Source organism: Panthera leo, chromosome D1 (genome assembly GCF_018350215.1).
Source record: "Panthera leo isolate Ple1 chromosome D1, P.leo_Ple1_pat1.1, whole genome shotgun sequence".
NCBI classification, from domain to species: domain Eukaryota; kingdom Metazoa; phylum Chordata; class Mammalia; order Carnivora; family Felidae; genus Panthera; species Panthera leo.
In genome coordinates, this window is record NC_056688.1 from 53,894,826 (window position 1) to 53,995,943 (window position 101,118).

At 41.2% G+C, this 101,118-nt stretch overlaps 3 protein-coding genes across 8 annotated transcripts; 2 read left to right on the forward strand and 1 right to left on the reverse strand.

Moving 5' to 3' along the window:
- The first annotated feature begins 42,899 nt into the window (after positions 1-42,899).
- Positions 42,900-83,014, forward strand: ALG8 (ALG8 alpha-1,3-glucosyltransferase). 6 transcript variants are annotated; one of them, XM_042906224.1, is made up of 13 exons: positions 42,900-43,027; positions 46,719-46,797; positions 51,674-51,867; positions 54,569-54,678; positions 57,429-57,496; positions 59,758-59,884; positions 60,142-60,245; positions 60,937-61,057; positions 64,166-64,305; positions 66,122-66,261; positions 67,617-67,714; positions 68,031-68,103; positions 82,972-83,014. In XM_042906224.1, the coding sequence occupies exons 1-13, from the start codon at positions 42,933-42,935 to the stop codon at positions 82,973-82,975; spliced, it is 1,353 nt and encodes a 450-aa protein (XP_042762158.1). In that variant the 5' UTR covers positions 42,900-42,932; the 3' UTR covers positions 82,976-83,014. The 6 variants fall into 6 exon arrangements, with proteins under 6 accessions (XP_042762158.1, XP_042762156.1, XP_042762154.1 ...); XM_042906222.1 differs by lacking the exon at positions 82,972-83,014 and adding an exon at positions 72,953-73,109; XM_042906220.1 differs by lacking the exon at positions 82,972-83,014 and adding an exon at positions 70,095-70,731.
- Positions 83,015-86,493: 3,479 nt separating this feature from the next.
- Positions 86,494-95,728, forward strand: NDUFC2 (NADH:ubiquinone oxidoreductase subunit C2). The gene is made up of 3 exons (XM_042906502.1): positions 86,494-86,837; positions 93,016-93,159; positions 95,545-95,728. Exons 1-3 carry the CDS (start codon positions 86,669-86,671, stop codon positions 95,592-95,594), a joined length of 363 nt encoding a protein of 120 aa, XP_042762436.1. The 5' UTR covers positions 86,494-86,668; the 3' UTR covers positions 95,595-95,728.
- A 1,731-nt stretch (positions 95,729-97,459) lies between these two features.
- LOC122200389 (thyroid hormone responsive) lies at positions 97,460-100,328 on the reverse strand. The gene is made up of 2 exons (XM_042905958.1): positions 99,622-100,328; positions 97,460-98,070 (listed from the first exon to the last, which is right to left on the reverse strand). The coding sequence occupies exon 1, from the start codon at positions 100,109-100,111 to the stop codon at positions 99,641-99,643; it is 471 nt and encodes a 156-aa protein (XP_042761892.1). The 5' UTR covers positions 100,112-100,328; the 3' UTR covers positions 97,460-98,070; positions 99,622-99,640.
- Positions 100,329-101,118: the final 790 nt, after the last annotated feature.

The window sequence follows — 101,118 nt, forward strand, 5'->3', positions numbered from 1 at the left end:
AGGGAGGGGCCGGGCTTTTTTCCAGGTCCTGTGGGGTCCTGGCTCTGGCAGCTCCATGAGCCCAGTGACCTCAGTCTCCTTTAGAACCTTCAGGACAGCGTGGCACCAAGCAGAAAACCATGGAGACAGTCTGATGCCATGTTCACCCCGGTCTGGGGCATAGGGACCGAGGGGGAGAAAAGGCCTATGTAAGCCAGAGGTTCACTGAGCAACCCACAGCACCCAGAACCCCACTCGACACAAAAGATAACAAAACAAGCTCTGTGGCGCCACTGTCTGGCTTTGATTTCTGGGCCGGAAGTGCATGGCCAGCCAGACGTGTCTGACCCTCACTTAGCCTGGTCTTATTTCCCGCCAACTTCCCTGGCCCTCCAACCCCAATATACAAGGCATCTCAAAGCTTTTGTCAACATTTCTCATTTCGCTGGCAGCCCTAGAGTGTTCTAGTCCATTCTCATGCCAAGTCTCTCCCCTAAGCCTAGGTTCCCTCTTACTGAGGTTTTGGGTAAAGGCCCAATTGAGTCACATTGGAAATCCTCTAGAGATCCTGCCAGCTAAAGACAAAGGTTAATGGGTTGTGACATGACCCCAGTTATCTCACTTATAAATCAGATACTGGATTTGCTTCATAAACACCCTTTTGTGTTTATGAACCTTGTAGGTTTATGAACCTTATAGGTTCCCAAGCTCCTTCACATCCATACTGTCCTTTCATAGAACTCTAGAATGTGTATGCCATGCCTCTCCTCACCTGTGCCTGAGTTGTGCTTTATTGCTCTGTCTTCATAACAAACATCTGCCCATCCTTCAACACTCTGCATAAGCCTTGCCTCCTTGGCTCCCCAAGCAGGGTTAGTCCCACCCCCTCTTTGTACCACCCTATATCTGGTGAGGACTTTTACCATCATATTGCAGCTATTCACAGTCAGCAGTTGTGTTGCTAAATATGTAACAACCAGCTCTCAAGAAAAGCCCTGATTTGTAGCATTGGCCAGTTTCAATGGTGCAAACACTCTCATTGTAGTAGATATCAAGTTACTGAAGTGGTATCACTGATCATCAGGAAAAAGAGGCACACAATGGGCTCTGGAGAGCCAGAGTGAGCCTGCTCTGACACAAGAACTGAGTGCCTATGAGGGCAGAAGCTCTGTCTTGCTCTTTGTATCACCAGCACCCAGCACACATAAGGTGCTCAGGACCTCTGCTATCATGATGTCCTCTCTTGCTCAAACTCCTTCTTGCTCCAAACTCCTTGCTCCAAACTCTTGCTCAAACTTTTCCTATAGTATAAGAAAAATCCCAAAGTTCATAACCTTTTACAGACAGACTTCAACCTACATTAAAGAGCATAGATTCTGGAGTGAGACTGCCTGAAATCAAATCCTGGCTTTGCCACATAATGGATATGTAACCTCAGGCAGGCAAGTTACTTTTAACCTCTCCATTTCCTTGTCTGTAAAGTAGAGGTAATAATACCCACCTCATAGAGTTGTTGCAAGAGTTTGATGAGGAATACATCCATAGCTTTTTGAGCAGTGCCTGGAGTATAGTAAGTGCCATACTTATATTACCTATTACTATTACCATTATTATTATCGTCCTCATCATCACTTTCTGTCCTCATCTTTTACCGCGATCTTACTTGCCCACTTTCTCAGTGTCCCCTACATAATCCACATGGATTTCCATCTGCTGACCTTTGCCCAAGCCACTCCCACTGCTTGGAGTGTCCCACCCTCTCCTCTCCAGTGACCCAAACCCTCCTGTCTATGCGGACACCATTCTCACCCTCCACCGCCCTCCCACTGAGCCCCTCCTCCTCTGGTTTTCCAGTGTCCTTCTGGTTGGCATCTCCATGGACCTGAGAATTGGATCATCACATGTTCTGTTTATTCATTTATTCTGTGAAGTACCTGCCACATTCTAACCCCAGAGCTCGACTCTGGGAAATCAAAGCTGAACCCAAACATTTCTCCACTGGAACATGTAAACAGATTCCAGTATTGTGGGCAGTGCTCAGGTGGAAGTCTACTCCAGGCAGACCACATAAGTGGGATCTCAAATGGGATGTCCAGGCTTAGCAACAACTCCTCAAGGTACACATCACTTTACAGTTTACAAAGCACTTTGCTTCCTTTTTCTCATTTAATCCCCACAACAGCAGCTCTGAGAGAAGGAGCATAGGAGGGGCTTTTTTCAGAGATAAGGAAACTGAAGTGCAGAGAGAGAAAATTACTTTCCTGTGGCCACACTGCATGTAAGTACATGCCTGGCACATATTAGGCCCTTGGCTATTGAACTAAATGTCATTTAATTTACATTAAGTGGCCAAGTTGAGGAGAGAACCCGGTCTGAATCCTCCTTCAGGATTATTTCTACTCAATTGTGAGGCCAAGAACAGAACTGGGTTTCCAAGTGCCAGGACTCTGGTCCAGGCCTTTCCACCAGCGTTGTAGGTGACCTTGGGCAAATCCCTTCCCTGTCCTGGCCTGAAAGCGTCCTTGGCAAAATGCATCAAGGTGAAGTTCAGCTCTACCAGCTAGCAGACTCTTCTAGCCAGCGCTGGATAGAAAAATGTTCTATGGAACTATGTGAGCAGAGACCAGAAGTCCCTTGATAAGGCTTCAGGGACTGGCCCTGCATGTCTTCTCCCAGCCTTTAGTCCTGTTAACGGATACTCAGTGATGGAGCAGTCCTGGAATTTTTGCATTTCCAGTGGGAAATGATGGACTCTAGCAAGTGTTGCTGGGGCTAAAACCACATGTCACACCACTGGCACTCCCCTGAGTAAAGTCAGAAAGCTTTTGTGAGGGTGAGGCTCACTCCCCTTCCTCCTTAGAAGAGGAGGCATGTTAGACAAGATGAGCACCCATCATCATTCCTGAGCAGAGAGAAGGGCTGCTGAGAGGACTATTAGAACATGACATCCATTGTCTATTTTTTGGTGTATAATCTAAGAGTGTTGTGCTAGAAGGAAACATAACTGACCATGAAAGGCAAAGAGGAAAGAGAACTGGCCTTCAGTCAAGCAGACCAGTCTAAACCTTGGTTCTGCTGTGTGACATTGGCAAGCATCTGAGCTCTCTGTCTCAATGACTTCATCTACCAAGTGGGGATAAAAATACCTGCATTACCTACCTGATGGAGCGATTATAAGGACTAAGTGGGAAAATGTGTGGAATGTGCCTGATTACCTCTTCTTTGCTTCCTCTCTGTACTCCTTGCTCTCCACACTGGACAGAACTGTCCTAATGCAAGGACTACCTCTTACACTTCCATAGCCTCGGCCTTGAGCACACTGCCTCCAAGGGGAGATTCTCGGTTCATGTTTGTTGAATGAATAAGTGAACTTCATTGCCTTACCCGTGTCACTGCAGATCTGTATGCTGTTCCTTCCCCTGGGCTATTTGGAGGCTCACTTCCCTCTGAGTTCTGCCCCTGGCACTTTCCAATGGGGAAAATGGACTGGGCCACAAAGCTGGTCAGTGTGACAAGCCTGGGTCAGCTTCCTGTGGGCTGGACCTGCCCCTCCCCACCTCCCTCCCCAGTGCCCAGCATAGGCCCTCATTTGATGCCAAGAAATCCGACTGACAACAATAAGGGCTAACACTTATGAGCCAGCAACATTCTAAGTACTTTATTGTCATGAATATTTTTAATCCTCACCAGAGTCATGTGAGGTAGGAACAATTTACTGTCTCTGTTTTATAGGTGAGTATTATGGGATCAATTGTCTCCCCAAAATTCATATGTTGAAGTTGTAACCCCCAACACCTAACAATGTAACTGTATTAGAGAGTCTTTAAAGAGTCTATCCAGCGCTGGCGAGAAGAGTCTGCTAGCTGGTAGAGCTGAACTTCACCTTGATGCATTTTGCCAAGGACGCTTTCAGGCCAGGACAGGGAAGGGATTTGCCCAAGGTCACCTAGAACGCTGGTGGAAAGGCCTGGACCAGAGTCCTGGCACTTGGAAACCCAGTTCTGTTCTTGGCCTCACAGTTGAGTAGAAATAATCCTGAAGGAGGATTCAGACTGGGTTCTCCCCTCAACCTGGCCACTTAATTAAATGACATTTAGTTCAATAGCCAAGGGCCTAAAGAGGAAATTAAGTTAAATGAGGTCATTAGGTTGGACCCTAATCCAATATCACTGGTGTCTTTATAAGAAGCAGAAATTTGGGAGTGCCTCGGTGGCCCAGTTGGTTAAGTGTCCAACTCTTGATTTCGGCTCAGGTCATAATCTCATGGTCATGATATCGAGCCCCTGTGTTAGGCTCTGCACTGGGCATGGAGCCTGCTTAAGCTTCTCTCTCCCTCTTCTCTGCCCCTCTCAAATAAATGAATAAATAAATAAAATAAGAAATTTGGACACAGACAGGAAGGAAAACCTAGTGAAGACACAAGGAGAAGCCACCTGCAAGCCAAGGGGCGGTTGGCCTCAGAAGAAGACAACCCTTGCCAACACCTTGATTTTGGACTTCTGACCTCCAGAACTGAGGAAATATATTTCTTTTGTTTTAGCCACCCGGTCTGTGGTTGTTTTTCAGGGCCGCCCTGGCTGACTAGTGCAGTGAGGGAGCTGAGGCACAGAGAAGTAAAACAGCCAGGAAGAGGCCAAAGGGAGATTTGTAGGCAGTTGGCCCCACCACCCACGCTCTGAACCACCACCTCCACCACGGCTCCGGCCCAGAGCAGTGCCACTCCCCAAGGCTGCTGCTGCTTCTCAGCCCCACAGGCAGCCTGTCCAGCCCGGGTGGGCTCCCAGCAGCCCCTCTGTCTGAGATTCCTCCAGCTGAGTGTGGTCAGTAACACTGGGATGGGCTCGGGGCAGAGAAGAAAAGATGGACCACAATGGTGGGGTTGAGAACAGAAAACACACACACACACACACACACACACACACACACACACACATCCTTGTTCCCAGGGTTCTTATCTTCCAGAGCACGGTTCTTCTGCCTCTTCACACGGCCTTGAAATCACACCATAATGCAAACACAGTCTGATGCTCAACTCTGGCATGTATCCTGTCATTAAAAACCCAGGGCCAGGTAACAACTACCACCGGCCAGGCACCATTGGGAGTGTTACCTATACGATCTCATTTAATCTTAACAACAATCTGAGAGGTCACTAGCATAACACCCATTTACAAGTGAAGACAGTGAGACCCACATTGATTAAATGGCCTAAGGGAATGAAGCCAGAAAATGGCAGAGCTAAGATTTGAGACCAAGTCTGTCTGATGCAGAGGCCCAGAGCCACCACGTCACATGACTCCAGGGGCCCTATTCACACAGAAGAATAGAATACAGCATGACTACTGCACCTTGGAGTTGTGCAGTCCCCAGCCCCGCAAGCCTCCCCTGTCCCCAACCTCCTCATGTTTCTAATCTAAGGATGGAGATGTCATTTCCTAAGGCCTGGGGGCCCAGACCTGAGCCTGTTCTCCTGGCTGACATTACCCATTGGGGAAGACAGGCAGGGAAACAAATGATTTCCATCCAGTGAGATTCCTGCTCTGTTAGAAAGGCAAAGACGAGGGGCTGAAGGGGGAACTGAGAGAACCAGGGACCATACTGGAGAGGAAACAGAGGATGATTCACCAAGGGAGACATCCTTGTGATGGGTATTAGAGGGTGAGTAGAAGCTTCTTAGGCAGACAAGGAAGGGTATTTAGCCAAAAAGGACATCATGTGCAAATAATAATAATAGCTAATATTGATTAAGCATTCATTAGGTACCAGGCACAATGCTGGGCATTGTACTTACATTATCTCATTCAGTTCTCACAACAACCTAGGCAATAGGTACTTTAACCAGTTTTACAGATAACAAAACTGAGGCTCAGAGAGGGTGACTAACCTACTCAAAGTCACACAGCTGAGAATGGGTAGAACCAGGATTGCTACCCTGATCTGCTGTTTCAAAAGCCTGTGCTCTCACCACTGTCATGTTACCATATTTATACAAAAGACTGGAGTTGAAAGTTAATAAAAGAATTTTAATGTTTACTTAACAATTTCTCTGATTTTTCCAACTATTATTAATGGTGATCAGCTCTTTCTCCAGCCTTTTCTGACTAGAGAGGGTGGGGAGAGCTTCACATCCAGGGATATAGTAGACTCAAATTTGGCAGTGAGATGGGGCAGGATGGGGCAGTGAGCTAGAGCAGAGCTTGTTTACATTTGGAAGATTCTAGGGCCTTGTGAAATTTTCAATATTTTTTTGCTTTGCCTTAAAGAAAATCCAAACAAACTAGAAAACATTTCCTCTCTACAGGCCTCACCATTTTAAGAAAAGGGAGGAAGATCCATTTAGTGAATTCCATCCAAGTTGATCTGGTGCCCTGCTGGCCAGAGGCCCCAGCTTGAGTTTTGAGTGTTTTGTTCTGCTGTTTTTGAGGACTGGGTCAGCAAAATACAACCCAGGATTGTTTGTCTATTTTTCTCTGTTTCCTCATGACTCCCAGACAAGACTTGCCAAAACTCACTCTCCCACCAGCACTCTCAAAGAGGTCCTCTTTGGGGTGAGATGTAAGACAGAATTAAGAAAGGCTCAAGCATGCAGGAAGAAGGCTTTTCCAAACTTTTCATGCACAGACAAGGTGGTTGTGTATTAGAGAGAGCAGGGCTGGGAGTCAGGAGTCCTGGGGTCTGGCCTTTTTCTCTCACTTGTTTTGTGATGCAGACAAGTCCCTCAGCCTCTTTGGACTTGTTTCCTTGTATGTGAAATAGTGGAGTCAGCTACTCATTCAACAAACACAAAGGACCTTCCACATATAGGCACCATGCTGAGAGCTGGGGATACCAAGGTGTGATTTGGGGGTCACTGTTTCAGGAGAGCTTCCAGTGCAGGGCCGGGAGCAAATAGTAAAGGGAACAAAGAGGAAAGAGGGGCGGCCTCCCTCCCTGACTGGAGACACAAGTGAGGTTAGAGAAACAATATCTGGGCTGGACTTTAAAGGGCAGGTAGAGTTTGCTAGAGCCAGAAATTGGGGAAAGGCACTCCAGCAGAGCCCAGGCTCAGTGTCCAGAAAGAGCAAGGCCACTTCTGAAACAGAGGCACTAGATGCGGAGGCGGGTGGGGGATAGGAATGGTTGAGGGTCTAGGCACACTACCTGACTTCAAGTCCTGGCTGTACCACTTGCTGGCTATGTGACCTTCAGCAAAGTGTTTCAGCTCCCTGAGCCTAATTTCCTAATCAGACAACTGGGAAGAATAATTCTACTCATGTGATCGAGTTCTGTAAGGATCAGAGGAGTCAATGCACATAGACACTTAGAACAACACCTAGCGCCTATTACACGCTCAATGCACAAGAATCTTAATTCTTTTTTTTAATGTTTATCTACTTTTGAGAGAGAGTAGAGAGAAAGAGCACGTGGGGGAGGGGCAGAGAGAGAAGGAGACACAGAATCCGAAGCAGGCTCCAGGCTCCAAGCTGTCAGCACAGAGCCCGATGCGGGGCTCGAACTCACGGACTGCGAAATCATGACCTGAGCCGAAGTCGGACACTTAACCAACTGAGCCACTCAGGTGCCCCAGCAATGCACAATAATTATCAATACTGCTATTATTCTATGCAGACAGTTGAGGCTAGAGACTAGCTAGACCCTAGGCTAAAGGAATAGACTAAAATGTACCCTGGAACCAGACTATGAAGGATTCTGTATGATAGGTTTGTGCAATTCAATCACTGGGTGTTTCCTACTCATCTGGCACTGGGAATATGGTGCTAAGCCAGAGACATACCCTGCGTCTAAGTCATTGCCACAGAGAAGGGCTGCTAGAGGGTGTCAAAGGAGGGAAGCAGCAGAGGTTAAATGTAGTAGAAGCAATCCATGAAAGCTCATGCCTTTCACCATCATGCAACCTTTACATAACAGAAAAGGGGCCTGCCCTGATGGAGCCTGCATTCAAACGTGGACAGATACCCTCTCTTATAGTTCCATGTGGCATGGCTATGCCCACACATGGGCAGTTAAGACTTGCCCTAGGGCTCAGGGGATGGCAAAACTGAAATAAATAGTAAGGACAACAAGAGTTAGATCGCCTTCAGGTCAGGTCTGCTCTTCAGCTTGGAACACTGTACGAGAGGCTTCATTCTGTACGTACATCAGAGGCAATCAAAGGTCCTATATGGCCTATGTAGACTGCTCCAAGTCCCAATCCCCGGAAAGAGACCCAGACAGACAGCTGGTCTTTCACTTGCCTGTCTCAGGCATATCTTTCACACCAATTTTTTCTCTTGTACTTAATTGTTCTTTCACAATTGTCTCTCACAAAGGATCATCATTCCCTCAAAGAAGAGACCTGTCCTCCCACAAGGATATGCCCATACCCTATGACTTCAAGGTATGCAGTTCCTTAGGAAAAAAGATGATAAACTGACTATAGCAGAGGCTGCTAGTTGTCCCTCAGTATCTGTTTTTCCCTACTTCTTTCTGTAAGAACTCATGGATTTTTGCCAGGCACTTATCCAGCCAAAAGAAAGACCATGTTTCCCAGCCTCCCTTGCAGGTAGGTATGGCCATATGACTAAAATCTGGCCAACAGGACGTGAGAAGTGGTGTAGGTTACTTCTGAGGCATGTCCCTAAATTGAGGGAATGTACCCATCTTTGTCCCTTCCTTCCTTATGCTGACTGGAATAGCAGACATGTGGCAGGAGTAGCCATCATGGACCATGACATGAAGGCCATATGCTGAGGATGGTGAAGCCACAATAGAGAAGGAACCTGGGCCACTGAAATCACAGAGTGTTCTATCAGCCCAGGACTGATGACCTCTACAATCCTATTAGAGAAAGAAATGTCAACCTTATCAGCCCATGGTTTCTTTTCACATGTAAGCAAACATAATCAAAACAAACACTTCCATCTTATCCTATAAGACAAACTCATATATGATTGTAGAGGATTGTTTCAGTACACCAAGCCAAGCTGTGTGTCAAGAACCCCTTTCTGAAAGTTGGTCTTGCTGCCCCAAGCCTGGTCCAGTGAGCCTCCGAGGAGCTCTGAGGTCCAGCATTCCCCCTTAGCCCTGGGTTGGCTCAGTTCTCCTGCCAGGGGCCAAGGATTTGTCTGAACCCCAGCTTCCTTCCCTGGATCCAGAAAACTTCTAGCTCTGTCAGTCCTTCTGTCTATACTCTGGCCACTGGACCATTCTCTCTAGTGATAGGTTGAAACTCTGCTTCATAAGGAAAAGTTCCCTGGAACAAAGATGTTTCTTTGCCACCTGCTATGATATAGGCATTGCAGGTGAGGTATTTTCAGTATGAATTGGGGAACCGCTCTTTGACATGGCTTGCTAAAGTATTGCCTAAGAAGTCCAAGCTCTCCTGGTAAATTTAGCATTAGGTAGTTATAGCCTCTGTTGCCTACATTTTCCCACATATTAAATAGGCAGATAACTGGGAACCTCAGACTGATCCTCGTCTGTCCCCTAGCTTACATTCAGGATTTATGTAATCATGGTGTTCATCTGATAAAGGGAGACCCCCCTCTTCCCATAATGTGTGGTACAGCCCAGTTCGGTTCCATCTGGAAATTTTCAGTGTTCATGAACTTCACAGGAAGGGGCATAAGATGCCAACGGTTCATGGGACAAAGTGCAAAGGGGCTCCAAAGGGGCTGGGGCAGGGGAAATATTAGCAAGCTTGGCCTCCATGTTCCTTACAATGTGCCTATCGTGAGATGTGAGTTGTCATGGCAATGAAAGGTTGGCAATTGGACACTGGAAGAAGACTGTGTCATGTTGTCATGGAAGATGAAGCATTTGAGACACAGACAGTTTGATCAAAATATACCTCAATGAGCTTAGTGGAAACCCCAGAGGTTGTTCCTATGATATCATTAAGTACCATGAGCCCAGTACAATACATAGTATCCCCAAGACCCCAGGGGTCAAGTCATCTCAAAAGGGGCTCTTAATGAGGTAAAACATTTCCACTGCAGAGACTTGGACAACTGTGCCCAGCCCAGGCTCTAATTTGGACCCCACATGCCAGTGCTACCTTAGGTCCCATTCAAGCGGGGACTAACATGTTCCACAGTGGAATTTTCCCTTCTGTACTCTGCCCTCCTCTCTATGCTAGCCTACCAGTGAGGCCTCTGCATGTCTCCTGGTCAGGCCCAAGAAGCTGTAAGAGAGACATACACATGAACTTCATTCATTCTCTTTATTCATTCCAGTGTGCCAAATCTTCCCAATTCTTTAAGATCTAATTCAAATGGCCTCTCCTCCAGGAAGCTTTCCTTACTTCATCCACTAAGCTCCTCTTGCTATTTTTAATTACAATAATAATAATAATCTGTTAGGCCCTCATAAAGAGCCAGGCACCATGCTGTTATTTACAAACATAATCATTCAATCAAATCCTCACAAGGACCTCATGAGATAAGGGTTATTATGTCCATTCTATAGATGAGGAAACTGAGGCTGAGAGAGATGAAGTGCTGTGCCCAAGGTCATAGAGCTGGTAAGTGACTGAGTCAGGATTTGAGCGCAGGTGTACCTACTAACCACTGTAGTGCACTCTTTCACTGAAAATGCACACTTACTTCTTGAAACTGCCCTGGTTCTTTACCTCCATGTGCACCCTCTGTGAAGATGGGATAAATTCCAATCCACTCCAGCTTTGGCAGCCTCTGATTCTGGGATCATTAAAGGGAGCAGTGAAGGGGACACAGGGCCTTCTTGGTGGCTCTCTGTTGCTGGTTTCCCTTCTAAAAGAGTGTCCTCGTTCCTCTCCACCTCCCCTCAGCCCTTTATGCAGGGTGCAGCTTTAGAATTCCTGGACTCAGCTTCTGAATATCGATTGTTTGCAGGAGCAAGTCAGCAATTTGTGGTTTCCCGACAATGGCCTTGTGTTCTATAATAGAACCGGGCTTGTTTGCATTTCTATCATCAGGCAAGGCACAGGCCTGGGGTCTGGCCTGCCCTTTTGCCTGATGATCTGGAATTATTCTGTCATCTGTCCCAACCCTTCAGAGTGGTGAACACAGGCTGAGCTCTGCTATCAGAAAGCTAAAACCCAAATAAAACTGCAACTCTTTCCCAGAAAAGGGATGATCATTATGATGGCTGTTCTTTTAAATATGTATTTTGCTACTTTAAAAGAAAAAAAGTGGGTTTAAATCCAGGATGGTCATGTTCATAAAGGGGTAGAGAAGCAAGGACCCTCATATATTATTGGTGGGATATAAACTAATGTGATTTCTTTGAAGGACTAGTTGGTACCATTTTTTTATGTTTATTTATTTTTGAGAGAGAAAGAGTGTTGTGTGTGTACACAAGAGGGGGAGGGGAACAGAGGATCCCAAGCGGCCTCCGCGCTGACAGCAGAGAGGCCCCCGACACAGGGCTTGAACTACAAACCATGAGATCATGACCTGAGCCGAAGTCGGACACTCAACAGACTGAGCCACCCAGGCGCCCTTGGTTGGTACCATTTATTGACATTTCAAATGTGCAAACCTTTTAATGCAGCACTTGCAGTTCTAAAAATTTATCTTACAGACATTGTTGTACATTATGCAAAAGCATATGTACAAAGATGTTTTCTCTTGGATTATTTATAACAAAAACGTTAGGAATCTAAATGGCCATCAGCTAGGGACTTATTAAATAAATAAATAATTGTTTAACCACACAATGGAACACTCTGCGGCCATTTTTTTAAAAGAAATACATTTGTATGTGAAGAAATGGAACATCCTCCAAAATATACTATAAAATTAAAACAGCAAGATTCTTGGTGGGGGGAGGGGAACTGTGTGTGAAAAAAGGTGTGTGTGTGCATGTGTGTGTGTGTGTGTGCACATATAGAACAAAATCCAGGAAAAACATTAGGAAACTATCAACATTGATTACTTCTGAGTAAAAGGCCTGACCATCTGGAGTAGGAGGGAAACTAACTACCAAGTTGAGCTGGTTTGACCTGTTTCCCACGTACTTATATTACTTTTACTTAAAAAGCATCCAGGGGGCACCTGGGTGGTTCAGTTGGTTAAGCTTCCAGCTCTTTTTTCTTTTTTTTTTTTTTAAAGCTTATTAATTTATTTTGAGAGACACAGGGAACACAGGAGGGGCATAGAGACAGGGAGAGAGAAAATCCTAAGCAGGCTTCATGCTGTCAACGCAGAGCCCAGCACAGGGGCTGGATCCTACCAACGGTGGGATTATGACCCCAGCTGAAACCAAGAGCCAGAGGCTTAACTGACTGAGCTACCCAGGAACCCCGTGGCTGACTTTTGATTTAGGTAGGTCAAGATGCCATGGTTCGTAGATCAAGCCCTACGTCCAGCTTTGTGCTGGCAGTGCAGAGCCTGTTTGGGATTGTCTCTCTCTCCCTCTCTCTCTTCCCCTCCCCTTGCACACACTGTCTCTCTCACTCTCCTTCTCTCAAAATAAATACTTTTTTTAAAAGGCAGTAGGATAGGAAACATATATTCTTATCCAAACCAAACCAACTCCTGCTTTTCTAACCTGTTGCTGTCTTCCTCACTTATTCCCATAAACTGAGCTGCTCCTGCATCAAGTGCAATGCCTTGCTTTATGTAAAGTTCTGCTTTTTGTATATTTTCACGTATAGGGTAAGTAATGCTCAGTATTTCAATTTTATAGCTGAGGAAACTCAGAAAGTAAGTAAATTCCCGTGATGGTTAGTTTATGTGCTGATATGGTTATACTATAGTACTCAATTACTTAATTAAAAATGAAATCAATGGGCGCCTGGGTGGCTCAGTTGGTTGGGCGTCTGACTTCAGTTCAGGTCATGATCTCACAGTCCGTGAGTTCAAGCCCCGCATCGGGCTCTGTGCTGACAGCTCAGAGCCTGGAGCCTGCTTCAGATTCTGTGTCTCCCTCCCTCTCTGCCCCTCCCCTGCTCATGCTCTGTCTCTCTCTGTCTCATAAAACATTAAATAAAATAAATAAAAACATTAAAAATTTTTTTTTTTAATGAAATCAAATCAGGGGTGACTAGGTGGTTCAGTCAGTTGAATGCCACTCTTGATTTCGGCTCAGGTCATGGACTCACAGTTCGAGAGTGCGAGCCCTATGTTGGGCCCTGTGCTGCCAGTGCAGAGCCTGCTTGGGATTCTCTCTCTCCTTTTCTGTTTTCTGCTCACATGCTCGCTCTCTCTCTCTCTCAAAATAAATAAATACACTTTAAAAAATGAAATCAAATCTAAGGACTGATGTAAAGTTATTTTGTAGATGTGGTTACTACTTATAATCAGTTGACTTTTAGATAATGGAGACTATCCTCAAAATCTGGATAGGCCCCATCCAGTCAGTTAAAAAGGCCTTAAGAGGAAAACTGAGGTTTCCTGCAGGAGGAGGAAATTCACCTCTGGACTGTTGCTTTGGCTCCTCCTACTTGAGAATTTCCAGCCTGCTGGCCTGCCCTACGGATTCCAGACTTGCCAACAACCATAATCCCAAAAGGCAATTTCTTGCAATAAGTCAATCTCTCCCTCCCTCCCTATCTCCTCCTCTCCCTCTCTCTACAGATATACATATATTCGGCTGTAGAGAATATATGTATAGAGAGAGAGATACAGGCTCTGTTTCTCTGATAGAACCCTGAGATACACTTCCTGAGATCACAGGGCAAATAAATGACACAGATGGGGTTTAAATCTATATCCATCTGTCTTCAGAGTATCTGTCTCCCCACCAGATGCCAGAGCAAGCTTGACACAACACAAATGGGTTCATGTGACCAGCCCATGTGAATCCTTTCATTGAGTCCATCACCTACACGATAAAATAAAAATTCCTAGCATGACTGTGTCAAAGCCCTTTTGATTGCAAGTGACAGAGATGCAACTTGAACTGGCTTGAGAAAACTTAAGGCAGGATAGTATGCTTTACATACTGGAGAAGTTAAGAAGTGCTGGTTTTACCAGGACTGGTTTCTCTCAAGTGCTTAGCTTTGCTTTACTTTTTTAATTTGTAATCTCTTTCTTGATCAGCTGTCCCTTCATAGCGGCAAGATGGTTGCTGTTGCCGCAGCCTGCACACTCTTAGGTCCAATCCTATGGAAAAAGGGAACCCATTCCTCCCAAATTAAAAGTATAAGGTATAGGAAACATTGAGTTTGGGGGGCTCTTTTGGTCTGATGTGGACATGTGTCACTGTTAGCAGTGATGTACTATGCATCAGTTGGCCTGGATCTGCACCATGTGTATGGATGGGGTCTGCCCTACCCAACCATATTGGACTGAGAATAAGGTAGAGTAGATCCCCAAATGAAAATCAGGGGTTGTTACTGGAAGTAGATGAATGAATGCTGAGCAGTCCAAAATGTCCACTTCAGTGACATCCAAGATTGGACATCACCTTGCCCTTACTCAACTCTTTCTCATACCCCAAAACTATGCTCAGGCTTTATTCAGTCACTTGCCACTCCTTGAACATACTTCAAACCCTCCTTACTCTATGCCTTTTTCTTGCTATTCTTTTTACCTAGAATACTATTCCTTCCCACCCTCCTTCTAAAAAAGATTACCTTTGTTTAAGACCATCTCAAACAATAACTTCTCTAGGAGGCCTTCGTGGATGCCACAAAATGAATTACCCTCTCCCTCTTGTTTGTTTTTGTAGATAGTTTTGTTTTTATATAGAAGCATTGGCACATTTTTTCTGATATCATGATGATTTAAGCACCTGTCTAGTTTCTCCTAGTCTGTAAATTCCTTGAAGGCAAGGACAATAAATCAATCACATTCATAACCCATACAGTGCCTATAATAGTGTATTGAATGCATTTGTTTGAGCATATGTTTATAAGGCATCTCTGTTCTGCAGCAGGTTCCATGCTGGGTATTGGAGAAAACACTATAGAAAAACACAACTGGATCACATTTGCTTCTATCTAAATTGAATGGCAATTCCTTTCAAGAGCCACTTAGGTAGGTATGACAGTAATAAGTGACAGTAACAAATCCAGAATTTCAACACAGTCTGACACTGAAGTGTACAATCTCAACCACTGTGCAATATCATCTTCCAATGGTTAGAGCATAGGATATGGAATCCCACAAACCTGGGTTCAATTCCTGACTCCCCCAATTCCTAGAGTATGGCCTTTGGTAAGTTGTTACATATTTCCAAAACTGCAATGTCTTCCATCTATAAAGTGGGCATAATAGTTATATCTACCTCATAAGACTGTGGTGAGAATTAAGTGACTTGATCCACATAAAGCATGTAGCACAGTGCTTGGCACAGAGTAAGTGCTAGGTGAATGTTTCTATTATGACATTTCCCAGAAAATTTGAGCCCCTCAGGTATGGTTTGGAAGGAAAAATCTAAACAGAGATAACATAAAATAAGAATTGGATTTTGGGTCAGGGAGAACAGAGAAGAGGAAGAAGGGAGTTAAGGAACTGTGCAATGGAGTGGGAAATCTGAGGAAAAAGTCAGCCAGTGAGAAATTCTGACTGATGGCATTGACCAATAAATAATGATGATGATAATAGTAATCGCAGATACAAAATGCTTACCATGTACGAGGCAATTCTAAGTATTTTCTATATAGTAATTCAGTTCTCAAGACAATACCATGAGATATGTACCATCATCTTGCTCATCTTATATAAATAAAGAAACCGAGCTATAGAGAAGTTAACCACTTATGTGTGAAGTTTAACAGCTTAGTGACTGGTAAAACCAAGACTGGAAACCCTAGAGCCTGATTCCTAAGTTTTTCTTCTTTTTTTTTCTTTGAAGATTTTATTTTGGGAGCACCTGGGTGGCTCAGTCAATTAAGTATCTGGCTCTTGATTTCAACTCAGGCCATGATCCCAGGGCCATGGGATTGAGCCCTGTGTCAGGCTCTGTGCTGAGTGTGGAGCCTACTGAAGATTCTCTCTTTCTCCCTCTGCCCCTCTCCCCTGCTTACACCTGCTCTCTCTAAAATAAATAAAATGAGAAAAAATGTTTAAAAAAAGATTTCATTTTTAAAAAATTTTTACATATATTTTTTGAGAGAGAGAGAGAGTCTGCGTGCAAGCAGGGGAGGGGCAGAGAGAGGGAGACATAGAATCTGAGCAGGGTCCAGGCTGTCAGCACAGAGTCCAATGCAGGGCTTGAACCCACAGACCAGGAGATCATGACCTGAGCCAAAGTTTGACACTTAACCAACTGAGCCACCCACGCACCCCTAAAAAAAATATTTTATTCTATACACCCAACATGGGACTTGAACTCACAATCCCAGGATCAAGAGTTGCATGCTCTACTGACTGAGCCAGCCAGACAGCCACCCACCCCGCCCCAGCAAGTCTTTCTTTTTAATCAGTATGCTATACAGCAGAGGGCAATTTGGGGAAGTAAAAAAAAAAAAACCTCAGAATTCAATAAAATCATCCAAAATGGGGACCAATGTTCCTGCAGAAAGATGTCCCATCACAGTGTCATTTATTAAACACCTGCTATGTGCCAAGAACTGCTTTTGGTGTTTACACTTATCACTCAATCCTCACAAAAAACTTAGGAGATAGGAACTGTCATCCCTATTTTTATTTTTTAATTTTTTATTATTGGGGGGGAGAGAGAGAGTGTGTGTGTGTGCACACGAGAGTGAATGGGGAGTGGGGGATAGAGGGAGAGGGAGAAAGAGAATCTCAAGCAGGCTCCATGCCCAGTGCGGAGCCCAATGTAGTGCTCAATCCCATGATCGTTAGATCATGACCTGAGCCAAAATCAAGAGTCAGACACTTAACCAACTGAGCCACCTAAGGAACCCATCACCATTTTCAGATGATGAATTTGAAATTAAGTAATCTACCCAGGGCTACACAGCTAGTAAGCAGACTGGAACTCAACTATGTATGCCTCCAAACCCTCACCCCTCCCCGTACAGCAAAATTTGGCAATGACTTAAGTACCCAATAATAGAACAGTTAAGTAAGTTTGGCTATATCTACTTCTGCAAATTCAGCTACTAAAACTTAGGATTTTAATAGCATTGGAAATTTTTCTCATGTTAAATGAATATTTTAAGTGAACAGATAAAATTGCATTTATAGTATAATCTCAGCTAGGTTAAAACATGCATTAAAAAAAGATGGAGAGGGGCGCCTGGGTGGCGCAGTCGGTTAAGCGTCCGACTTCAGCCAGGTCACGATCTCGCGGTCCGTGAGTTCGAGCCCCGCGTCAGGCTCTGGGCTGATGGCTCGGAGCCTGGAGCCTGTTTCCGATTCTGTGTCTCCCTCTCTCTCTGCCCCTCCCCCGTTCATGCTCTGTCTCTCTCTGTCCCAAAAATAAATAAAAAACGTTGGAAGAAAAAAAAAAAAAAAGATGGAGAGGCCAGTACCTGGGTGTCACAGTCCGTTGAGCATCGGACTTTGGCTCAGGTCATGATCTCTCATGGTTCTTGAGTTTGAGCCCCACATTGGGCTCTGTGCTGACAGCTAGGAGCCTGGAGCCTGTTGTGTCTCCTGCTCTCTCTCTCTCTCTCTCTCTCTCTCTGCCCCTGCCTGCTTGTGTGCATGCTTCTCTCTCCCTCTCTCTCTCTCTCTCTCCCTCCCTGTCTTTTTTTCCCTCTGCCCCTCTCCCCCACTCTCTCTCTCTCTAAAACAAAAACAAAAACAAAAAAGGTTGGAATTAAATATGCCAGTTGCCTCTGGGTAGTATAATTATAGGTGATAATTTTTTCCATGTTTCTGTACTTTTAAATTTTTTACAATGAACATGTAGGATTTTTATAACCAGAAACTAATAAATGAATACTTTTTAAAACAAGGCTCTACATTTTACTTTTATTTTTAATTTTTTTAAGTTTATTTATTTATTTTGAGAGAGAGAGAGAGCAAACAAGCAAGCGGGGGAGGGGCAGAGAGAGAGGGAGAAAGAGAATCCCAAGCAGGCTCACTGCTGTCAGCATAGAGCCTGACATGGGGCTCAAATTCACAAACCATGAGATCATGACCTGAGCAGAAATCAAGAGTCAGACGCTTAACTGACTGAGCCACCCAGGAGCCCCTCCACTTTTTATTTTTTGAGGGCCCTCCTCAGAATGGCACTGGTGGCAGAACTGCAAAGGAGATTGCATGCACAACCTCTATGATCTCCTGTGTGGATGCCCGAGTCCCAGTAGAAAAAGAACAGAACACTAATACAGATAGGGACATTTTAGCAGAGAAACCTTAGAACCTGAAACTTTCAGATTCTCCTTAATTCTCTGTTCCAGCAGAAGCAACCCATTCCCTCTTGCCAAAAGAAAGCAGTCTCTCCTCGTCTGGAGATATTACAAAAGCTGAACAAAGGCAGGTACGTGATAAGATGACACTTGCTCTATTCTGTATCTGACTCATCACCCTCTCAGCTACCAGGCTAATAACCAGAATTGGGTATTGGCCTGGGCTGGAAAAGAAGGATCTCTGTCCTAAGAGGAGATGAGTTCTATACCAAAGGTATTTCAGGCCCTGGCTGATGCATGCTGGGAGGAAGCAAGGGAACATGTGTGGAGATGGATCTTGAAGATATTAGACTTAGGGGGATGGAACACAAGGTTGGATAGGGGAGAAAAGACATCTCAGAGCTACTGGATATGGAGTGTAAGCAGACACTGATTATACCAGGAGCCCCAACCACTAGGAGCTTCTGGTTAGAGTGAGGAATATGGAAGTCAAGTAATAAAAGGACTTCTAGCCCTAGCCCATTTCACAATGGTGAAATACATTCATAGACCTACCCTGTAGTTAATCCCCCAATTTTTGAGAGTGCAGATTAGTAGAGATATATTTAGCAGATATAAGAATCTTTGCATTAATTTTTTAACCTGAGGAGTGAGAGCCTTTATAGTAGAAAGGGCCAACTGGAAGCCCTTGATATTACCCAACCAGCCCACTGCTGCATCCAGCCAAGAGGGTAAATGAGAAACAACACTGCATTTAGCAGGAATTGCAGAGATTAGTATCATCATAAAGGCTTAGAAGATACAAGACTATTCATCCCATTATATCCCTATTCATGTCACCTCTCTGGCCTCTGCAAAAACCAAATAGGTCCTGACAGATGATGGTGAACTATCATAAACCTACAATTTGTAACCTTAATCGTAGCTGCCATGATGAATGTGGTATTCTAACCGTAATGTATCCCCTAGCCCTTGAAAGGTCACTATTGATCTGACAAACATGTTCTTCTCAATACCTATTGCTAAAGAGGATCAAAACCAGTTTATCTGGGGCTCCTGATGGGTTCAGTTGGAAGAACATGACTCTTGATCTCAGGGTCATGGGTTTGAGCCCCATGTTGGGCGTAGAGATTACATCAACAAACAAACAAACTTTAAAAAAGGATAGAAGTCCACATTCACTGTGTTGCCCCAAGTCTATGTCAACTCTCTTGCTCTGTCACAGAGTAGCCTATAGACCCCTTGATCATCTTCTCATTCCATAAAACATCCACAATAGTCCCCTAGAATAGTCCCCTACTAGTGGTCCTGGTAGATGGGACAAGAAAGGTACCTTAGATGCCCCAATGAGACTAAGTATTCCAGAGATTGGGGGATAAATCCCCCATGAAGATTCAGGGGCTTGCCATATTAGAAAAGTTTTTAGTGGTTCAATGGCCTAGGGTATGTAGAATATCCCATCTAAGGTAAAGGATGAGTTTTTTCACTAGCATTCTTATCACTGAGAAAGAGCCATGGTGCTTGGTAGATTTTGGAGGTGGCATATCTTGGGCTACAAATGCTGCTCTGATCCATTTATCTGCTGACTTGGAAGTCTGCCAGTTCTGTTTGAGCTGAGAGCAAGGGAGGGTTCTGTAACAGATTCAGTCTGTAGTGTAAGTTACCTTGACACTCGGGCATATGACCCAGAAGATCTATGGGGCATAAGGGTGCTGTACAGCACCTTTTAAAAACTCTATAAGGAGGAGTGCCTGGGTGGCTCAGTTGGTTAAGCGTCTGACTTCAGCTCAGGTCATGATCTCATGGTCCATGGGTTTGAGGCCCACATCCGACTCTGTGCTAGCAGCTTAGAACCTGGAGCCTGCTTTGGATTCTGTGTCTCCCTCTCTCTCTGCACCTCCCCTGCTCACACTCTGTGTGTGTGTGTGTCTCTCTCAAAAACAAATAAACATTTTTAAAAAAATTTTTTTTTAAAACTCCATAAGGAGAGTTACAGGCTTAGAGTTTTTGGGGTAAGACTATGCCTTCTGTGGCAGAGAACCATTCATTTAAAAACAGATTGCTACAAGGTCCTAGTAGAGAGTAGTTGCTTGACCATGGGATATCATGTTTGGTAGGCTGAATAATGGACTCCCCAAAGATATCTATGTCTTAACCCCTGGAACTTGTGAATGCTACCTTACATGGCAAAAAAGGAGTTTGCAGACATAAGTTTGAATCCTGAGTTGGGAGAGATTATTCTAGATTATTCACGTGGGCCCTAAATGCAATCACACATATCCTTATGAGAGGAAAGCAGAAGCAGATTTGACATGCAGAGAGAAAAGATGCAAAGTGACCATAAAGGCAGAGACTGAAGTAATGCATCCACAATCCAAAAAATGCTAGTAGGCACCAGAAGCTGGAAGAGGCAGGGAATAGATTCTCCCCTTAAGCCGCCAGAAGGAGCATAGTCCTGCTGAGACCTTGACTTCAACCCACTAACCTCTCTTCCTTACCTCACACTATGGATCTTATGGGGAAGGAGATCAGCCCACATAATATACTGACAGAGAAGGAAAAAGCTCAAACCTACTTCAGAGATGGGTTGGTGCAATTTGTTGGTACTCGTCAAAAATGGACAGCTGCTTCATGGCTCAGGGGTGACTATAAGAGTTAGTGATTAAGAGAAAATCCTCCCAATGGACAGAGCTACAATCAATACTCTTGATTAACCACTTTGAGAGGACAGAAAAGTGGCCTGAGGTACATTTCTACATGTTCTCCTGATGGTTAGAGACTTGAGTGAAACAATATTGGAAGATTGGACTAAGGAAATCTGGATAAGAAAAAGGTGGGTAGACCTGTGGGAATCAGTATTTATGTCTCTGTATCCCAACAAGTGAGCATCTACCATAGAGAAGGTGCTCAAAAACCAGAAGAGAGGATGATCCTGCCTATGGTTGTCAGTCAGCCTCTCTCCTCAGCTACCTCAGTGCTAGCATAATGGGCCCATTTGTTGAGTGGTTACAATGGCAAACAGGATGGGCTCAACAGGATGGACTCCCTCTTGCTAAAGCTGATATAGTTATGGTTTTTTGCTAAATGTCTAAAAAGTCAGTAGCAAAAACCAGACATGATACTATATATAGAAAGCCTTTGGGGTGCCTGGGTGGCTCAGTCGGTTAGCATACAACTTCGGTTCAGGTCATGATCTCATGGTTCATGGGTTCGAGCCCCAAGTTGGGCTCTGCGCTGACAGCTCAGAGCCTGGAGTCTGCTTTGGATTCTGTGACTCCCTCTCTCTGCCCCTCCCCTACTTGTGCTCTCTCTCTCTCAAAAATAAATAAATAAACTTAAAAAAAGAAAGAAAGCCCTAAAGACTCCACTAAAAAACTGCTAGAACTGATAAATGAATTCATTAAAAAATCACAGGATATAAAATCAGTGTACAGAAATTTGTTGCATTCCTATACACTATTGTTATAAGAAAACAATCCCATTTATAATTGCATCAAAAACAATAAAATATCTAGAAATAAACTTACTAAAGAGGTGAAAGACCAGGACTCTGAAACTGTAAAACACCAATAAAAGAAATTCAAGATAATGCAAAGAAATCGAAAGACATTCCATCTTCATGGATTGGAAGAATGAATACTATTAAAGTGTCTATACTACCCAGGACAATCTACAGATTTAATGCAATTCCTATCAAAATACCAACAGCATTTTTCACAGAACTAGAACAGTCCAAAAACTTGTATGGAACCACAAAAGACCTCAAATAGCCAAAGAAATCTTGAGAAAAAAACAAAACAAAACAAAACTGGAGGAATCACAATTCCAGATTTCAAGTTACATCACAAAGCAGTAGTAATTAAAACAGTACAGAACTGGCCTAAAAATAGACACACAGATCAATCGAATACAATAGGAAACCCAGAAATAACCCCACAGTTATATGGTCAATTAATCTTCGACAAAGGAGAATGAATATACAATGGCAAAAGGAGTCTCTTCAACAAATGGTGTTGGGAAAACTGGACAGCCACATGCAAAAGAAGGAAACTGGACTACTTTCTTCACCATACACAAAAATAAACTCAAAATGGATTAAAGACCTAAATGTGAGACCTGAAACCATAAAAATCCTTGAAGAGAGCTCAAGCAGTAATCTCTCTGACATTGGCTATAGCAACATTTTTCTAGGTATGTCTCCTTGAGACAAAGGATATAAAAGCAAGAATAAACTACTGGGACTACAACAAAATTAAAAACTTCTACACAGAGAAGGAAACAATCAAAACTAAAAGGCAACCAACCTACAGAATGGGAGATCTTTGCAAATGACATATCCAATAAAGGGTTAGTATCGAAGATATATAAAGAACTTATGCAACTTAGCGCATGTGAGTAGCTCAGTTGGCTAAGCGTCCAACTCTTGATTTGATCTCATGCTTGTGGGATTGGGCCTTGCATCTGGTTCTGTGCTGACAGGATACACCCTGCTTGGGATTTTTCTCTCCTGCTCGCTCTGCCCCTCCCCTGCTCACAATCTTTCTCTCAAAATAAATAAAAACTTTTTTTTAAAAAAAGGAACTTATACAGGGGCGCCTGGGTGGTTCAGTCAGTTGAGAGTCCGACTTTGGCTCAAGTCATGATCTCGCAGTTCATGGGTTCGAGCCCCATGTCAGGCTCTGTGCTGACAGCTCAGAGCCTGGAACCTGCTTCAGATTCTGTGTCTCCCTCTCTCTCTCTGCCCCTGCCCCGCTCACACTCTGTCTCTCTCTGTGTCAAAAATAAATAAACATTAAAAAAAATTTTTAAAAAGAACTTATACAACTCAATGCCCAAAAAACAAATAACTCAATTAAAAAATGGGCAGAACACATAAACAGACATTTCTCCGAAGAAGACATCCAGATGGCCAGCAGACACATGAAAAGATATTGATCATCACTTACCATCAGGGAAATGCAAATCAAAACTACAATGAGATATCACCTCATACGTGTCAGAATGGCTAAAATCAAGAACACAAGAAACAATAAGTGCTGGCGAGGATATGGAGAAAACGCAATACTCCTGCACTGTTGGTGGGAATGCAAACTGGGGCAGCCACTGTGGAAAACTGTATGGAGTTTCCTCAAAAAGTTAAAAACAGAACTACCCTATGATCCAGCAATCACACTACTAGTGTTTACCCAAAAAATACAAAAACACTAATTCAAAGGGATACATGCAGCCCTGTGTTTATTGGAGCATTATTTAGGCAATAGCCAAACTATGCAGTCAAAGACTCTGCCCCTAAGCTATACCCCTGGCAATAGCCAAACTATGGAAGCAGCCCAAGTGTCCATCAATTGATAAATAAAGAAGATGTGATGTATATATATACAATGGAATGTTATCCAGCCATTAAAAAATAATGAAATCTTGCCTTTTGCAATGACATGGATGAAGCTAGTGAGTATTATGTTAAATGAAATAAGTCAGTCAGAGAAAGACAAATACCATATAATTTCACCCATATGTGTAATTTAAGAAACAAAACAAGCATAGGAAAAAAAAGAGAGAGAGATGAACCAAGAAACAGACTCTTAACTATAGAGAACAAACTGGTGGTTACCAGAGAAGAGGGGAATGGGTAAACAGGTGACGGGGATTAAGGAGTGCACTTGTTATGATGAGCACAGGATGACATATGGAATTGTTGAATCATTTATTGTACACCTGAAACACTGTAACATACTGTACACCTGAAACATATAACACTATATGTTGACTAACTGGAATTAAAATAAAAACCTAAAAACAAATTAATTTAATTTAATTAAAAAAAAGAAGAACTGATACAACTCAATACCCAAAAAACAAATAACCCAATTAAAAAATGGGCAGAAGACATGAACAGACATTTCTCCAAAGAAGATATACAGATGGCCAGCAGACACGTGAAAAGATATTCATCATCACTTACCATCAGGGAAATGCAAATCAAAACTATAATGAGACGTCACCTCACACCTGCTAGAATGGCTAAAGCCAACAACATAAGAAACAATAAGTGTTGACCAGGATGTGGAGCAACAGGGACCCTCATGCACTGTTGGTGGGAATGTAAACTAGTGCACCGACTATGGAAAACAACACGGAGGTTCCTCAAAAAGTTAAAAATAGAACTACCCTACAATCCAGCAATCACACTACCAGTATTTACCCAAAAAATACAAAAACACTAATTCAAAGGAATACACACACCCCTATGTTTATTGCAGCATTATTTACAATAGCCAAACTATGGAAGCAGCCCAAGTGTCCATTCATAGATGAATGGATAAAGAAGATGTGGTATAGAGGTGCCTGGGTGGCTCAGTCAGTTAAGCATCTGGCTTAGGCTCAGGTCATGATCTTGTGGTTCATGGGTTCGAGCTCCACATCAGGCACTGAGGGGCTCTGTGCTGACAGCTCAGAGCCTAGAGCCTGCTTCGTGGATTCTGTGTCTCCCTCTCTCTCTGCCCCTCTCCCACTCATTCTTTCTCTCTCTCTCTCTCTCTCTCTCAAAAATAAATAAAACATTAAAAATTTTTTAAAAGATGCGGTATATATATTTACAATAGAATATTATTCAGCCATAAAAAATGAAATCTTGTCATTTGCAATGAGATGGATGGAGCTGGAAGTATAATGCCAAGCAAAATAAATCTGTCAGAGAAAGACAAACACCATATGATCTCATTCATATGTGGAATTTAAGAAAGAAAACAAATAAGCAAAGGAAAAATACAAAGAGAGAGGCAAACCAAGAAACAGATTCTTAACTATAGAGAACAAACTAGTGGTTACCAGAGGGGAAATGGGGATGGGGGAAACAGAAGATGGGGATTAAAGAGTACACTTATTATGGATAGAGCTAGAGAGTATTATGCTAAGTGAAATAAGTCAGTCAGAGAAAGACAAATACCATATGATTTTACTCATATGTGGAATCTGAGAAATGACACAATGAACATAGGGGAAAAAAAGAGAGAGAGAAACCAGAAAACAGACTCTTAACTGTAGAGAATAAACTGATGGTTACCAGAGGGGAGGTGGTTGGGGGGATTGGTTAAATAGGTGATGGGGATTAAGGAGGGCACTTGTTGTGATGAGAACTGGGTGTTATATGTAAGTGATGAATCACTAAATCCTACACCAGAAACCAATATTACACGTATGTTACCTAAATGGAATTTGATAAAAACTTGGAAGAAGAAAAAAGATGAAAAAAATTTTAAAAAAGAACTCCAGTCAATAAAATGTATTTGATATGATTCTGCTTAAATAAATAAATTAAGAAAGTAAGTAAGTGGCGGAGGGGGGGCTGGATGGGGGGGGAGGCCAATTGATCCAGGTTGTGGCTCTAGCACTGCAGGAAACTGGGTAGAAGAGAATATGGGTCTGTATTGCCTCTAACAACTGCAAGCACACCTAGTTATTTCAAAATAAAACATTTCATTAAAAAAAAAAGCCAGTAGCAATGACCAATACTGAGTTCTCAGCATAACACCAATCCTTAAGGAAACCAGTCAGCCTCTTTGTGGCAAGTTAATTACATTGAACCTCTTCAGTCCTGGAAAGAGCAGTGAAATTATGCCCACCCTGGATATGATTTTGCCTTCATTGCCTATACTAGAACTACCATCTGAAAGCTTCCAAGATTCCTGAGCCCACACAACATTGACTCAGAGCAAGGGACCCACTTTTAGCAAAGGAGGTACTGACTATAGAGATCCACTGATCATACTGTATACTTCATCAGCTAGAAAAACTGTTACCAGAATTGTGGAATTTTCTTTTTTTTTTTTAAGATTTTCTTTCTTTTTTAATGTTTATTTATTTTTGAGAGAGAGAGAGAGCACATGCAGGGGAGGGACAGAGAGGGAGAGGGAGATAGAGAATCTGAAGCAGGCTCCGTGCTGTCAGCACAAAGCCAGTCATGGGGTTCAACATGGGGCTTGAACCCACGAACCGTGAGATCATGACCTGAGCCAAAGCTGAATGCTCTACTGACTGAGCCATCAGGTGCCTCTGTGGAATTTTCTGTTAAAGCTCAGTTAAGAGGCTCTACCGACTGAGCCAGCCAGGCACCCCACCTGAGCAAGTTTCTTAACCTGTCCAATGCTGTCCTCATAATGTTTACATAAATGAGATGTCTTTGTATTGCATTTAGCTTGATGTTTGGCATAGATAAATGCATGCTAATAATTGAATAATTGTCATTAATTATGTCCTAGTTCACATGGGGCTGGGCACCATCCAAAATTCTAAGGTTCTGTGGGTTATACCTTTTTTGTCTTCTTTTAAGTTACCCCCAAACCCCTAAAGCAAAGATGACAGAAACAGGCATCCTGGCAGCAGCAAGATACATTATAGAAAAAAACCCACTGGATACCCTTCAGCACTCAAAAATATAAGTTGCTGGCACAGTGGCTTAGTGACATCAGTGAACTAGAAATAAATGAAAACTGATCATTTAGCTCTCACAAACTCTTGCCTCTGAGGACTCATGACAGGTAGCTCAAGTTGTAAGGCCCCAAACAATGGAGAAGCAGTGATGACAAAAGCCTTACCAAGAACACGACATGGGGTCCTTAATTCCTTCAGAAAGCTTACAGAAAGTTTCAGGAAATTCCAGAGACAATAAACCTGGTTAAGGAAGTGGGTGTGTGCACATGCACACGCACACACACACACCTGCTTGAGGGCTGGGAATAAATAGGAAAGGACTGATGGGATTTAATACGTAAAGCTGGTGAGGGATAAAAAGCACCTCCTTCAACATCAGCTTGCTAGGGCATTAGAGGAGGGTGAGGAATGTGCAGGTGGAGAAACCTGGCATCCCTGAATAAGAGCCATGGGCTAGAACAATACTAGGTTGGCCTTCTGCTTTGAAATCACTTTGGGTGCAGTAGCAAGTATCGCAGCCAATGAGGTTTATCCAAGAAGAGCTTATCACTAATTGAAAACTTTTCCCAGTTCCCCACCCACTCCCCCCAGTCCCTCCGCCTTGATGACTTGAAAGCACTTCTTAGCCAGGCAGGTGGGTTTTAATAATAAGCTACCCAGCAGCCTAGCCAGGTTCCCAGTGTGAAGCTTCAGATATCAGGTGGGGATTAGAATGAAGTGTGGTTGGTGGAACACAAAGGAATAATTAGAAGTCACCTTCTCATCTTACAGCCAAGGTGCAGAGAGGAAAAGACACCTGTCCAGGGATACACAGGAAGTTAGAGGCAACACTGGAACTACATTTACAGTTTAGACCCTGGATCAGCCTCTTTCTTTTTTCATTGTAAAGATTCCTGGGAACCACCAGATCAAATTAACATCAACCCCTTCGTTCTTTTGTTGTTTTTTTTCAGTCAATTATTCTTATCAATTGTCAAATTCATTTACTCAATAACTGTTACTAAGGCCCCTGTCTAGGGAGCTGGGCTAACCAAAATGAATGAAATAAGACCTGACTCAGACTCATGGGTAAAACACTCATAAACATACAGTTAGATAAAGGAATGGGGAAATAATTATCTTCGCTGCTAGCTCCAGAATTCCTCTTTGGAAAGGACTTGGCTTTGTTTGGGAAAACACTTTGTGAAGCTCTTGGGTAGAAGGAGAGGCCCTGAGGAGAAAGTGCCCTAGAACTGCTCTGCGTGAGAAGGGCTCTGGAAGCCCTTTGTTGCTTCTGAGAGTAAGGGAAGATCAGAGAAATTGGGGGACTGGTACTGCCCAAGGAAAGGGAAGAGGAGGAAACACCCTGTGGCCAAGTAGCCAAAGAGGACTGAAGAGGGCCAAGGTGACTCCCAGGGACTTTAAAAGATTTTCTGTGTTACCCCAAGCTCTTCAGGAAAGCCCTCTGCATTCATAAGTACTGTTGTGTGAGCAAATTTTGCCTGGAAACCACTGAAGGAGCAAAATTTCCCATCTGGATTACAAGGTGAAAATACAGGCCGCAGGTGAGGAAGTAGGAAGTCCAGGAGAAAAGGGGATGTGAAAATGTAAGTCTGAGAATCTACAGAAGGATGAGGGAGGGCTTCAGCTTCCACAAAGCTGTCAAATTAGGAGGAAATGGTTAGTAGGCAAAGTCAATTTTACCTAGATTTTAAGAATCTCGGAGGCCCTAGCTGCCTTTAGGGTTACAATTACAACAGCTACCAGTAAATTCTGTAAAAGAAGCCTGCCTAAAGTGTTTTAGAAAAATTTCAGACTATTTGAGATGGGTCATGAAGGAGTTGTGGGAACTTGTCACACTGGAAGAAGAGGGTATTTTGGAAAGCAGAATGACCCATGCAGAGATTCGGATGTATGAAGAGCACAGTGCGTCCAGAGAAGAGAAGTTCCATGTGGCTAGGATAGGTTTAGTGGAGGACGCGGGATGAAGTGAAGCTGAAGAAGCCAGCAGGGGCCACCACAGGAAGGCCTGAATGACAGCTTCAACTTTTACCTGTAGATAGGAAGACCCACACTGTAGAAGATGACTCTGGAGGTGGTGCAGCACCAGGCTTGTGATTTGGTTATTCTCTCCTTTGTGTACCTTTATGCCTTGCACATACCTCTAATTGCTGCAATCATCACACTCTACCAGCAATTGACCATGTGTTGTGTGCTTTGGAAGATCTTGAGCTCCAGGAAGGCCGGAAACATTCAGGTGGCAGAATAATTAGACAGTCCTGAATGCAAATCCTACCTCTTCAACTTATTGAGTGTTCTTGGGCAAGTTATTTAACTGCCCTGAGCCTCAGTTTCCTCATCTGCAAAGTGGAGATAATCATAGTACTTATCTCAAAGGATGGTAGTGAAGATAAAAAGAACAGAATTGCTCAGCATGATGCCAGCATACATTAGTCCTTAGGCAAAGCAACTCTTATTCTGATTCACCCTTGAAATGCATAGCCTAGCATACAGCCTGCACATTTTCGGCAGAAACGTACATGAGGGGGACAACTTTTGATAAGGAGGACAAACTAGACATGTAAATGAAGGGCCCTCCTACAAGAGTCTGGGTTGTTGTTGTTGTTGTTGTTTTTTTTTTTTCATCTAGATATAATCATTTTCCCAATATCATAAGAACGTGGCTGAGGCATCTATGGTAGTTTTAAAACAGGTCAATAAATTCTTTGATATTCCTTCCTTCAAGAGGTGGAGTCTAACTGCCCTCTGCTAGAGTGTGGGCTGGATTTAGTAGATAGCTTCTAACAAATAGAATAAAGCAGAAGTGACAATGTACAGCTTCAGAGACTGGGTTACAAAAGGCATTGTGACTCGCTCCTTACTGGTTGGTGGATCACTCGCTCTAGAAGCAGCTAGTTGCCGTGTCCTGAGGACATTCACACAGCCTAAGGAAAGGTCCACGTGGGGAGGAACTAAGGCCTGCTGACCGTGGAAGTGTATCCTCCAGCTCCAGTCAAGTCTTCAGTTGACCTCAGCCTCTAATTGCATCCTGACTACAACCTCATGAAAGACCCTAAGCCAGAACCACCCAACAGAGGCACTCTTGAATTCCTGACCACATAAGCAATGAGATAATAAATGTTTCTTGTGTTAAGCCGTCAAGTTTTGAGGTAATTGGTTATGTATCAATAGAGAACTAATACAATATCTAAATGCAATGCTTGGAATTTGATTCTTTCTTTCTGATTTTAATTATAGCCTTCAAGTGACATGTACAATCATCCTGAGGTATAAAAATATATAATTTATTAAATTAATCATCATCTTTGTTTTGGGTTCCAAAAAATATAAGAATTAAAAACAAAAACAAGAGGTCAGTTGGGAAGATGGTAGAGTAGGAGGGCCTTAAGCTCACCTCAACTTACAGATACAACTAGGTAACACCCTTATCAGCGTAAATAACCCAGAAAATGAACAAAAGCCTGGAAGAACAAACTCCACAACTAAAGGCAGGTAAGAGGCCACAATGAAAAAGGTAGGAAGGGCAAAGACGCAATCTGGGAGTGAAAAGACTATGGCTATCAGCAGTGGGGAGGGAGCCTCACACTTCTCACACCTCAGAGCCCAAGAACAGGAAGGAGGAATCTCAGTAATATTTGCCTTTGAAAATGAGAGGGGACTGAATTTCATGAATTCTTAAAGCCAGTATGACTCAAAGCCTGGAATTTTAAAAATCAGCTCTGGGAGAGCCCAGAAGGCATTAGAAAGCAGAGTCCCCTCCCTTAAAGAGACAGCACTACAAACAGCAGATAGGATACAGAACCAGCAGTTTGAAAAATGCCAGGGGCAGATGGGAAGGAGAGTGATTTGCTCATCTCAAAGCACAGCCCAGAGGGACAGGGGTCACTGGGAAACCCCTCCAGAAACAAAGGAGCTGGCAGGTGCCATTCCCCACCCCACCCCCATCCCCCAGCATAAACTGCCACCTGCAGGAACCAGAGGAGAGGTGCCCACACTCCTTACTAAACCCTGCCCCCCCAACCCCCACACTTCACAGGATCTGCCTTTCTCAGGCAAGCTAGCCTAAGTCTTGGTGCTGTGGGCCTCTCCCCCAGAAGACCAGTGTAAATCCTGCCAACACCACATCTCCTGACCCACGCGTTTTGCAGGACCTCAGTTCTGGCGGCAGCAGGAACACATCTCCTTTTGCAAGCAGACCACTGCACACTTTGCTGCCCACAATAGGCAAAGAGAGCCTCTGCAGACAACTGGAGTGAAAGAAAAAGAGACTAAGACTTAACAGCAGATCGCATGCAAAACACAGAGGAAACACTCCCTGAAGTGTCAGGTGCTAGGGTACAGGGGACACTGCACTGCAGGGCACTACAGGACCTCTTCTTCATAAGGCTGTTATCTTTAACAGCAAGAGAAGTAGCTGACTTTCCTAACACACTGAAACAGACACAGAAACTCAGACAAAATGGGGAGACAGAGAAATGCGTGCCAAATTAAAGAACAGGACCAAACCACAGTAAGAGACCTAAGCGAGATAGATATAATATGCCTAATAGAGAACTTAAAGAAATGTTCATAAAGATACTCACTGGACTTGAGAAAAGAGGGGGGAGGGACATCAGTGAGACCTTTAATACAGAAATAAAAAAGAATCAGAGCTCAAGAAGACAATAAATGAAATTAAAAATATAGTTGATGGGAAAAATAGCAGGTTATGAAGCAGAGGAACAAATTGACCTGGAAGACAGAGTAATGGAAAGTAATCAAGCTCAGCAAAGGAGAGAAAAGGAAATTATGCAAATAGAGAATAGTCTGATGGAACTCAGGGACTCCATCAAGTTTAATAACAAACATCTGCATTTTGTAGGTCAAGGCAGTGACATGATATAGTAAAAGTGCTAAAAGAGAAAAATCTGCAGCCAAAAATACTCTGTTCAACAAGGCTATCATTCAGAATAGAAGGAGAAATAAAGAGTTTCTCAGACAAACAAAACTGAAGGAGTTGATGACCACTAAACCAGCCCTACAAGAAATGTTAAAGAGGACTTTTTGAGTGGAAAGGAAAGAACATGAAAAGAGAGTATGAAAAGTGAATCGCTTCTCGGCCTTTTGGCTAAGACAAGAGGAGGGTATGAAAAGTGAAAAACACAAAAGCAGTAAAAAGTATTTCTGTAAAAATCAGTCAAGGGATTCATACACTAAAATGATATAAAATATAACACCACATACCTAAACATGGGAAAGAAAGGAGAAAAGAATGGGTTTAAACGTAAGCGACCATCAACCTAACATAGATGGCCATATCCACAAGATGTTACATACAAATCTCATGGTAACCACAAATCAAAAACCAGTAATAGATATGCAAATAATAAAGAGAAAGAAATCCAAATATGCCACTAAAGAAAGCCAACAAACCATGAAAGAGAGCAAGGGAAGAAAGGATCAGAGAAAATCTATAGAAACAACCACAAAACAAGTAACAAAATGGCAATAAACACATATCTATCAATAATTACTTTGAAGGTAAATGGACTAAATGCTCCAATAAAAAAACATTAGGGTGACAGGGTGGATTAAAAAAACAAGATGCATTTATATGCTGCATACAAGAGACTCATTTCAGACCAAAAGACACCTGCAGATTAAAAGTGAGGATGTGAAGAAACATTTATCATACAAATGGATGCTCAAAGAAAGCTGGGGCACCAATACTTATATCAGATAAAATAAACTTTAAATATTTTTAAAGTTTGTTTGTTTGTTTGTTTGTTTATTTATTTATTTATTTTTACTTTCACAAATATTTTATTGCCCTCACATTCTTACTGCTATTACTGCTGGGATTCATTTCAAATTTTTATTTCATTTCATTTATTTATTTACTTATTTATTTTTTTTAATTTAATTTTTTTAATTTACATCCAAGTTAGTTAGCATATAGTGCAACAATGATTACAGGAGTAGATTCCTTAATGCCCCTTACCCATTTAGCCCATCCTCCCTCCCACAACCCCTCCAGTAACCCTCTGTTCTCCATATTTAAGAGTCTCTTACGTTTTGTCCCCTTCCCTGTTTTTATATTGTTTTTGCTTCCCTTCCCTTGTGTTCATCTGTCCTGTGTCTTAAAGTTCTCATATGAGTGAAGTCATATGATATTTGTCTGACTAATTTCGCTTAGCATTAATACCCTCCAGTTTCATCCACATAGTTGCGAATGGCAAGATTTCATTCTTTTTGATTGCCAAGTAATACTCCAGTGTGTGTGTGTGTGTGTGTGTGTGTGTGTGTGTGTGTGTGTACCACATCTTTATCCATTCATCCGTTGATGGACATTTGGGTTCTTTCCATACTTTGGCTATTGTTGATAGTGCTGCTGTAAACATTGGGGTGCATGTGGCCCTTCGAAACAGCATACCTGTATCCCTTGGATAAATACCTGGTACTGCAATTACTGGGTCATAGGGTAGTTCTATTTTTAATTCTTTGAGGAACCTCCATACTGTTTTCCAGAGTGGCTGCACCAGTTTGCAGTCCCACCAGCAGTGCAAAGGAGTTCCTCTTTCTCTGCATCCTCACCATCTGCTGTTGCCTGAGTTGTTAATGTTAGCCATTCTGACAGGTGTGAGGTGGTATCTCATTGTGGTTTTGATTTGTATTTCCCTGATGATGAGTGATGTGGAACATTTTCTCATGTGTTGGTTGGCCATCTGGATGATGTGGATGAAGTGTCTATTCATGTCTTTTGCCCATTTCTTCACTGGCTTATTTGTTTTTTGGGTGTTGAGTTTGATAAGTGCTTTATAGATTTTGGATACTAACCCTTTATCGGATATCGTTTGCAAATATCTTCTCCCATTCCATCGGTTGCCCTTTAGTTTTGCTGTTTCCTTCACTGTGCAGAAGTTTTTTATCTTGATGAGGTCCCAATAGGTCATTTTTACTTTTGTTTCCCTTGCCTCTGGAGATGTGTTGAGTAAGAAGTTGCTGTGGCCAAGATCAAAGAGGTTTTTGCCTGCTTTCTCCTCGAGGATTCTGATGGCTTCCTGTCTTACATTTAGGTCTTTCATCCATTTGGAGTTTATTTTTGTGTATGGTGTAAGAAAGTGGCCCAGGTTCATTTTTCTGCATGTTGCTGTCCAGTTTTCCTAGCACCACTTGCTGAAGAGACTGTCTTTATTCCATTGAATATTCTTTCCTGCTTTGTCAAAGATTAGTTGGCCATAAGTTTATTTATTTTGAAAGAGAGAGAGAGAGAGGGGCGCCTGGGTGGCTCAGTCGGTTGGGCGGCTGACTTCGGCTCAGGTCATGATCTCGCGGTCCGTGAGTTCGAGCCCCGCGTCGGGCTCTGTGCTGACAGCTCAGAGCCTGGAGCCTGTTTCGGATTCTGTGTCTCCCTCTCTCTGACCCTCCCCTGTTCATGCTCTGTCTCTCTCTGTCTCAAAAATAAATAAACATTAAAAATTAAAAAAAAAAAAAAGAGAGAGAGAGAAAGAGAAAGAGCATGCAGCGAGCAGGGGAGGGGCAGAGAGAGAGAATCCCAAGCAGACTCCATACCCAGCACCAAGCCCCATGTGGGGCTCAACCTCAAATAAACAACCTAAACTTATACCTAAAGGAGCTAGAAAGAGAACAAACAAAACCCAAACCAGCAAATGGAAAGAAATAATAAAAATCAGATCAGAAATAGATGACATACAAACAAACAAAAAAACCACACAATTGAACAGATCAATGAAACAAGGAGCTAATTCTTTTAATCGATCAACAAAATTGATAAACCTCTAGCAAGACTCATTTTATTTCATTTTTTCTTTTAATTTTTTTAAATGTTTACTTATTTTTGAAAGAGAGAGTGAGACAGAGCATGAGCAGGGGAGGGCCAGAGAGAGGGGGAGACAAAGAATTGGAAGCAGGCTCCAGGCTCGGAGCTGTCAGCACAGAGCTGGATGAGGGGCTCGAACCAGAAACCGTGAGATCATGACCTGAGCCAAAGTCGGACACTTAACCGACTGAGCCATCCAGGCACCCTACTAGCAAGACTCATTTTAAAAAGAGAGAGATAGGACCCAAATAAACAAAATTACTAATGAAAGAGGAGAAATAACAATCAACATCACAGAAATACAAGTAATTATAACAAGATATTATGAAAACCTATATGCCAACAAATTGGACAACTTAGAAGAACTGAATAAACTCATAGAAATATATCGTCTACCAAAACCAAAGCAGGAAGAAATAGAAAATTGAACAGACCAATGACCAGGAATGAAATTGAATCAGTAATAAAAAAAAAAAAAACTCCCAAAAAACAAAAGCCCAGGACTAGAGAGCTTCACAGGTGGATTCTACCAAACATTTAAAGAAGACTTAATACCAAAAAAAAAGGGGAGTTAATACCCATTCTTCTTAAACTATTCAAAACAATACAAGATGAAGGAAAACTTCCAAATTCATTCTATGAGGCCAGTATCACCCCGATACCAAAGCCAGATAAAGACACCACAAAAAAAGAGAACTGCATACCAATAATTCTAATGAATATAGATGAAAAATCCTCAACAAAATATTAGCAAATTGAATCTAACAATATATTAAAAAAATCAAACACCATGTTCAAATGGGATTTATTCCCAGAATGTAAGGTTAGTTTCATATTTGCAAAACAATCAATGTGATATGTCACATCAATAAGAGAAAGGATAAAAACCATATGACCATTTCAATGGATGCAGAAATAGCATTTCAAAGTGTATCCATTCATGATAAACCGCCCCCCTGCAAAGTAGGTCTAGAGGGAGCATATCTCAACATAATAAAGACCTCATATGAAAAACCTACAGCCAACATCATATTCAATGGTGGAAAACTGAGGGTTTTTCCCCTCTAAGGTAGGAACACAACAAGGGTGTCCACTTTCACCACTTTTTTCACATTTTTAAAGTTTATCTATTTATTTTGAGAGGGAGGGAGGAGGCAGAGAGAAAGAAAAAGAATCCCAAGCAGGTCCTGTGATCAGCACAGAGCCCAACAGGGGACTTGATCCCACTACTGTGACATCATGATCTAAGCCGAAATAAAGAATCAGATGCACAACCAATTGAGCCACCCAGGTGCCCCCACTTCCACCACTTTTATTTAACATAGCACTGGAAGTCATAGCCACAGCAATTAGACAACATAAAGAAATAAAAGGGCAACCAAACTGGTAAGGAAGAAGTAAAACTCTCACTGTTTGCAGATGACATGATGCTATATATAGAAAACCCTAAAAATTCCACCAAAAAACTACTAGAACTGATAAATGAATTTATTAAAGTCACAGGATACAAAATCAATGTACAGAAATCTGTTGCATTCCTATACACTATTATTATAAGAAAAGAATCCCATTTATTGACAGCACCAAAAACAATAGAACATCTAGGAATAAACTTACTAAAGAGATGAAAGACCAGGACTCTGAAAACTAAAAAACACTGATGAAAGAAATTCAACATGACGCAAAAAAATAGACAGACATTTCATGCTCATGTTGGAAGAACAGGTATTATTAAAGTGTCTATACTACCCAGAGCAATCTACAGATTTAATGCAATCTCTATCAAACTACCAACAGCATTTTGCACAGAGCTAGAACAATCATAAAATTTGTATGGAACCACAAAAGACCTGAAGTAGCCAAACCAATCTCAAGAAAGAAAAACAAAACTGGAGGAATCACAATTACAGATTTCAAGTTATATTACACAGCAGGAGTAATTAAAATAGTATGGAACTGGCATAAAAATAGACACATAGATCAATAGAATAGGAAACCCAGAAATAACCCCATAATCATATGGTCAATTAATCTTCAACAAAGGAGGAATGAATATACAATGGCAAAAAGAGTCTCTTCAACAAAAGGTGCTGGGAAAACTGGGCAGCCACAAGCAAACAAAGGAAAATGGATCACTTTCTTCATCATACACAAAAATAAACTCAAAATGGATTAAAGACCTAATGTGAGACCATAAAATCTGAAACTATAAAAAACCTTCAAGAGAGCATAGGCAGCAATCTAACATCAGCTATCACAACATTTTTCTAGATGTGCCTCCTGAGGTAAGGGAAATAAAAGCAAAACTAAACTATTGACTATATATCAAGATAAAAAGCTTCTGCAGAATAAAGGATCAACAAAACTAAAAGGCAACCTAAAGAATGGGAGAAGATATTTGCAAACGACATATCCAATAAAGGGTTAGTATCCAAGATATATAAAGAACTGATACAACTCGGGGCACCTGGGTGGCTCAGTTGGTTAAGCGTCAGACTTCAGCTCAGGTCACGATCTCGCGGTCCGTGAGTTGGAGCCCCGCGTCGGGCTCTGTGCTGATGGCTCAGAGCCTGGAGCCTGCTTCCGATTCTGTGTCTCCCTCTCTCTCTGCCCCTCCCCCGTTCATGCTCTGTCTCTCTCTGTCTCAAAAATAAACGTTAAAAAAAAATTTAAAAATAAAAAAAAAGAACTGATACAACTCAATACCCAAAAAACAAATAACCCAATTTAAAAAATGAACAATAGACATGAAAAGACATTTCTCCAAAGAAGACATCCAGATGGCCAGCAGACACATGAAGAGATGCTCAATACCACTCATCATCAGGGAAACGCAAATCAAAATTACAATGAGATATCACTTCTTCACACCTGTCAGAATGGCTAAAATCAACAGCCCAATAAACAATAAGTGTTGACCAGGATGTGGAGCAAAAGGAACCCTCATGCACAGTTGGTGAGATGTAAACTAGTGCACCTACTATGGAAAACAGTATGGAGGTTCCTTAAAAAGTTAAAAATAGAACTATCCTACAATCCAGCAATCACACTACCAGTATTTACCCAAAAAAATACAAAAACACTAATTCAAAGGGATACATGCACCCCTATGTTTATTGCAGCATTATGTACAATAGCCAAACTATGCAAGCAGCCCAAGTGTCCACTGATAGATAAATAGAGAAGATGTGGTATATATAAAATGGAATGTTATTCAGCCATAAAAAAGAATGAAATTTTGCCATTTGCAACAACATGGCTAGAGCTAGGGAATATAATTCTGAGCAAAATAAATTAGAGAAAAACAAATACCATATGCTCTCACTCATATGGAGAATTTAAGAAACAAATGAGCAGGGGTGCCTCGGTGGCTCAGTCAGTTAAGCAATAGACTTCGGCTCAGGTCATGATCTCATGGTTCGTGGGTTCAAGCCCCACATTGGTCTCTCTGCTGTCAGTGCAGAGCCTGCTTCAGATCCCCTGTGTCCCTCTTTATGCCCCTCCTCTCCCCTGCTCACTGGCTCTCTCGAAAGAAAGAAAGAAAGAAAGAAAGAAAGAAAGAAAGAAAGAAAGAAAGAGAAACAAATGAGCAAAGGGATAAAGAGAGAGAGAGAAAGCAAGAAACAGACTCTTAAACTCTTAACTATAGAGAACAAACTTATGGTTACCGGGGGAGATGGGTTTGGTGGTGGGGAATAAAGAGTACACTTACCAGCATGCCTGGATGGCTCCATTGGTTGGGTGTCCCACTCTTGATTCAGCTAAGGTCATGATCCCAGGGCCATGAGATCGAGTCCTGCGTTGGGCTCCGCACTGAGCATGGAACATTTTTAAGATGCTCTATCTCCCTCTGCCCCTCTCCCCCGCTTGTATGCTCTCTCTTTCTAAAATAAAAAAAAAAAAAACTTAAAAGAACATTTTAAAAAAAGAGAACACTTATCATGATGAAAATAAATAAAATATTGTTAAAAATAAAAAAATAAAAATAAGTCTCTAGGCATTCAGAATCCACAGAGCTGCTATACAGTTTGTGAGATAATCAAAAATCTGAGCATCCTCTGAGAGAGAAGCTTGTTACAGTGGTCGGGAGAACTTTCAGACACCAGCAATGCACCCAGAACTGAGAGCAGAATGAATTAACTCTTCAGAAAGGAGAGGCCAGATCATGTGGTTTATCAAAACCTTCTTCACCAAGTTGTGTATTGTTCTACCTGCTCAGGTTTTCAAGCTGGAAGACGCTTAGAAACAGAGATTGGCCCTTTTCAGCAATTTCTCTCTAAGTCCCAGATCTATTCATTCTGGGTGGTGCACCATAGAAAAAGGAAGGACTCAGGGGTAGGAGAGACTGAAGCTAGAATCCTGTCTCAGATACTCACACCATTCAACAAATAAATACTAAGTCCATAGATTGTGCCAGCTGCTGCTGCTACTATGGTGAGTAAAAACAGACAAGCTCCTTGCCCCTATGGAGTGAACTCCTAGTAGGAGAATTTTTTTTAATTTAATTTAATTTTTTAATTCACATCCAAATTATTTAGTATATAGTGCAACAATGATTTTAGGAGTAGATTCCTTAGTGCCCCTTACCCATTTGGCCCATCCCCCCTCCCACAACCCCTCCAGCAACCCTCAGTTTGTTCTCCATATTTATGAGTCTCTTCTATTTTGTCCCCCTCCCTGTTTTTATATTATTTTTGTTTCCCTTCCCTTATGTTCATCTGTTTTGTCTCTTAAAGTCCTCATAAAGTCATACGATTTTTGTCTTTCTCTGACTAATTTCACTGAGCATAATACCCTCCAGTTCCATCCACATAGTTGCAAATGGCAAGATTTCATTCTTTTTGATTGCCAAGTAATACTCCATTGTGTGTGTGTGTATGTATGTATGTGTATATATATATACCACATCTTCCTTATCCATTCATCCATTGATGGACATGGACATTTGGGCTCTTTCCAGACTTAGGCTATTGTTGATAGTGCTGCTATAAACATGGGGGTGCATGTGCCCCTTTGAAACAGCATACCTGTATCCCTTGGATAAATGCCTAGTAGTGCAATTGCTGGGTGGTAGGTTAGTTCTATTTTTAGTTTTTTGAGGAACCTCCATACTGTTTTCCAGAGTGGCTGCACCAGTTTGCATTCCCACTAGTAGGAGAATTACGTAATCATGCAAATAAATGCAATTGCACTGGACAGGCCAGGGAAGGACAAGGCCAGGGAAGACTTCCCAGGGGGAAGTGGTGCTTGATCTGAGAGCTAATGAATTGATAGTTAAGTAGCCTAAAAGGATGTTAAAAATGATACAGCAGGCCCAAAATGGAGTCACTTATGTGAAGCCCCACACTGCAAAACCAGGACTTATTAGTGTCAGCTCTCCCACAAATAGAATCTGAAACTAGTAAATCAGGAATTGCCTAATCAGCACTAGTTAGGTAATCTGCCTGCTAGACCCCTGCTATCCCCTAAAGGAAAATAACCTAGCAATAGCCAACCTGCTTTTTTGCCTAGTACAACCTCTTGTTCCTGCATCTGCCTCTGAAAGTCTTTCATTTTGTACAGCTCTTCAGAGCTCTTCTCAATCTTCTAGAGTGGATGCTGCTTGATTCATGAATCACTGTATAAGATCTTGAAAGTTGACTGAGTTGAGGGGCACCTGGGTGGCTCAGTTAAGCATTCAACTTCAGCTCAGGTCATGATCTCATAGTTCTCAGGTTCAAGCCCCACATTGGGCTCTGTGCTGTCAGTGTGGCGCCTACTTCAGATCCTCTGTCTCCCTCTCTCTCTGCCCCTCCCCTGCTCGCTTGCTCTCTCTCTCTCTCTCTCTCACACACACACACACTCTCTCTCTCTCTCTCTCTGTCTCCAAAATAAATAAACACTAAAACAAATAAAATTTACTGAGTTGAATTTTGTGGGTTTTTTTAAGTTTTTTAATGTTTATTTATTTTTGAGAGAGAGAGAGACAGAGTGTGAGCAGGGGAGGGACAGAGAGAGAGAAAGACAGAGTCCGAAGCAGGCTCCAGGCTCTGAGCTGTCAGCACAGCACAGAGCCTGATGCGGGGCTCGAACTCACAACCGCAAGATCATGACCTGAGTTGAAGTCGGTTGCTTAACTGACTGAATCACCCAGGCACCCCGAATTTTGTTTTGTAATAGGGAGAAGGAAGAATATTCCAGATGAAGAAAAAGAATGCATAAAGGCACGATGACAGGAGAGAATGTGCATGTGCCAGAGCCTGAGAGCAGACCAGTAAGGTAGAGTGAAGAAGGTTTCAGAGGAGGGGATACATGTGAGAGATATGAAGCTCAAAAGACAGGACTCAGCAATAGCAGTTAGGAATACTTTCGTGGAATGAACAGACAACCTGACCAACAGTGGCTTGAACACATGAGAGTGTGTGTGTACATGTATGTGTGTGCACGTTTCCTCAGATAAGAAGTTTCCTGAGACAAGAAAAAGACAGTAAGAATTCCAGAAGTAAGGGGGATTTGAATAGGAGTTCAGTGATGCCAGGGCCAACATGAAGCTCTTTTTCCAGCTAAATCCATCTCCATGCTTCATGATCAAATCCAAGGCAGGAAGAATTGGAAAAGGGGGCAAAATTCAAGACAACAGTCTCTTTTATCAGGAAAGGAAAACCTTTCTCAAACCACCCTCCTCCTCCAGCAGACCTAACTGTGTAATCAGGCCACTTTTAGCTGCCAGGGAAGCTGGAAGTTCAACTGTTTGGCTTTTCTATCCTCTTTAGAAAAAAATGGAAAAGGTAGAAGAGGATTGGGAATGCATGTTGAGTTAGTCAATTCACAGTGAGTTTGCAACTACAGGGTGGGGGAGTGAACAACTGGATGGTTGATATCATTCTGATTAGATAATATTGCAACACAGTGAGTTCAGTTTTGGGAATATTGAGCTTGAAGGTATATGGTAAACTGAATCCCTGGAACCTGTGAATATTACTGCCTATGGCAAAAGGGACTCTGCAGAAATGATTAAATTAAATTTTGAGAAAGGGAGATTATTTTGTATTATCCAGGTGGGCCCTAGATGTAATCACATGTGTCCTCACAAGAGGGAAGCACAGGGAGATTTGAGCCCAGAAAAACACTAGATGTGACAATAGAAGGAAGAGGTTACAGATGTGAGGAAGGGGCCAAGGAATTCAGACAACTTCGAAAACTAAAAGAAAATAGATTCTCCCCTCAGAGCCTCCAGAAGGAATCAATGACACCTTAACTTTAAGGTGTCACAAGCCTGTCGAGATTGATTTTAGACTTCTGACCTCGAGAACTGTAAGAGAATAAATTTGTGCTGTTTTAAGCTTATGCTTTAAGTTTGTGGTAATTTGTTACAGCAAGAATAGGAAACTAATGCAAGTTGCCTTTAAAACATCTAAGAGAGGTCAGTTAGGCAGTTGGATATAAGGGTCTGGAGGTGAAAGAAGAGGGCTAGGCATGAGGTCTACATCTGAGTGTCATATTCAAGTGTGTAGCATTTGAAGATGTAGGAGGGCATAAGCTCCTATGAGGAGAGTGACACTGTCACCTACATGCTGTGCATGTTTCAGCAAGATACTTAACTTCTCTGAAACATTATTTATTGAGACTTTATTCTGTCCTGGCACCATACAGAGCTATTTACGTGCACTCATTCAATACTCTCAGCCATTTTATGAGGTAGACACCATTTTTATCTATTTACAGAACAGGAAACTGAGGTTTAGAGAGATTAGTCATGTGTCCAAGATCAGACAGTACATGATGTAGTAAGACTAACTCCATTCCTCATGCCTTGGCCCTTATAGCCCATGCACCAGCAGCACTGGCACGATCTAGGAGTCTGTTAGTCCTACTGAATCAGAATCTTCACAAGATTCCCAAGTTATTTATACTTTGTGTGACAAGCACTAGACTCTAGCCTGCGTCCAGAATGGGTTCCACTCTGGCAGGTGCCGCACCAAGAACCTAACTCCGAGTTCTAGAAGCACAGACGTTTTACACCTCTGCATCTTTGCTCACACCATTCTCTACCTGGAGCTGACACTTCTGTTCAGGTGCCTGCATTAGGCACCTCCAGGATTCTCAGGTGCTTTCGACTACAGCAACTCTCGGGTTACAATGCTGTCTCCTCCACTACGTCTCCGGTGCAAGAAGATACAGTCCTCTCTCGCCTAGGTGCCCCAACGCCGGGTTTTGCCAAGCAAAATGCAGGAAACGCCAGAGCAGACACCCAGCAACTATTTAAAGATAAGTATGAAGCAGCTAACGAAACTTAACTTGTCGCCAACTTAACTTGTCGCCGTAAGAAATCCGCGCAGACACTGTCACGCCCTGCCGAGCCCTGGAGTGAGACGGGGCGGTGAAAGGACAGTTAGCGGGAGGTTTAAATGACACAGCACTAGAGTCCCACGGCCGGACTGGCTGAGCGCATGCGCGCAGCGGCCTAGGCGCCGCCTCAGACGGCCTTTCCCGCATGCGCGGGAGCCCGGATGTGGATCCAGTTGGTTGAAAGCGCCGGGCGCTACAGTAATGGCCGCTCTCGGAATTGCGATGGGTGGTGGCAATTGGTTTTCGGCTTTGGCGCTCGGGGTGACTCTCCTCAAATGCCTTCTCATCCCCACATAGTAAGGGACCCGCACCACGGTTGGTCAAAGCGGGAGAGAGAAGCGAGGATGCCCGTGGGTGGGAGGAGGGAAGGGAACTTGAACGCTCCTGTAGGCTCCGCTATGCTTTTGCTAAGCTTCCCGCTCCGCCGATTGATTGTTACTTGACCTGAGAACTAGATCATAGCCCTGGATGGCTAGGTTCAGGCTTGGCGCTGACTGAGTTAAATGTTTTTAAGCCTTGGGTCTTCATCCTTAATATGCAGATTAAGAACACTCAGCTCCACCATTCGTTCAGCTGTATTTAACAGTTGTCTGCTGGGCTAGGCACTAGAGATCCAGTGGTGAGAAAGACATTTCCGATTCTTGCCCTCGATAGATTAGTGGGGGCAGACAAAAACGAATGTTTCAGATTGTGATAGGATGTATAAAAGAAACTGACTACAGGTCAAGGCTTTACCCCTCTTTTAGGAGGTGATGTTTGAGTTAAAATTTGAAGGATGAAAGAGAATAAGCCATGTAAAAATCAGTTCAAGCATAGGAGAGAATAAGTGTAAATGCCCTGTGGTAGGAAAAAAAACTCAAGAGCATTCTGGGAACAGTAAGTGACCCTTGTTGCTGAAGAGCATGATGGGAGGAGGAGAATGGCACAGGATGAGGTGGACAGTGGCCAGATCACACAGGATTAGATTTCTATTTGAAAAATAGAGGGGCAAGGCTGAAAGCATGGAAACCAGTTAGGAAGTATCCACCAAGTAATATGTATACTGTGGGTACTCAATATTAGCTTCCACCATCTGTTCATCCTTCCTAACTCTTATCCCATCATTTATCCTTTCATTCCTTTTCTCCCTTCCTTCCAGGTCTCCCCACCTCTTCCCAGTTTAGGTTTTGGTTTACTGGTATCATTTGGTTCAAGTTCTTGGTGATATCCTGCTGGGTATGGAAGAACTGTATGGATAGAGTGTGCATTTATACTGATGTGTCTATGTAATTATATAAGCAATGAAATGTGTGTAGGTTTAGCAAAATGACTTACAGGGACTTAGAAAAAGGAGTTGGTCAGTTGAACTTTCTGTGCAACTGAAAATAAATAAGAAACATATCTCCATTTTAAAAGCAAATTGGAAAAAAAATCTTTCTAAAATGAAGAAATTCCTTTCAAATCGGAGTGAAAGGGAATTCTTTTTTTTTTTTTTTAACTGTAGATCTGTGTATATAAAGTAATGTTTCTTGCTTTAGTTACTTCAGGGTTCTTACTTTTAATACTGCTCTTAGTCCAGGATTAAGAGCATATATAGTTGTAGTTAATGTTCTGCTTCTCAACTGCAAAACCCTGGCATGTGAGAGGGAAGGACTACAGCATTACGGTATTACAGGATAAATGTAAATATAGTGAACAAACTGTTAACTGCTTTTTGTATACCATGTACTGGGCTAGGTACTACAGGGGAGGACAAAATGGATATGATCACTAATCCTATAAAGGGTATAGTTTAGTAGGATAACAGTTCCAGCAACAAATTAAAGTAAATATGTAATTACACAACTACACTTGTATTAAGTGTTATGAAGAAAATTAGCCAGCAATCCTGTAGGAAAGTACTGTATGATCAAATGTTTAATCATATAAATAGAATGTATTGTGTGCAAGTGTATCAAAATTCTTTTATTTCGTCATTCACTTCATTATGCTCTTGTTATGATGTGCTGAACAGGGAACATGGTTAGTGAAAGAAAGATAAACCTGGCTGTTACTACAAAATTAGTTTAACAATGTTTAAAGAACACAACTTTTTTATCTGTCTCATAATTTGGACCTTTTGTGTACATACTGCTAATAACATGAAGACCTTTCTCTGCACTATATGCAAATGGTAACTAAACAAAGCCACTTTGAATCCTTAAAAGTTCTTTCCAGGTTTATGACAGTAATTGTGTTTACATTTTATGGTGCCTAGTATTGACACAGTGTTATATCTCTATATTAAACAGATGAATCCATTAAAAAAAAAGTGTTATAAGGGGAAAGAATGGGATTTTATAAGGGGACTAACTAGGGAGACTTACTTAGATTGGGTGTCAAGGAAAGTCTCAGGAATTGACATGTAATTGGAGGCCTGAAGACCACGCCCAGTACATGTCTTTTGATAAACATATGTAAATGTATTTCTGTTGACTACTGAATATACTTAGAAATTAAAATGCTAGATCAGTTTTGAATTGTGATTTTGAGGAATCCATAGGAAATTAAGGGGACATTGTCAGCAGGAATTTGGAGATACCTATCTCTAGAACTCCGGAAAGAGATCAAGCTTGTACTGTGGTTTGGAAGTCATCATTATACCGTTAATAATGGAAGCAATAAGAATGAATAAGATTGTCCAGAGTAGAATAAGTTGCATAAAAAGAGGACCAAGAACTGAACATAGGGGATCATCAGCGTTTACCTGATGAATATTGGAATGGAAAGCCATGAAAGTTGGCTAGGAAACTCAGGAGATAGCTGACACTGGAAAGGTTGTATAAAACATTGGAAAGTGTTAATCGGGTTTTGCTGTGGAACTCGTTGACTTTGATGATGAGTGGTTAACTCCACAGGAATGTGTTGAGCCCGTCTGTATATCAGGTGCTGTTCAAGACGTGGAAGGGAAATACTGCAGTAGACAAATGGGAAAAGAAAATTATTCTAAAGAGGGGAGAAAGGCACAGAATATGCCACCCCAAAATATGTCTCTTTGCCATAAGGATTATTTGGGGCTGATTATTTGGAGAAACTGCAGATACAGGAGAAGCTCTGAAAACAGTAGAAGTTACCCTTTTAATAAGATTTGTAAGTTTTTCCTTTTTATAAGGAAAATTTATGTGAGAAAGGGGGCCTGTACCAGAAAGAGAGCTGTTACCAGAGATCACTTTTCCACCTGAGAGACTTATCTGCTGGCAGGGTGACCTTTGTGCACCAAACATCTTTTCACTTGAATTCCTTCTCCCCATTTGAAGCCCCAGGCTCCTATCCCTGTCCTTAGTTCAGGGTGGTATATGAGCCTTAATCATTTGGCCACCGTTTAAGCCTCATGTCTTTCTCATCTCTTTTCGGGCTCCCATATATACATATATTATTAAAATTGGCTTTTTTTTTTTCTCCTGTTAAATTTGTCTTATGTCAGTTTAATTCTTAGACCAGCTACAGAATTTAGAAGGGTAGAAGAGAAAATGTTTCTTTCCCTGCAGGAGAGATTCTTGACTATATTTACACATAGTGAGGAATTAGGAGACATGGGAAAGGCAGGGCAGGGGCCTTTTCTCACCTTCTCCATCTGATGAACTCCTACTCATCCTTGAAGTTCTAGCTGGTGTGTGAAGCATTTTCCAGATAATGAATATTGTTAGAATTCTTTGTGAACAAGAGTAAGTGACCTCTGAGCAATAGCCAGAGGACCTCCCTTAAGAAAGAGTATGGGATTTTGCCCAGCCCTTTAGATAACTCCAAGAACCTTTTCACTTACTTGTAGATCCCCAACTTTTCCAGAAGGAGGTCTGGCCTTCAGATAAGTGAGGTGTCTCAGGATTATGTAATGCCTGTTTGTGTTTTTAGAGGATCATGAACTGTGGCTGTATAGGAGTGTTAGTCCATTTAAAAGCATAATTTTAGAAATGTGAAATTGATAAATGTAACAAAATCTCATTTTACTCATCTGATTACTTTGAATAGCCATTCCACAGATTTTGAAGTACACCGAAACTGGCTTGCTATCACTCACAGTTTGCCAGTATCACAGTGGTATTATGAGGTAAGTTAAATTTTCACTTTTTTGGTGGATTGTCTTTTACAGTGATGTGTGAAATCATATAAGTCTTACTGATATCAGAAGTTTTCCATGTGATTATAGCTCTAATTAATCTTTATAAAAATTGTACTTTTTCCTCAGTTCTGTCCTCTGGCACTATTAGGGAATCCCTGTACTTCAAAATGAGTTTCCCAAACAATAAATTAGAAAGTATAATATTCGCCACACCCCTTTTGAAAGAATTTGGGACTGGGAAAGAGGAATAATTAGATTCCAGGCCTGGCTCTGTCACAGCATAGAAAATATATTTCATTTCTCTGAGCCTTAGTTTCTCATCTGGCACATAAAGATTAGGAATGAATTATTTCTAAGATCCTGCTAATCCCCACTATTTATGAAAAAAGAAATAATCAAATGTGATATATAGGTTTCTAATATACAAACCATTCTCCTATTATTTTTGAAAACTATGTATTTTTATTTCTGGTATGAATTACTAAGTTGCATATGATATTTCAGAAGTGTCTTGATCAAAAATAGCACTCTGCTGCAGGGAGGTTTTTTTAAGACAATCTGCAAAGTTTTCTCTTAATTCATTGTTGCTTTTGGGGTTTGTTTGTTTGTTTGTTTGTTTGTTGTCAGATCAGAATATCCTTTGTACCAAAAAAGCTTAAGAACAATTGACCTAAGGGACCGAGTTCTTCTCACATAATAACATTATAAGTATTTGATAGGAATGCTAAGGATCTTTAAGTAATTGCTTTAGTATAAGATAGTTCAGTTTGCACGTATACATATCCATTAGAAGACATTTTGTGTGGCCTAGCAGTCAAGAGTTTGGGGCTGTGTTTCCAGACCACCTCTCCGTGACTTTCAGTTCTGCCAGCTAACACCCATGCTGAGTGACTGTGGGCAAACTGCTTGACCTCTCAAAGCCTCAACATCCCTAACTATTAAATGATAATAAGTATTAGAGTGAAATGAATATGATGCTTATAATCCTTAGCACAGTGCTTGGAACAGAAGTGCTCAGTAAACATTAAGAGTTATTAAGAATTAGCATTATTCATATCATGACCCTTAGACTGTAAATAAGAAGGCAGCCCCCTGTCTTCTCTTTCTCTCTGACCATTCCTTCCTTGTCTCCTTTGTTAACTTTTCCTCATCTGTACACCCTTTAAACAGCTGGTACTCTAGGGTTCTCTTTGTGGTACAGAATTTCAATTCTCTAACTCTTTCTGGATGTTCTTTCATGTGTTCCTATAACCTTCACCATTGTCTGTTAACTTAAGATTCCTAGAACACTATTTAGGCCAAAGCTGTCTTCTTTATCAATTTATTTTAGATAAAAGAGTCTTATATAAAAGATACTCTTGTGGTACCTGGCTGGCTCAGTCAGTAGAGCATGCAGCTCTTGATTTCAGGGTTGTGAGTTCAAGCCCCACATTGGACATAGAGCTTACTAAAGGAAAAAAAAAAGTATTCTTGTAATGGTATACTTCTTTGTTCTTCCTGCTCTGCTCAAAAATAACCACAAGAGCCAATAAGGAGCAAAACTCAGTTGTGGGCAAGGCTTGACTATATGAGACAAGAACCTCACAGTAGGGGATAAGGCTGGAGAGGCACATGAGGTCAGGTCTGGAAGGGTCTCTCTGACATGGTAAGGAGAGTGAACATGTGAGCAGTGGACTACCTAACTGTGACTTCAAACCTACCTTTCTGCTCTGGCTTCAGCTTAAATTGATTGGTCGACTGGTTGGGAAAGACACCAAAGAGACCCACAGTAAATACTTGTGGAATGAACACAGTTGTTTTGAATCTTCATATGAAGAAGTTGGATATTTCTTTTTTTTTCTTTAAAGTTTATTGGTTTATTTTGAGAGAGAGCATGCGCATGCACACACGTGAGTGGGAGAGGGGCAGAGAAGGAAAGAGAATCCCAAGCAGGCTCCAGTGCCATCAGTGAAGAGCCCAACATGGGTCTCAAACTCTCAGACCCTAAGATCATGACCGGAGTTGAAATCAAGAGTCAGATGATTAACCAACTGAGCCACCCAGGTGCTGTGAGGTTAGATGTTTCTATATCTGAAGAAATAGCTCTTCTTGAGAGCAAGATAGAGTTGCTCATATTAAGCGGTGTGGTAAGCAGCCAAGGGCGTTGCACCTAAGACCAGATATCATGAAACCAGCACAGGCTGACAACTCCTAGAACTGATAACCAGCAGAACCAGAAGAAGCCTGCAAAGACCCAAGACTGATTAAGCTCCTTTAAAAAGGGAGGACTTTTGCAGCAAACTGTCAGACTCTCCAGACGTTGAATACAGTGAAAGGGTCAGTGGGTCTTTGCAGGCTTCTTCTGGTTCTGCTGGTTATCAGTTCTGGGAGTTGTCAGCATGTTCTGGTTTCATGATATATGGTCTTAGTTGCAACGCCCTTGGCTGCTTACCACACTACTTGACATGAGTCACTGCTTGACATGAGTGACTCCATCTTGCTCTCTACAGCTCTGTTGTACTAGCTTACTGAGCTAATGGATTTGGAGTCAGAAGCCTCAGATTTTAGTTCCACTTCTGCTAAATATTAGTTAAGTGATGGAACTGTTTACTTGGGAGGAAATGATAGCTAATAGCCTAACTGGCTTCCCAAAAACTGTTGAGGTAAGAAAATGGCCCAGATGGAAATCCTTGAGGTCCAGAGAACCTTCTCAGCTAGATTTGGAAAGTCTTTGTGTGGGGAATAGGAGCAGCATGTAGAGAGCCTCTGAGTGGTGTGGAATTGGGAATAGCAAAGAAACGACAGGGACATTTTATTTTGGAAAAATGGCCATCTCCCAGGCAGCACCTGTCCCTCCCAGTTTTTTTCAATGCTTTTCCTAGTCCCCATTTTATTTAAAGTAATAAATGTTCCAAATAAGGTAAAGTAGGACAAAACCTTTTACACTTCTGTAGAGTAAATGGCTCTTTCAGGGTAGAGTGAACTCTGACATAGAAACTGTAGCTGGGAACTGCATATGTTAAAGTTTAAGTTGATGTTGACTTTCCTGGAATTATATGGAGCAGTAATTTCTAAATTTGTTTCTTAAATATCTATACCCTAGCAAGAAACATTTAAAAAAATTTTTTTAAGTTTATTTATTTTGAGAGACCGAGCACATACAGGGAGGGGCAGAGGGAGAGGGAGAGAGAGAGAATCCCAAGTAGCTTCTGCACTATGCAGAGCCCGATGCAGGTCTCCAACTCACAAACCGTGAGATCATGACCTGAGCTGAAATCAAGAGCTGGACGCTTAACCTACTGAGCCACCCAGATGCCCCGCAAGAAAACATTTTGATCATTTACTACTCCATGTGAGTTTATTTATAAATTATAAAAGTACTGCCTTATTAACATACTATTAAAAGTAGACATTAAACAGGATGAAATTAAAAAATAGAATTTCTAACTTTTCTTTCTCCAATTTAATAGCTCATCTTGTTTACACTCTCCATTGGAAACTTGGGATTAGGGAAGGAACTTTTCATAGAGAATTTAATGGGTGGGTTCATAGCCTGAGTGCTTAAGACATACAACCTCTGGGTTTGCCTCAGATCTGAGGCTTTCTACATGTTGGTACCTGTAGGGGGAGGAAACAAGCTACTTCTTATCTGGACCCAAAGTTGTCATTTAGCCTTACCATGAACAAAGAGCTAACAAGTAGTTTGTCAGAGTCTCTCTCACCTCATTTTATACCACAGAGCGACCCTAAATAGTAGTCCCTATGAGCACCCAGTTAGTACCCAGTGAACCTTCAGTGCAATTCCAGAAGGAGAGGAATTTCCCATTGAAAAGAGCAACAAATACAGAGTAGGGAGATTATTATTACCATCTGAGCTCTTAGAGGTGCAAGGTCTGAGTTTAGTTTTAGGGACATCCTATGGTGATAGCAATAATTTTTTAAATGATAAATAATATTTACGGACACTTTGTTTCTGGTTCAATACTATGTAAATAGTATTTGAAATGCGTATGTAAAATTTAATGCAGTAATGAGGTAGGTGCATCCCTGTTGTTTGGGTGAGGAAATGGAGACCTAGAGTAATCTAACAAAACATAGTATCCTGAAGTTATATATTTCATATACTCTCTATTTCATATGATCTGTATTTTCATTTACTCATTAGTGATTGCTTATTTGTTTAACTGATGATTTTTTCATACTTAATATATCAGGCACTTACTAAACGTTCAGAATACAGAAATGGCAAGGAGTGACTTTTGCTCTCTTAATCTCAGTATCTGATAACCTATAAGAACAAAAGATAAATAGCATTTGTGTTATCTTTTGTCATTCATAACTGTGTTTCATATGTATTATATCAATTAACCCTCACACTACCTCATTTTACGAATAGAGAAGTTGAGTCTCTGAGACAGAACTTGAACCCAAGCTAGTGAATCATTTGTTATACCATAGCTCCCTTTTTATATTTACATGAGTAGCACCATGTCAGAACCAAGGTTATTATTGCAAGTTTCATTAATTTTCTTTGAAATACAGTTAATTCTATTTAAGGAAAATTGAAGACCATTATTAAATAACTTAGGAACCAGGTTTTGGTGGTCTGCTCAGTCTTACATAGAAATTACTCTATAATTTAATCATTTCTTTAAAGTTGTTTTTTTTTAATCTCTGTACTCATTGTGGGACTTGAACTCACAATCCCAAAATCAAGAGACGCACACTCTTCCAACTGACCCAGCCAGGCACCCCTAGGTCATATTTTGAATGCAATTTTATTTCATGTGCTTTTTTAAAGACTAGAGAGTGAGGATTTTCAGTCTTTACACCAACTTTGTTTATTCAGCTATTTAGGATATGTTCTATTTTTTTATTTTTACAGGCAACTTCAGAATGGACCTTGGATTATCCGCCTTTTTTTGCGTGGTTTGAGTATGCCCTGTCACATGTTGCCAAATATTTTGATCAAGAGATGCTGAATGTCCGTAATCTGAACTATTCCAGCTCGAGAACCTTACTTTTCCAGAGATTTTCTGTCATCTTTACAGATGCACTCTTTGTGTATGCTGTCCACGAGTAAGTCTGAGAATGTCATTTTGTGTGGAAGGTGTTGAGGACGTAATACAATATTAAGTAGTATTAACTGGTTCCTCATTTGAGAGAAACAAAGCTCACATGATAGCAAATTCTAGAATAGTTCTGAACTCTATTACTGTGTTTTAAACTGTACAGTGAGTAATTACAGTAGGTAGGCTAGGTATATCTTGTGGAAGACAATGGGGAATGAGGTGGGATTACAAGGCAGAGGCAGAACAAGAGATTGTGAGTGTTCTGAGGAGTAGTCTCACGTAGAGTTCCATGACCATTTCTTCTGCTCAGAATGGCTCCATATGCTTTTCTTTCCTTTCTTGTAACCGGCCCCCAGAGGCTTCTGTGACCTACCCTATTCTTTAGGATACACACACATACATACAGCACACGCACTCATGTACACATACTCATTGTGCTGACCACCAATGGAGTGCCCATTCTAGTAAACTCAGGAAACCTTACTGAGTGCTTTTAGTTGTTGTTTCTGGACTCTTTCCTTCATGAAGACTCTTCACTAACTTAAAAAAAATTTTTGTAACATTTATTCATTTTAGAGAAACAGAGCACAGGCAGGGGGGAGGGGCAGAGAGAGAGGGAGACAGAATCTGAAGCAGACTCCAGGCTCTGAACTCTCAGTACATGAGCTATGAGATCATGACCTGAGCCGAAGTCTGACCCTTAACCGACTGAGCCACCAGGCGCCTTAGACTCTTCACTAATTTTAAGTTATGTTTGTATTTTATATTTTTATGCTTTGCATCTTTTACTTATAAATTAATTTTAGTTGACTAGACATATATACAATGTCTTGCACAGTGACTTGTAAGTAGTAAGTTCTCGGTTAATGTTGGTTCCTATTCTGTCCCAATACTTTATTAAGCCTGCTGGTATGATGTGACAGACCACCAGCTGTGTCCCTTCATGACCCTTGTCACAAATGGATCATTTCTATTTGTGAGGCCCTCTACACTGAACCCCTGCCCCATTTAGGCAAGAGTCCCTTGACAATGTTTTAACCCCTGCTCATTCTCAAGGAGTAGTTCCCACTTGACACCTTAACATTCAGTCTGTTTATGACCTAGCAAGAGTTGGAAGGGAAGGTGAGTTGTGATGTATTCCTTTAAACTCAAAATGGTTGAATTGAAGTTCCTAGAGAAGGCATATGAGCAGAAGGAAGAGGGAATAGAATTCATTTCTACCTACAGTGTAGAAGGAGCAGTTAAATAAGATATAAATTGTTGAGATCTATGTCCCAGTTCCCAGAACCAGGCACAAAGTATAGACAGTAACTTACTTAATTTTCTCAATTACCCTGTAAGGTTACTGTCTCTGTTGAGGAAATAGGCTCCATGGAGGAAAAGCAGAACACCTTTTGCTAACCCCTCTTTAATTGCTTCTTTATTGTCTATTTCTTTTTTGGGGCTTAGATTTCTGTTTTTGCGATTTGCTGATACTCAAACGTATTTTTTAAAATCCTTTTTCTGGGATTATGCATTGTTGTCAAAATTTTGGAAAACCGAAAACCACACATGTACACAAAGTCGAAGTGACCCATACTCCTCCACTTACAGCTATCACCATCACCATTTTGCTATATATTATTTCATTCTCTCTTCTATGTCTGAATATAATTTTTATAAAATAAAAATAGGATCATAATTTTTTTCACTTGCTATTGTCATTTAATAATAGATCTTGACCTTTAAATGATACACATTTTTAATAAATGTTTTTAAAATTATTTGGACAATCAGGAGCTATGAGTTCGTGGCTCTATTTTTTTTTTAAGGGGATGTTAGGTCTGATATTTATTTTTATTTTTAATGTTCACTTTTGAGAGAAAGAAACAGAGCATGAGCGGGGGAGGGTCAGAGAGATAGGGAGACATAGAATCTGAAGCAGTCTCCAGGCTCTGAGCTGTCAGCACATAGCCCAACATGGGGCTCAAACTCACGAACCGTGAGATCATGACCTGAGCCAAAGTTGGAGCTTAATCAACTGAGCCACTGAGGCACCCCGCTCTATTTTTTTTCAAATGTTTATTTATTTATTTTTGAGAGAGAGAGAGAGAGTAAGTAGGGGAGCGGCAGAGAGAGAGGGAGGGATTGAATCCCAAGCAGGCTCTGTACTGTCAGGGCAGAGCCCAATGCAGGGCTCGAACCCACAAACCATGACTTGAGCCAAAATCAGGAGTCGGACGCTTACCCAACTGAGCCATCCAGGTGCTCCTCGTGGCTCTATTTTTAATTTGGCTGCTATGATATATAATTTAGAGTACCATATTATTCTGGTCTGCATTTTTTTATTATAGTTGATATACAATGTTACACTGTTATATTAGTTTCAGGTATGGTCTGCATTTTTTACACTTCAGGACTAAATAGTGTGTGCCCTCTCAACTTTCAAAATCCTTCCCTTTGAGTTTATGGTGGCTGTTTGTTTATTTTTCATTTTACTAAATGAAGACTGTTTCAAATCAGCCGAGCTGAAAAAGAGACACGGAACTGACCCTGAGGTCTTTGTTTCTGCTGTCACCTTTTTAAGCAGTCAAGAACAGCATGGGCAGTTTATCAGGAATAGCTAATAAAATATGTCTGAGTGTATCAGAGTGTACTCTGTAGTGGTATGGTGATGTTCTAATGAAGATAAAAGCTCTTTCTGCTTCCTTCCTGGCGTTCCACTGTAGGTGCTGTAAATGCATTGATGGGAAAAAAGCAGGTAAAGAACTTACAGAGAAACCAAAGTTTATTCTATCAGTGTTACTGCTGTGGAACTTCGGGTTGCTAATCGTGGACCGTATCCTTGACATTTTCTGCACTATTCCCTTACTTACTCTGATATATACTAAGTATGAGATTAATTATTTCTTCAGTGGTAATTCTGAAATGTGAGCTACTTTTGAAAATGGGTGTGGGGTGGGTCCGTGGGTTCCCAAAACTATGGTTTCTATGGGTTCTCCCAACTGTACCAGACACTGATTTTTATTTATTTATTTTTTTCACTTGGAAAGTAATTTTATTTATTTATTTTTAATTTTTTTCAATATATGAAATTTATTGTCAGATTGGTTTCCATACAACACCCAGTGCTCATCCCAAAAGGTGCCCTCCTCAATACCCATCACCCACCCTCCCCTCCCTCCCACCCCCCATCAACCCTCAGTTTGTTCTCAGTTTTTAACAGTCTCTTATGCTTTGGCTCTCTCCCACTCTAACCTCTTTTTTTTTTTTTTTTTTTTTTTTTCCTTCCCCTCCCCCATGGGTTTCTGTTAAGTTTCTCAGGATCCACATAAGAGTGAAACCATATGGTATCTGTCTTTCTCTGTATGGCTTATTTCACTTAGCATCACACTCTCCAGTTCCATCCACGTTGCTACAAAAGGCCATATTTCATTCTTTCTCATTGCCACGTAGTATTCCATTGTGTATATAAACCACAATTTCTTTCTTTTTTTTTTTTTTTTAATATATGAAATTTACCGTCAAATTGGTTTCCATACAACACCCAGTGCTCATCCCGAACGGTGCCCTCCTCAATACCCATCACCCACCCTGCCCTCCCTCCCACCCCCCATCAACCCTCAGTTTGTTCTCAGTTTTTAACAGTCTCTTATGCTTTGGCTCACTCCCACTCTAACCTCTTTTTTTTTTTTTTTTTTTTTCCTTCCCCTCCCCCATGGGTTTCTGTTACGTTTCTCAGGATCCACATAAGAGTGAAACCATATGGTATCTGTCTTTCTCTGTATGGCTTATTTCACTTAGCATCACACTCTCCAGTTCCATCCATGTTGCTACAAAAGGCCATATTTCATTTTTTCTCATTGCCACGTAGTATTCCATTGTGTATACAAACCACAATTTCTTTATCCATTCATCAGTTGATGGACATTTAGGCTCTTTCCATAATTTGGCTGTTGTTGAGAGTGCTGCTATAAACATTGGGGTACAAGTGCCCCTATGCATCAGTACTCCTGTATCCCTTGGGTAAATTCCTAGCAGCAGACACTGATTTTTAGAGCACTTTGTTTCTGAAAAGCTAGTGGTGATATTCAAGAACCAGTTAAACCATCAGTAAAGCAATATACTGGGATTTGTTAACTGTCTTTAGATTCATCAGATACATATATCTTACATAGTTTTAGAACACATTATTCTAAATACCTTTTCTAGGAAAGGGCCTGTCTCAGTGTTACATATGGGACCAGGCAGACTTTCATGCTCTTCTACCTACCACCTTAGATTACCACATATTAACAGGCAAAGTTCTTAAATCCAGAAGATACGAATGAAACTAAAATCTTAACGACAGGAGCCTAATATTTTACAGTTTTCATAAAGGTAGCCATGTGTGAGGAAAACACCCACACTTTGGTTCAAGTCTGACGTGGACTCAGCTCTTAGCAATGGCATTGCAGTAGCTTTAGGCCGTGTGTAGATTAATGGCTCTGAGCTCTGATGTCCTCACAAGTTCGTCGTGAGGCTTACTAAGATTGTGTATATATACTATAAACGAGGGGGTGCTGCATGCCAGTGGCCTTCAGTAGCTGTTAGGTCCCTTCCTTTCTCATCCCTAATTCAAAAAACAAAACCAGAAAACTCCCTGTCCTGTAGCTGCTGGGTCTTTAAGATAGAAAAAACATGGGAAAGTTTCCTGGTTTTCTTCTTAAACATAATTTTTTTTATCCCCTATATAATCCTTGGCACTATATACATTTATTTTTTTTTATTTTTTATTTTTTAAAATTTACATCCAAATTAGGTAGCTTATAGTGCAACAATGATTTCAGGAGTAGATTCCTTAGTGCCCCTTACCCATTTAGCCCATCCCCCCTCCCACAACCCCTCCCGTAACCCTCAGTTTGTTCTCCATATTTATGAGTCTCTTCTGTTTTGTCCCCCTCCCTGTTTTTATATTATTTTGCTTCCCTTTCCTTATGTTTATCTGCTTTGTCTCTTAAAGTCCTCATATGAGTGAAGTCATACGATTTTTGTCTTTCTCTGACTAATTTCATTTAACATAATACCCTCCAGTTCTATCCACGTAGTTGCAAATAGCAAGATTTCATTCTTTTTGAAAAGAGTAACACTCCATTGTATATATATACCACGTCTTCTTTATCCATTCATCCATCGATGGACATTTGGGCTCTTTCCATACTTTGGCTATTGTTGATAGTGCTGCTATAAACATGGGGGTGCATGTGTCCCTTCAAAACAGCACACCTGTATCCTGTGGATAGATGCCTAGTAGTGCAATTGCTGGGTCGTAGGGTAATTCTATTTTTAGTTTTTTGAGGAACCTCCATACTGTTTTCCAGAGTGGCTGCACCAGCTTGCATTCCCAGGCACTATATACATTTTAATTAGAGTTTGTCTAAGGTTTGACTCTGTTTATAGAAAACACATTTATGAGAAGTTCAAACTGGAGGAATATTTTTGTCTTTAGTTTACCTATTAGGAAAGCATTTGCATTTTTATATTCAATCTGCTGGCACAATTCAACTTAAATTTGGTATCCTCTGTTGTCTTTCCTTAATCTAAGTCCAGATATTCATTTCCAGTACAATGGTTTTTTATTTGGATTAATGCTACTCTCCATTGCACGATTATTTCAGGTAAATACAAAATAGGCTGATTAGATTTTTGCCCTTAAGTCTGACTTTGAGCTTTGAAAGGCAACAATAAGTTGGTGATGGGTAGACTTATTTGATGAACTGTTTTGAATTGTCAAGCACTATAGATAATTTTATTGCATATTTCTCATAAATCCCATCTTCTCTTTTGACAATAATTTTCTTCCTTTTACGCATAGACTCTAGAAACTTGTTAGAGGGTGGCAGGCCTGAAATAAACTTGTGTTGCTGTATTTGGCTGGAATCATTTACCTAGGAATGAAGTCTCCAGTTTTTACAATATAATAACTGATGGTGGGGTTTCATCGTCAGAAGTATATAGCATAGTGTAATGGAAAGTATGGGATTTGGAATCAGAAGATTTGAGTTGAAATCCTGACTGACCCTAATGAACTGTATGACTCAGACAGGGCTCACACAAATGCATTGGCTTCTTTGGGTTAGGTACATTATATATAATATCTTATTGAGTAAACCTCACAACTATTCTATGAAATTATTGTCATTATTTTCCTCCTCTTTATAGAGGAAGAAATCAGAAGTTCATATTTTGGGGTCACCTCTCTGTATGCTGGATAAGAATCCTTAGCACTGGCATTTAGGAATTTATAGGGAATTTTGATTCACAGTCAGGTTTGGGAACCATTAACCGAAAGTAAGTCATTTAACCCCCTCAGCCACAGTTTTTGCATCCATAAAATGAAATGTACCTCTTAATACATTCTTATTTGTAAAATGGGGGCCCCCTACCTCACAGGGACTTTGGAAAGATCAAATTTGATAATCTGCTTTAAAATTCTTTGTCCACTATAAATGTCTGGATAAGTTTTTGTCTTTTAACCATAAAAAGCCTTGTAGCACTTAGAGCATAATTGGCATTCAGTGAATGATTGTTAAATAAAGTTTAGCTAGACCTTCTCTGAATCTTAAGTTGAAAAAGTGGTGATCAGAGATCTGGAAACAACCCATTATTTTTCTTTATCATTCCTCACTCATCTATTCTAGAGCACACCCTGATGAGACAGTGAGAGAAGGAACCTGGCCTTTCATGGCCCCTTTGGCAGCTTCCTTGCTGAACCACAGGAACATTATCTCATTTGATCCCCAAATTCCTGTGAGGTAGGTAGAATTCAGATTTATTTAGTTATAGTCAACTTGGGGATTTTTTGTTGTTGTTGTTTATTTGTTTTAAATCAGAATACCTTTAATTCTTGTAGGTAGTTTGTTAGGATCAAGTACTGTACCCGGTGTCTTCAGCCTGATAGTACTATATGTTACCTGATCTATAACACCAGATTTAGGTGGCTCTTTGGTAGCATAACATCATATGTATTCTTTCGTACTCATCCCCAGGTCCAGGGGATGAGGGTGATTGAATTCTCTGGGCTTCAGATCTTTAAGGAGCATTGGGGTGTGTTTTTATGATAATGTGTCCTGTACCTTAGCATCAAGCTTCGTATTAAATAAATATTTGTTGCAGTAATGAACTAGGCTCAGTATAAAAACTAACTAGAATCACTTGCCTGTTTTCTCCTTATATTGCATGTAGAATATTTGCCTGAAATTTAAAACCTTTTTATTATAGCAAATTTAAATCATATACAAAAGTAGAGAAAATAAAAATAGCACAGTGATCTACACACAAACACACACAAGATTATTTTGAAACATATCCCAGATGATTTCATTCATTAAGCATGTCAGAACATAGATTTTAAAATATGTATTTTTTAAATTGTGTTGAAATACACATAAAATTAACTATCAACCATTTTTTTAGTGTACAGTCTAGTATTGTTTTAAGTATATTCACATTGTTATGCAACCAGTCTCCAGGGTTTTTTTATTTTTTAATAAACTTAATTTTTTAAAAATAGTCCTAGGTTTATAGAAAAGTTAACAAAGATAGTACAGAGAGTCCCTGTGCCCCTCACCCATTTTCCCCTCATGTCACCATCTTACATAACTATGACACTTTCATAGTCCATTCTTTCAACAAGACTAAAAAACACTATTGTACACCTAAAACCAGCATAACACTGTATGGTTAACTAACTGGACTTAAAATTAAAACTTAAAAAACAAAAAAAAAGACTAAAAAATCAACATTGGTGCTGCACTCAGATTTCACCAGTTTTTCCACTAATGTTATTTTTCTGTTCCAGGATCCAACCAGGATACTACATTACTACATTTAGTTTACCCTGAATTTTAAAGTGATATTTCCCTTTTAAATCTCCTAGAAAAGGCATATGGAAGGAGCATTTCTCTTTGCTGTTCTTCTACACTTCAAGCACATCTACCTCTATGTCGCCCCGGCTTATGGTGTATACCTGCTACGGTCTTACTGTTTCACTGCAAATAAACCAGGCAAGTTTTAGTGACAATAACAAAACCTTTATTTTCTTTTTCCTTGATTTGGTAGCTTGCTTCGTGAGAGGATTTTATGAGGCACAGCAGATGTCTCTCGTTTATTGATCCTATAAACCCTTGACCATTTTGACTTTTCTGTGCTCTTGTCACATCATGAAGGCTGGTGTGCTATCAGGGGATACTTCTGGTTTTAGCACATTGTATAAGTTATGGTTTTCCATGCTCCTGGTAATGGTAATGTTCCTTTTCTGTAGATGGATCCATCCGATGGAACAGTTTCAGCTTTGTCCGTGTTATTTCTCTAGGACTGATTGTTTTTTTAGTTTCTGCTCTTTCACTGGGTCCCTTCCTAGCCTTGGTAAGTCTTTTATTTTTTAAATTAAGTAATACATGTTTTTTGTTGTTGCTGCTGTTGTTTAGAAAAAAATAATAAAGAATGTATAAAAGAAGCAAATCTACTTTTTTCTGATTCTTCCCCAGTATGACTCCCCAAAGACAGAATGTGGTCTTTCAGACATTTTGGTTCACATTCAAATATGTGTCTGTGTATTTACATGTTTAACTATATGTCTTTCACACACATAGACACACACACTTACACACAGAATTGATGATTATTGTTCGCAGATTTCCTTATTTGCTCATTTGCTTACTTGTGATAATTTATTTGTAACTCCAAAATCAATACTAATGGTGTTGCATAGTCATTCACTGACAACATTCAAAGTGCCTAGAATATTATAGATGTTCGATGAATATTTTTCGTTTTCCCCTTTTTCCCTCACCCTGGGGTCTCCTCCTTTGCAGCTCGTAAATTCTTCCCTTATTATAATTATCTCATAGCAGTACTGGACTGGTATTCAGCATATCTTGTCCCACTCAACAGATGAGTAGGTTAGACAAGAGGAGGTTCTGTGAACTGCTCAGGATCACACAACTACTTGAGGGAACAAGGACTAGAACTTGCTACACGCTATGTCACAGATGGTTCTTTAGTTCTCTTTTTGCATTTGGAAAAGATCGTTCACTGTTTAATCTCTTTTCTACAGAACCAACTGCCTCAAGTCTTGTCCCGACTCTTCCCTTTCAAGAGGGGCCTCTGCCATGCATATTGGGCTCCAAACTTCTGGGCTTTGTACAATGCTTTGGACAAAGTGCTCTCCATCATAGGTATAGTAGCCAGCCTTCTTACTTAGACGATGGATTTGGACAAGTCATACTGAGAAATGGAAAATCCTGCTTTGTGTTTTGAATGTGGCTGAACTGTTTGTTCTCCAGCCTTGTGTTTCAGCTTTCAGAATAAACAGGGGAGCAGTTCTAGGGACTAAGGTTTCAGTGTAGTAGACAGGCTGTGTTCCTTATAAAAACCATTTGTGGCAATGAGGTTGATCCTTTGCTTTGGAAAAAAAAAATACAATATTTAGACATTTTTAAAAGGTAATTTTTGCCTTGAGTAAAATGTTATTTAGCAGTTAACTCTGCTTTTAAACTTAAATGTGTGCAGAAGGAAAGAAGACCGTATAAGCTGTGACTCTAGGTGTTCTATCAGTAAGGAAAATGATAGTCATGCATGAGATGAGAAGAAATGGGAAACCTAGGCTAGGCTTTTAAGTTTGGGTTGTGATAAAATAATAATAATAATAATGTATATCTTAAGATGGTTCTACTGAAAATAATTCACTCTAGAATAACTCAACAGTAGTTTGTGAATATAGCCTAGCGTAATGGGAAATGGGGAGGATCAAGAGATCCTCCTGATCCCAAAGGATCAGTAAGCTTTGTCTGAAAAAAAAATGGGCCAGATAGTAAATAGTTTAGGCTTGGCAGACCACATAAGGTGTTTTTGTTCGTTTGTTTTACCACCTTGAAAAATATAAAAACTCTTCCTAGCTTCGGGCTATGCAAAAATTAGTCACAGGCTGGGGATTTGGCCCTCAAGGTAGAATTTGCCAATTCCTGATCTAGAGTCTGATGACTTGGTTGGAGGCCCACCTGCATAAATGAGTGGCTCTGTGGCATTCTTCAAGTCACTTGATTCTTCTAGTGAGTACAATAAGAGGATAATGTAAGTAACTGTACCAATGCACTATGTTGTAAGAAACATGCAATAATAAAAAAATGCTAGGTTGTTAGTAGCAGAGGCATTGTAGCCAGACAGATCTGAGTTTAATTCTACCACCTATCACTTGTGTGACTTTGGACAAGTTATACATCTCTCTGTGCCTCAGGGGTCTGAAAGTAATGGCTACAAAGCTCTTGGCACAAGTAGCTGCTGTCACTGTTTTGGTGCATACTTAAAGGAAATCATAATTTGGTATTATCCCTCACCCACTGTGAATCCAGCCTTGATGTTCAAGGACTCTTACAAGGAATGTCTTAACATTTATATTCAAAAACCTTAAATAACCAGGTATGAGGTATAAGGGCCACTTTCCTTGTCCGAGTGAGGAAACTAGGCTGTACATTATCTTATATATCTGCCTCTTCAAAGATGTCTTGGTCATGAATAGACACTTTTCTAAAGAAGACATCCAGATGGCCAACACGCACATGAAAAGATGCTCAACGTCACCCCTCATCAGGGAAATACAAATCAAAACCACACTGAGATACCACCTCACGCCAGTCAGAGTGGCTAAAATGAACAAATCAGGAGACTATAGATGCTGGCAAGAATGTGGAGAAACGGGAACCCTCTTGCACCGTTGGTGGGAATGCAAACTGGTGCAGCCGCTCTGGACAACAATGTGGCGGTTCCTCAAAAAATTAAAAATAGATCTACCCTATGACCCAGCAATAGCACTGCTAGGAATTTACCCAAGGGATACAGGAGTGCTGATGCATAGGGGTACTTGTACCCCAGTGTTTATAGCAGCACTCTCAACAATAGCCAAATTATGGAAAGAGCCTAAATGTCCATCAACTGACGAATGGATAAAGAAGATGTGGTTAATAAATACAATGGAATACTACTTGGCAATGAGAAAGAATGAAATCTGGCCATTTGTAACAACGTGGATGGAACTGGAGAGTATTATGCTAAGTGAAATAAGTCAGGCAGAGAAAGACAGATATATGTTTTCACTCATGTGGATCCTAAGAAACTTAACGGAAGTCCATGGGGGAGGGAAAGGGGGGGTGGGAAAGTTACAGAGAGGGAAGGAGGCAAACCATAACAGACTCTTAAATCCTGGGAACAAACTGAGGGTTGATGGGGAGTGGGGGAGAGAGGAAAGTGGATGATGGGCATTGAGGAGGGCACCTGTTGGGATGAGCATTGGGTGTTGTATGGAAACCAATTGACAACAAATTATATTTAATATATTAAAAAAAAGATGTCTTGGTCAGTGGCGGTAGCTTTAAGAGAGAATCATCAGACTGAAGGGAAAAGGAAAGAGGTTAATGAATACAAAATAATTTGGTAGTGTACACCTCCCCACATTTCACTGATTTTCAGTAGACCTTGTCTACTACAAGGTCGTGCTCAGACTGTCCTTGGCTGTCCTATTAGCTAGTTTGGGATGGGATTTGCATCATCATCCTCAGACTTGGTCATCTAATTATTCCTTGAACACGTATGTGCTGGGGATAAAAATGGATTAATCATCATTTCTGCTTTTAAGAAATCCAATACAGTGGAGGAAATGAGTGCATAAACAGATACAGGGCAGTAGGGTGAACACTAGATAGAGACATGTACAGAGTCCATATGTGTGTACCTAGCCCACAAGAAAATCAGCTCTACTTTTTTATTTAAAAGATTTCTCAGATGAGGGAGTGAATTAGGAGTTAACTTAGAGGAGTGATTAGGCCATTCTAAGCTAAGGGGACAAGTGTGGAGAGTGCTATGTCAATTCATTGTGGCCAAGCCACATTTAATCAAGCGGAGGATATGAGATTGGAGAGGAAGGGGCTAGATCATGGAAGACAGTTTATGCCGTGCTTGGGAATATGGACTTTATAGGCAATGAAGGATTCCAAGCTGGGATGTGACATGGTCAGACTTGCATTTTAGAAGCCTGCTTCATTTTAGAGGTGAGAGAGAGCAGATTGATATTCATACCGTCTGCACGAATTCCCTGTTCCAGTGCAAAAAGCTGCTTTGCATCATATGATCTCAAGACCAGAGGCATTTTAGGTAGAATAATAGTACAGAGTTGAGTTTTAATACAGCTCGACCTTGAAGTAACAATAAGATTTAGTAGATTTTTTTTTTCTCGAGGAGTTGGTTGACCAAATATTGATAAAAATAAAACAAAATATCTACTTATTCTCTAGGTTTGGAATTGAAACTTCTTGATCCCAACAAAATTCCCAAGGCCTCAATGACAAGTGGTTTGGTTCAGCAGTTCCAACACACAGTCCTTCCCTCAGTGACTCCCTTGGCCACCCTCATCTGCACTCTGATTGCCATGTTGGTAAGAATTCACCCACAGTACTCGTTTCTTGAGTTTTCTCTGCTTTTCTTTTGTGTGGCTGGTTAATTTCATCTTTCAGGTTTTTTCCAACTATAGGACAAATACCATAGCTGTCATCCTGCTGCAGACTGAGGTATTTCAGAGCAATTCTTAGAGTAATTTTGAGCACCTTAAGGAAAGATTACTAGTAAGACCTCTGAGAGAGAGATCCTTGCTGTGGCTGTTAGATCATTTGTTCATGATCTGATGGGAAAAAAAGAAAAGCCCAGAGAGGAAGGGCCAAGGACTGCACTGTGGAGAAGGAAAATGTGTGTAGTGGGAACATCCAGGTTTCTGTTGTTGTTTTCATCCGTGGCTAACTGGTCAAAAATCCCAAGTTGCCTGGACTGCATGGATATTTTGTCTTGATGACGACAATGAGTTAAGAGAGTCAACAGTGGCTCTTTGAGTGTCAAACATTGAAACTAACATGACTCAGATGGTGTTAGAGACTTCATTCATAGCTGTTTTTGTTTGTGATCATGGTGCTCTCAATTTCATGATATGATTTTAATGGCATTCAGTATAAATAACTCAATTCTACTTTAATTATACTCAGCTTTAATTTTGGTTTCTAAAAGACCAAACCTATTAAGATACCTGACCCCGCGTAGTTAAGTGGCAGTGCTGATGGGTAATTAAGTTCTGCTGGCCTACTTGTTCCCATGTTCTAACTGCCTAAAACTTTCTAAAACGTCAGCCTCGGGGCGCCTGGGTGGCGCAGTCGGTTAAGCGTCCGACTTCAGCCAGGTCACGATCTCACGGTCCGTGAGTTCGAGCCCCGCGTCAGGCTCTGGGCTGATGGCTCAGAGCCTGGAGCCTGTTTCCGATTCTGTGTCTCCCTCTCTCTCTGTCCCTCCCCCGTTCATGCTCTGTCTCTCTCTGTCCCAAAAATAAATAAACGTTGAAAAAAATTTAAAAAAAAAAAAAAAAAAACGTCAGCCTCGTAAGCTGCGTATGGAAGCCCCTAGTTTTATTATAAATTACAATCCAGCCCACACAGCTAGGTATGTATTTATTAATATGGTAAAATCTAATTTATTATTAGCCTCAAAATGTTTTTGAACTTTTGTAGTTTGACCTGATATCAGTCATTCATTATTAATTCTGATGAACAGAATTAATTTTTTTTAAGTTTATTTATTTATTTGAGAGAGACCGTGAGCAGGGGAGGGACAGAGAGAGAAGGAGACAGAGAATCCTAAATAGGCTCCTTGCACAGAGCCCCCCCAACACAGGGCTCAGAGTCATGAAACTGCAAGATCATGACCAGGGCCAAAGTAAAGAGTCAGACATTCAACTGACTGAACCACCCAGGTGCCCTAAACAGAATTATTAATGAGTTAAATATGTATTTCCAAAGCCTTCTTTTCTGAGTAGGTTTTTAGTTTTTGTTGTTGTTTTGTTTTGTTTTGTTTTTGAGAGGGAGTGTGCATGAGCCAGGGAGGGTCAGAGGGAGAGAGAGAATCCCAAGTAGTCTCTGTGCTGTGAGCACACAGCCCGACTCAGGGCTTGATTTCACAACCATGAGATCATGACCTGAGCTGAAATCAGGAGTCAGACATTTAACTGACTGAGCCATCCAGGTGCCCCCTGTGTAGTTTTTTATAACTTCTGGTGGAGTGTTCACATGGTGATGAATTAACCCAGTGTAAGGGAGAATAGTCTAAGATGTACTGGTTTGCAGAGATGATATAAATTGTATTCGCCTGAACAATGTTTCTGTAAAGCCTATTTTGAGTGATACTGAAGTTTTATCTTTGCCTGTTGTTTCTAGCCCTCTATTTTCTGTCTTTGGTTTAAACCCCAAGGGCCCAGAGGCTTTCTGCGATGTCTGATTCTTTGTGCCTTGAGCTCCTTCCTATTTGGGTGGCACGTCCATGAAAAAGCCATACTCCTTGCAGTTCTCCCAATGAGGTAAGCACATAACTCAGTCAGCCGGCATTTCTGGCAGATTTCGTAATGAGCCTGTTGTTTTCCATTTGACATGTTCAGTGGGATAGGCAAAGGCAAAGATTTATAGATTTATACTAGGCAAAGGAATAGATTTATACTAGGACAGGACAGGGATGCTTAACTTGGGATCGCTGGGCCTGGGAATATGCACACACAGTTACTGCTGTTTTTTGTTAAGGGTACTACAGCAATTAAGAACCATGATACAAGGTGTTAGATCTGGATATTGAATGGCAGCATGGTATAGAAAAGCATAGGCTTTGGCGTCACCTCATTGGCGAAAATAAGATTTCATGGTTTCTTGTTAAGTGTTGTTAGAGTAATGATTGAGTCCATTATGGAGTAAAATTTAATATTTGTACAGAACTTCACGTTTTGCAGAACTCTTGTTGAGGTGGTTTTTGGTGGGGAGAAGAGGGGTTTGGTTGGGTTTTTTTCTTTTTGCATTTTTTTTTCTTTTGAGCCTCACAGCAACCTTTAAGGTAATTAGGATAAATGGATATCATCCCGTCTTAACATCTACAGAAACTGGGCTCAGAGAGTCTAAATGACTTATCCAAAGCCACACAGCTAGCAAGTAGCACAGTTAGGACTTAAACCTGAATGTTATGATGCTGGTTCCTATGATCTTTTCACTGTACCATGCTAAAAAATTAAAAATTAAAAAAAAAATTAAATGCAGTAGTGTCCATTTTGCATATAATTAAATCCCGATAGATAGATGATATTAGAATTAGCCTTTTTTTTCCTTGAGATTTTTCTTAAATCTTGAGAGAAATCATTAAGCTCTGAAGGAAGCTTAAGCAAATTTGTCACGTCAGTATATGGCTTGTCTGGATTCATTCAGCAACGTAGAGTTTCCAAATTAAGAAATAGAACAAAACTTCTAATGTCTTTAATTAGAAGTCATACTAAACACCATCAGGCATGGGGCACTGCCCAAGAGGAGAGCTCCAGGTCTGGAAATTAAACTCCCAAGTCCTGTCTCCCTGGCTACTAGGGACTCCCTGCTCCCTGGGACTAGGCAGCTCCTAGTCCCACCATGTCCCTTTCTGTGAGGAAGGCAGTTACTCAGGGAAGCAAGACTCTTTTTCAATACTCCCCAATTCAGTGTGGTACATTCTTCCATCAGTTGCTTAAATTTTCCCACGAAATTAATATTCTCAATTACATTGGACTTGTAGCAAAGATCAGTATGTTAGCTTATGCATAAGCCAGTGCTAGAAATAATAGATGCCGTTTATTCAAGCTGTCTGCTGCAAGTGTAAGTTTCAGTTGTTGTTTTAAGGAATTATTATAAGAATTTTTATTTTTAGCCTTCTTTCTGTGGGAAAAGCAGGAGATGCTTCAATTTTTCTGATTCTGACCACAACGGGACATTATTCCCTCTTCCCTCTGCTCTTCACTGCACCAGGTAAACAGCTTTTTATTTTAGAGAGAGAGATTTGATTGCCATGCCTTTTTCATCAGGGCCTAGAGATCAATATATCTCATTTAAATGACCTTAAAATCTCTTGGAAGGAGAGAGCTCCTCCATGCTCTTAAATAAAACCTCTAATTTGTTCCTAATCCTCAGTATCTTTAGATGTCACAAAGATGCATCATTAAGCTCAAAAAGCATTGCTAACACTATATAGCTGTGCCAGTGTGCTTATTATATTGCCTTGAGTATCATATATCTTTCTCTGATCAACTGAATTATCATCTGTATTTTTTTTTTCTTTTAACAGAACTTCCCACTAAAATCTTACTCATGTTACTATTTACCACCTATAGTATTTCCTCACTGAAGACTCTATTCAGGTAATCCAAAAGAGTACATTTAAAATTATGTTTGCTGTTGTGAAATGTTTATTCCTAAATGGTCCGTTAAGCCTTTAAAAAATATTTTTTTTCAATGTTTATTTTTGAGAGAGAGAGTGCACGAGCAGGGGAGGCACAGAGAGAGAGGAGGACAGAGGATGTGAAGCAGGCTCCACACTAACAGCTGAGAGCCCAATGCGGGGTTCGAACTTACAAACCATGAGATCATGACCTGAGCCCAAAAAGCTGCCAGAATTTTTTTAGGGACGAATTACCCATAATCACATCACTCTGACATGACAACATAGTTCATGTCTTTAACTGAAGGACTGTTTGAGGAGGGACTACCTAACTTAAATTAAAACCTTATATGAAAACTTAATATTAGAATGTAAAATATGCATTGTGAGTAAAGCCACATAAATATAGATGCATAAAGCTAATATATGTGTAGGGGCGCCTGGGTGGCTCAGTCAGTTAAGCGTCTGACTCTTGGTTTTGGCTCAGGTAATGATCTCATGGTTCAGGGATTTGAGCCCCACATTGGGCTCCACACTGACATGCGGAATCTGCCTGGGATTCTCTATCTCCCTCTCTCTCTGCCCCTCCCCTGCTTGCTCTCTCTGTCTCTCAAAATAAATAAATAAACTTCAAAAAATATTTTTAAAAAATTTTTTTAATGTTTATTTTTGAGAGAGAGAGAGAGGGGGGGAGTGCCAGCGGGGGAGGGGCGCAGAGAGAGAGAGAGAGAGAGAGAGAGAGAGGGAGAGAGAGGGAGGGAGACACAGAAACCGAAGCAGACTTCAGGGCCTGAGCTGTCAGCACAGAGCCTGACGTGGGGCTTAAACCCATGAGCTGTGAGATCACTACCTGAGCCGAAGTCAGACGCTCAACCCACTGAGCCACCCAGGCGCCCCTACTTCAAAAAATATTTTTAAATAAATATATGTAAAAATTCTTGTTATAGAATTATGGGTAGAATTTTTTCTCTTCTAAACTTAATATAATGTTATCCATATAATTTTTTTAAAGCTCCTTTATGATTCATATCTGATTATGTCCATAAGCCTCATATACTCAATTATATTACAACTCAGTTCTCACCATATGACCCAGCAATTCCACTGTTAGTATATACCCAAAAGAACTGAAAAGAGGAACTCAAACAGATACTTGTACACAGTGTCCATTGCAGCTTTATTCACTGTGCCAAAAGGTGGGAACAGCCCAAGTGTCCATCAGCAAATGAATGGCTAAACAAAAGGTGGTGTATACATACAGTGGAGTACTGATCACTCAGAAAGAGGAAGGAAGTTCTGATGTGTGCTACAACATGGATGAACCTTGAAAACATGGGCTAAGTGAACTAAGCCAGACACAGAAGGACAAATACTATATAAATGCTGTAGAACAGGCAAATTCATAGAGACAAAAAGTAAATTAGAGGTTACAGAGTAGAGGTTCGGGAGGAGGAATGGGGAGTGATTATTGCTTGATGTTTCCAGAGATTCTGTTGGGGTGATGAAAATGTTTTGAAAGTGGATAGTGATGTTGGTAGCATAACACTATCAATACACTTACTGGGACTGAATGGCATACTTAAAAATGGTTCAATAGCAAGTTGTATGTTATTTTACCAAAACAAAAGCGTCTTGAAAACCATCAATTACCTATTGTGTAGCATTTTTTTACATCAGCGTCACAGCATCCAGCTCCCTTTCCTCCCCCAGATGCAGAGCTGGTTCTCTCAGCAGCTTCACTGAGGCGACAGCATGGGTAGATGACGATTGGGTAAATCTGGATTGTTGAGCTAGTGCAGCGGTATATCATTCTCCATTTTTTCTAAATGTGAAATTGAATGACCTCTTTTGACAATGGCTTTGGCTATCATTCACATCAGGACGGTGCAGGTGGGAAGCTTCAGCTGAGAGATGTTTGCTAAACCAGGATAACTTGTTTAAAATGAGACTTTTCTCTCCTTTTGTCTTCAGAAAAGAAAAACCTCTTTTTAATTGGTTGGAAACTTTCTACCTCCTTGGCTTGGGGCCTCTGGAAGTCTTCTGTGAATTTGTATTCCCTTTCACCTCCTGGAAGCTGAAGTACCCCTTTATCCCTTTGTTACTGACCTCAGTGTATTGTGCAGCCGGCATCACATATGCTTGGTTCAAACTGTATGTTTCAGTGTTGTCTGACCCTCCTTCCAGCAAGACAAAGAAACAATGAATAAAGGAACTGCTTGGATGTCTTCCAAGCAATTATTTCATGGGAAATTAATCAGAACTTGAAGAAAGTTGCTGGTGGCATGAACCATTCATTTCAGTAGTTCTGTTTGGAAGACCATTCTTCTAAACTTGGCCTTGCCCAGCCTAGCGACGTGATTGTCACCATGGTGAGAAGCCACTTATCCTCCCTAAGCAATGAAGCACATTTGAAACAAATCTCGCCTTGCCCTGTTCAAGTCATCTGAGATGATTCAGACTGCTGTGCTTGCTCACAGCAAGCAGGGAGTCTACCAACAACATGATTATTTGTAGCCTGTGATGACCATTGTCAGGCTATAAAGCATAATTAGAATCATGTGCTAAGGGAAATAGAAATAAAATGCTGTTTTGTATTTCTGAACAAGAATGTTCTGGATCATTATCCGCTCCTATATTTTCCTACTGGCGTGTGCACACAAGCAGGTGATGTTCTGTCCCCATTCTATACACCTTGTTCCAAGAGGTGGTTTTTGTTGTTGGTTTTCTTTCTTTCTTTCTTTCTTTTTTTTTTTTTTTTTTTTTGAAATTATACAATAACAATACTCACAAAGCCAGGGGGTGAATACTTAATGAACTGGTTTGGCCTGTCAGCATATCAACGCTTGCGTTGAGTTAAGGACATCTTGTACAGTTCATTTATTCTAACAGCAAGCTCTGCAGTTTTGATAAGGCTGCCACTTCTTAAACTTTCGTCATATGAACAAACTTAAGTGGTTTTTGCAGCCTGGCCATGTCCTCTCCCTTCTAGAAGAGTCCTTCACACACACTTTTTATCCACGACCCCAGTTTGCCGAATATCTGCTGCACAAATTCAGCCAGCGTTTATCCAGCCAACACCAGGACCTTTCACACATTTTATTTACCCCTTATCCTCTAAGAAGATCAGAGTCCAAGTCAATGGCATCCTGCGATGCTAATCCAGCTATCCCATCCCTTGAATCCACTCAACTTTCTGGAGACATCTTTTGAGTCCATTGCAGAGATAAAGATGGAGATTTTGCCAAAGGGGGAGAGAAGCATAGCCCCTCCAGCCTATTTTCCTCACCACAGTCCCCTTCACACTTTGTGTTCCAGCTGTCCTAACAACTGCAAATTGCCAGTGTGCCATGCTGCTTTGTGCCTCTGCTCCCTTTCATCCATTCTGCTTCCTGTCTCTCGGCTGACTTTCCTACCCTGTCATGTGATTGTACGTACTTCATCAAAATTAAACTTAACTGCTACCCTATGTATGAATATGCAGGTAGTACGGTGTAGTGATTAAGAATAGGAGCCCCAGAGTCACACAGCCTGATCTTAAATCCTGCCTCCATCATTTTTTTATCTGCAGCCAGGTTATGTAGCCATCCTTTGCCTCAATCTCCTTGTCTCTAAAATGATTACAAAAAATTTAGAATGCTGCCTGACACATGAATGTGCAATAAATATCACTTGATATTTTTATGAATCCTTTCCTCTGCCTCAACCTTCTCTCCCCATGCCCCAGAACTGAGTACCCTCACCATGTGTGAGCTCCCATGCTGGGGAGTCTACATCTAATATTAATTCGTTTATCTTCTTTCCCCAGGAGGTACTAGCAGTTTGAGAGCAGAGACCACACTTGTCTTAATAGCCCCAGTTTTTGGCACAGTTGAATGAATGAAGCACACCGCACAGGCCATAAATCTAAGTGTTTACTAATACCAGCATTAATGCAAGAGATTAAGTGTAGTTCACATCTTGGCCAATTGATGTGCAAGCAAAAAAAAAAAAAAAAAGGAAAGAAATTAGAAGTTGAATTTGGATGCACATCAACAAGGCCAAATTTAATCGTACTTTGTAGATTGTTCTGTGATGGCAGAACTGGAAGAGCCTATGTGGTGCAGAGATTTCCAGAATGTTCCGAAGAGCATGGGATGTTCCTGGGAGTTGCCTCAGAGGCTCTGGGCCCTGTCCCATCTTCCACCAAAGCAAATATGCTTTAATCTATTTCATATATTGGACTTTGCATAAATTTTTGTTTGACAAAGAGTTCAAAGTCCAAATACAGTTTCTTTAAATCAATTCAACCTCAAGGGGCACCTGGTAGCTCAGTTGGTGGAGCCTCCAACTCTTGATTTTGGCTCAGGTCATGGTCTCCCAGTTCATGGGATTGATTGAGCCCCATGGCAGTGTCCTCACTGACAGCGCAGAGCCTGCTTGGGATTTTCTCTCTCTCCTCTCTGCTCCTTCCCCTGCTTGTGCTCTCTCAAAAGAAATAAACATTTAAAAAATAAAATAAAGCAACCTCTTACGTTACCAGGAGGGAAACTGCTCCAGAGACAGGAATATCTTGTTGGTGCCACACAGTCTCGAACCCACACTCCTGCCTATGGCCCAGGATTCTCCCAAGTACCATACTTCGTATTCATATATTTAAACTTTGCAAGATGTGGCTGGCTTTCAATAACAAATTTCTAGGTTTCAGCAGTTCCTAAGTAAACCAAAGTGCTGTTCAAAATGTTTTGAAATCTAGAAGTAAGTAAAGTCAAGAACAAGCTAAGGTTGCCGTCAAAATTTAAATAGGGTATATAAATAACTCCTTTTTTACCTGCTGTTTAATTTATATGCAGTGTGCCAAGCTTTAAGAAGATAAAAGAAAAGAAAGATGGGAGGGACTTGGTACTGTTGCTCCCAGTATCTTTACCCAAGCAGGGGGGTAGAGCCAGAACCAGCAGGGAGCTACCGGGAAGATGCACTGCCTTTCCAGCCTGAAACTGCTATGGTGTCCTTGTTAATCACCTCCACCTGAAGCTACTCTTTCTGAAGGAAGCACTTCAGTGTCAGCGAACTGCCCCCTACATACAGTCTATGTGGCTGTTATGCAGCTAATGGAGCAGGAAAGCATTCCAATAAAATATGGCCTTTGAAAAACTACTCTTGAGTAGTTTGATGAAATTACATTTCCGTCATGATTGTGGTAAAAAGCAAATCTTTTGACCCCTCTACCTCATTTCTGGTGCTCCAAAGAAACAGACTACTGTGCTGATGGCAGCTGAGATTAGAGCAAACCTATAAACCTCAAAAACTTGAGTCAGTACAGCCGTTACTATCTCACAATGAAGTCCCATATTCAGCATGCCCGTTTAATAGAAAGATCGATAAATGTACCAATTTTTCTGTTTTGGTCCCAGGAGTCAGAAATAAAAACAATAGGGGCACCTGGGTGGCTCAGTCAGTTAAGTGTCTTGACTTTGGCTCAGGTCATGATCTCATGGTTCGTGAGTTTGAGCCCCACATTAGGCTCCATTCTGACAGTGTGGAGCCTGCTTGGGATTCTCTCTCTCTCCCTCTCTCTCTGCCCCTCCCCCACTCATGCTCACTCTCTCAGAATAAATAAACTATAAAAAATATTTAAAACAAAAAACAATATGCCTATTTCCTATGAAAAGGACAGGACCTGAAATATACCTATGTACAGAATCACAGAACTCTAGAATCCTAGAAAGGCTCTCAGATGATTACTCGGCACATTTTTAACAGTTTTCTTGACAATAAATGGTCAGTGTGGAAGTGTTCACCACTTCATAAAACAGCCCCTCCCATATTCCTTAGGGCATTTAATGCTGAATTAATATTTTTCTTCCTATGACACTTACTAGTTAGTCTCTGGAGGAGTACATAATGAGGCCCTATTCCCATTTATGACAGCCTTTCAAGTGATACACAAAAGGAAAATCCCATATTGTGTCCTCTTTTGTTGAGTGCCAAGTACTCTTCTAGGCATTACCTCTTTTACCCTTCCTAAAACTTTGGAAATCAAATTCATTTATTATTCCTTTAAAAAAAAAAAAATCACAGGAGCACCTGGGTGGCTTAGTCAGTTAAGTGTTCAACTCTTAATTTCGGCTCAGATCATGATCTCACAATTGGTGAGACTGAGTCCTGCGTTGGGCTCTAGGTGGACAGTGAGGAGCCTGCTTGGGATTCTCTCTCCCTCTCTCTCTGCTTCTCCCCCATGCATGTGAATTCTTGTGTTCTCTCTCTCTCGCTCTCTGTCTCTCAAAATAAAAATAAACTTTAAAAAATTACAAAAAACATATTCACTGAATTCCCACTGAGTATTTTGTACTATGCTACGTGCTAGAGATCAAAAGGTAAACAGAGACATATTCCTGCCTTCAAGGAGTTTATATTCTAGTGACTGGAGAGTCCTGAAAGCCAGAAAGAGTGGCATGAGCTGAAGTTGGAGAAGTAGGCAAGGCCCAAGTCATGCAGGGTCTTTTAGGCCATTGTAAAGAAATTAAATTTTATTTTGAGTACAATGAGAACAAAAGGGTTTAAAAATTTCTGAATTGATTTTCATGTACATGGAGCAAAATTCAAAAAGTCCCCAGCCACCCAGTTCCCCTACCAACAGGGCAACCATTGCCATCAATATCTTATATCATTCCAGAGACACCAGACATATCTGTATGTTTATAAACACACAAACGATACCATTCCACACACTGTTATGACCTTGCTTTTTCTTCCTTAATGTATTTTGGAGTTCATTCCATTATAGGTATATATAAAATTCCATCATGCTTTTTTAACAGCTGCATAATATCTGTATCTGTTATCTATTGCTGTGTAACAAACTCTGTGGCTGAAAAAGCACATCTCTTATCTCAAAATTGTAGGTCAGGAATCCAGGCCCAAGCTTATCTGGTTCTCTGCTTTGGGGTCTCTCACAGGCTCCAGTGACACCTTGGAGCTATGTTCTCATCTCAGGGTTTGACTGGGGACAGATCTGTTTTCATGCTCACACAGTTGCTGGCAGAATGCAGTTCTTTGTGGGTTGTAGAACTGATGACCTCAGTTTCTTGCTGACTGTTGGGTTGAGGCTACCCTCAGTTCCTTGCGGTGTAAGCCTCCCCATAAGGTAACTCACAACAGAGCAGCAGACTTCATCAAAGTCAGCAAGGGAGAGAGTCTGCTAGCAAGACAGATGTATGTTATGTGATGTAATCATGGAAGTGACCTCTTGCCACCTTTGCCCCATTCTGTATATTAGAAGGAAGTCCACATGTCCTACCTACACTAAAGGGGAGGGGATTACACTGGGCTTGAGTACCAAGAGGCAGAGATAATTGGGAGCCATTTTCAAGTCTGTCCATTAAGGTATCCATTGTATAGATGGACCATAATTTATTTAACAAGTTTCCTCTCAATGGACCTTTGTTTCCAGTATACTTTACTCTGCACATGCGCTAGGATTGCACATGTTATAGGATTAAATTTCTAGAAGTGGTTTCTGTGTTGAAAGCTATGTGCATTTAAAAATTGGTCGAATATTAGGGGCACCTGGGTGGCTCAGTCAGTGAAGCGTCCGACTTCGGCTCAGGTCATGATCTCAGTGAGTTTGAGCCCCACATCGGGCTCCATGCTGACAGCTTGGAGCCTGTAGCCTGCTTTGGATTCTGTGTCTCCCTCTCTCTGCTCCTCCCCTGCTTGCACTCTGTCTCTCTCTCTCTCTCAAAAAAATAAACATTTAAAAAAATTTTAAGGAAAAAGATTATTAAAAAAAGAAAAAGATTAGATTGACAAATTTTACTACATCAGAAATTTTTTTATTTAAAAAAGTTTTTTTAAGTTTATTAATTTTTAAGAGAGTCAGAGTGTGAGCAAGGTGGGGGGCAGGGTGGGGCCCGCAGAGAGAGACACACACACACAGAATCCAAAGCAGGCTCCAGGGTCTGAGCTGTCAGCACAGAGTCAGATGCAGGGCTCGAACTCACAAACTGCGAGATCATGACCCAAGCTGAATTTGGATGCTTAATCGACTGAGCCACCCAGGCACCCCTACTACATCAGAATTTTAACTTCTGTGACTTCTAGCCTTATAAACAAAGTTACAAGACAGACAACAGATTAAGGAAGAGTATTTTATAACATATATAGGAAAGGATTCATATTACCTCACACAAGAAGTTTCTACAAATCATTTTTAAAAAGACAACTCCAGGGGACATCTGGGTGACTCAGTCCATTAAATGTCCCACTCTTCGTTTCAGCTCAGGTCATGATCTCACGGTTCGTGAAATCGAGCCCTGCATCAGGCTCTATACTGACAGCATGGAGTCTGCTTGAGATTCTCTCGCCCTCTGCCCCTCCCCCCGCTTATTCTCTCTTTCTCTCTCTCTCTCTCTCTCTCTCTCTCTCTCTCTCTCTCTCTCCCTCCCATTCTGTCTCTCAAAAATAAACAAATAAACTTAAAAAAAAAAAAGAAGACAATCCTAGGGGTGCCTGGCTGGCTCAGTTGGTGGAGACTGTGGCTCTTGATCTCAGGTTGTGAGTTCAAGCCCCATGTTGGATGCAGAGAGTGCTTAAAAATAAAATCTTAATAAAAAAGAAAGACAACTCTAAAGAAAATAAGCAAAGTATATGGACAAGCAACGAAACAGAAGGAAACTCAAATGGAAAATAACTATTTTCATTGGATAATAGGGAAATGCAAATTAAAACAACATTGAGCTCCCATTTTTCACCATCAGATTGGCAAAAATTAGTGTCACAATAGAAAACATTGCTACTTTCACACATATTGTGGATGGAAATGGAAATTGGATCAGTCTTTTCATACAGGAATTCGGCAGTATCTAGTAAAATTGAAAATTCATATATTCTGAAACTCTTTTTCTTGGACTTATATAATATCTATACAGAGATAATATATACAGAATGTGTAGACCTTTAAAACCACACACAAAAATTGTTTTATATTATTTATGAATTCATTTATTAACATTAATATGGATACTAATATATATATGGAATTTAGGATCATGGTTGCCTCTAGGAAGGAAGGAAAAAGACTGGGACTTAAGGTTGAGGCCAAGAGGAATTTTAGCTTCGTACTGTATTATTTACATATCTTTGAAGGAGAATATATACAAATGTGTGCATCTGTGTATATACATCAGGAAACCATAAATCTGAAGTAAATACAACAAAATGTTACGATGGTGAGTATATGAGTATTTATTATATTGTTCCTTATACTTGAAGATTTTTAAAACTTTTTCTCAATGTGAAGAAGACTTTTATTTTTCGACATACTTAATTTGAGATGTTTGTAAGATATCCTGGCAGAGATTTCAAGTAGGAGAATAGATGTATCATTTGAGCTCAGAAGAGAGTTTGGGCTAGAGTAAAAAAATGCTAGAATCATCAATATATACATGATAATTAAGGCTAAGGAAGTAGATATGTCACCTAAGGAAAGAGAAGAGATAGTAAAGACAAGAGGACCCAGGACAAGTCTTGAGGAAATCTAACCTTTGCAAGCTGAGAAGAAATAGAGGATGGAAACCGAGAAAATGAAACCAGTGAAGCAAGAGAAAAATTAGGAGTGCATGGTGGCCTGGAAGCTAAAGGAAGAGAGTGTTGAGTATGAAGAGGACAACTGTGTCTAATGCTGCTGAGATGTTGAGTAAAATCAATGAGTGTGATAATATGGAGGTCACTGGTATTCTCGTTAGGGTAATTTAATTGAACGTGAGAGCAGAAGGACATTGTCATGGGTGACCAAGATTTCTTAGACAAAACACACAAAGCACAATCACAAAGAAAGAAAATGGATAAATGTCCCTACATAAAAACAGTAAATTGCATTAGTGTTGAGAGTATCTGTGGAATTACTACAAATCAGCCAGTAAAAAAGATAATCCAATCCAAAAGAAAAGTGAATAAAAGATAAACAATCAACTAATTCACAGAAGAGGAAACTGGAATGGTCAATATTTTGAATGGTCAAAATATTCGTTTTCAATAAATATGAAAAGAGATTCAACTTTACTAATAATCAAGGAATGGCAAAACAATAACGAAATAACATTTCTACCAGTAGATTGGCAAAATCGAAGTTTGACAATGGCAACAGGCAGGGGTTGCCAAGGAAACCAACAAAATCAAGTGGAAAGCTATTAGAACTAGTAAGCATTTAGCAAAATGCTAGACATAAGAATGACATCTTAATCAACGTTTAGAAAAAGTAATCGAATATAAGCTATCATTCCCAATGGTAACAGAAACTATACATACCTAGAGACAAGCTAACAAAAATGTGTAATAGTTTTATGGAGAAAATTATAATGTTTTAATGAGGGATATAAAAAGAAAATTTGAATAAATGGAGACATATATACAATGTCCATGCATGAGAAGGCTCAGCATTTTAAATATATCAATTCTCCTCACATTAGTTTATAAATTCATTACAGTTCTAATCAGTACCCCCAGTGAGATTTTCCAGGGAATTTGACAAGGTGATTTTAAAAATGAGGACAAATGGAAGTGTACAAATAGTAATAATAACCACTAACATTTACTGTGAGCTAGCTTTTGAAAAAATATGTGGGTAACATGCCCCACCAGAAATAAAAGAATATTACAAAGTTGTAGTTATTAATGACCCAGCAATCGCACTATCCGGTATTTATCCAAAGGATACAACAATATAGATTCGAAGGGGCACATGCAGCCCAATGTTTATAGCAGCATTATCAACCATAATTAAACTATGTCGAGAGCCCAATGTCCATCAGCTGATGAATGAATAAAGACAATATGGTATATATACAATGGAATATTACTCAGCCATCAAAAGGAATGAAATCTTGCCATTTGCAACAACGTGGATGGAGCTAGAATGTATCATGTGAAATGAAATGAGTCAATCAGAGAAAGAAATACCATTTGATTTTACCCATACGTGGAATTTAAGAAACAAAACAGATGAACATATGGGAGGGAGGTAGAGAAGAGAAGGAAACAAACCACAAGAGACTCTTAATGATAGAGAACAAACTTGGGTTGACAAAGGGAAGTGGGTGGGAGATGGGCTAGATGAATGATGGGTACTAAGGAGGACACTTGTTGTGATGAGCACTGAGTGTTGTATGTAAGTGATGAATCACTGAATTCTACTCTGAAACAATATTGCATTGTATGTTAACTAAAATTTAAATATAAATAAGTAAATAATAAACAAAGTTGTAGCTATTAGTGTGACAAAGGTACAGTAATTAGCAAAGAAATCTGTAGAATAAAATAAAGTTCAGAAATAGACTATGACTGTTAACCAACCCTTTTGTGGTAATCATTTCACAATATACATGTCTATCAAATCATCACATTTTATACCTTTAATTTATGTTATATCACAATAATGTCATAACAAACCTGGAGATTTTTAGTTTTAAAAAACAAATAAATAGACTATAGCATTTCTGATAGCGTGATGCATAATAGAGTTGGAGTTGATTATTGGTGGGTGAGTATGATGAACTACTTAATAAATGGTGTTGGGCCAGTTCTCATGTGTAACATTCCACATACCCAACACGAAAATAAAATCCAAATGGATTAAAGACTTACACATAAGAAATTAAAACCTGGGAAAAATATATAGGGTCATATCTTTATGATCACAGAATAAAGATTTCTTTTTTTTTTTTAATGTTTATTTATTTGGGGGGTGAGAGGGGCAGAAAAAGAGGGAGAGAGAGGATCCCAAGCAGGTTTCACACTCAGTGCAGAGCCGGATGCAGGGTTTGAACTCACAAATGATCATGACCTAAGCCAAAATCAAGAGTTAGATACTTAACCCACTGACCCACCCAGGTGCACCATGGAATAAAGATTTTTAAACAATATGAAAAACATAGACCATACAAAAAAGATTGATATATTTGACTAAATCAATTCTTTCACTTCTGTATTACTTAAAAAATATCCTCCATAAATAATGCTCAAAGGCAAACAAAAGATTTGGAAAAGATATCTGCTACCTATATAACAAGGGATTAGCATCAGAATATGTAAAGAATTCGGGGCGCCTGGGTGACTCAGTTGTTAGGCGTCTGACTTCAGCTCAGGTCATAATCTCACGGTTTGTGAGTTCAAGCCCCATGTAAGGCTCTGTGCTGACAGCTCAGAGCCTGGAGCCTGCTTCGGATTCTGTGTCTCCCTCTCTCTCTGCCCCTCCCCCACTCATGCTCTGCCTCCCTCCGTCTCTCAAAAATGAATAAATGTTAAAAAAAAAAAAGAATATGTAAAGAATTCTACAAATCAGTCAATAAATAAAAGACAATTCAAAGGAACAAAATGGACCAAGGATAAAACCCAGCAATTTGCTGAAGAAAAGACCCAGATGACCAATAAATCTATGAAAGACTTCTCATAACCTTTCTAATCATCATGTATATTTACATTAAAATGAGATGTTTTTCTTTTTAAAGCGTATATTTAAAAAAAGGAAAAAATGCATTGTTGACCCCACATTGCAAAACGATCTTTTTTTTAAGCTTATTTATTTATTTTGAGAGAAGAGTGAGAAAAAGTGGGGGAGGAACAGAGAGAGAGGGAGAAAGAGAATCCCAAGCAGACTCTGCACTGTCAGAGCAGAGCACGATGTGGGGCTCAAACTCAAACGCTTAACCAGCTGAATCACGCAGGTGCCCCAAGTGCGTGACTCTCGATCTCAGGTTTGTAAGTTCCAGCCCCACACTGAGGGTAGAGATTACTTAAAAATCATAAAACAAACAGGGGTGCCTGGGTGGCTCAGTCGGTTAAGCATCCGACTTTGGCTCAGGTCATGATCTCACAGTTCATGAGATCAAGCTCTGCATCAGGCTCTGTGTTGACAGCTTGGAGCCTGGAGCCTGCTTGGGATTCTGTGTCTCCCTCTCTCTCTGCCCCTCCTGCAGTCTCTCTCTCAAAAATAAGTAAACATTTTAAAAAAGAATGAAAATTGAAACTAGACCACTTTCTCACACCATTCACAAAAATAAACTCAAAATGGATAAAGGACCTGAATGTGAGACAGGAAACCATCAAAACCCTAGAGGAGAAAGCAGGAAAAGACCTCTCTGACCTCAGCCGTAGCAATTTCTTACTTGATACATCCCCAAAGGCAAGGGAATTAAAAGCAAAAATGAACTACTGGGACCTTATGAAGATAAAAAGCTTCTGCACAGCAAAGGAAAAAACAAACAAAACTAAAAGGCAACCAACGGAATGGGAAAAGATCTTTGCAAATGACATATCGGACAACGGGCTAGTATCCAAAATTTATAAAGAGCTCACCAAACTCCACACCCTAAAAACAAATAACCCAGTGAAGAAATGGGCAGAAAACATGAATAGATACTTCTCTAAAGAAGACATCCGGATGGCCAACAGGCACATGAAAAGATGCTCAACGTCGCTCCTCATCAGGAAAATACAAATCAAAACCACACTCAGATATCACCTCACACCAGTCAGAGTGGCCAAAATGAACAAATCAGGAGACTATAGATGCTGGCGAGGATGTGGAGAAACGGGAACCCTCTTGCACTGTTGGTGGCAATGCAAATTGGTACAGCCACTCTGGAAAACAGTGTGGAGTTTCCTCAAAAAATTAAAAATAGACCTACCCTATGACCCAGCAATAGCACTGCTAGGAATTTACCCACGGGACACAGGAGTACTGATGCATAGGGGCACTTGTACCCCAATGTTTATAGCAGTACTTTCAACAATAGCCAAATTATGGAAAGAGCCTAAATGTCCATCAACTGATGAATGGATAAAGAAATTGTGGTTTATATACACAATGGAGTACTACGTGGCAATGAGAAAGAATGAAATATGGCCCTTTGTAGCAACATGGATGGAACTGGAGAGTGTGATGCTAAGTGAAATAAGCCATACAGAGAAAGACAGATACCATATGTTTTCGCTCTTATGTGGATCCTGAGAAACTTAACAGAAACCCATGGGGGAGGAGAAGGAAAAAAAAAAAAAAAAAAGAGGTTAGAGTGGAAGAGAGCCAAAGCATAAGAGACTCTTAAAAACTGAGAACAAACTGAGGGTTGATGGGGGGTGGGAGAGAGGGGAGGGTGGGGGATGGGTATTGAGGAGGGCACCTTTTGGAATGAGCACTGGGTGTTGTATGGAAACCAATTTGACAATAAACTTCATATATTGAAAAATAAAATAAAATAAAATAAAATGTATGAGGAAAAAAATTTTAAAAAGATGAAAAAAACTTAAACAAAAAATTTCTGCATCTCAAAGGAAATAATCAGCATAGTGAAAAGGCAACCTCTGGAATGGGAGAAAATATTTGCAAATCTATATCTGGTAAGGGATTAATAGCTAGAATGTATAAGGAACTTCCACAACCCAACAACAAAAAGAACCAAATAACCTGAATTTTAAATGACCAAAGGACTTGAACAGACAATTCTCCAAAGAAGATATAGACATGGCCAATAAGTTGGTGTCTGAAAAGAAGCTCAACATCACTAATCATAAGAGAAATGCAAATCAGAACCACAATGAGATAACAGCTCACATTCAACAGGATGGTCCCTATCAAAAGAACAGAAAACAGCAAGTGTAGGTAAGAACGTGGAGAACTTGGAATCCTTAGGCACTGTGGGAACATAATAAAATGGTGCAGACTTATGGAAAACAGTAGAGAGGTTCCTCAAAAAAATAAAAAATAGAATTACCATATGATTCAGCAATCCCACTTCTGGGATATAGCTAAAAGAACTCAAAGCAGGACCTTGGGATATTTGCAAACTTATTTTCATTGCAGTATTATTCACAATAGGTAAAAGGTGGAAGCTACACAAATGTCCATTGACAGATGAATGGATAAAGAAAATGTAGTGTCTACTTTTTGTGATGGAATATTATGCAGCCTCAAAAGGAAGAAAATCCTGTCACATGCAGCAATATGATTTCATCTCAAAGACATTATGGTAAGTGAAATAAGCCAGTCACAAAAGGACAAATGTTATATAATTCCATACATATGAAGTATCTACAGAAGTCAGAATCATAGAAACAGAAAAGTAGAGAGGTGGCTGCCAAAGCTGGGGGGAAGAGGGACATGGAATTAGTGTTTAATGGGTGTAGAGTTTCAGTTTTGCAGGATGAAGGAGTTCTAGAGATATGTTGCATGACGATGTGAATATACTTAATACTAATGAGCTGTATGCTTAAAAATGGTTAAGATGCTAAATTTAATGCTATGTATTTTTTACCATAATAAAAAAGTTAAAATTTTAATGTAGCAATATAAATTTATTATTACATTAAATATATCATAAACCCAAAAGTGTGTAATGCACATGTAAAGTCAAAAATAATAAAATGTACACTCATGTACCCACCACACCTTAGAAATAGAATATTATTAATACCATAAAGGCCTTATGTGTGCTTCTCCTTCCCCAGAGATAATAATCCTGAATATTTATGTTAATCCTTCTCTTGCTTTTCTTTCCAAATTTACCAACATGTGTATCTCTAAACAATATATTTTTGCCTAACACTGAACTTTATATAAATGGAATTAAATATTCTCCTGTAACTTATCTCTTATTCCCTTATGCCTATTCCCTTTTTTAACATGACTCTCTTTTTTGAGATTCATCATACCAATGCATAGATACACCTTCCTATGAAAATACCACAATTTATTTTCTGTTTCTTCTTCTTCTTCTTATTATTATTATTATTATATAGAGAAAGAGCAAAAGCAGGGGAGAGGAGCAGAGAGAGAGAGAAAGAGAGAGAGAGAGAATCTCAAGCAGGCCCCAAACTCAGCATGGAACCCTACTTGGGGCTCGATCCCACAACCCTGGGATCATGACCTGAGCCAAAATGAAAAGTCAGTTTCCTAACCGACTGAGCCACCCAGGTGCCCCTTCTTTTCTTTTTGTTTGTTTGTTTGTTTAATGTTTTTATTTGTGAGAGAGAGTGCAAGCAGGGGAGGGGTAGAGAGAGGGGGACTGAAGATCTGAAGTGGGCTATGTGTTGACAGCTGAGAGCCCAATGCAGGGCTAGAACTCACAAATTTTTAGATAATGACCTGAACTGAGGTTGGACACTTAACCAACTGAGCCACCCAAGGAGCCCCTTCTATTCTGTTCTTAACAGACATTTAGGATGTTTCCAGTTTGGGAGAATTATAAATGGCTATTGCTCCTGTGAATATTCTTTTTCTTTTTTTAACGTTTATTCATTTTTGAGAGACAGAGAGAGACAGAGCGTGAGTGGGGGAGGGGCAGAGAAAGAGGGAGAAACAGAATCTGAAGCAGGTTTCAGGCTCTGGGCTCTGGGCTGTCCTACGTGGGGCTTGAACCCATGAACCATGAGATCATGACCTGAGCCGAAGTCAGACACGTATCGACGGAATCACTCAGGTGCTTCTACTCCTGCATATATTCTTGTACATCTCCTAATCCTAGTACATGTATTCAAGTTTCTCTGGACACTAGAGTATAGGCTTAAAGTATAGATGTTCAAGGAATTGAAAACAATCTAAATATCCATCAAAAGGGTAATGGATAAATTAAATGTGACATATTTATATGATGGAATATTACACAGTAGTCAAAATGAATGAATCAGGGGTGCCTGGGTAGCTCAGTTGGTTAAGCGTTCCACTCTTGATTTCAGCTCAGGTCATGTTCTCCCAGTTGGTGAGATTAAGCCCCATGTCCGGCTCTGAGCTAACAGCGTGGAGCCTGCTTGGGATTCTCTCTCTCCCTGTTTCTCTGCCCCTCCCCTGCTCGTTTATGCACTCTCTCTCAACATAAATTAGTAAACTTTCAAAAAAAAAAAAAAAAAAAGGAATGAACCATTGCATGCCATGATAAAAGTGAGAGAAAAGAGGAACAATGAATTATACTATTTGGGTAAAAAAACATAACAAACACACATAACATGATACTAAATATATGTAAAAATATAAAAAGTGAATTGGAAGTATATATACTAAACTCATGACAGTGGTTCTCTGGGGAAGAAGAGAGAGGGGACTTAAGCTTTATTTATAGTGTTTTATTTCCTTTAAAAAAAAGGTTAAAAGTAAATATGACAAAACATTAATGGTTGTGAATTCTGAGTGGTAGAATATGGGTATTTGTTATCTTGTCCCAGATTGGACTTAGAAACATGTGGGGGAGAAGAATGTGTCAATATCATTTAAATATTTTTAAGTGTTTGCCTAAGAGTTCATTTAGTATTCAAAATTTACACAATCTTACTATGGGAAATTTTAAGTGGTTTCCCTTCTTTTGATGTAGTTTTAAAAATAAACACTGAGGTTTTTTTAAAAATTGTAAAACGGCTTTATTATATGTCATTCTATTTCCATAGGACTGATTTCCAGCTCTGTAATTACTGGATCAAAGAGTGTGAAACTTTGAAACATTTGCTGCTTTCCAGGCAACTCCCAATATACATTACCTAGGGAAATCCTAACTTGAAATATTATAGATCTGGGAGTGCTTTTTATGAGACACAAAAGGTCCATCCTTTATTTAATCATTCTTAACTGATATTTAATTCTTCCACTTTGGAGCTCAATACCTTTGATACGTATACCTTTGCATTAATCTCTGGCTTAATCAGCATTTATCTAGGTAAAATGTTGACCTCACTAATGAATGAACACGAAAAGAAGACATTGTCACTCAAATCAGGAAGGGTTTTCGAAAGAGAGCTGTTCAAAAGTAGAAGCTCCCCATTACTGGAGGTAGGGAAGCAGAGACTTGGCAATTACTTGGCAGAATGTTATAAATTCCTTCTTTCATTCTTCAAACCTGTAGGGAACACCTTTTCCTTGAGCTACGTGCAAGGACGTAAAGACTCAGAGGTGAAAATTTTTAGGGTGCTGCCACCCAAGCTGACTTTCAAGAGTTTGGCTAAATGATCCAATCCTGTTGTTCTCTGAATTCTTTGTTGCTGGCTGGATCTTAATTTTAGGCTTTGGAAGGTGTGCCTGTGAACAACGGGAAATCCAGCAAATGAAACTAGCTTTTATGATTTTGATTAATTACGTTTCTTAGAACGATCCGTCAAACCTACTTGTGGGTGTTGGATACAAAGATCAATTCGGCCTGAAGGACCATTCAGGGGAGAGGGAAAGAGAGGCAATTCGGGCGGGGAGCTTCGAGAGAAAAAAAAAAAAAAAGCAGTATCTACTAGTCTCTGAGCTCTGCTCATTTGGTGTACCCTGGACCCCGCGGTACCAAGCCCAGGAAACCCCACCCGCCAGCATCAGCGCCGGCGGGAGGCCAAGCAGCACCGGCCATTTGATAACCCGGAACTTCGTGTGCGGGGTCCCTGCAGCAGCGCGCACGGGGAAGCGTATGGGCGCTGTACCGCCCTGCGCCATGCCCTTCAGCCGGGCTCTCGGAGGAGAAAGCTCGCGGCTTGGGCCGAGGCGGTGGTCCTGGTGGTTTTCTTTGTAGTTGGCGGTCCGAGGCTAGGCCTCCAGTGGGAACGGCATCACCATGATGAGCGGACGGCCGGGCCGAGTGCCCTTACAGTTCCTGCCGGATGAGGCCCGGAGCCTCCCACCGCCCAAGCTGACCGACCCGAGACTCGTCTACATGGGTTTCTTGGGCTACTGCTCCGGCCTGATTGATAACGCGATCCGGCGAAGGCCGGTGGTGACTGCCGGTGAGGGCTGCGCGGGCGGGATCGGCTGGGAGGAAAGGGGGTCTCAGGGCTGTGGGTTGGTTCCTCCATAGGCTGCCCAAGGTCCTTTCGCTTTCCCGGGCCTTTCACCTAACAGGCCCCGCCTCGCCTCCCTGGGGCATCCGTGTCCCGGGAGCTCTTCAGAACCCGATAGGGCCAAAGTGTTATTTGGCACTTAACAATTGAGGACCATGAAACCCAAGGCCCCACAGTGAGTCTGTGAAGAACCCAGGATTGAACTGCCAGGTCCTCTCTCAGTTCGCGCCTTGGTGTGTGCAAGAGTGAGCGTACACTTTGTGCCATGCACTACTGACGCTACGTGCATTATAGCATTTAATTCTCAAAATACTTTACGGAAAGGTATTATCCGCAATGAGGAAATTGAGCTTTAGAGGGGCTAACGCAACTTGCCCAAGGTCATATGGTTGTTAAGTAGCCTGTTTTTAATTTTTTTTTAATGCTTATTTATTTTTGAGAGAGAGAGAGAGAGACAGCAGGGGGGAGGGCAGAGAGAGAGGGAGACACAGAATCTAAAGCAGGCTCCAGGTTCCGAGGTGTCGGCACAGAGCCTGCTATGGGGGCTCGAACCCAGGAACGGGGAGATCATGACCTGAGCCGAAGCCGGACACTTAACCCACTGAGCCACCCAGGCGCTCCTGAGTAACCTGTTTTTAGACTTCAAGTCTGTATTTGAAAGTAGTGCTTCTCAAACTTAATGTACCTACTGGTAACCTGGGGATCTTTTTAAAATGCGGATTCTGATTTATCAGGTCTGGAGAGAAGCGTGATGTTTACAAACTCCCAGATACTGTTGATGATGCTAGTCTAGAGACCCCCTTTGAGTAGGAGAGGATAAAACCACTGGGCTGTATTTTCTAGTAGCGTGTCAGTGGCCGCCTGTCAGATAATGGCTGACACAGTAGCTGGGCAAAGGGCAGTGGATTTCCAAAGGGAAAAGAGGAGGGAAGCTTTGGAAGAGGTGTCTTTTTTTAAATGTTTTTATTTATTTTTGAAGGAGAGAGAGAAACAGAGCATGAGCAAGGGAAGAACAGAGAGAGAGGGAGACACAGAATTTGAAGCAGGCTCCAGGCTCTAAGCTGTCAGCACAGAGCCTGATGTGGGGCTCAAACCCACGAACTGTGAGAACTGTGAGATCATGACTCGAGCCGAAGTCAGTTGTTTAACCGACTGAGCCACCCAGGCGCCCCTGGAAGAGGTGTCTTTGAACTTAGCTATGATTTATCAAATTCTAGGAGAGTTTTTCAGGCCTTTGAGAAGCTAGTGGAAGTAAATGGAAGTAAGGGCCTCTGAATGGGGAACAGTTTGATGATTGAGTGTATAGAATAGGATAATGAGGGTAAGAAGGAGATTTAGGTAGATCAGGGCACATTATACTCTAGGCAGACAGGAACCTTTTTAGCTTTTGAGAGCTATTGGTGGATGGGGAGTGGAGAGATGTGGTAAGCAGGCTCCATGCCCAATGTGGGCCTTGAACTTATGACTGTGACATCAAGAGTCAGATGCTCTACAAACTGAGCCAGCCAGGTCCCCCAGGCCTTGTGTTTTGTTTTGTTTTTTCTTTTAAATTTTTATTTATTTATTTTGAGAGAGAGAGAGCACACGTGAGTGGGGAGGGGCACAGGGAGCATAGAGAGAATACCAAGGGGGTCCTTTGCTGTCAGCATAGAGCCTCACATGGGGCTTGAAATCAGGAACCCTGGAGAACATGACCTGAGCCGAAATCAAGAGTCAGATGCTTATCTGACTAAGCCTCCAAGGGGCACCAGGCCTTGTATTTTAAAAAGAAGGCCACCTTTGTCAGTGCAAAGCACTGATTGGAGCCGAGGAACTCAGTTAAGAAGAAAGCTAATACAGTGGTTCAGGCGACCAGGAATCACTTTACTTGTTCCTCTTTTGGCCACCTTGCAGCTGTATGTCGTGCCTGAAGTCCAGCTTTCAGCTCACCAAATCTTAGCGTTTCTAGTGCTCAAATAGTATTGAAATCCCATCTCCCTTAGACATGACCCTCCTCCATCCAAAGGAGTGGGCTTTGTCTACTTCTGCCTCTGGGGAGATGAGGTTTTCTCCCTTTTCATCACCCCTCCACATTTGCCCCAGCCTGTCACAGCTGCACTTTGAAACTCAATGGCCTTGCTCCTCTCTTTCCTATCTGTGTTAGCTTGGACAAGTTACTTGGTCGGGCCATTCAGAGGCAAAATTTCTTCATCTGTAAAATGAGAGTAATTAATCTTTGCATATTTGTTGTGGGAATTAAGTGAGATTCTAGAGATAAAATGCCTGGCTTACAGAAGGTACTAGACAAAGTTTCTATTCCTTAGCTGTTGTTATGCAAACAGTTTACCATATATTTGTTTGTTCAGCATTTACTAAGTTCTTTCTTTGTGCCAGGAAGGGTTACATACCAGGTATATGGGGTGAGGAATACCGTCCCTGCCCTTGAAGAGCTCCTAGTCGAGTCAGACAAGTGAACAGTCCATTATGGGTCTAAGCATGACAGATAATGTGTTTTCATAGAAGTAGGTGAGCAGAGAGCACTTTGGGAGCACAGAGGAGGTACAGATTGGAGAGATACTATTCCAGAGGAAGAACATAGTGGTCAAGAGCACATGATTTTGGGTTTGACACCACTCCATTCTACTAGCCATTCAATTCTGGGGAAGTTACTTATCTCTTTAAGCTTTAGTTTCCTTACATATGAAATAGAGATAATATCTACCTCTGTGTGGCTGTGAGAACTAGATGAGATGATGTATAAAGCCCTTAACCTAGGGGCTAGAGGTGAGAGTTCCTGAGTTCCCCGGGGTTTCCTCGGTCTTGAGAACTTTATTGAAATGGTTCTCAGCAGCATTTACTGAAGCACATTATGTTTGTCTAGTTTAATGACGGTCATATAGCAGTATTCAGTAAGTATTGAATAAATAAATATATGTCGATTACAAGGAAGTCTAAAACATGGTCCCAGGCCTCGAAAGACTCACAAATCAGACAAGCATATCCATTTAAAAGGCCAAATGGTGTAAGTTTATGCATGTTGGGTAACAGCTGTGACAGAGGAGTGGGGAAGGAGAAAGATATGGTGGATTTTCAAACTATAGCCGTGGAAAGTATCTGGCATTCTGTGGGTAGCACTGGAATATTCTGTAAATGAAATCAAATTGTGCAGATCTTTTTCAAGTTAGCAGAAAATATTAAATAGAATTTTTTTCTTGAGCTTTTCTCCCATCGCAAGTTCTAAACTACTGATAGTAGTTACCACTTACCTGCTCTAAATTTATAGTCAGTTGGTATCTAAGTGTCACCCACAAAATTAAATATATTTATTGATTTCTAGTATAATATATCAGTAGTTAATGGTATTCTGCAAAGAACACCATGGCTTCCAAGTTTAAATTCACTTGGGGAGCCTGGGTGGCTCAGCCAGTTGAGCGTCTGACTTTGGCTCAGGTCATGATCTCGAGGTCCGTGAGCTCGAGCCCCGCATTGGGCTCTGTGCTGACAGCTCAGAGCCTGGAGCCTGCTTCGGATTCTGTGTCTCCCTCTCTCTGCCACTCCCCCACCCATGCTCTGTCTGTCTCTCTCTCTCTCTCTCTCTCTCTCTGAAAAATAAATAAACCTAAAAAAATTTTTTTAATTCACTTAATAAAGGGAAAACGATTGTGGAGGGGTTGTGCATGTGGTGGGAGGGAGGCCACCACTGAGAGGGAGAGAAGAGGTTAAGGAAAGGAGGACTTGGGAAGGGGCCAAACCATGCCCTTGAGGGCTGGGACACTAACATCACCATCTGAAACATTCAGGGAATCTTTTTCTATGAGGGATATACATAAGCATAGAGAGTCTAGGTCTTTGTGTCTGTGTCGTCCAGTGGCATACAGAAGAACTCAGCACACTTTGTTTGCTGTATTGCAGGTGGCCCATTAGGGGGAGTGATGGCTGTTTGGGGTCAGGGAGAATGCGAAAGAGCCTGAACCCTGTCCAGTCCCAGATTGTAGTACTATTTTGAATTTTTATTGTTTTACACATTTTTCCAAAATATTTTTACACGCATTTTCTTTTGGTTTATATAATACTGCCACGAGAACGATAGGATAGGTATCATCTTTGTTTTAGAGGTAGTAAATTGACTTGCCCAAGACCTTTTATCCATTTATTAAATATTAAGTGCTGTCTACGTGCTGGTACACAAAAATGAATTAAACATTGGCTTTGTGTGGTAGTAGAGGGAAATAATCTATATAGCAGTTAACATGCTAATAGAGAGGAGTTCATCCTGTTTTAACCCTGTTAAGGAAAATTCTGGGATGACTTCTTAGCAGAAGTGATGTCTGAATTGAATCTTGAAGGATGGGGGCAGAGGTTGTCTGGGCAGAGAAATAACCAGTGGGTGGTATGAGGAATTAAAAGCAGTTCAGTATTGGGCGCCTGGATGTCTCAATCGGTTAAATGTCCTACTTTAGCTCAGGTCCTGTTCTCACAGTTCGTGGGTTCAAGCCCTGCTTCATACTCTGTGCTGACAGTTCAGAGCCTGGAGCCTGCTTTGGATTCTGTGTCTCCCGCTCTCTCTACCCCTCCCTGCTTGCACTCTGTCTGTCTCTGTCTCTCAAAGAGAAATTAAAAAAAAAAAAAAAAGTAGTTCAGTATAATGGGGTGCCCATCAGTATAATCGCTCAGTCAGTTAAGTGTCTGACCCTTGATTTCTGCTCCGGTCACGATCTCATGGTTGGGGAGTTCAAGTCCACATTGGGCTCTGCACTGATAGCAAAGAACTTGCTTGGGATTCTCTCTCTGCCCCTCCCCTGCTCTCTCTCTCTAAAAATTAATTAAAAATAAAAATAGAAGTAGTTCATTATTGCTGGAACACAATGTGCATATCAGGGAATGTTAGATAAAGATGGAAGAGTCAGCTCATGAAAGACCTGGGAGGTCATCTAGGAGTTTGGTCTCCTATTGGGTATAATTGAAGGAGAAAGGGCTGACAAGCTAGGTTTGTATTTTAGTTAAAATTCCTCTAGTGACAGGGTACAGACTGGGATAAGTGCAGAGTAGAAAATGAGATGAAAGGGAGCTTGAGTTCCCTGAAGTGAGGCAAGGAAATATTTACAAGGTAGAATTGGCAGGACTCAGTGACAGAATGTGGGGAAAGAGCATTAAAAAAAAAGGGATGAGTACTGTGATCACCCAGGACTTGATTTCCTGGGTGATTGGTCTTACAAAAGGTGATTAGGAAGGAAGGAAGTTCGTTTGGGGATACGCAGGTGAACACACGTATCAAACATTTGGATATATCTGTTATTCACCTTGGGTATCTGAGTCGGACATACTTGCAGGTCACTAGAACATGGATGGTAAATAAAACTATAGGAATAAACGTATTCTTCAAAGCAATATATATGGGATAAGAAGAAGAGGGCTGGGGATAGAATTCTGGGGCATAGCTAGAAAATCAAACCTGTGGTTAGCCTTTTTTAAAAGATGTTTCTGTATATAAAGTTCAGCCCTTTGGATCTCCCATTCAGACTTTAAATTTTGGCGTTCCCTAGATCACATGATTTGATCCTCCCCAGTCTCATTATAATAGGATGATTTTTTTAATCTAGTTTTCGAATAGGTACTCATACACATGGTACAAAATTTAGAAGGTAAGAAGAGAATTGATAGTGTAGCTGGCTGCTTTGGTAACCAGTAAATATGCAGATACAAATTGGTGTATGGAGACAAACCAAACTGCTTTCTGAGCATTTATAAAGGACTTCATCTCTGTCACATCGCATCCTGAACAGGTCCTGGAATACAAGTTAGTTTAGATCTTCAGGATTTTGTACTTAATCCACCTTTTCCCATAAAGAAATTTATAAAACCTAAATTTTAAAAATCTTGAGTTCGTTTTGCATAAGTAAATAAATGAATGAATAAATAAACATGGATTCTATTCATAGTTATGTTTGTAGATTTAATGTTGGTTTTCATAATTGATGTCAGGGTCAAGGCTGTTTTTGCAAAAGAGCCATGTAGAAAAACCTTTTTTTTTTAAAGAATGGTGGAAGAAATAACAATAAATTACATATCTGAACTGCAAAGCTGTGATTTTAAATATACATTGATGGATTTTTGCTTTCTTTGGAATTTATTGTTTGAATTTCAGGTTTACATCGCCAGCTTCTATATGTTACTTCTTTTGTCTTTATTGGATATTATCTTTTAAAACGTCAAGACTATATGTATGCTGTGAAGGACCATGATATGTTTGCATATGTAAAATCACATCCAGAGGATTTTCCTGAAAAAGGTATTTCATTTATTTATTTGATTTATTATTTTTTGAAAAAGGTATTTCAGGGGCGCCTGGGGTGGCTCAGTTGGTTAAGCATCCAACTTTATGATCCCACGGTTCATGGGTTCAAGCCCTGCATCGGGCTCTGTGCTGACAGCTCAAAGCCTGGAGCCTGCTTTGGATTGTGTGTTTCTGTCTCTCTCTGCCCTTCACCTGCTCACACTCTGTCTCTCTCTCTCTCTCTCAAAATTAAATAAATAAACATAAACAAAAAAAGAGAAGGGTATTTCAAGTTACCTATAGTGAACCTCTTTCTTACCCTGTATCATTTGCCTTGGTTAATCTTATACATGCCTGTGGCTTCAGGTACATTCAGTATTCTGTTGACTCTCACATCATTGCCTATGTATTAGGATTCTCTTGAATTTGTATATCCAGTTCCTAGCCGAGTACCTCTATGTCCCTCAGACAGCAAACAGATTTTATGTCCCCTCTGCCTCTGCAGACTTCTGTTCTGTGTTCTGCATCGGTGAGTGGCACTGTTGTCCACCTGGCTACTCCAGCCAGAAGCCTGGGAAGTGTCTTCCAGTCTTTCTGTGACCTCTCATTAGTCCTCAAGTCTTACCATTCTACTTCCTATTTCTCAATCCTAAACTCCCATCTCTCTCCCACTGCCACTACCCCAGTTCACACCCTTATAATCTCTTGCTTGAACTCTTGCACTTGCCTCCAGCACACCTCTGCCTTCAGTCTTACTGAAGATCATGTCTCTGGATAAATGTGGCTATGCATAATAATAGGCATTGCTTACAGTAGGTATCTATTGCCTATCGGACAAAATCCAGACTGTTTAGGAGGGCTTATTTCCCCAGGCTGAGCTAATTGCCTGCTAGAAAGACTTTGCCCATACCTTTTATCCACCACATAACATGTACATGTCTGTCTCCCTCACTAGACTGTAGCTTCATCTTTTTTCCTCAGCCCTCTAGTACAAAGCCTATACTAGTAAGCAATAAATAATAGCTGATCTGATCTACACAAAAACCTGTCTCATCTCCTGTCACTCGTCTCCTGCCTTGTGAAATTCTGTGTCCTAAATCTGCCCTATATCCTGGGTAATGCTCGACTCTGTACCTTCTTGATCGTCCTCTTCCTCCATTTTTACCTGTCCACCTAGCAAATTCCAACCTAAGATTCATCATCTCAGAGAAGTCTTGGCCCAGCTACAGACAGGAATTTCCTCAGTACACTCTACTTACCACTCTTCAACTATGAATATGATTGTAATATAACTGTTGTCTTGTTTGTATTTTAATACATGTACATAATACAGATGTACATATATGTGAAGGAATGAATGAACGAATGTAGAAAAACTTTGAACTTACATAGATTTTAAAGAGATATTTAAATATTTACATATTCACAAAAATGTAATATTAAGCATTTAAATTTCATTATACTAAAGGATGGTCTCTAATGTCCTATTTAGCTCTAAAATTTTATTACTCTATTTAATATTCCCATAGCCTTTAGTCACATATGTGATGTTCATGGTGGATCAAAAAGGTATAGCTCTCTTTACCAATGAAGAATTCAAAGGCTAGAGTACAAAGCCATGAATAACGGATGTATCAGGGATGGGGAGTAGGCAAATGCATGTTAGCATTGGAATCTTGGAAATAGTGATTCCTAACAGACCCAGTGGCAGAGCAGTCCTCGGTCCCAGGCCTGTGGCTCATTGCCTCCTGTTTATACTAGCTCCCTCTGTCAGTGGGAGCCTGTGTAGCCTTACAGACTCATTCTGTCTCTGAGCAGCATATCAGTGGCAGGTGTGCTGAGAGCGTCTTGCACTGACAGCAGGGACATGGAAAGCTTGACCACCTCGACTCCTGGTCCTGCAGCTGACCTGTGCTCCTCCCTGTTTATTCCTTCCATTACCCCGTCAGCCAGGGCCCCCTGGCAGTGCTTTGTCCCTCTGGGCAGCCATCTGGATGTCACCAGAGTCTTCCAAAGTTACCCTTCATCCAGTGAAACAGTGTCTCAGGGATTGCCAAGCTATGGTTGAGGACAAGAACCTAAGAAAATTCTTAGAGGAGTTTCTGTCTACGAGAATATTAACTGTTAATTTTTCTTTAGGAAATACGATTTTTAAAACATAACTTAAGGGGCTTCTGAGTGGCTTAATTGGTTTAGCATCTGACTTCAGCTCAGGTCATGATCTCACGGTTCCTGGGTTTGAGCCCTACATTTGGGCTCTGTACTGACAGCTCTAAGCCCAGAACGTGCTCAGATTCTGTGTCTCCCTCTCTCTCTGACCCTCCACGACTTGTGTTCTGTCTCTCTCAAAAATAAATAAACATATAAAATAATTTTTTTTGTGATCTTTCCTTTTTATAGATAAGAAAACTTACGGTGACTTTCTTGAAGAATTCCATCCAGTGCGTTGAAGTCTCCAAAATGCTTACTTTGGTTTCACTGATACCAGTTATGTCTGAATTTTGTGAAACATGTTTCCATGATACCTGAAGTTTATGTTAATCTGTATGTTAACACTTTGTGATTAAAATGGTCATCATGAACACTCTTGACTCCTTTTTGTCATAAGAAAAATAATTCATTGGAGAATGGTCCGTTTCCATTCACCCAATTTTTTTTTTTAATGTTTATTTATTTTTGAGACAGAGAGAGACAGAGCATGAACGGGGGAGGGTCAGAGAGAGGGAGACAGAATCCGAAACAGGCTCCAGGCTGTCAGCACAGAGCCCGACGCGGGGCTCGAACCCACAGACCGCGAGATCGTGACCTGAGCCAAAGTCGGACGCTTAGCCGACTGAGCCACCCAGGCGCCCCCATTCACCCAATTTTAAGAAGACATCTGGCAGATTTACAGTGGAGTTTAGGTGGGGGGCCTGGGTGGCTCGGTCGATTAAGCCTCCAACTTCAGCTCATGTCATGTTCTCACAGTTTGTGGGTTCAAGCCCTGCTTCAGGCTCTGTGCTGACAGTTCAGAGCCTGGAACCTGCTTCAGATTCTGTGTCTCCCTCTCTCCTTCCCCTTCCCCTGCTTTCTCTCTCTCTCTCTCTCTCTCTCTCTCTCTCTCTCTCTCTCTCTCTCAAAAATAAATAAACATTAAAAAAAATTTTTTTAATAACATAAAATGGAGTTTAGGGGCACCTGGGTGGTTCAGTCAAGCATTCCTGACTTTTGATTTTGGGGCCTGCTTAAGATTCTCTCTTTCTCTCTCAAAATAAATAAAAAATAAAATGAAGTTGAGTTGAGTTAGCAAACCAGCCTGTGGGCCAAATGTTGTCCGCTGCCAGAATGGTTTATTGGAATATAGCCATGTTTGTTTGCCTGTCTATGGTTGTTTCCATGCCATACTGACAGAGTTGAGTAGTTGTGACAGACGTTATGGCCTGCAAAAGCTGAACTATTTAATATATGGCCGATTACAGAAAAAGCTTACCTGTTCCCAGTGCTGGTAAAAGCAAAATAAAGTAACCCAGATTATGGAGGGTTTTCTGAATTTGCAGAATAATTTGGGCTTGATTCTATAGGTGGTGGGAAGTCACTAAAGGCTTTTTAGTGGAATAGCAGTCAGGTTTGTATTTCTGAGCTCTCTGCAACAATCAATATAAAGGGTGGTTTAGGAGGAGACTCAAGACCAGAAGAACTGTTAGAAAACTGATACTGCAAAAGGGTCTTTGGTTATGATCCAGGGATCACCCAGGAGAAAATGGGCTCAGCAGCTAACACTGTCTACAGCAGAGCTTGGTGTGATTAAAGGTAAAAACCCCACCTAACTGGAACAAATTTACCCTTTATCACTTCCCAAATCCAAATGTTTATCCAAAATGTGTTTGTTTGCAAGCTCAGATTTTATGATCAGATTAGTTTGGGGAGATTAATAAAATTATTTCTCAATACATTATATCAAATTAGAATGAGTATACGCACGTGGTTTCTGGACAAAATCAGATGAGTTCCATCTATTCTCTTGGGTCTCACTTGTTAAAAATGAAATTATGTCTGAGAAATTACTTTAGAACCTAATGAAGATAGGGGCCCCTGGGTGGCTCAGGTCATGATCTCACTGCTCGTGAGCTCAAGCCCCACATCGGGCTCTGTGCTGACAGCTCAGAGCCTGGAACCTGCTTTGGATTCTGTCTCTGTCTCTCTGCCCCTCCCCTACTCGCTCTCTTCTCTCTCAAATATGAAACAAATTTTTTTAAAACTAATGAAGATATATATAAGTACAAAGTTTTGGGTTGTTTACTGCTACTGCAATAAATACGTTTATAGTTCACTTGTGGTTGGCGGGTACATGAGTGTGAACCATTCATCCCAAGGGACTTTGCTATGCCTTAGTTCTGGAGGGTAAAAAGCAAGGGCTAGAGCAAATACATGGTAAGGGTGGGAGAAAGTCAACCTATAATAATAGCACTCACATGCCAGGTGCTTTTGATTCATCATCTTCTTTAATTTCCATAACAATCTCGTGAGGTAATACTATCCCATTTTATAGATGAGGAAATTTAGGCTCCGGTGAGTTGAATAATGTGCAAGATCACATGGTAAATGACTGCCCAGAGAAAGGATGTGAATTTCAGTTGGGTCAGGTGCTAAAACCTACGTCCTTTCTGGCATACCACACTGGCCAGGTAATACCTAGCCCCTCATGAAGCACTGGCCACCACCCCAAGCTGCTAAGACGGTGAGGGGAGCTGTGAATAACAGCAGGCATCCTAAAGGTGACCTGGTGCCAAGTCCACAAGCTGGTGCTCAGAGCGAGAGAAGCATCCCAGAGAGCCAAGTCGCCTTTGTTTGCTTCCAGCGGCAGGTCCAGGCCTTTCTGGTCTGCGTCAGAGCCAGTGAACTGTTCCGTGTCCTCATCAGAGTCTGCCCTCAGCCACTTAAAGGGATCTGTGGAGAGCCGAAATTTAAAAAACCGAGTCAGTATAAATTCATACAACGTGCCTATTTAGGTAGGAAAAACAACGCAGCAGCTCATTGCTGTAGGGAAATCTGGCAATGCAGTTAGCAGTGTAAGAGTTGGGGTGTCAGAGCTGCGGTAACAGCTAGTTTCGCCTCCGCGTTTCACTCACAAGGAAACTGCAATGCAGACAGGTGAAGTTGTCTGGGGTCGTACAGAGTCAGTGGTAGACCCAAGACCAGAGCCCAGATTTTTTAACTTCTGCTGTACCAGATAGCCTCCATGAACATCAGGTTACGGTGTGCTCAAACGGTGCAGAATGGCTGCTCTCGTCTTTGAAGGAGTTGGGTGCAGTTTCTTTTCTATTTTGTTGCTAAGGTTGACACTAACAAATTGGATTTTTGTTCTAGTTTTTTTTTTTTTTTAATGTTTATTTATTTTTGAGACAGAGAGGGACAGTGAGAGCAGGGAAGGGGCAGAGAGAGAGAGACACACACACACAGAATCTGAAGCAGGCTCCAGGCTCTCAGCTGTCAGCACAGAGCCCGACACGGGGCTCGAACCCACGAACCATGAGAGTTGGAGCCAAAGTTGGAGGCTTAACCAACTGAGCCACCTAGGCGCCCCGTTTTTTTTTTTTTTTTTTAATTATAGTTGACACACATAGAGGGGGTTTCTCTCCAGCCCAGGCTGCAGGGTTCTAAGGTTCTAGGCCAATCCACTAGCACAGAGAAAGGGAACTGGATTTGAGTTAAGCCAGGGTGCATTCATTTCCTGAGTAACCTGGGACTCTTTTTACTTCTCAGGCCCCCAGTTTTTCATCTGTAAAAGGGAATGATAGTTCCATTAGAAAATTGATATGCAAGTGATTTTTTTTTTTTAAATTTGAGAGAACGAGGGAGAGAGTGCCACTGGGGGGAGGGGCTGAGCGAGGGAGAGAGAGAATCCTAAGCAGGCTCCACGCTCACCGCGGAGCCCTACATGGGGCTCGGTCCCATGACCCTGGGATCACGACCTGAGCCAAAATCAAGAGTCAGAGGCTCAACCCACTGAGCCAGCCAGGTGCCCCATATGCAAGTGATTTTTAAATTAGAAAACTATTGAAGTGCCAGTAGTTGTTTTTACTAATACTGTTATGATTCAGTGAAGAAACAGCAACCCGGGGAAGTGAGCCAGTGAAACCAAGGCCTTAGTGGTAGAGTCAGAACTTGAACCAGAGCTGTTGACCCAAGCATTCACACACTTGCTAGTAAATGCACCCATGCACAAACACATATATGTGCACATAAGGTATGCATTCACAGGCCACCTTTCTTATTATCACCATGCCGTTCGTGGCCATTACTTACCAGTTCTGGGTCCAGAGAGTAAGACAGGCCTGGCCTTGAGCCCTCCCAGGTCCTGGTCTCAATACCCTGCAGTGATGGTACCTGTCTGAGACCCAGGCTCTCCCTCTCCCACTGGGCTGTGCACTGCTCCAGCTCACCTCCCCTGGAATATCCCTCAGTGGACTCTGACACCCACCAATGAGCCACCATTACCTTCCCTAGAGTCCGAGGCCTACTTGGCCTGTCCCATTATCTCCTGGTATGTCCTCGTCACCTCCTCAGCTTTCAGGGTAAGGTGGGTGAGGATGTGATGAAGGCTGGAAAAGTGCAGGTGGAACTGGGCTTCCAGGTCCAGCTGCCCCAAGATCCTCTCCTCCTCATCCTTCTCTGTCTTTGCAGCTTCATTCTCAGCCTCACTGGCCCTGCCATCTGCCACCTTGGACCTCCACTCCTCTCGGGGCAGCAGCCCGTGGTCCACATCCACGCGGATGGCCTTGAGCATGGTGAAGTAGTTGTAGAGATCAGGGGCCCCATCCTGGGCCCGGTGCCCGTGCACATTAAACTGCATGTCCCGCAGGAGGCTGGGGATCATCACCACCTGCTCCATGTTACGCACCACGGCCGAGTACCGGTCCATGACAGTCAGCAGGCAGTTCTTGGGGTAGTGCTTGGTTTGCACCCGCATGATGGCTGCTGCTTCCATGCCGAGTCCAGCAGACTGCCCCAGCACTACGTCGAGACCATTTTTATGTCCGGAGGTGACAGCAGTTTGACAGGATGCCAAAGCCCGCCAGTGGGTCAACACAAACCTGTTTTAGGCCAATCCCAGGGCTTGGGCACCAACATCTATATCAGGCGATCCATCTGCCCAGAGACAGACCTGCCAGCCCTCTGTCTGTCATTTCAGCACTCTGTGACCGCCTCAGCAAGCACCCGCCTCCTCCTTCACCAGCGCAACTGGCTTGTTAGAGGGAAGCTTTTCTCTTTGGCAACCAGTGTGCTTGACCCCAGGGCAGTCATGAGTTCTTTCGGGTTATCTGAGACCAAGCTGCCTCTTCACTGACTGCCTCCTTTTTTTTTTTTTTTTTTTTTAATTTTTCTTAACGTTTATTTATTTTTGAGAGACAGAGAAAGACAGAGAGTGGGCAGGGGAGGGGCAGAGAGAAAAGGAGACACAGAATCTGAAGCAGGCTCCAGGCTCTGAGCTGTCAGCACAAAGCCCAACATGAGGCTCAAACCCACGAACCGTGAGATCATGACCTGAGCTGAAGCTGGACGCTTAACCGACTGAGCCACCCAGGCGCCCCTTCACTGCCTGCCTCTTAATGTACAAGTTGACTTCTTTAGCCTGGGGTGCCTCAGCTGCTAAATGAACTAGGGAGGAGGGTCATGAAATGAAACAGCTCATTATGGGGCAAAGAGCACTGACATAGGAGCCAGAAGCCCAGTTCTGCAACTTCCCAGCTGAGTTTTCTGGTTGTTTGCTGGCTAACACTTATTGAAAACCTACTTCACATCAAGTTCTGCACTAAGTTAAAGTAACTTGCCCATGGCCCCATTGGAGCTGGGATGGCAGCCCAGGACCACTTCACTCCCACCTCCAGTCAGAGCTCTAGACCTATGTGTGAGGTTGCATAAGTTGTACATGTTAAATGCATCCGTATCCTGATCTGTAAATTTCAGGGGTTGTGATGATTAAATAAGATAAAG

What these genes read in the sequence shown, in the direction of transcription:
- LOC122200389 (XM_042905958.1), bottom strand. Translation starts at nt 100,111, where the DNA reads ATGGAAGCAGCAGCCATCATGCGGGTGCAAACCAAGCACTACCCCAAG.
- NDUFC2 (XM_042906502.1), top strand. Translation starts at nt 86,669, where the DNA reads ATGATGAGCGGACGGCCGGGCCGAGTGCCCTTACAGTTCCTGCCGGAT. An exon ending in AAGGCCGGTGGTGACTGCCG is followed by an intron (nt 86,838 to 93,015) that starts GTGAGGGCTGCG and finishes TTTGAATTTCAG; the next exon opens with GTTTACATCGCCAGCTTCTA. An exon ending in AGAGGATTTTCCTGAAAAAG is followed by an intron (nt 93,160 to 95,544) that starts GTATTTCATTTA and finishes TCCTTTTTATAG; the next exon opens with ATAAGAAAACTTACGGTGAC.
- ALG8 (XM_042906220.1), top strand. Translation starts at nt 42,933, where the DNA reads ATGGCCGCTCTCGGAATTGCGATGGGTGGTGGCAATTGGTTTTCGGCT. An exon ending in TGCCTTCTCATCCCCACATA is followed by an intron (nt 43,028 to 46,718) that starts GTAAGGGACCCG and finishes TACTTTGAATAG; the next exon opens with CCATTCCACAGATTTTGAAG. An exon ending in CTTGCAGTTCTCCCAATGAG is followed by an intron (nt 66,262 to 67,616) that starts GTAAGCACATAA and finishes TTTTATTTTTAG; the next exon opens with CCTTCTTTCTGTGGGAAAAG.